Source organism: Arvicanthis niloticus, chromosome 3 (assembly GCF_011762505.2).
Source record: "Arvicanthis niloticus isolate mArvNil1 chromosome 3, mArvNil1.pat.X, whole genome shotgun sequence".
Lineage (NCBI taxonomy): Eukaryota > Metazoa > Chordata > Mammalia > Rodentia > Muridae > Arvicanthis > Arvicanthis niloticus.
The window spans coordinates 101,968,686-102,093,056 of NC_047660.1; the positions used below are offsets into that span (position 1 = coordinate 101,968,686).

Sequence of the window (124,371 nt, forward strand, 5' to 3'; positions counted from 1 at the left end):
TTGATTTAATTTTGGTAAGTGATATCTAACAAAAAATGTTCCATTTCTTTTAAACTTTCCAATTTTGTGAAGTACAAAATGTTTAAGTTCGTGTTTGTTGTAAGCTGATGTTTGTTTATGTTTTAAGGGTTTGTCTATCTTGCTGATTTTCTCAAAGAACCAACTTTTTGTCTCATTGATTCTTTATGTAGTTCTTTGTTTCTATTTTATTTATTTCAGCCCTCAGTTTATTTCTCGTGGTCTACTCCTCTTGGGTGCACTTCTTTTTGTTCTATACCTTTTAAGCTGTGCTGTATGAGAGCTCTGATTTATTTTGTTTTTCATGAAAGCACTTAGTACTATGAACTCGCTGCTTATCACCAATTTCATTGTGCCCTATAAGTTTTGGTATGCTGTGTATTCATTTTCACTGAATTCTAGGAAGTCTTTAGTTTTATTTCTGTCTTGCCCCATTTTTCACTCAGGAGAAAGTTCTTCAGTTTCCATAAGTCTGTAAGCGTTTTGTTTTTGTGGTTGCTGGCATCCAGCTTTAACCTGTGGTGGTGTGATAGTTTGCAGGATGTCATATCAATTTTCTTGTACCCGTTGAGACTTGCTTTGTGTCTCAGTATGTTGCCAATTTAGGAGAAAGTTCTATGACATGCTGAGAAGGTATATTCTTTTGTGTTCATAGTGGAACATTATATAAATATGTTAGGTCCATTTGGTTTATAGCATCTGTTAGATCCAGTATTTCTGTTTAGTTTTTTTTCGGGATGATATGTCCATTGGTGAGAGTGGGGCATTGAAGTCTTCCATTATCCCCCAAGGCTCAACGTGTGATTTAAGCTGTAGTAGTATTGCTTTTACAAAAGTGTGTGCCCTAGCCAGGCAGTGGTGGTGCATGCCTTTAATCCCAGCACTTGGGAGGCAGAGGCAGGCAGATTTCTGAGTTCAAGGCCAGCCTGGTCTACAGAGTGAGTTCCAGGACAGCCACGACTACACAGAGAAACCCTGTCTCAAAAAACCAAAAAAAAAAAAAAAACCCAACTTAAAAAAAAAAAAAAAAAAAAAAAAAAGAGTGTGTGCCCTTATGTTTGAAGCATAGATGTTAAGAACTGAAATGTTAGACCCCATCCTGCCCACATGGCTTGCTCAGACTACCCTCATCCACCACCACTGCATGGGCAGAATAGAAAGTACCCAGAGGCCCTGGAAACACTAAGATAAGCAAGTAAGTGGTAAAAAGATAAGAGAAAAAGAGAATCAGAATGCTATAATCACAATGAAGAGAGAAGACACAAGCAAGGGTAGTGAAGAACCCTGCCACCTGAGACCATGGTGAGGTCATGGTCCATGCCGCCACGGAGACCCATAGCCCTGCAGCAGTGGGGGCCCTATATCCATATGCATGACCCATGTTACCGCTAGAGGCCAAGCAGACATCCCTGGTCTAGGCTGCTACCTAGGGTCATGGTGATGTCCAAGGACTGAGATACTCAATACTGGGGAGAGTGGGTCATGCACTTGGCCCAGTCAGCACAGTAGAATTGGTCCTGGTGTGTTTAGGGGGTAGGGGTGGGGCTCCAGGTTAGTTGCCCCAGAGGACATGAGCAAGGATAGCTGGCTATACCCCTCATTGACCGTATGGTAGCATGGGCAAAGGGGAGATGCCCCCTGCCCCTCCCACCACCTCACCCCTCATCTGAGCAGTGTTGGAGAGCTGGCCCCCAACCCTCGCTACAGCACTCAGCAAAGCAGACCCCACATGTTGCTTAGACAGTGTAGTAGAGCAGGTCCTGGTTGGGGGGCAGGGGGAAGTGAGCCATCCCTGAAGGCATGAGTGTGTGCAGGAGAGCTATCCCTGCCACCACCACCACCCCCCCAACTTGGGCAGGGTGGGAGAGCTGGCCCTCCCCTCACAGGCTATGGCATTAGGGTGAGCTGGTCCCACTGATTGCCTGGGCAGTACTGGAGAGCTGGGTCTGGGAGCATGAGTGCTAGAGAGCTGACAGGCTAACTCATCTACCACCCAGCACCAAATCCAGGGCTTTGATTGGCTCACCCCAACATCTACTTCGTCTATCAACTACTGGAGCTCATGAAAGGTCCAGTCCTGGAGATCCAAAGCTGCAGGATCTCCATGACACAGGGCAACAACAGGATATAAGAAATGAATCTCAGTGAAGATCCAGTATTGATAGTGTAGTAGAAGCCAGAGGCCTTGAACCAGACCAATGGCTCAATGCAATGAGCATTTGCAAGTAAATCTGTTTGAGCAAAAGGGTATACTGTGTGACACACCACAGCACCCGTAGCTAGAGTGAGGGACAGGGATTGGATTTTGGTTTTCATTGTTTCTTTTGGGGAAGGTTGCAAGAGAGGAGGGACAGGAAGATGAGTGGAATTGGGGCACATGGTGTGAAATTCACAAAGAACCAATAAAAAGTTTCAAAAAAAAACTTAAATATCATCTAGTGTATTTTTTCTTAATGAGTTGTAATCTTTCCCCATCTCTTCTGATTAGTTTTGGTTTGAAGTCTATTTTGTTAGATATCAAAATGGCTAAGCTAGCTTGCTTGGTATATCTTTTTCCAACCATTTACCCTGAGATAATGTCTATTCTTGATGTTGAGGTGTGTTTCTTGGATGCAATAGAATGAATTCTGTCTTCATATCCATTCTGTTAGTCTATCAATAACCAATGACCAACCAACCAGAGCTCCCCAGGGTCTAAACCACCAGCCTGGGAGCACATAGAGAGGGACCCATGGCTCCAGATGTATATGTAGGGGAGGATGACCTTGTCAGGCATAGGTGGAAGAGGAGATCCTTGGTCCTGTGAAGGCTAGATGCCCCAGGGTGGGGGAATTCAAAGGTGGGGAAGTGGGAGTGGGTGGGTGGGGGCACATCCTCATAAAAGCAGGAGGAGGGAAATTGGAATAGGGGGCTTCTGGGTGGGAGGGAAATGGAGAAGGGGAAGAACATCTGAAATGTAAATAAAGTATCCAATAAAAAAAATAACCAACAACATTTTGGTGGTGGTGGTAGTGGTGTGTGTGTGTGTGTGTGTGTGTGTGTGTGTGTGTGTGTGTTTCCCTTTTTTTGGTTTTGCTAGTGTGGATTATTTCTAGTGTTTCTATGAGCATAGTTAACCTCCTTAGAGTTTTCCTTCTCGCACCTTCTGTAGGGCTGGAGAGATTAAGTTTGATTTTGCTATGAAATCTTACTTTCTATATCTGTGGTGACTTAAAAGTTTTACTGGGTATAGCAGTCTGGGCTGGCATCTATGGTCTCTTAAGAGTCTTCGGCACACCTGTCCTTCTGGTTTTAAAGTCACTGTTAAGAAGTCAGGTTTACTTGTAATATGTCTGCCTTTGTATGTTACCTTTTTCCCTTACAGCTTTTAATACTCTTGGTCCTGTATACTTAGTGTTTTGATTATTATATGTTCTTTTCTTGTCCAATCTATTTGGTGTTCTGTATGCTTCTTATACTTTGGTGGATATTTCCTTCTTCGGGTTAGGGAAATGTCTATGATTTTGAATTTTCAGGGCCTTTGAGCTGGAATTCTTCTCCTATTCCTATTACTTGTAGATTTGGTCTTCTCAGTGTTCTAGACTTCCTGGATGTTGTGTGCCAAGAAATCTTTAGATTTAACATTTTCTTTTGAGGTATCCATTTTTTTCTATTACATTTTCAATGCCTGAGATTCTCTTTCATCTCTTGTATTCAGTTGGTGAAGCTTGCCTTTGTAGTTCCTGTTCAAATTCAGAAATTTTCCATTTCCAGAATTCTGTTTTCTTTATTGCTTCTATTTCCATTTGTGGGTCTTGAACAGTTTTATTTCCTTCAACTATTTTTTTCTCCTGGCTTTAAGGAATTTATTCACGTCATCTAATTGTTTGTGCTTTCCTAGATTTAAGAGATTTATTCATTTCCTCTTTAAGGACCTCTATAATCTTCATATAGTGGTTTTAAGATCTTTTTCTTCTGCTTCATCTATGTTAGAATATTCAAGGTCTGCTGTGGTAAGATAGCTGAACTCTGGTGGAAACATGTTGTCCTGGCTGTTACTGTGTTTTTACACTGGCATCTAAACAACCAAGTTTAGGGTGATTATAGGTTAAGTTTTGATTTTAGAGAGGTCAAGAGGGGATGTTCTGTGAGATCCACAGGAGGTGTGAACAGGGAAGGGAGGCTATAGTGGGGATGAGCCTGAGGGACTGGGTCTGCTAGAGGATCACAGAGAGCAGAGAAGGTCTGAGAACAGAGTACCTGATCTTCTAGCAGATGTGTCCTGTGGTTGAGTAGGGGGGTGTCCACCTGAGCTGAGGGCTGGGGCACTGTGAAAATTCAGGAAAGGGAGGCCAGAAGGGAATGTTCTGTGGGATCAATAGGAAGTGTGGAAGGAAGGCTGAATTTGGTGTTCTGCTGCAGTGTTAGTGGTGAGCCTGAGGGATTGGGTCTGCTAGGGGAACAGAGAACAAAACAATAAACTCTTATACATTCAGCAAACTTTATATTGCAAAAAGATAAAGAACAACTGAGACAGGTGTTTGCTCTCCTGCACAGGAATACATCTATCTGAGATCCTCTCGCAGCTTTGCTTTGCAATGTTTACATAACACACATCAATTCTGATCCAATCACAATGGCAATTTCTTACAATGTAGATATGAAATCTATATACTAATCTACTGAAATACTCTTCAAAATTTTTTTATCTGCAATTAACCATTACAATGAGAACAAGCGTTATACCAATATGCCTCTCTTTTCCCTCAGTGTTTACTCTCTGGAAGCTGGAATCCTCTCTCACATCATGTAAAGACACACTAAAAGCACAGGAAAAAAATGGTTCATCTTGTTAACATAATGCCCATAAGTCTGGTGAGATAATGCCCATATTTTAACCTTGAAACATAAAGTCAGAGTTAAAGCGTCGTTTAATCCACACAGTACATTGTTCATTATCAACAGTGCCCACTGACTCAGAAGTTCCCTACCTGGCTGATGTCATTTACTAACTGTTAGACCATGACTCAATCAAAGAATGTGCTTGTATGAGGCTGCTGGTTTCATTTTAGAATTAGAATGCTCATCTTTGGGCTACTTTCAAATACAGAAATACTATATGTGGCATATGAACTATGGATTTTGTTTCCCATTACTTCAGGAAGAATTTATTGAAATAAAATTTTACGAGACAAAATGCAAATCTACATGCTTATATTCAGGTGTGTACATGTATATACTAACCCTAACTAAAGCATTACAAGCAATACTAACAGTTCTGGTTACATATTTCCAAAGACTTAACTGCTTTAAAGATACATGTTATAAAGACACTTATGTAAAAGGCAAAAATGAAGAATCAACATAACCTTTGAGGTTTTCAGTATTACTTCAAAAAAGCTCTCTATTCCCCATAGAAGAAAACTATGCATTTGTTTATTCTAGAAAAAAATATAAAAGGATAATGCTATAATGTAAAGAATTCACAAAACCTAGCTGTATATCCCATGAAAGCCATACCCACTGAATGTAAACAGCAGTTATGGTCCCTACTGTATGACAGACATACCATCTGCTTTCCTCTTTGACAACAGGGGTTTATCTTTCTCAAGCTCTCTTAACTGTACTACAGAAGTTCAAATCCTGTAGCAACAAATTAAAACTACAAAATAAGGCATTCTGCTTACGTCATAAAAGTAACAGGCTTTAAATAATAAAGAATGTTCTTAATGTCTTTACAATTTCACATAATCTAGCATTACAGAGAAAGTAGTTTTACCCCCAAAATATGAATTGCTACTTTGGGAGGGACAGGGGGTGTTGTTCATGATCTTCAACTTTGGCTATCTTTCCTACCATGATCTCTAAGCCTGTAGGTAGGTCACTTACTAAAAGGTTTTTTCAAATTATATTAAATCTAAATTGACAAAATCTCTGTAGTGTTATTTAGGGGGAAAAAAAAAGAAAAGTGGACTTGGCACAGACATGCCAACAGATCACAAAGTTTTCCTAAACAAAATATCCTCCACACAGAATCCAAATGTGCCATCCACATGCTGCAGGTAAGAGGCAGCAATACCACCTCCATTAATAGCACAAGGTAGAAAGCTGAAACATCTATTACTTTCAACTGCAGATTGCATCAAAGATGTATTCTAAAATACATGTTTTTTCTGAAATCTGGATTTGACTGCTCATCACACTTTTACATTAAATGTTGCTTAAACAAAAATAAGAGCATTAACTTCAGTGTTCTACCATCTAAACATCTTAAAGCAATGGTTATACATCAGCAGCAACAGGTAAAATGCACCTAATTTGGGTCCTTGACACCTCTTGTTTAAGTTTATTGTATGATAAAGTTCTTCACAGTTTAAAATATTGTGAAGTAAGATTTTATATATAATTATATTCACATACACACTATGTACACATACTATCTGAGGTGTCCATAAACCTGGAATATGTGTTTATCAGTAGGGTACCCACTTGAGGATGAACCCTGAATAAATTGGTGTGGACTGTCAAAGTATCCCAGAAATGCTTAGAAATAAGACAAGATTATTATTATGAGCAATTATAATAAAAACTTCACCTTATTTACATAGTGCCTATCTCCCAAGAGGTAAAGATGCTTTACAGACATTTTTCAGTATCTCTCTGAGGCAGGACATTGGGGACACTATCAATTATCATTTTTCCACAACCCAGGGACTGCCAGGGCTATGTACTTTGACAGTGGCAGAGCAAAATCCAAGCACATAAAGACCTCTTGACTCTCAGTCTCCCTTACCACATTTCAGTCTTGTGGTACAACGGAATCTCAGCACAAAGGGTTAATGTCTAAGTCCTCCTATATCTGCAACGTGCACTGGATTTATACCACGGGGAGACCAAATGGTATTTTGGCTTTGGCAGATGAAAAAGTCTAACATTCAGTGTGATTATAATTCAGTGTAACTTCTCCAGTCTAAGTGCAACACAGCTGATTGGTCTACAGGGGGTGGGGGGGAATGTCTAACAAGACAATGAGTTCTCATCCAAACAGCTACTGGTGACTGACTACATAGACAGCCCAGGACCTGGCACTAAGTTTTTTTCTATTTCCACAATATGGTATACACATATAAATAAACATCTCAGCATAAAATGTACATTAGCATCAGTTTATGTTCAAAGGCCTTAAGGATGAACTTTAAAGGCCAAGAGTTCCTCAGAGTGCATGTTGTTTAAAGATCGAAGATCTGGCAACTTTAGAAGTAACTTTGTAAAAATGGAGGCCTCATTTGGATGGTTTTTCATTATTAAGGTCCTTAGTGCACGGATGAGTGTTTCCTGCAAAGCCTCTACCGAGTTGACATTTTCAATTCCAGATCGATCTAATGGGGAGAAGAGAGAAATATGAAGGGAAGACATATTAGCAATAAATGATTACTTATTCACTGACCTCTACCAAATTTAAAATAGGGTTTTATACACTGCAACATACACAAACTGTATGTAAAATTCTCAGCTAAAGTACTATCAATAACACAACAACAAACAAGCCAGGGATGGTAGTGTATGCCTTTAATCCCAGCCTTCAGGAGGCAGAGGTAGGTGGATCTCTTGAGGCCAGCTTGATCTATAGAGCAAGTTCCATGACTGCCAAGGCTACAAAGAAAAACCCTGCCTTGAGGGGGAAAAAAATTCTCAGCCAGGCATGACGTACATGCCTTTAATCTTGGGAGGCAAAGCAAGCAGATCTCAGAGTTCAAGGCTAGCCTTAGGATTTCTTTTTTCTAACATGTTTGGGTGTTTTTCTTATAAGTATGTCTGTGCACCATGTGCATGCCTGATGCCAAGCAGGATCCTCTGGAACTGGAGGATGGTTATGAGCCACTATGTAGGTGCTAGCAATCAAACCCTCATTCTCTGGAAAATCAGTCATTGCTCTTAACTGCTGAGCCATCTTGCCAACCCAGAGTTTCTCATTTCTTTAAATTTGATGCTAACTTCAACTGCTTCTAATTGGCGAAATAAAACAATGTAGTGCAGAAATATATCTTTACCACATACAAACTACATTTACACTCCCATGCACAGCAGATTCCCTATCCTAGTATTGACACATTGTATTGTCCTCTCCTCTTGAAAGGGCTAAACTTACTAACTGCCATCTAATGAATAAAATTTGACCATTGAGAGGAACAATCTGCACCATAATGGCTCCTATCTGAATGAGATACCCCATGAGAAAGTTGTTACAACCTTAATACAAGAAACTGGGACCATCACTGTGACTCATGAGGAAACACCATGTATGAACTGAAACACCCTGGTCACTCATTCAAAGAGACAGTAACCCATACTAGGTTCACATGGGGCAACCCTTTTCTCTAACATAATGTGGAATCTGAAGAGCAAAAGGATGGATTACCAGTGAGCATGAGCAGACTTTAGGCACTCTGCTTGCTTACCTGCAGACACCAGAACAACTGCTGTGAACAAGCTCATTTCCTCATCACTGAGCTGCAGGGCATTCAGCTTCTCGCTGAACTCAAACATAGAGCTGAGCAGATCCCCTGCTCCCATTGAGTGCAGGTCATCCACACTGTACTTCTTTCCACTTAGAAAGGTGACAGTCCGTTCCTTTGCATCAAATAATGAAGCAAATCGTACCATTAAAACCTGAAAGGCAGAAAATTCAAAAGTATTTGAAGAAGTTCATTGAGAAAACTAAGATGTAACTATTGAAGTCAGTTAAGAAACATCCTATATATAAAAGAAACTTTATAGAAAAGGAAATTGAATTTATTTCTAGAACCACTTTAAGGCAAATTCTCCATGAAAGCAATAAACATCCCAACATCAAACACAGTCCAGTCAGAAATGGCAAGATGCTAAAGACTCTTAAATCCTATAAACAAAGATTCAGAAATGAAAGTATAAAATTAAAGTGAGCAATGATGTCACTGAGTTTAAAAATGTAGCCTACACAGAAGCTCATAGCTAACCATTGATCTGATCAAGGGTTTCCCAATGGAGAAGTTAGAGAGAAGACTGAAGGAGCTGAAAGGGTTGATGGCCCCATGAGGAGAGCAACAATACCAACCAACCAGAGCTCCCCAGGGTCTAAACCACCTACCTGGGAGCACATAGGGAGGGACCCATGGCTCCAGCTGTATATGTAGGGGAAGATGGCCTTGTCAGGCATAGGTGGGAGAGGAGATCTTTGGTCACATGAAGGCTGAACACTGGGGGAGGGGGGGATTCGGGGGGGGGGGGAGGTGGGAGTAGGGGGTAGGTAGGGGTACACCCTCATAGAAGCAGGAGGAGGGGGGGATGGAATAAGGGGTTTCTGGGTGGTGGGGGGAATGGGGTAAGGGGATAAAATCTGAAATGTAAATATATAATATCCAATAAAAAAAGACAAAACAAAAAAAAACAAATGTGGCCTACAGGCCAGAATGAGCAGGGCCGGAGCAAAATGAAGAAGGGAAGGGGGGAAAAAATGTGTCCTACAGAAAGATATGTGTGTTATGTATTCACTTAAAAATGGACATTAGCTATAAAGTACAAGATAATGATGCTATAATCCACAGACCCAAAGAAGCTAAGTAACAAGAAAGGCCCAAGGGAGAATGCATGAATCTCACTCAGAAGGGGAAACTAAACAGTCATCAGATGTGAATGGAGAAAGGGAACTGGGTAGGAGAGGGGTTAAGGAGGGTAATGGGGATGGCAATCAGTGTTGGGAGACAAGGAGCAGGAGAGGGCTGGGAGTGAGAATGGGAATCAGTGGTGGGCATCTTTGGTGACTAGCTGGATGCCTGGATAGGAGAGGGAGGTATAGGGAGTCTATGGGGGTGTCCCTAGCTGAGACTCCTACCAGGTGAATATAGAGACTGAAATGACTACCTCCTGTAGCCAGGCAGGACCTTCCAGAGGAGGGAGGGGGACATCAATCCAGAGTCAATTAACCTGGGACCATAGGGCCTCACAAAGCCTGGGTCACCACCCAGAGAGCATACAGGAGCTGAACCTAGACCCCTACACATTTGTAGCAAATGTGCAACTTGGTCTTCACGTGGGTCCCCACGTGAAGTGGGGATGGGGCTGTCTTAGTCTCTGTTCCCTGCCATTGGATTCCCTTCCACCTACCTGAACTGCCTGGTTGAGCCCACTGGGAGAGGATGTGCCTAGTCCTGCTGGAACCAGTTGGGGTGGGGGGGAGTGATGGTGGGGTGATATGCAAGGAGAATTCCCCTTTGAGGTAATGAGGAAACAGGATTGTTAGAGAGGGACTGGGAAGAGGGGGTGTGTGCTGTGATCAGGATATAAAAAGAGAATAAAAAAATAATTATTGAGAGAAAAAAAATGGACCTAGTCAAAGACATTCATGAAACTGTCTGGGGTCTGAAGCATGTTTCAGGTGTCTATGGTGTAAGACGAGTTCTATTTCAGCCATTACAACCCATGACTATTGCTCAGGCCACATCAGTTTTGACTGATCGTATCACAGGACTGCAGCATGCATCCACACCTGTCTGTGACATCAATGCTGTCTGTATGCCTCTCTTACCTCTGAAAGAGCACTGGGCAACACTGGTCTTCTACAATGACCCAAGCAAAAGTGACAACCCAAAAGCCTTGACAACCGAAAATGAAGTGGAATCTCCTCTGATAATGATGCTAATTACTTTGAAGCACAGTCATAGGGTGGAAAGAACATAAATCATTAAATCCAGGACTTGTGTTGAAATCCTAAGTATGATACACTAATCACCTTTGGGCAAGAATTCTCTCTCCCAAAACAAGTGGACTGCATCAGCCACTGACTTGAACCCTCTGACTTGAAAACCTATGTTTCATTGCATTCCTTTAAACTGAAAGGCCCAGCTGTTACTTGATGATTCTAGAGATGGTTTATTATCAAAATGGTGTTTCTCTGTTCTAGTCCTGATAGTCCAGGCAGCAGAGGCTGAGGCAAAGTCTTCTGTGGCACATGTGAAAATTGCGTAAGAAAAGAAGAAAGGAGACCTAGGAGAGTGAGCAAAGACCAGAGGTTGCTCGAGCCAAGCACGTTCTATGAAGGCCAGCACTTAACACCAAGAGTACCCTGATAGTTTAAATCTGCACGACTCATCAGGAGGAAAGAGTCTAACGTATGTTTGGTCCCCTCTCACATTGCACAGAGTTTAAAGGTCTAGCCCACTAGATTTTCAACTCTTACTGTCCCCTCAAATTTCAGAGCTATGTGTAAGTGACCTCTAAGTCACCACTGGGAGGCAGCAGTTGGCCAGGCCACCTACATGAGGGGCAGGCATGGCAGTCTAAGCACAGGCACAAAGCACCTCTGCAAGAGAAGCTGGGATGCAAAGAGTGAAAAAGCAGTGGTAGAAGTATGACACAGTGGCACACCCCAGACTCATCAACTGGGAGGGAGACAACAGAGAGGGAACTGAAGCAATCTGGGCTACTCAAGACCTTATCTCAAATATTCTATACTCTTATATATGCTAGTCTCCTTTCTTGGGTTTTGTGGGTACTCACTTTCGCTTGTTTTAGAGACACAGGATTTCACTATATAGCCCTGGCTTGCCTGGAACTCAGAGATTCACCTGCCACTACCTCCTAAAAGCTGGGCCTAAAGGCGTATACCATCATGTCGCACCCAACCCACTCTATTTATTCAGTATTCAATATAGTAAGTATTAGACTCAGCTTTTGAGTGTCACACTAAGCAAAAACCAGTACATCTACGCCTGAAACTACCAGCAGAACTTGTAATTCACATGTTGGGGTCATAGCATGAACATTCCAGTCCCAAGTAGATCAATGTACCTGTCCCTTCTTTCTTGGAACCCTGTGATAGGTATTATTGTTTTGTTAATTTGAGACTCTGAACTATCAACATTTATTTAGAGAAGAAAAAATAATTAAGTACATGGCTCTGCATCAACTGTCAGGATAAATAAAACTTACCTCAAAAGTCCCCGCTTTTAACAGGTTGACCTGATCGTGCTGAGACAGGTCTCGGAAGCCAGGAATCCGTTTTGCAAATTCCACCACCTCTTTTACTGCTGGGGTAAAACTCATTGAAAATTCTTCCCAGATTTCATGCCCAGACTTCTGAGGATCCACATATGGAGACTTGCTCATAGGACAAACCTAATTTACAGGAAATAAAAGAAAACTCTTAAATTGTGAAGGGTGGCAAAGAATTCCAAAGTGTCACCTCAATCATGAGAAACCACAACATGAAATAACTCCTAACCAGGCAAGGTCTTCCATTAGCCCTTTCTCTGAGTACATCTCACCTCAACACAGGAATTCTCGCCACAGTAAGTACAGCTACATATCTTCAATGTACATAAGAAAATGTGTGTGTTCTAACCAATGAAAGGTGGGTAAATACTTTAAAATGGGGGCTTTACAAATCACATATTCAGGCTGGAGAGAGACGGCTTAGCAGTAGTAAATACTGCTCTTGCAGTTCAGTTCCCAGCACACTCATCAGAGGCTCACTACTGCCTATTAATAGAAGTTTCAGGGGCCTCCTTCAGTCCCTTCACACATGTGCACATACCCACACTCATACATGCTCATAATTAAAGTTAAAATAGCCAGATATGGTGGCACGTGAGTTTAATCTCAGCACAAGGGAGGAAAAGGCATGAGGATCTCTGAGTTCAAGATAAACTGGTACACACTTTTAGTTTAAGGCCAACAGAAGTATGTAGTAAGACCCTATCTCAAAACAAAAAGCAACAATAGTCAAACAGAAATCGTATATCCTGTATACTTTAAAGGCCTTATAAAGCTTTAATCCCAATACTAGGGAGGCAGAGACAGGCAGATCTCTATGAGTACCAGGCCAGGCATGACTACTTGAGACTCTGTCTCAAATGTGCTTTTAAAAGCCTCATGGCAACCTAATTCAAAGAGCTATGGACCTACTGTAGGCTGTAACCTAGGAAAAACACTGCATAAGAACTTGGAAAACCTCTTGCATGGGCAATAGCTGCCACCTTACACACATGTGCAGTGCCTTGAGTTTTTAAAACAGATTTATTTCTCACCCTGGTTATTATGGTCAATTATAATCAAATATAATCTTTGCCTTTTCTCTGCTAGTAGATGAAATCAGAGTCTTCTGGCACAAGTTAAGCAAGAGCTCCACTACAAAGCTGCATCTCAGCCCATAACCACCGAGTACATGATCCTCTGAAAGGCTCAGTGCCTTATCCAAACACAGAGTGAGGTCACAAACCTCTATTTACTTCTGATTTCAGGGCTCATTTATTCTCAATAAACAAAAACTTTGCAAGTTCTAAAAGAAAGGTAGTATAAGATACTACAATTTAAGAGGGTCACTGCTGGGACTAGATGTCCCAAGTTGTGCTTCCCCTTCTCTGAAAAGGAGGGTGATAGGAGGAGAAACTTGTAAGGGCAGAGCCAGGAGGAGAAAAGGGAGTGAAGCTATGACAAGGATATAAAGTGAAAGAAAATAATAAATTACTAGGGGAAAAAAGGATCTCTGATCCTTTATCTCATTAACAATGCTGAGACCGGGGACCTCCAGCTGTGCAAGTAGGAAACTGACTGTGGACATGAGGTTCACCTTCTAAACATGAGCTGAGGAAGCCAAAGAAGCTGCAGGACCACTAAAAAGGTATGAAACACAGTCTATTAGTAAAGCTAGCCTTTCAATTTCCATTGAACATAGGAATGGAGCAATGAAAGGATTCCTAAGCCTGGAGATTACTATGAAACCAGCACCTAAAAAGCCTATGAGTGCCTGGAGGAAGACCCTGAAGCACCTTAAGCACCCGGAGGCCACCAAATTTAAGGCACCTTCTAGACCACCCTCAGACCTCAGACGCTGGCAAGAGACAAAGGAAAGCTCAACATGAAGACTGTAATAGAATCGACTTAAGATTAAAAAAATAAAATAAAAAATAAATAACTTTAATTACCTGGCAGCTGAAAGCAAGCACTACACCAATAAGACCTCATGGTTTAAACTGGAAATGACATACGGAGTACTGTTGTTCTGATGAAATTCTGGCTGACCATAAACACTGTATTTTTGTGCAGAATGTTGAACTTGATGAAATTAATTTGAATGATATATTAACTGATCTCAGGATAAAAATCTTAAAAATTAAGCTATTAAATTATTCCTTCCCAGGACTCAGGAGGCAGAGGCAGGCAGATCTCTGAGTTTGTCAAGGCCAGCCTGGTCTAGACTGAATTCCAGGACAGTGAGAGCTACACAAAGAAACCTATCTTGAATAAATAAACACAAACACACATACACACACACATCTTAATTCTCAAACGATACAATATCTATGTCCAAAGCTCTTTCTACATCATTATGGCTTGTAAAACCTCTCTGCTTGGCAGTGACGCACCCTGAAGTCCCAATGATCCACAAGATTGCTTGAACCCAGAAGCTCAAAGCCAAAACTGTCCCCACCACAAGAGTGACAAAACCTCTCTCCAAAAAAAAAAAAAATGAGAGAAGCTGGAAGGTCGGCCCTTGAGAAACGGCAAAGCTGATGAAGTACTAACTGACTGGACTACCTACATGTCCAGAGACACTTCCAGGAGTTATAGGGTCAATTCCGTGTCATCATATTTTATACAACTCTTAACCCACAGTAGCAATTAAAGTACAAGCTCATACCTACTGTTGTGTGAAATTAAGTTACTCCTCATGCACTGCTTAATATTTCACTAAAAATACTACACAAAGAGGCTTCTAGAAATCTCTTGGGCTTTCTCACCCACCTCCCAACTCAGCATGCCCCTCCCCCAAAAGAAAACCTTCCAAGCTTTCCTTGATACAAGGCGAGCAAAGAATCGATTTCACTGTACCAGATGCATCCTCCCTCCAGTGATGCACAGGTAACTATTCCTGTTCTCAGTCTGAGAACATCCACCTACTGGGATTCTATCACAGACTCTTTGAGTATAAGCACTGGAGAAGTTCACACAATGTCCATTTGCAATACAAACGGCATGCCCATTTGGGTAATGCATTATGTTCCTCCCTTTGTACTGTCCACTGAGATGCTGCTGGCTCTCACTACAGGGGAAGTGGCTGTGAAGCCCACTGCCACGATGGTCATGATTTAAATTATATTGCTCCACATTCCTGGGGATCCGTTCTCCTCTCTGGGGTGGCATGCTCTCAGATGAGTTTTCTCGATGTTCCTGATTATACAGAAAGGTATCCTTGTGGGCTCTGGTCACCATGCCAATCACTTCCTCCTTTGCAAAATCGGAAGAAGGAGGGGTGCTTTTGATGTTTTCTTGCTCCAGCTCGGACTTGGGCCGCCGCTGCTCCTGAGCTGGTAGTGCTGACTGTCCGTGCTGCTCTGCTAAGGTGTCGTTCTGCAGGTGGCCACTGAACTGGGTGTTCATCATGGTCTTCATTGCACTTTGCATTTCAATTAGCATTCTTTGTTTTTCACGCTTGGGAATCCGGCCAAACCGAACAGCTAAGAGGAGAAAGTTAGTTAGTGTCTATATGCTAATAAGCTCTGCACGTACAAAACAATGACAAAACTACCTCTGAAAGCCATGCTTCTTGTCATACAAGAGGAGAATATCTACAAGTCCTCAGCCTAAGGTTTTTTAAACTTGGGTGCTGATTCAGTAAAAGAAACGAGAAAGAAAATTTTCCAAAACAAGGCTAAGAAAAACATGTCGAGTTTTTTCCTAAACAAAAATTTAAGAAACATAGAAATATAAGAATTCAATATAAAGCATACCAGCACCTTACAAAAGCTAGGCAAACCACACATCACTCTGGACAATCTCTGTCAGCTCCAGGCCAACCAGGACTACACAGTGACACCTTACCTCAAAAAAAATTTTTTTAAAAAGATTAAGACAGCTGAGAAGACAGCTCATTAGGTAAAAGTACCTGAGCCAAGGTGATGATTATATACTACATAATAAATATATGTATATTATTTTATGTGTATCAGTACTTTGCCTGTGTGTGTATGTATATACACACACACATATAATTTTTTTTGCACATACTGTACACCACAGATGCTAAAAGAAAGCATCAGGGTCCCCTGGTATGGAGTTACGGGCACTTGTGAGCCACCTGGTGAGTACTTGGAATTGACTCTGAATTCTCTGCAAGAGCAGGGTGTGCTTTTAAATCACTGAGCCATCGTTCTATACCAAATAAATCTTGCCCTTCATCCCCAGAAAAAGAAAACTTAAAATCATTTAGGAAAAGTCATGAATGGTGGCACACACCTTTTAATCCCAGCACTTGGAAGGCAGAGACACGAGGATCTCTAAGTTCGAGGCCAGCCTAGTCTACAAAGTTCGTTGAAGGACAGCCAGGGCTATACAGAGAACTCCTGTCTCAGGGAAAAAAAAAAGTCATTTAAGAAAAAATGTGGCAGTGGTGGTACACGCCTTTAATCCCAGCACTTGGGAGGCAGAGGCAGGCAGATTTCTGAGTTCGAGGCCAGCCTGGTCTACAGAGTGAGGTCCAGGACAGCCAGGGATACACAGAGAAACCCTGTCTCAAAAAACAAAAAACAAGAAAAAAAAAAAAAAAGAAAAAAAAGAAAAAAAAAAGAAAAAGAAAAAGAAAAAAAAAAGAAAAGAAAAAATGTGAGTCAGTTTATAAGAAGCAATATAAAAGGCAACCATGCCAACAGCTGCCTCTGAGATAATAGCACTCATTTCACCATCATGAGTTTAAATCCACAGGAGGTTACAATGTGCTTTCTGAATCTGTATTTATCAACTAAAGAGGCCCTGGTAACTTCTGACAGCTCAATGACCAATCTCACACTTTGCAAACACTCTGCACTGGGCACATACCATCTCGTGACATTCCCACAGACAGACACTTCTTGAAGCGGCACTGTTGGCACCGGTTCCTGTTCATCCTCATGATGGAACAGTTCTCATTCTTCAGGCACTTCTTGTACTGGATGTTTTGCTGAATGCTCCTCCGAAAGAAACCCTACAATAAAGGAAGATTTATCCATCCATGTAAAAACAACCATGTGAAGTCCTCACAAAAACTATTCCCATATCAAGCTAGTCTATGTGGAGCTAGACCTATATCAAAGAAAAAAAATCCTGACAAAGAAGTTAGCTGGATCCTTACTGGTATCAATCAGTAGATACAACACTTAACAAACTAAATTTCTCTTCCTGTGGAAGATTCTCTGTGCTGCCCCAAAGGACCTTTGTTGTTTATAAGCACTCCTGCTGCTAGACTCAGTGGCAGTCACAAGCTCTACCTTGAAAGCAAGTTCCAAAACTTTTATTTTTTTCTTTTTTTTTTCCCCAGGGTTGGGGGAAGGTGGTGGTGGATAAATGTCAATTAGCTCAGGGTAGCCTTGAACTACTGATCCTCGTACCTCTAACTCCCAAGTGCTGGGATGACAAGCATGTGCCACCATATCCAGCTTTCAAAACTTTTGAAACATAAAAGCTGACATTTTGGTAGCTAAATTCTATCACTAGAACCTTATGTTACAATAGCCGAGCTTGGTCATTTCTGGAACATTCTCTGCTGACACCAACAAAACCTAGACACACATGCCAGACTTCCCTGGCCACATGCAAGCAGCACATGTTATAGCACATGCCCACATCCAGGTAATGATCCAGGGAAAGAAGGTTCCCCGATTGATGACTATAAACAACTATCTTGACTACATAAACCATTAGCATATGCTCTATGCCAGGTCTTCGTCTACCCCTAGCTCAATGTTCCCAGGAAAAACAGAAAACTCAAGAAAAACAACTCAAAAAAAAAAAAAAAAATCACTTCAAACTGCTTATCCCCTTAATATTATAACTGACTTACATGATACATCTTAATTAAATATTGACCAGATAGAACACTTTTGCATTTTACTGCTGTGATACTATACACTTGGTTTAAATATGCAAGAGCTAAGAAAAATGCATTTTTAAGAAGGTACTGAGGACATGGTCATGGTGGCACAGACCTTGAATCCCAGCAATCTGGAGGCAGAGGCAGGTGAGGTGGATCTCTGTGACTTATGCCAGCCTGGTCTATAGAGCAAGTTTCAGGAAGGCCAGTACTACCCAAAGAAACCCTGACTCAAAAACAAACAAATAAACAAAACAAATAAAGAGAGGGTACTGGAGTCTATGAGGTAGACCAGGGGTAGAGTATTTGCCTAACCTGTGTTAGACCTTGGGTTTCATTCCCAGCACAGCACTGCCCCTATGCATTTAGAATGTTTTGGTGATACACCTCTGTAATAGCAATAACTTGGGAAGCTGAGGCAGATTTTGAGTCTAAGCCAGCCTGGGCTGTATCACAAGACCCTGTCTCAAACAAATACCACCAAGATATTGATCAGTTATTTGTATTCATCAATACAGTGATAGAGAGATGGCTCAGTGGTTAAAAGCACCAGCTGCTCTTCCAGAACCCAAACAGCAGCTTACAAACATTTGTAACTCTTGTGGTACATCTGACACCTCTTCTAGCCTCCATGGGCACCAGACACTCAAGTGGTGCATAGACATACATCCAGGCAAAACAAGAATAAACATAAAAAAGTAAGATATTTTTTAAAAGAGAATATATAATACATTTTATTCAAATTGTTGTTTTATTTTTTAGCTGTAAGCTGAGCATGAATTTACCTTTAAAATACTTCACATTACACACTCACATACACATATACACACACAATTCTTTAAGACAATTGAAAAGATCTACATCTATAGAAAAAAAACACTTACTAGTCATTAAAAACTCCCAGACTCAACTCATTCAGATCTGTCCCAGAAGAGACTTGCTCTTTCTTATCTCATTTACTCTGCTACATCCTGCCAAACTGGATTCCTACTCTAGCCTACAGTGAGAAAACAGCAAGAACACATGTTGATCTTGTTAACTTTTTGGTAACAGGAAAGAGTTGTGTCAGATTTAAGTGAGATTCCTGGATGTAGGTGAGGAGGCAGGGCCAGCTCGAAGTGGCTACCTAAGATTTTGGTTGTAATCACTAGAAATTAACTCTTCCCTGTGTGTTCTGTTTAATAATATGACTCACTTGTATTCTACTGTTTGTTGCTGTTATTTATTTTTGTTTGTTTTGTGTTTGAGATAAGATCTTGCTAAGTAGCTCAGGCTGGCTTACCATCAGCCTCTTGCAAAAAGCATTATTTCTCAGCACACCACATTTAAGTAAATACTTAGCAGTTATTACCAGTCCACAGTACCTAACAGGATAAGATCTGATATGGTCTATGTTCCCTAAAGATCATGTTCTAAAAACTAACACCCAATACGCAGTATTGCATGGTCACAGGTGATCTGCTTTCTTGACTTGGCTAATGTTAATATGAAAGTGAGTTTGGTATGAATAGTATATTGGGAGCCAGGCATGGTGGTGCACGCCTTTAATCCCAGAAGAGGCAAGTAGATCTCTGTGAGTTTGAGGCCGGCCTGGTTGTTCTACATAGCTATATAGTTCCATGGCTACACAGAAATAAACCCTGCCTAAAACAAAACCAAAAAGTGAGCTGGGCTCATTTCTATAACACTCAAGCTCACACTCTTAGACATGAGCACTATGTTTCTATTCAGTGCTTTCCATCCTCCAGCCCAAAGGCCTCTCGAGAGCAACCCCTAGTCTCCAAACTTCTGAGGCAAATTCACTTTCAAATTACTCCACCTGTGGTATGCTCTGCTTGAGCAAACAGGCTAAAACCTAACTCAAATCTTGATTTATATGCAGAGTGTCTATGCCTGTAATCCCAGCCCTTGGCAGGAGGCAGGATCACAAACACTAGGTCATCTTCCACTGCCATACCCAGCAAGTATCAGGTCATGCTCCACTGCTATACACAGTAAGTACCAAGTCATCCTCCACTCCACTAACACACACAGTAAGTACCAGGCCATCCTCTACTGACATACACAGCAAGTTCTGGGCCAGCCCTAGACTACCTCAGACTCTGTCTCAAAAGGGGAGGGAAAAAAAAAAGGAACTGCTCCAACAAGGAAGTGCACCACCCTATCTGTCTGGCTCTCGTAACCATCAAGGTCTGTACCTGACTGGAGAGTGAATGAGCCAGAACTGACTGCTCCATACCCTGAGTGACTAACCTGAGACAGCAAATTTATATTGACTAGACTCTTAAAAAGCTGAAGAGGAACAGCTGATTCCTGGGCCCCTCCCATCTAAATAAACTGTAGACATTCACAAACCTAACCCACTTTCTTTACTCCCAGAATTAGATTAGTAATAAGAAATAAAAGCTTTCTTTACCTTACAGCCTTCACAAGCATGAACTCCATAGTGGAATCCTGACGCCACATCCCCACAGACTTTACACAGTAGAACCATGCCACTAAATTCTAGGGTACAAACAGACAAAAAATAAAAAGCTGAAAGAATCACTCCAGGGCTTTTTCCAATTAAATATTTTATCTCATTCAATTTGCAAATGCTTTGAAACACACTTGTACCTTTGTAGCACAGAAGAAAAAAAAATCTCTATACTAAATTAACAAAGGAAAACCAGTCTTGCTTTCTTCCCCGCAGCCCCTGGCCCCACAGAGGCGCTTGCCCACACTAGGCAAGTGCACCCAACTGTACCCTCAGCAGTAGTTGGCCTTTTCATTTTTTGACAATTTTAAGTATTGGTGGAAATTTTATAAATTTGTAGTTACCTTATACCAGACTTGCAACAAGAACTAAAAAAAACAATTCTAGATAAAAAAAATTTTAAGAATTCAAGCAGAGAAATTACTCAATAGAAAATGCAGGGGTGGTGGTGGCTGAAGAGATGGTTCAATGATTAAGAATACTTTCAGAGGACCAGGGTTTAGCTCCCAGCACCCATGTGGATAGATAAAAACAGCATGGAACTCAGTCCCGCCTAATCAGGTCTCCAAGAACACCTACACACATGGTGCACATATATTCTTCTAGGCTCACACACATACACATAAATTTAAAAAGCAAGTAAGTAAATCTTTCTCAAAAAAAAGAAAATGTAACAGAGGCTGGAGATCTAAGTAGTGAAGAGAGCTTGCGTACTGAACAAACCTGAGCTTGAGCAAAGGTTTTGAGCTGTGCTGCTTCAGATCAGTAAGAGCTGGGCAAGCTCCATGCCTTCTCTACCTTCTCTACCTGCCCTACTAGACCGGTTCTACCTACACTCGCTCAGTGCAATCCTGCTTGGGTTTCCTAATCCCAAATGTTCCCAACTCCTTCTTCATGAAAGTAAATCCTTCCCACAAACAGCAAACACTACCACAGAGACAAGGCTCAGTACTAGGAGTCCAGCAGAAAGGCTCCAATAAATGTGTGCTAAAGGGAAGAAGAAAAAATGGTTGGGCCACTGTGATGGTTTGAATACGATTTGGCCAGGGAGTGGCACTATTAGGAGGTGTGGCCTTGTTGGAGGAGGTATGTCACTGTGGGTGTGGGCTTTAATATCCTAGTCCTAGCTGTCTGGAAGCCAGTATTCTGCTAGCAGCCTTCAGATGAAGATGTAGAACTCTCAGCTCCTCCTGCACCATGCCTGCCTGGACACTGATGATACTGAACTGAACCTCTGAACCTATAAGCCAGCCCCAATTAAATGTTGTCCTTTATAAGACTTGGCTTGGGGGATGGAGAGATGGCTCAACAGTTTAGATGGCTCTTCCAGAGGCCCTGAGTTCAATTCCCAGTAACTATACTGTGACTCACAACCATCTGTAATGGAACCCAATGCCTCTTCTGGTGTCTGAAGACAGCTACAGTGTACTCAGACGTATAAAATAAATAAATCAAAAAAAAAAAAAAAAAAAAAAAAAAAAAAAAAAAAAAAAAAAAAACCAACAAAAAACAAAAAACTTGCCTTGGCCATGGGATCTGTTCACAGCAGTAAAACACTAAGACAGCCACACAGGACCACACATGCCAGCCCCTGACAGAAACTTCTAAAAGCATCACTGATATTTTGCCTCATCACTGACTATGGTTACCAGAGAGAGAAGAGAATAGTGTGGCACCAAGTAACAAACCTGAGACATAAAGACCATCTGCACTAGTGACAACACTATAAAATACTAACAGACTTACTTGTCATTCCGCTGTGACTCTTGGTCATGCCAGGAGTACCGAGTTTGCCTGTTTTCACAGGACAATCTGTGCGGTCGCTCTTCAGAACACCATCGATGCTAGAGATATCAGTGTTCTTGGGATTGCCGTTGGCATCACAGTTAGAGCTATTCGGAGAAGATGGAACAGACGAGGACGAGGATTGGAAACTGTTCTCAGAACCCTCGCTGTGACAAGAGGCAGGGCTGGAGGCAGAGCTGGAAGAACTGATGTAGGCAATCACACCTCCTAGAAAGCAGTGCAAGTGGACAGATACAAAATGATGCACATATCTGATTTTTACTCATATAAATATACTACTTTACTGAATTGTTAGAAATGTCATTAATTGCCGGGCGGTGGTGGCACACGCCTTTAATCCCAGCACTTGGGAGGCAGAGGCAGGCAGATTTCTGAGTTCGAGGCCAGCCTGGTCTACAGAGTGAGGTCCAGGACAGCCAGGGCTACACAGAGAAACCCTGTCTCGAAAAACCAAAAAAAAAAAAAAAAAGAAAAAGAAATGTCATTAATATGTCATTAATTTCAGAAACAAAAAGTGATTGACACTATTTTTGTTTACACTAAAAGATTCTTGCTTGATGTGCCATATTACTCCTGCAAAGTTCAAAGTTATGCTATATCCCACTGATTGGGCCATGAGAAAACCTTCAGTAGCTTGTCTGTCATAAGCACACACAGACCTGAGGCTTTCCACTTTCTACCTTGAGTACTTTCCTGGCTCACACCAGCAAACTGCCACAGATAAAAGCTACACTGGTCCTCAGCCTCCCCATTACTCCAGAGCTGGCTTCCCAGGCACTTAGCTGAAACATGGGCTAATTGGGAACAGGGATTTCATTTGGAACAGCAGACAAGGTCTCCCACTCTTGCTGCCCTGACACTCCCTAAAAATAGGACTCCCTAGTGAGTCCAGGGACCACCTCCCTCTTGGACCCACCCACCACTGCACTTGTACACTCATCTCTGTGCAGATGCACTATATGTCCTCCTAACACAGTTACAGGTCACGTTATAGAGTGGCAGAAGACACACAATTGTGCAAGAACAACATTAAGGAAGATGCTAACCCTATCTATCAGAGCGCCTCTCAGAAGGCCCAAAACACAACAGTTAAGTTCATTGAAGTAACCTAGACAACCCCAATGCAAACGGGCCTGGCCTCTGCAAAGCTGAAATCTTCTCATGATGGGAAACAGTGTTTAAAACTATTCTTAGGGTGTAATTTTAAACTTCTTCCCTTAAAGAGATAAAATTCTACAAGAGTAACACCAAGGCCAAACATATAATTTTCCCAAATAAGAAATTCTTATTTCCCAGATCAAATAAGTAATTGTCCTCATCTGTGCCAAGGTCTGCTGTGCTTCTGCCCCCATCATCAAATAGTCACTGGTTCCTCAATGTACAGCAGAGACAAGAGACAATGGTCACTTTTCTCCAGCACTATATGCACCTACCATCTGCTGCATCCACCTATTTTTCCACTAGCTATAAGCATCCGGGCAGTGCTGAAATTCCAAGCACACTTTACAGGAATGAAGCCTGCCCCACCACATACTTTTAACATCTACTTCTGCCTTTGTGAAGTCCACATTGACTAACAGATTCCAAGCATTGTAAAATATAAGCGGGAAGCCAAGGGGCTCCTGACAGCAGTCTAGATGATACATAAGGAGCTGGAGAATTTCAAGTGCAATGGGAGCATTAACTTGAAAATAAAAATTGTAGGAGATAAAGATATGGCTCAGTGATAGTGCACTTTCCTAGAATGGATGAGACCCTGGGTTCAATCCTCAGCACTAATAAAAAAAAGAAAGAAAATGTCCTAAGGATAATAGCTCTTTGGCCCAATTTTTGTAAAGTGGGGATCTGTGTTTAAAAAAATAAGAGGTAGAAGAAGGCTCCACAGACACAGGCTTGTGCCGCATGTGAGGACGAGGCAGAGTTCGGATCCCCAGAACCCAGAGACGCAGAAAAGTAGAAAAGCCAGAGAGATGCTTAGCCATTAAGAGCACTTTCCTCACTCTTGCTGCAGATCTGAATTCAGCTCCCAGCACCCACATCAGACTGATCACAACTACCTTAACTCCAGTTCCAGGAAGTCCAACACTCTCTTCTGGGCTCCACGGGGACCCCTGCATACTCTACACACACACACACACACACACACACACACACACACACACACACACCTTAAAACAGATGCCAGGTGGGCATGGTGGCCTGCCTGCAATCACTGTGCATGGGAGGAGAGAGTGAATCCCTAGAATCAGAACAGTCCACATAGTTCAGTAAGAAGACCCACCTGCCTTAACTATGTAAGGTAGACAGCAATCAAGGGACACACCAAACATCAGCCTCTAGCCTCCGCATACGTGTGTACCTGTGCACATGCCAACACATATACATACAGAAACACACACTGCACAAACATACATACACAATAGTAGTAGGAATAATACAATATAAATAAATAAGCCACACAACAAAAAGTTGAGGTTCAAACAATCTTCCCAAATCCAGATATTTTCATTTACGGGCAAGAAAAAAGGCATAGGAATTGCAGCCACTTCATCTATTGTGTTGAAATCAACTATTGGATGTGGATTCAAGCACCAGTCACTCACATCCAGGGTGGAAACCTCTGAGGAGTAAGGCACAACCACAGAGACAGCGTCTCCTTGGCTAAGGAACTTCTCAGTATGTAAAAATTACATACACTTCACAAGATTTTTTTTTACTTATGTGCCTGAGTTTGTGTTCACGAACGTATGCCAAGTATGTGTGGATGTCCACAGAGTCCAGAAAAAGGCACAGATCAGCTAGAGTTACTGGTAGTGTGGGTGCCGTGAACAAAATCTGGTCCTCTAAGTACAATAGGATATGCTCAACTACTGAGTCATCTCTCCAACCTCTACACTTCACTTCTAAAAACAAAAGTAATAATTTACTAGGCCAGGCATAATGGCACATGCCTGTATTCCCAGTACTTGGGAAGTTAAGACAAGAAAATGAGGAATTCAATGTCATCCCCAGGCACATATCAAATTGAGGCCAGAAGACCTTCATAAGAACCTCTCTCAAACAAACAAATTGCATACATTATATATTACAAATGCATTTATGCACACACATTAATGTAGGCAATTCCATCATCATGCCACCCATTAAACCTATGTCTGACATCTGTTAAGGCTGGAGGTATAGATCTGCTCTTCCTGGTCAGGCCTACTACCCACATGCTATTTGGTGGGTGCCTCTCATCTGCCCTCAGGGCAGCTAGCACCCCACAACTTGTGTATTTCTTGTAATGTGGTCCCTAGCCAATCATTCTAGACCAGTGGCATCAGCATCTGGCTGGAAACTTGTTATAATGTACATTCTCAAGCCCATCCCAGCTCTACTGCATCAAAAACATGAAGAAGCTAAAGTAAGCACTGCAACCACTTGATAGGAAGGTAGCGGCCAACGTGGTTTTCACTATTCCTGACTTTAAAGTTAAGTGACCCGGGTTAGAAACTGAAAAGATGTTCGTTCAGTGGTCAAGAGTGTATACTGCTCTTGCAGAAGACAGGAGTTTAGTTCCCAGCATCCACATCAGCAGATTCCAACTGTCTTTAACTCCAACTCCAGGGATGCCTTTTTAGCCTCTGTGGGCACTCACATTTGAATGCTCTTAAATTTTTTTAAGGCCCAGAGAGATGGTGCAGCAGTTAAGAACATTGGCTGCTAAGAGGATTGAAACTTGATTGATTCCCAGCACTGACAAAGATGCTAACAACTATTCATAACTCCAGCTCCAGGGAGTCTGACACCCTCTTCTAGCTTCCTCCAGCCCATGGTGCAGCCAAACACTACACACATAAACAAGCATAAATATTTTTTAAGCACCCAGGTATGTATCATAAGAAGAAAAGCTTTCTAACTTTGAGTTTCTTTTCATCACTAGACTACCCTGTCATCTTTTTATAACACATGCCTGCCCAAACTAGAGAAAGTGGTCTCAGAAATGGACACTTTCACAGGCTCTTTGTATATAGAAATTTAAAAATGACTACAATCAGAAAGTTCAAACACAAACTGGCAAGTTGAGCATGGTAGAGCATGCCCCTAAATCCTAAACCCCTAGAAGTGTTCAAGAGGCAAGGCAGAAGGGATCCTGAGTTACACATGACAAGTCTGTCTCAAAACTGAAACAAAAAAAAAAAAAAAAAGAAAAGAAAAGAAACAGAGGGAGCATTAACTGGCCATTACAAAGGTTGGAACCTACTAGCACAACTGCCCAATCATCTGAAATGAGAACCTTGAAGCCTATTCTGTCCAGAGAATATCACTAGATCATCTGTCTTTAAATAGCTTAAGTGCACATCATAAATTCCACAGTTAGCAAACTGCTACTGGGTTTACAGGTGTCTCTGCTCAGAATAGGATACTAAGAAAAATATTTTCCCAGTGGAGTATCTCACAGCTCTGTGTCTGTAAGAAGTATAGCCTCGGGCACTCAATGCATACCTACAACCTGTAAAAGATAAAAACTAGGCTCTTGAAGACCTTTCTAGGACCAACACTGGAAGTTCACAAGGTCTTCTGAGTACCTCTGCTGAGAAATAAAAATTTAGCCTATAATGCTAGAAGTCAGGAAGCTGAGGCAAGAAGATTCTTAAGTTCAAGGCCAGCCTAGACTATATAGTGAGAGCTCATCTCAGAACAACATAAAAGTGCTTACTGGGGTCAGGGTAGGAAAGGCTAAGATCCCAAACACCTACATAAAAAGTCAGGTGTGGTTTTGTGTAACCCCAGGACTGGGAGGAAGGGACCACTCAGGATGGCTGGCCAACCAGCCAGCCAGCCAGCCAGCCAGCCAGCCAGCCAGCCAGCCAAATGAGGTGTGTGCAGGTTAACAGCATGGAGTGATGGCACCTATGTGAAGGACATGAGCTCTTGAGCTCCATGACCAGTGAAAGACTGTCTCAAGGGAATTAGGTGGACAGCAATGAGGAAAGTCAGCATCTTCCTCTGACCTCTGCCCATGTGCATACACCACACACACTAAATAAATAAAATTTTAGAAATATGAGCTAATCCAGATTACTTAAAAGTAGCCAAAAGCACTGCTTGGGCTATGGTAAGTTTTAAAACTTCCTCCATAAAAGCTCCAAAATAAAACATAAGAAAACTTCCTGAACTGTTATCAATCCAGCTCATATCTATCTCCAGTCTTTAGGAAGTTCAAGTGCTTGTATTCAACACCGTCGTAAGTCACTGGTACCCATCCAGAAGCAGCCGCCTCTTCCAGTAAGACCTTCAATATTGATTTTCTTGTCCTCTTCTCCTCTAGACAGCTATCTACTAACCAGATGGTTAACAAAGTGGAGGCTAAATGGAAACTTCCTAGAAGGTAAAGCTTACTCAGCAGCTCCTCTTGTGAAGAAAGTAAAGTGAAACTCTTAAGTCCTCAGGCAACACTGAAGCCAACCATAAAATTACTCAATCTCCAGATCACATTTCATCTTCCCAACTTCCATTAGCCCATTTGTAAATGAGGAAGCTGGAGCTGAAAAATACTGAGTAAGGCACAGAACTCTAGTAAGCAGCAGAACCAGATACGAAAGTCACCAAGCCATCCAGTGAGTGAGTGAATACACAATCACTTACTGAGAAGACCTGAACAAGCAAGTTTCTTCCATCTCATCAACCCTGAGTCATCACCCATAAAACAGAAATATCTGCCAGTAATTGCAAGACTAAAAGGAAAGTGTACATAAAAGAGGTTATTATATTTTTTGTGCACACAGTCTCTGATGACAAAGCAAGAAATGTAAAATCCCTGATCTAGCAAATCCCAACACTTCCAGAAACAAGCAGAATGCACTTCTTAGAGCCTTGAGCTAAAATTAACTCAGGCAGCAGTCCTCTCTATTTTTAGCTGGAAGGGGAGTGGAGCTAGCTGGGCCAGGTTCCAGTCAGGGCTTACCCAGGCGTCAACTTCATGTAAGCCAGGAGTTACTGCCCTCCTGCAGGCCGGGGTCACTTCCTCCTCTGTGGGATTATCCACCCTGCTAGAAAGGAGGCTTACTACCAAGTCACAATTATACTTTCCAGTTTTGTTCCTGATTTATTAGTAATTGGGTCCGGGGCTCTGGAGCAGTTTGGTCTCCTTCCTAAAAGCTTTAAGATGAAGTGGAGAACTGTGAGCAGTGGTGCACAAAAAGGGCAGAAGGCTGAGGAGCACACAAGAGCAGAGAACAGGGCAGAGGTCAACAGGAGCAAAGAAGGCATCTACTGCTAAATGATGTATCCTGTGAGAGAATGTATTTTTAAATAAGATTACAAAAAGGAGGTCTTAATATGTTAAACTAGCAGTATTTTGGATTCTATGTAAAACACTATAAGAAGGAAGCCAAGAGCTAATCTGGGTCTGGAAAGTAAGCCAGCTTCACTAATAACAGGGTTAAAAGACAGAACAAGCAGAATGCTGACATCAGGGACTCTGACAGGGCACCTGACCCTTTTCTCAGCCACTCCTCCTTTATTGAGTGGATCCACACATTGTCTCCAAGCTGACCACAACAGATCCTTATACTTTCAAGATCCCCTAAGCCAGTGGTTCACAACCTTCCTAACGCTGTGACCCTTTAATACACGTCTTCACGTTGTGGTGACCCCAACCATAACATTATTTGTTGCTACTACCGTAACTGTAACTTTGCCACTGTTATGAACTGTAATGTAAATATCTGACATTCGTGCAACCCCTTGCAGAAGGGTTGTTCAACAAAACCCACAGGGTGAGAACTGCTAACATTCCTTACAGCACAGCCGTGAAGTGACCTTTGTAGATTCAACTTCTCACTGGATAAGTTACTTAACTTCAATTTACGTAGCCCTTCATTTTTAGGATTCTGACAACAGTGCCTTCTTTCATGAATTAACATGAGGGCATACGAATTGCCCTGACACAGGGAAATTACTAACTCTGCCATCTTTATGCTAGGAGCAAGCTATCAGAGTACGGAAAAGGACACTAAACAAACAAAATGACTTCACAGCTGTCCACCATCTTACTGCACATTTGAGGAATCTTCCTATGTAAAAGTTAAACAACAAAGGAAGATTTTGAACCCCCTAAAACTGGTTTCAAGCCAATCTCTTAACCTCTATGTCTGTCTCAATGAGATACTAGTAAAATAATTACATAACTTTGTCAAAGTTAAATCATAGACTTAGATCTATATATCTTATATGGCTCATCCCTTTCAATTAGGCTTACAAGATGCTACATCACTTATTATAAAAGAACTAATGAATTTTTATGACCATACATTAATAATTATTTTCTTATTAGCTCTTTAGTGCTTTATATTATTTCACTCATACTAACAACAGAATTAACAGATACAAGTACAATAGATGCTCAAGAAGTAAAAAAATGTGAACTATTTTACCAGCTGTAATCCTTATTTTAATTGCTCTCCCTTCCCCTCTCCTCTGCCCAGCCTTTTGATGTCCTTCCTTTTAATACAGGCCCAGGGCTTTTCACTGTAGATGTTATTTCCAAACTATCTTCTGAGCCCGATCAGCCCACTAACTGCTCAAACATTCTCTACTCCACTCATGACCAGTGCCTCTGTTCTGCAGCTTCTCTCCAAACAGCAGTCTCTGCTTGTATATCCCTCTGATATTTTGCCATCAAACTGAAACCTAAGAATACACTGTACAGGAACATTTTCCCAACGTTTAAAATGTGAGCCAAAGCTGTGGTTGTGAAATGGTTGCAAAGAGCTCTCTTTTATAATACCTGGAGAATTTAGTATACACAATCACAATCCTGTGATAAAAATGCAGAGTCAACTTCTCATCTGTGAGTCAAGCAAAGAGAGTAGAGACAGCATGCCATGAATAATAGGGCAGTATGATGAATGACCTCTGGTTCAAAGCGTCAACTGATACCACTGAATTTGGCAGTAAGGTAATGTTTACAACAGTCCAAAGGAAGATAAGAGGAATGCAATCAGCTTCATCTGAAAGGTAGGTGGCAGAAACTGTAACCTATCAGATGACAGGCCTAAACTCATTGTCAAATGAACAAGAGGAAAATCAAGACTAAACTGCAAATTTATGTATTTCAGACCGGGCAATTTCTGAACGGATGAAATCTAGCTTCAAATACTTCCCACGAAAAGGTTCCTAGCTGCCCCCAAGGTTACTATGAGTGAGCAGAGCAATCTGCTAAAGAGAAAGTGGGGGTGGGGGTGGGGGCTGCAAAGAATTAATTTGCAACAGGGTCCAAAGCACAGAACCCAACATGAACCATGGAAAATGCCCAACCACTTCCACAGCAGTCTACTCACTTCCTACATCACAGAGGGCAACAGGAGTTAAGCAGTATTAGAAAACACCAAGCAAGGAGCAAGTAAGAACTGGAAATGGGGGAAAGAAGCAGTTAACAGCCACCCGAGAAAATGTTCACCATTTTGTGGCTCCAAAAATCAAGACAAGCAATAATCCTCCAAAGGCTCAAATTAGAGAAACCTAACCCACCTGACCCAACTACATTATGAAGTTACAAAACTTGAAGAATCCATGTGAAGGGCAGGATTAGAACAGGCTGAATCAATCTACCAACCTCTAAATTTCGAATGAAAAAAAGGTTCACCCCAATGAATGATGACTGAGTATCTTATATGCAGCAATGACTAAGAACTATAGGTAATCAAAACAGTCACGAAATTAATTTGATCATTGGTCTAAAATTTCATAAAACATTTGTTAGAACAGGAATGATTTTTTAAAGTGCAAAGAACTCAAAAAATTCAAAATGAAAACATTTGCTTGGGGTATAAGGGCTATCACTGGGGTCGACTAAAGCAAATCAGGGAAGATGGTATTATATGACCATGTTGCAAGAAATGTAATATCTCCTTTTAGGGTTCAAAGTCAGTCCTGAAGGGAAAAAAGGGGGGTTGTTGCTGCTGCTGTTCTTTTGGCATTTTGAGTGAGGATCTCACCCTGCAGCCCACGCCTGCAACTTTCTGCGTCCATCTGCCTCAAACTCTTGGGCGTGAAGCTAAAGGGTTTTTAACGTAAATAAAAGTTTTATGTAAGGTTCTAAAATCCTAAATCACCAGCCCTCGGATCACAGTGAGCCAAATGCAGAAAAGTCCCTCCCCTCCATGCTTGAAAGGACTTCTGAGCTATATCCCCCTGGAGGCGGATTGCTCTGTATCCGCCGTCCATCCGGAGGGTGCTACGCGACTCCCGCAAGCCTCTGATCCAGAACGACCCACGCACTCCCTGCCTAGCAAGGTCAGCCCGGCCGGGGTCACCCCGGGACGCGCCGGCTGCAGCGCGCACTGCGGCGGGACAGGCGCCCGAACTTGCGGTGGGTGCGCATGCGCAGCGGGCCCCGCAGTGGGCAGCAGCGGGAGACCCGGGACCTCGGCCACGTCACAGCGGAGGCTCCGGGGGCGGGGCCTCGCGCTGACTGTGGTCTCCCCGGCGGCGCCGCCCCCACGTGTCCCTCCGGCCCCGGGGAATGTGGGTCACCGCGCGGCCTCACGTGTCTCCGCCCGCCACCGCCCAGCGCGCATTATGTAATGCCGCGTCACCCGCCCGCGCAGCCAACCGGCGCCCGCGCCGCCGAACGTAAACACACCGTGCACGTGGCCCGTGCGGCAGGGCCATGTGAGGGGGGCGGCCGGCGCGCGGGGAGCCCGAGCGCGGGATCCCAGCAGCCTCACGCGAGACACACGCACAGACACGCGACCCTGCGCCCCGAGCCTCCCTCCCGCTCTTACCCGCGTTCAGTTCCATGGCGCTTGGCGGGGTGCGGCCCTCACCGCGCCGCACAGGGCTGCAGGCGGTGGGGCTCGCGGGCCCGCCTCATGAGCCCCGGGTGCAGGCGGCTCCTGCGGGCCGCACGGCACAAGTGCGGCGCAGCGGCTTCCTGTGGCAGTGCTCGGCAGCGGGCAAGGAGGCTGACGGGGAGGGCTCCTCGACCATGTGACCCGCGCACACCCCCCTCCTCCGCCGCCGCCGCCGGCGGTGCGGTGGCTCCGCCCGCTCCTCCTCTTCAGGCCTCCCGCTCCAACCTCCAGCTCCGCCCGCTCCTCCTCTCCTCGACTCTCCCGCTCCTACTCTTGGCTCCGCCTGCTTCCTCTCTTCAGGCCCCGCCCTCTGCGCGCGGTCCTGACCTCTCCTTCCAATCCGTGGACCCACCAGCTCCTCCCTAGAAACGCCCTCTCCTTTTTCTTCCATTCCTCATACTCTGGACTTTCCCTTCGCCCGGCTCCGCCCCCTCTATTTGGTTATGACCCCTCCCTGGACTTGGCCCCGGTCGGCCCCGCCCCTACCGTTCAAGCCTCGTCCCTCTGCCAGGCTTGGCCCGGCCTTCCTCCGGACTCTGGCCCCGCCCACTCCACCTCACCCCTCCATTTCTCGTAGCTTGGCTCGCAGCCCCTTGTCCCTTGCAGGCGGATCTCCCTCTGCTAGAGGTTGTTTGCTCCCTCCCCTGCTCCGCGCTCTTCCCTAGCACAAGCCAATCTGATCACCTCCGCGGTCCCACGCGGTTACTGCCGCTAAGCTTTCCAGGACCCGGAGCTTGGCTAGCTTCTCCTGCCCAAAGCTCTCAACGCCTAGCTTCCGGGATCACCGACCCTTTGTTTTCCTGCTGTCCCCTTAGGTGTTTCCATCCAAGCTCTCGTCTAAATGAACCTGTGTTACGGTGATCCTCGCATTCACATTTCCAGCGAAGAACCTCAGCTGTGGATTTCCATATCTATTTTAGTTTAGCTACGCCCCATGACCTCTCATTTTAGGATGTGGACAGGTACATGCATTTTTAGAACTCAGCAAACGTATACTACAGATTGGTGCATTTCACCTTGCATGTAAATTTTCTAGCAAACTGAAAATGGAAACAAATTAGATACAGTGCTGAGGTGAATCTAGGAAGATGTGCTTTGAGGTATACATTTTAAATGCGCTACAGATGTCGGCACGGATAGTACAGTAAGATGTAAAGTTTAGGCTTTGGGTATGACCTTTGCAGAATGCATCCCTGTTTGCGCTGAAATATTTGGAGCATGTCATAAGACGGACAAGTTTACAAGTGAACATTCTCCCACCTCCCGCCAATAGCAATCTTTTCTGTTGGCTAATCAGCCTGAAATCAGCAATTTAAAAGTTTCTAACATGCTCTCTCGTTGCTTTTTATACTCTATTCCATCCTTGGCAAACTGAGCTAGTCTGCCCTCACAATGCTTCTGCTGTTCTCCACACACACACACACACACACACACACACACACACACACACACCCGGGATGGGGGTCATGGCTGTGAGTCTAGATCCAGTCTAGCCTGGAGCCTGGGCTGCTGCAACAGCTCTGGAGTCCGCTCCAACAGTCTCTTCTCCCCAGCAGTTATTTTTAAAATAGTAAACAGATCCTACGACTCTGCCTCAACAACTGAAAAAACTCCACCGTCTTCCCCTAATCTGCGCAGACATGTAAGACTCAGACTCTGCCTGAGTCTCATAAGGTCTCTGTCCCAGATGTCCTCTGCTTCCTTGCCTCCGGGCTTTATCATTTCCACCTGATATCAGTGCAAGTTTCCCAGCTTCTACTGAAACTTGCCTTTGCATATGAAGTATCAACTACCATCTACCTCAAGTAAAATGAGGGTATGGCAAGGGGTCTAGAAAGAAAAATCACAAGTGGATCATGCTCTTAAAGGGTTGTCTAGTGAAGGATAGCAACTACATGGCATTCTGAATGGCAAAACTATAAGTAAGTGGAGAAGATCACTGGTTGCTGGGCGTCATCAGAAGAGAGATGAATACACTGAGCACAGAGGACTTAGAGATCAGGGAGGCTCATTCTATAGGACACTGTTGCACTGAATACATGTGAATGTGTCTGTCAAAAAACCAGGGATGTCTAATATCAGGAGTTAACTAGGGCTTTGGTGGTAATGACATGTTCATGTGCCACTGTGGGCAGGATGTTGATTGTGGGGCAAGTTGCATCTTTGTGGAGACAGAAGGTAATTAGAAACTCTTAGTACTTTCCGTCCAGTTTTGCTGTGAAAACAGATAGATAGATAGATAGATAGATAGGACATTAAGTCTCAAACCCAGAACAAATGGCTAATTGAGGTGCCTATTTAACATGTCAAAATGGACCTGGCCACCAAGTTCTCCCAGCATCCTTTAGTCCATACTTGTTACAGGGTATAGCTCGCATACCCTACCCGCTACCATAAATGTCTCTGACTCCAGCCCAGAGGCTGGGCTTCCTTTCCCCCAGCTGCCCCCCTTCCTTATATAATCTAGCCATTTTTGGTTACCCAGCCCTTTATTCTCTGATAGTAACATATATATATATATATATATATATATATATATATATATACATATATATACATATATATATGTATATATATGTGTGTGTGTGCATATATATACATATACATGTATATATTATGTATGTATGTATATTATATATATATATATATATATATGCTTTAAAACATGTGAAGCCACACGTTTAATCAAAATGGAAAATACTTCCCAAGAGTATAAGCCTGACTCATCAATAATAATATAGGTAAAAATAAATCCTGTGCCTAAGCCTCCAGGTTTTTAAGACTGCAGACTTCCAGTACTAGCTGCAGACTTCCAGCACTGGCTTTGATTTCCAGTGCCCACATGGTAGCTTTACAACATCTGTGACTTCAGTTCCAGGGGTCTAGCACCCTCTTCTGGCATCTGCATGCACTGCAAGGCTGTGGTACACACATATAAATAGGCAATACCCATACACTAATAAAACATAAACTATAAGAAGCCTGACTCTTTCCTCCAGAGGTTTGCAGTTACTATCAAAGACAGAGAACTCCAAGCAAGACCTGTGACCACCCACTACTGGCCACTGGGGTCTCACTGGGCTTCTTGATGCCACAGAAACGGCATCCATACCAGGTTGTTCCCAGAGTGCCAGGTTGCAGCGGGAATTGCTTTTGCCATTATGCTGTCTCTGCACCGAGCCTCAGCTGTTAACACTGTGGTGTTTGTAGCTCAGCCTCTAGATTCCCAGACTACTCACAGCAGCTGTGTGCTTACTCCATTCACCATGCTGTCTTCTAACCACAACCCAGCTGAATGAAGTGATGCTGTCCTCAGAAGTTACCTAAGGTTGCCCATGCCTTTAATCACAGCACTCAGTCAAACCTCTGTGATTTTAAAGCCAGCCTGATCTACAAACTGAGCTCCAGCACAGCCAGACAGCCAGTGCTGTTACACAAAGAAACCCTGTCTGGGAAAACCTAAAATAGATGGATGGATAGATAGATAGATAGATAGATAGATAGATAGATAGATAGATAGATAGAAACTGCAGCTGGGTGTGTAACTCCCAACTCCTTGAGACTGAGGCAAGAGACTCTAGGCATTTGATGCTAGCCTGAGAAACATGACAAGATCTTTTTGTTTTCTTTTTGTTTTTTTTTTATTTTCTGAGACAGAACCTCATGTAGCCCAGGCTGGCCTCTAGATCATTATGTAATTGAAAATAACATAGAATAATAGAAATATTAAATAATAGAAATAACAGATTATTATTTCTATTAGAATAATGGAAATAATGGATCATTATGTAATTGAAAGGTGGATGCAGGAGGATCTGGAGTGAAAATGACTTTGCACTCCAGATCCTCCTGCATCCACCTTCCAATTCCTTGAATTTTAGGCATATAACCACCATAGCATCTGTTAACTCTGTAATGGACAACAGCAAAACCCAGCAGCTAGCAGGTAAATATGGACATGGATGAAAGAAGAAGAACCTAAATATTACCTTTATCACAAGTCCATTCCCAACCCCCATCATTTTTTTAATTTGAACGTCTATCTTATATATTTATTTTAGTTGTCCATTTCTCTCTTCCTCCTCTTTCTCCTCTTCCTCCTCTTTTTCCTCTTCTTCCTCCTCCCCCTCCTTCTTCTCCTCCCCATCCTCCTTCCCCACCCCTTCTTGGTTTTGTTTTTTTCAAAATAGGATTTGACTTGCCTCAAACTCAGAGATCCGGCTGCCTCTGCCTCCCAAGTGCTAGAATTAAAGATATGTGTTCTGCTGAGTCCAGTTTTCTTATTTGTAACTAAGGAAACAGTCCAACTGCTTTAAATCATTTTCATCCATTTTTAGGAAACAATTCAGGACATTAAGTCATCTCATAGTTTAGTGGTTTACAGTAACAGCATTTAGGATGGGGTGCAGCCCACTGGTAGAGCACTTACCTAGCAGGAGGAGCCACGGTTCCATTCCTAGGACAGACAGACCAAATACAAACAGAATGTTAAAGAGAAAACAAATGCCATTGGATTATGTCTGATGGGGGACCCTTGCCTCCCAGCTGGAACTCCTCCAGCAGCCTGGGTCTTCTCTGTGCTTTCCCTCCCCTTTGCCTTTCTCCTCTGGTAGTTTCATGGCTTCGACAGATGTGTGCTACCTAGGATCCCTTGACATATCACAGCCTTGAAGTGTCAGCAGAGCATTCAGGGACCCAGGGCAAGTATTCGAGGGTCAGAGCAGAAGCCGGATCACCTTTTCCGGAATAAACCTCTTGGCTGACTTCAAGGAGACCACAACCCACCCAGGTAAGAGGAGACATGGACCTCATTCCTTCATAAAAGGAGCATCGAGCTCACATTCTGAACATAATATAGGAAAGAATACTCCTCAGTTACCACAGTTCAAACAGCACAACATTTTGTTGGTGGTGTTTTTTATAATTTATTTAAAAGATGTGGGGTTTTGTCATTTGTTTTGTTTTGTTTTGTTGTTTTGAGACAGGGTCTCACTGTATAGCCTTGGCTGGTCTGGACTTCACTCTGTAGACTGGGTTGGCCATAAACCCATGGAGATCTGCCTGCCTCTGCCTCCCAAATGCTGGCATTAAAGTGTACCACTGTATCCAGCTAACCTCTTTAAGAATGCATTATTTTTTCACCCCGGTTGCTGACTTCATTTCAGCGGTAGGTTGTTCTTTCTTGTTTGGTTTTTCTTGAGGCAGCAGAAGGGGAACAGCTTCTGCGGGATAAGACTTGGTCTTACGAGATATTAAAGGTTGCTGTATAATAATAAAACGTTTCCCTCTCATAAGTCACTTTGCTTCAGTAACTGATCTGCCTGTCTGAGTTCCTCTGAGGCCAAAAACTGTTTAGCATAAAATAGCAGGGGATAAGTGAAAAGATTTACTGCTGGTGTTCCTTTCTCTGGTGAAGCCTCTCTGGCTAAGCTGGTTAACTCTTTGTGAACTAGAGAGAAAGGAAAGGAAAATAATTAGGACACTGTATACAGGCAAATATGCACATACATATATACATTCAAACATTCATACACCCACACTCTGGTGGGGCCTGACCATCTGTCACAATCAACTCCACAAGAATTCATGTGTGCTTAGATACGTATGCACATACCTACACACAAACATATAGACGAACAGACATATATATTTGGATGGGTGGATGGGTGGGTGGGTGGATGGGTGGATGGGTGGATGATTGAATGGATGGGTGGGTGGGTGGATGAGGCAAAGCTCCCCAAGCCAAACCGTTCAACCAACCAACAATTTTCTTTTCTCTGGTCTTTTTATACCTTCTTAGACAAAAAGTTCTTTAGAAAAATTACCTCAGAGATAAAATGCTATATAAAAATGGGAGTTACAGAAGGTTGTTGATTAAGTTCAAAGCAGTGTTTCATTATAATATACTCATTAAAAGTTCAAAGCAACAGTTTTTACATGGCCTTGCCTTATCATAGTGCACACCTGTGACTTTATCTTTGGACCTAAATGTTTTTCCTTGAGCTCAAAATTGTCCCCAGTCTACTTCTCTCTAGTGTGATTATGAAAGCTCATTGTAATTTCTTATTATGCAGCCTTTACTTACTATTCTGAGGAGTGGGTGCATTCTATTCTTGATTCTAACTTTATTACATCTTTCTAGCACTAAGAAAATCTCTAAAAAACTTTCTTCTTAAAGTTATTTAAATTGAATTAGGAATTCTATGGAATTATCATCTATTTGTCTATATAGCATCACTACAAGATAGCACATCTTTGTAGGTCTACAGAGATCTGCTCAAAAGAGTAGGTTAATACCTAGTTATTGTTATATATATTTAATAATAACAGGAATAGCATACTGATAACAGGAACCTTTCCTAAAATAAATTTCTTCTGGGCCTTGCCTATTAGAGAAAACCTGTTGTAGATTACAATCCAAGGCACACTCATCTCAGGAAGATCAAATGGTAGTTTTTAGCCTCTCCTTTGATGGCTCCTAACAAAATAGAGATTTGTCTTATCTGTGTTTTAATCAAAATCATGTATGCATTTGCACCGTGTGTGTATAGTGCCTGTGGAAGCCAGAAAAGGACACCGGACTCCCTGGAACTGGAGTTGTAGATGACTGTGAGCTGTCACATGTGTTCTGGGAACCAACCCAGGCACCCTCCAAGACAACCAAATGCTCTAATCCAATGAGCTATCTCTGCAGTTCCCAGCAGACCATTTTAAAGAAATGTACAAAAACAGTCCACCTTTCCTCGAGGACTATGCTGTAAGCATCAAAGCCAAAGAGGCTGCATTTGTTCAGGTGAGCATTCTCATCCTCTCTGACAGGCAACATTTCCCAAGGAGTCATGTAAAGAGGGGAAACGGTACACAGAAAGAAATGAAATCAGGAAAGAAGTGAGGCCCACCCTGAGCGTCCTGTGCTCTCCACTCCACACTCCACAGCTTTATGTGTTGAATGACTAGAGTTTAGCGTTGTGGGGTACCCACCAGAGAAGACTGCTCAGATATGAGTATCTTAGTGTTCTAGTGCTATGAAGAGACACTGTGGTCACAATAATTCTTATAGAGGGATATATTTAATTGGGTCTGACTTATGAATTCAAAGGTGTAACCCATTGTCACCATGGTGGGAAGCATGGCAGCCTGAAGGTAGACATACTAGAGGATGAACTCAGAGTTCTACATCTGGGTCTGCAGGCATCAGGAAGAGAGAGATACTGGGCCTGGCTTAGGTATTTGAAACTCCAAAGCCCATCCCTAGTGACACACTTCCTCCAACCAGGCCACACCCACTCCAACATGGTCATACCTCCTAATCGCTGTCAAGTAGTATTATTTTTTAATGATTAAGCATTCAAATATATGAGCTTGTGGGAGCCATTCCTATTCAAACTTCCACAATGGGTCTAAGCCTAGAGAACATCTTTATTAGCTGGCCAGTGACTATACTGCAATCCCAGTTTTGCACCGAGCCTTTCTCGGGATGAGCTTTTAAGTATTCTGAGTTGACAAACTTAAGTTAAGAAAAACAGCGCTGGGCAGTGGTGGCCCACGCCTTTAATCCCAGCACTTGGGAGGCAGAGACAGGCGGATTTCTGAGTTCAAGGCCAGCCTGGTCTACAGAGTGAGTTCCAGGACAGCCAAGGCTATACAGAGAAACCCTGTCTCAAAAAACCAAAGAGAGAGAGAGAGAGAGAGAGAGAGAGAGAGAGAGAGAGAGTTAGAAGCAGAATGACAGAAGCCAAAAAGCAAGGTGAGTACATTTAGAGACATACTCAGTGCCGGACAGTGGTTGCACACACCTTTAATCCCAGCACTTGGGAGGCAGAGGCAGGTAAATTTCTGAGTTCGGAGCCAGCCTGGTCTACAGAGTGAGTTCCAGGACAGGCGCGGGGGGGGGGGGGGGAGGGGGGGAAGGGAGGGAGAGAGAGAGAGAGAGAGAGAGAGAGAGAGAGAGAGAGAGAGAGAGACTGACTTACCCAGAACTATGGAGTTTGATGGTTTAGGTCTTTGTTTTCATCTTGGCAGGTGGTGCTGTCTATGTCCTGAGTTTTACAGCCTGAATAGCACTTCCACCATGGAGTCAGTTGTGCTTAGGTCTGGGATCTGATATATTCCTCAATGGTCTTAGTGAGTGAGTCAAATTGTGGATTCATCCTGCTTTTAAAGACATGTATATAATTGGCCATAAGATTCAGGGCTCTACTGTTAATCCAGTCAGAATGAGAACTGAAGGCCCAGCCAGGGCTTATAGTAGAGTAATTAGCCAGGGGAACCAAGAGCAGAAAGACTGATACCAACAGACTGATTTATGTCTTTGTCTTTTTCTTTCTTTTCTTCCTTCCTTTCTCTCTCTCTCTCTCTCTTTCTTTCTTTCTTTCTTTCTTTCTTTCTTTCTTCTTCCTTTTCTTCCCTTTCTTTCTTTCTTTTCCTTCCTTCCTTTCTTTTTTCTTTTCTTTTTTTTTATTGTTCCTGCTAGATTAGCACAGAAAAAACAGGTTTCTCCCAAAAGCCACACAGGTCTCCCTCTTATCTCATGAGGAGCAAGTCTAAGCCTCTCCAATTTTGTTGGATCACAAGGGAATATAACTGTTTTAATTCAGAAACATAAACTTTTAATATCTCTAGGTCTTGATCAACCTGTTTTCTACTTGGTTTTATTAAAAAAAAAAAAACATTTCCCATGTTAAAGGATGGTGTTCTATAGCTATTGAGCTGGCTGTGCCTGCTCTGACCAGAAATGAGATGGGGACAAGAACAGATCTTTTTTCTTCACTGCTTGTAGTCCAGGGTCCATGTTAGAATGTATTTTCCCTTCTTTACTATCATATCGGTACACCTGGGGCAGAATGTGTACTAACATGCATAGTTTGGAAAGCATTGGAAGAGACACATTTAGTCAAACCATACTACATGCCTACCATGTAGTAGACCCAGGGGGCAAGGAATATTACTATTGTCCAAATGAATTAGCCAAAAAAGTAGAACAGCAGGCATCAGAATAAGAGGAAGTTCCTAGGTTAAAGGTTTTGGATATTTGGCAAGTTCCAGCCCCTTGTAAGTCTTCTATGTTATCTTTTGCTGTCCCCAGTCACAATGGGTTTTGTTAGTCAATGCACTGTCTCAGTCTCATTAGTTTCTATCCCTTTGGAGTATGGGAGCCAGGGGTCTAAGCATAATGAGCAATCCTGACTGATTTCTGACTGGGATGATTAACTGAGTGGTGGACTGTGTCAAGAGTAGAAAATAGGGAATCTCTCAGCTTCCTTGACAGCTAGAGGTAGAACTCTGGCCCTGGGCATATCAAGTACATTGGTGGATAGAGTTGCTCAGGGCCTTGGCATGGAGATCTTAGGACCCAAAGGTCTGTTGCGAGCACCTCCTGTGTCCCCTTTTCACCCGTGGAAGAGAAACACGAGAGGCATAATTCGGGTAGTTACCACAGCTAGGCTTTACTCTTAAGTGAAGTCTGCGGAAGGGCCAAACACAGGAAGAGGCACCGCTTAAATACACCCTAGAGTGACGTGTTCACTTCTGATTGGCTGTTCACTCATCACCCAATATTACGCCTCGGGATTGGCCAGTGACTTTGGCGGGCTTTCTGCCTTTGCAGCTGCACAATTAATTGTTTACCAGTGGAGACACAGGATGCCTGAGCCATCTTGGAATGGCGGATTATACCACCGCTAACAGCGGCTTCCTACAAAGGTCTGGGGACCTCAAGGGGTAGTTCAAATGTATTCCTAGAGTCCTTCCTGTAACATAAAGTTTCATTCCCTGGGTTCTTCCTGTTTCCTAAAGACCAAGTCTTGTTTAAGAAATGTTTCAAGGAGCCTCAGGTTCACAACCACAATTGTTGCAATGGAAACTCCCTTGTTCCTGGCAAATAGGGGCCCAGCCACAGGGCAGGCATGGAATTGTATACTCTGCATTTATATCTCAAGAAATAAACTTCCATCTTTTTCTTTTCTTCAATACAACCAGACTGTTAAAGTGGGCACCAATAAGCAAAGGTCAGGATGGAATATAGGTTGCTGGTCCATAGCCAGATTAGCCACACCTGCCCTGTATCTGTCTTTCTTAATTTCCAGGTCCAAGCCTGATGGTGGTGAGGATTGGACCATGACTCTGTAGTCATAACAAATATAAGACTCAGTAGGAGTATAGGAGCAGGGAATCAGCATGTGGTGTCTTGGGGAAATCTGGTCCAGCTGTGTTGTCCACTATCACCTCCTTCTCGGTCTGTGCACTTAAAAGCAAAGATGCATTGACTCACCTCTGCCAATGTGAGGCTGAAAAATGCATTTTCCAGGTCCAAGACAGTGTACACCTGTTTCTCTGGAAGAATCAGACTCATGAGAACCAGAGTTCCCAGGTTTCTTCACAGGCAGGAGTGTTATATTCCAGGATGACTGTCAGGGTTCCTGGAGAACTGTTTCTCTAAGCCAGGCAATATGGACTGCAATTTCCATTTTTGTTTCCAAGGTCTGGGTATTGTTGAATCCGGACAGGTTAGCTGAACTGGTTAGATGAACAATTATGGAGAACCTGGAACATCTCAGGTCTGCACCCCCTAGGAGCTCCCAGACCACTGCACTCTTTCCTGCTCCGAGTGGCTCTGAGACCCCTGATGTCTCAAAGCCTGGTCTCTGGGGATCTTGCCGGCACCTCCAGAAATGTGTATTATCACCAGAGAAAACTGTTCAGGCATGGGTTTAAGCCAATAAAAAGGTCTTTGTTATCTGGCTGGCAATTACACTGCGTATTTGGAATTCCAGTGCAACATCAAGCCTTTCTCAGGATGAGGTTCAGTTTGCTTGTTTTTGTTTTTATTTGTTTGGTTGGTTTTGGTTATCTGTTCCTTATCTCATACACTCCATCCTGCCCTCAGCATCCCCTCTTCCAGTTTTCCAATTCCGACTTCCACCACTCCTCTCTCCCAGATCTACTGCTCCTTTGTTTCTCTTTAAATAAATAAATAAATAAATAAATAAAGAGCAGGCCTCCCAGGGATATCCACCAAACATGGTATAACAAAAAGACTAGGCACAAGCTCTCATATTAAGGTTGGATGAGGTAAGCCAGTAGGAGAAAAAGGGTTCCGAGCACAGGCAAGAGTCTAAGACACCCCCACTCCCACTGCTGGGAGTCCCACAGAAACACCAAGCTATACAACCACAACCATATACACAGAAGATGTAGCTCAGACCTCTACAGGGTCCGTGGTTGCTGCTTCAGTCTCTGTGAGCCCCTATGAGCCCCGCTTAGTTGATTCAGTGGGCCATGTTCTCCTGGTGTCCTTGGCCCCTCCGGCTCCTACATACAGTGCTTCCTCCTCCTCTTCTGCGTGGTTCTCCCTGGTGTTTGGCTGTGGGTCTCTGCATCTGCTCCCGTCAGTTGCAGGATGAAACTTCACTTATGACAATCGTTCTATGCACAGATCTACGAGTACAGCAGAATATTATTAGGAATCTTTTTTTTTTCTCCTGACGTGTTTGGTTCAATCATGGGTCTCTGAACTGTCCCACCTCTAGTTCCTGGTCATCCAGGAAGTGTCAGTTGTGTGCTCCCTCTTGTGGTGTGGGCCTCAAGTTTGACCAGTCATTGGTTGGACATTCCCACAGGTTTTGCACCACCTTTACCCCAGCACCCCTGTCACTCAACCGGAAGTCTTGCCTGGTTAAAGAAAATGGCGGGTTAGGCTCCATGTCCCCCATTGCTAGGAGTTTTTTCTGAGGTCAACCCCATATATTCCTGGGAGTTTCCATTTCACTAGGTTTCTTCCTCAGCCCTGAAATATCCACAAATTCCAGTCACTCTCTCCATCCCCTTCCCGGCTTCCCTCCTGCTCCTATCCTTCCTGCCCCCAGGCCACCCACAGAATCTGTTGTATTTTCCCTTCCCAGAGAGATCTAGACATCCTTCTCTGAGCGCTTCTTGTTATGAGCCTGTGGATTTTAATTTGATTACTCTTTACTTAATAGCTGATGCCCACTCATAAGTGAGTATATAGCATGTCTGTCTTTCTGGATCTGGGTTACCTAACTCAGAACGATCTTTTTTAGTTCTATCCATTAGCCTGCAAATTTCATGATGTCAGTGTTTTTAACAGCTGAACAATACATTGTGTAAATGTACCACATTTTGTTTATCCATTATTTAGTTGAGGGACATCCAAGTTGTTTCCTGATTCTAGCTATTAGGAATAAATCTACTAAGAACACATTGGAGCAAATGCCCTTGTGGTAGGGCAGAGCATTCTTTGGGTATATACCTAGGAGTGGTTATTCCTGGGTCTTAAGGTAGATTGAGTCTCAATTTTCTGAGGAACTGCCATATTGATTTCCGTAGTGTCTGTACAAGTTTTCACTCCCACCCCCAATGGAGGAGTGTTCCCCTTGCTCCACGTCCTCACCAGTATGTGCTCCCACTCATGTTTTTTATCTTAGCCATTCTGACAGCTGTAAAATGGAATTTCAAAGTCGTTTTGATTTTCACTTCCCTGCACTGCATGAGAGATCGTGCCATCTTCTGATATCTTCTTCAAATTCTTTCTTCGAAGGCTTGAAGTACTTTTTGTCATACAGGTCTTTCACTATCCTGGTTAGAGTTACTCCAAGATGTTTTATATTATTTGTGGCTATTGTAAAGGGTATTATTTCTCTGATTTTTTTTTCTCAGCCTGTTTATCATTTGTATATAGGAGGAATACTGATTTTTTTTTTTAAAGTTAATCTTGCACCCAGCCACTTCACAAAAGGTGTTTATCAGCTGTAGGAGTTCCCTGGTAGAATTCTGGGGTCACTTAGGTATATTATATCATCTGCAAATAAACATACGCTGACTTCTTCCTTTCCAATTTGTATCCTATTGATCTTCTTCAGTTATCGTATTACTCCAGCTAGAACTTCATTTACTATATTGAATAGATAGCAAGAGTGGGCAGTCTTCCCTTGTCCCTGATTTTAGTGGACTTGCTTTGATTTTCTCTCTGCTTAATTTGACGTTGGCTATTAGCTTGCTGTAAATTGCTTTTATTATGTTTAAGTATGTCCCTTTTATTCCCAAATCTCTCCAAAACTTTTATCATGAAGGGATGTTGGGTTTTCTCAAAGGTATTTGTTTGTTTGGTTTGTTTTGGGGCTTTTGTTTGTTACATCTAATGAGGTGATCATGTTTTTTTTTTTTTTTTTCTTCTCTCAGCTCATTTATATGGTGGATTACATTTACTGATGTTCATACTGATTTCCATCCCTGTCCTTAAGGTGAAGCCTACTTGATCATGGTGGATGACCTTCTTGATGTATTCTTGGATTTGGTTTGTGAGAATTTAATTGAGTATCTATGTTCATGAGGAAAATGGGTCTGTAATTCTCTTTACTGAATCTTTGTGTGATTTTGGTGACTATGGCTTCATAAAATGAATTTAGTAATGTTATTTCTGTTTCTACTTTGTGAAATAATTTCAAGAGTATTGGCGTTAGTTCTCCTTTCAGACTGATAGAGTCTGATAGTCTCCTTTCTGTGCTGGCCCTTGACTTTTTTTCTTTTCTTTTCTTTTCTTTTCTTTTCTTTTCTTAGGGGTTGGGAAAATTTTAATGACTGCAGTTATTTCCTTAAAGGGTATAGGTCTATCTAAATTGTTTATCTGATCTTGCTTTAACTTTGATAAGTGGTATCTATCAAGAAAACTAACCATTTCTTTTAGATTTTCCAATTTTGTGGACTACAAGATTTTGAAGTATGTCCTTACATTTTTCTGGTTTTCCTTAGTGTGTGTTGTTATGTCCTCTTTGTTGTTTCTGATTTTGTTGATTTGATTGTTTTCTCTTTTAATTAGTTTGGATAAAACGTTTGTCTGTCTTGTTGCTTTTCTAAATGAACCAACTCTCTTTGTTTCATTAATTCTTAGTATTGGTCTCTTTGCTTCTATTTCATTAATTTCAGCCCTCAGTTTGATTATTTTCTGCTGCCTCTTGGGTTATCTTACTTTTCTTACTTTTTTTTTTTTTCCTAGAGCTTTTGGGTGTGCTAGTATGAGATCCAATTTCTTTTTTTATCTTCTTCTTCTTCTTCTTCTTCTTCTTCTTCTTCTTCTTTTTGGTTTTTTTTTGTTTGTTTGTTTTTGTTTTTCGAGACAGGGTTTCTCTGTGTAGCCCTGGCTGTCCTGGAACTCACTCTGTAGACCAGGCTGGCCTCGAACTCAGAAATCCGCCTGCCTCTGCCTCCCAAGTGCTGGGATTAAAGGCGTGAGCCACCACCACCACTGCTTGGCTCCTTTTTTTTTTATCTTCTTCTTCCTCTAATCCTCCTCCTCTTTTTCCTCTTCCTCCTTCTCTTCCGCCCCTTTTGTGTATCTCTGGCTCTGGAACTTGCTTTGTAGAGCAGGCAAGGACTCAAACTCACAGAGATCCACCAGCCTCTGCCTCTAGAGTACTGAGATTAAAGGTGTGCACCACCACTGCCCAGTTTCCAAATTCCAATCATGTGGGCACTTAGTGCTATGCACTACTTCCATCATGTCCCATAAGTTTGGGTATGTTGTCCATTCATTTTCATTGAATTCTAGAAAGTTTTTAATTTTTTTCTTTATTTCTGCCTTAACTTAGCAGTCATTCAGTAGAGTTGTTCAGTTTCCATGAGTTTGTAGGTACTTAGTTGTTTTGATTGTTGAAATCCAATTTTAATCTGTGGTGGTCTGACAAGATGCAAGGAGTTATTTCAACTTTATTGTATATTTTGAGACTTGCTTTGTGACTGAGTATGTGGTCAGTTTTGGAGAATGTTCTGTGAGGTGCTGAGAAGATTATTCTTAGTATTTGGGTGAAATGTCCTGTGAATGTCTGTTAAGTCTCTTACCGCCAGTATTTTTCGATTTAGTTTTTGTTTGGATGACCTGTCCATCGGTGAGAGTCGGGTGTTAAAGTCTCCCACTATCAATGTGTGAGGGTCAATGTGTGACTTAAGCTTTAGTACTGTTTCTTCTATAAATGTGGGTGCCCTTGTATTTGTGGCATAGATGTTAAGAATGGAAAGATCATCTTGGTGGATCTTTCCCTTGATGAGTATGAAGTGTCCCTTCCTGTTTCTTTTGTTTGATTTTAGTTTGAAGTCTAACATTTTAGATATTAGAATGACTACACCAGCTTGTTTCTTAGGTCTATTTGCTTGGAAAATCTTTTTCCAATGCTTTACTTTGAGGTAATGCATCCCTTTGATGTGAGGTGTGTTTTCTGCATTCATCAGAAGGATGGATCCTGTTTTCACATCAATTCTGTAAGTCTATGTCTTTTTACTGAGGAATTGACCCCATTGTTATTGACAAATATCAGTGACCAGTGGTTATTGATTACTATTATGTTGTTGCTGGTGGTGGTGGTGGTGGTGGTGATGTGTGTGGGTGCGTGATGTGTGCACTTTGGTTCCTTTCTTTTGGTTTTGCTTGTGTGAGATTATTTATCTCCTGTGTTTTCATGGGTGTAGTTAACCTTCTTTGGTTGTCGTCTTCCTTCTAACATCTTTTATAGGGCTGGATCTGTGGCTATTTTTTTAAAGACTTATTTACTTTTATTTACAAATTACCTCCCACATTAGCTCCTCCCCAATTACTGAACTTTATTGCAAATAATGTAGAAGTATCAGGAAATTATCCTACAGAGCACACTGGAGCTGTCCTCAGACACACCAGAAGAGGGCATTGGATCCCATTACAGATGGTTGTGAGCCACCATGTGGTTGCTGGGAATTGAACTCAGGACTTCTGGAAGAGCAGTCAGTGCTCTTAACCACTGAGATATTGTTTAAATTTGACTTTATCATGGAATATTTTGTTTTTTCCATCTATGGTGATTGAAAGTTCTGCTGTGTATAGAAGTCTAGCCTGGCATCTGTGGTCTCTGTTGAGAAGTCAGGTGTAATTTGTAGGTCTTCCTTATATGTTACTTGGCCTTTTTCCCTTGCAGCTTTAAATATTCTTTGCTCTGTATGTTTAGTGTTTTGATTATTATATAGTGAGGGAACTTTCTTTGCTGGCTCAGTCTATTTGGTGTTGTGTAAGCTTCTTGTACATTTATAGGTATTTCCTTCTTTTGGTTTGAAAAGTTTTCTTCTATGACATTATTAAAAGTATTTTCTAGGCCCTTAAGCTGGGAACTTCTAGTCCTATTATTCTTAGGTTTTGTCTTTTCATAGTGTCCAAGATTTCCTGGACATTTTGTGTCAGGAATTTTTTTAGAGTTAACACTTTTTAACCTATGTATCAATTATCTTCAATGCTTGAAATTCTCTCTTCAATCTCTTGTATTCTGTTGGTGATGCTTGCATCTGTAGTTCCTGTTCACTTACCTAGATTTTTTTTCTTTCCTGAATTCCCTCAGTTTGGGAGATCTTTTTTTTTTCCCTTCTGTTTCCAATTTCAGGTCTTGAAGAGTTTTATTCATCTCCTTCAACTGTTTGTTTGCTTTTTCTTGGCTTTTTCTAAGGTTTCGAGTTCATACTCTGTGGAGTTGAGAGTCAGTGAATATTTCAGATAAAAGCCCAATTCTTTGTACTCTGAGATATCCTCTTCTGGACACCTCAGACACCCATAATTCACATGCACATACAGCCTACACACACACACACACACACACACACACACACACACACACACACACACACAGAGAGAGAGAGAGAGAGAGAGAGAGACAGAGACAGAGAGACAGAGAGAGAGAGAGAGACAGAGAGAGACAGAGAGAGAGAGAGAGAGAGAGAGAGAGAGAGAGAGAGAGAGAGAGAGAGAGAGAGTTAAAAGTAAAATCTGGAGAGATAGCTCAGAGCTTAAGAGCACTGGCTACTTTTCCAGAAGACCTGGGTTCAATTCCCAGCACCCAGATAGTGCTTAATAATCATCTGTAACTCCAGTTTTTGAATATCAGACACAATCTTCTGGTATTATCTGGTACTGCAGGCCTGTAGTGCACAGACCTACATGTAAGCAAAACAGTCATATACATAAAAGTAATAAATATATCTTTAAAAAATTTAAAATAAAATATTTAAAGAATATTGTAGCCAGGCAATGGTGGCGCACGCCTTTAATCCTAGCATTTGGGAGGCAGAGGCAGGTAAATTTCTGAGTTCGAGGCCAACCTGGTCTACAGAGTGAGTTCCAGGACAGCCAGGGCTACACAGAGAAACCCTGCCTTGAAAAAAACCAAAACCAAAAACAAAAACAAAAACAAAAACAAAAAAACAAAAAAAAACAAAACAGAACAAGAATATTGTATACAAATATAGGATAATCCCTAATAAAAATCACCTGGCTAAGATACTTCCTGGGGTGGGGAATGTTCATTGTCCAATCCAAAAGGCATTTCTATCTGTGAGGTCTAGGACACACTTTCCTTCCTGTTTTGTTGTGAAATAGGCTCTTACTACATAACTGAGGCTGACCTGGAGCTCACTATGTAGACCAGGCTGGCCTCAACCTTATGGCTATTCCCTTAGCTCTGCCTCCTCAGTACTCAGATTACAAGTATTATAGATTTGTGTTGTCAGGCCACTAAATTTTTGGTAGTGAGCTAAAGCAGCAATAGCAAACAAGTAGAGACACCACAAAGTTCCGGAGGGCAAACAAGGAAAGGAGAAGCCAGCTTCATTGCTGGCTTATGGACTGGCGTGTGAGGAAAGCTTCTGTGCTTTTAGAAAGTTATCATCACCCAGGCCATTGCTTTGTGTGATGTGTTTATAACAAGATAAAGAGAGAGAGGGGTATGTTCTATGGAGGTGTGGTGAGGTATGAGAGAAGCAGGTGCCTTGGCGGGCCCATGCTGAAACATCCCTTCCCCCTGAGGGACCAGCCACATGATGAAATAGTATAGAATAGAGTTTATTCAGGGCATGGGAAGGGGAGTCAAGAGGGTAGTAGAGGCAGAGAAAGGCAGAGAGAGAGAGAGAGAGAGAGAGAGAGAGAGAGAGAGAGAGAGGCCAGCCAGCCATGAGCATGTATGTGGAGAGAGGGGGGAAGGGAATGGGCAAGGGGTGAGGGAACAGAGTGGGAGCAAGAAGGCAAGAGAGCAAGAGAGCGAGGAGGGGGCAAGCAGCTCCTCTTATAGTGGGTCAGGCCTACCTGTTTATTGCCAGGTAATTGTGGGGAAGAGCATACCTGCCTGTTGCTAGGTAACTGAGGGGTGGAGCTTAGACAGACTGCTAACATTGTGTGTGCAAACTACATTTTAGAACCAACCCAAAAAACTGGGGAATCTTTCAGATTGTTTTAAAGGTACTAAGAGAAGATAGGGGAATTGGACTGAAAGGAGTCCTGCTGAATAACCTCATTCACCATCCCTTAAGCTATTGTCTATAGATTTAAAAAAAAAATATTGCCCAGGTGATGCCCAGTGTGTGGGCATCTCTGGGACAAGCTGGAAACCTAGGATGGGGGAGGCTCCTGAGGGAATAGGGGAAGCTCCTGGGTGGATGGGGGAAGCTTCTGGAAGGATATGGGGGTGACCCTAGCTGAGGATCCTAGCAGTGGGAGATACAGAGGCTGAAGTGGGCACCTCCTATAACCAGGCAGGACTTGCAGTGGACGGAGGGGGATACCAATCCACCCACAAAACCTTCGACCCAAAATGTGTTCTGCCTATAAGATGTGTAGGGATAAAGATGGAGCAATGATTGAGGGAATGGCCAACTACTGATTGGCCCAACTTGAGACCTACACCATGGGAGAGAGCCAACCCCCGACACTATTAATGACAGTCTTCTATGTTTGCAGACAGGAATCTAACATAACTGTCATCTGAGAGACTTCATCCAGCAGCTGATGGAAACAGATGCAGAGACCCACAGCCAAACATTAGGCAGAATTCAGGGAGTCTAGTGGCAGAGTGGGGGAAGGATTGAGGGAGCTTGTGGGGGTCAAGGGTACCACAAGAAGACCTACAGAGTTAACCTGGGACCATGGGGCTCACGGAGACTGAACCACCAACCAAAGAGCATGCTTGGGCTGGACCTGGGCCCCTTTCATGTATGTAGCACATGTGCATCTTGGTCTTCATGTGGATCCCCTAACAACTGGAGCAGGTCTGTCTCTGACTCAGATTCTGTTGACTGCCTTTGGATCCCTTCCCCATAGCTAGGCTGCCTTGCTTAGCCTCAATGGGAGAGGATTTCCTTAATTCTGATGCGACTTGATGTGCCAGGGAGGGTTGGAACCTGTGTGTGTGTGTGGGGGGGGGGGGGGGCTCCTCTTCTCTATGGAGAAGGGGAGGGGGAGTGGGGGAAGGAGAGTGCAACTGGGAGGAGAAGAGGGAGGGGGGCTTCAATCAGGATATAAAGCAAATAAATTAATGAAAAAAAAACCTCTGTTAATTAACAAGTCTTCTAATATAATCTGAAAAAATTTTATTTTTACAAAAGAGCAAGAATGGAAGTGTTGGGTCAGCAAGGTGGTTCAGTGGGTAACGGGTTCAGCTTGCCACCAAGGCTGACCACTTGACTTGGGTCCCCAGGACCCATATGGCAGAAGGAGAGAAGACTTCTGCAAGTTTTTTTCTGAGTTTCTCGCAACCCATGGTACACCTTTCCTCCAGTAAACAGGAGGAAAACTACTCTGAAGGTTTTATTTTACTTAGGAAGATAGGCAAGTTATGAATAATCATCATTGTAATTAACAGTAATTATTGCAATATTGTTCCTTGTAGGTCAACCAGATCCCTTTCTGTTGCTCTATAAATTGAGCTGAAACTGCTCCTGCTGACCCAGGAGTGCTAGCTGCCTGCCCAGAAGTACCATCCCTGTAACTGCTCAGTGTATAATGAGTCCATGCAAAGGGCTGAACTCAGCACAAATAAAAGTTCAGGCTGGAACTTAAATTGTTAAGACATTGGCAGTAAAAACAAAACAGCCAAGGGAGCTACAGTACGCTGACAACACTCAAGTAGCCAGGCAATTCTTTTAACTGGCCAAAGACCCAGTATCAGAGGAGACACAGCATTCCAACAGCTGCATAAACTGCCATTGGTCCTCACCACTACAGAACATCAGGATGCTATCTGCTTCATGTTCGGTTTCAGCCTATCGGAGGGGTGATTGAGGGAGAGGAAAATGAGACATTCTAGTTTTCTATGAGGGAAAATAAGGCGTCCCTACATATAGATCATGAAAGGGTTCCCCACACAGTAGTATTAGTTTGGGGGTATACAATTATTCATTGGGGGCTGTGTATGTATTAAGATGTTTGCAACTTTTTCTTGTCGTTGTTAAACAGGATCTCATTACGTAGCCCAGACTGGCCTGGAACTTGGGGCCTTCCTGCCTCGGCCTCCTGAGTTGTTAGGATTACAGGGTTGTACCACTGGGCCAGAAGCATTTCAGGGTGTTTAGCAGTATCCATCAGCTTCTACTCACTGGACTTTAGGAGCAAAATATCCAGCCAGTGTGGTAGACAAAAATATCTGCAAATATTGCCGAATGTCCCTGAGTGGCAATCCCTTTGTCACTATGGAGATCTACAGGCTTACAGTTGGGACAGTTTGCTGGTGTGTGGGAAGATGAAATGGCAGATGTAGAAGTCAGAACAATATAGAACTCTTTTCTTTTTTTTTTTCAATAAATCACCACAAACTGTGGCTTAACAAAATACATGAGATCACAGTACTTGTAGGCTGGGGGCCCAAGACATGTCTTGTTGGACTAGAATCCAGATGTAGGCAGGACTATTTCCTGTGGGCACTTGGGGAAAGCCTCTGTATGTGATCCCATGGTCCCTGGCTGTCTGTAAAATTGGTGCAGCTGGGCTGAGTCCTCATCACAATGCCATCACTCTTGCTTTCAGCTCTCCTGCCTGTTCTCCACTTACAAGACTTAAGATCACATTAGCGCATGGAAAGTTTCCCATGTCAGAGTCAGATGATAGAAACCGTCGTCCTGTTTGTTTTGTAACCCAACATGTTCAGTTTCAGGTTCTTGACTGTGGACAAAAGTTAAGGGGACCATTGTTGCCTTAGTAACTGGTCTATGGCTGTGAAGAGACACTAGGCAACTTATAAAAGAAGTCATCTAATTCGAAGAGCTCGATTACAGTTTCAGAGTGGGTAGCATGGTGACTGGCAGTCAGGAGGGCGTGGTTCTGGAGCAATAGCTGGGGCATTCTATAGCAAGATTCTTCCTCCTGAGCTAAAAACACAGAAAACAACTAAGGATTAACAAGCTAGAGAACTATTATATTGGAAAATGGGAAGAATATTGAAATTTTCATCATGATCTTAATGGTGGGTGTGTTACCAGTGATGAGTTGATTGCAACAGATTTGTCCTACAGATTCGAACTAGGTATCAAGAAATACAGATCTTGGGTTGGAGAGATGGCTCAGTGGGTAAGAACGCTATTCTTCCAGAGGTCCTGAGTTCAATTCCCAGCAACCACATGGTGACTCACAACCATCTGTAAATGGGATCTGATGCCATCTTCTGGTGTTCTGAAGACAGCTACAGTGTACTCATATAAATAAATATTTTTTTAGAAAAAATACAGATATAAACAAATATTAAAAAAAAAACCCACAGATCTTAAATGAGGGTGATCTTTTCTAGACGTTTTAGTTAGTTAACTGCTGAGCCATTTCTCCACCCCCAAAGATGATTACTTTTTGAATTTTCCTTTCTGATGAGTGAAGTGCTCTCTAGCTTAGTTAATAATTAACCTCTGGACCTAAGTAGTATGCTTATCCCATCACAGAACTTTAGTGATTAAATAATGCATAATTTCATTTACTCAGCAGTTGGTCCTAAACCAGCACTGCCCAATGAAGTAGCTTCTTTATAGAATAAGGAGAGTTGCAAGCAAATTAGTTGGTGTTTATAGCATGCCAATTAAATAATTATTTAATTAAATTTGAAGGGATGAGGTGCTCTTTAATGCTATTTGAAAGTATGTATGCCAGGTACATCTTCAAAAGCAGGCTTTTTTGACACCCTCCACCACCACCGCCACCCCCAGACAGGTTTTGTGTAGTCTTTGTCTTGGAACTTGCTCTGTAGACTAGGCAAGTTGAGTTCAAACTCAAGAGATCCACCTTCTTCTACCTTCTGAGTGCTGAGATTAAGGGCTCGCACCACCACACCCAGCAGCATCAGCATGCTTTGAGGGCTTTATGAAGCCTAAAGCACAGACCAGATTTGCTGCTGTGTTTTTCTGGGGGGATGGAAGAATATTGAGCCAGGGTATTGCTATATAGTCCAGGTTGGGCTGTAATCCATAGCAATATTGTTTCAGCCTTCCAAATGCTGGCATTATAAATGCACCCCAGGACAAGTGTGAGAAATTTTTAAAGGAAGCAGCATTTCCTACTAACCCTCTATTCACATCGTACTTCTATGCATAAATTGCACACTTGTCAGAGTTCACTGCAGACCAATAATTAAAATCATCTAATTGTCCAGCCTTCCTAACACTGGACTAGTACACTTCTAAAAATAAGCAAAGGACTTAGTATATATAATAGTCCACCATTTGAATAATAAATAACAGTTCATTTTAATATCTCCTGAACCAGGTGTGATAGTACATGCATGTAATTCTACCACTCACAGGAACAAATACTGAACTGCTGCTAATTGGAGACCAGTTTGGGACCAATAGGAAGACAGTCTCAATGGCAAAGTATTTCTTATAGTTGGTAGTGTTTGCCCAGTACACACAGGTACTAGACTCCATCCATAGGATCATGTAAGCTTGGTAAGGTAGCAGATGTGGTGACAAACACTTGAGTTTCTATACTCAGAAGGTAGAATATGGTCTGCTGCTACCTCAAAATCTAAACAAAACTGATTACACCAATTGCCTTCAGGACAATAAGCTGGGAGGTACATTCCTTTTGGAGAGTAAAGGTTTGTACCCAGTAAAAAAGCTTGCACTTATTTATAGACAGGGTATCTCTGTAGCCCTGGAACTCATTCTGTAGATCAGACTGGCCTCTGCTGGGATTACGTATGCCACCACCACCTTAGGGCAATGCCTGCTACTCACTGCCTTTTCTAAGACATGACACCATACTGCTGATCCTCCTGCGTACCTCCCAGGTGTGAGGATAAAAGGTGCACACTATCCTGAGCTATATATAATTTGTGTGGTTTTGAGTACACCACTTAATTATATTCCTTATTGATAAAATAGGAACAGCATACATACTTTATTCTAAATTGAGATTGAGCACTATGAAAACTGAGCATGCTTGTAATCTCAGTACTTAAGGCCAACCTGAGTTAGTTATACATTAATACTGTCTTGGGCTGGAGAGATAGCTCAGTAATTAAGAGCACTGACTGCTCTTTCAGAGGTCCTGAGTTCAATTTCCAGCAACCACATCACAACCAGCTGTTATGGGATCAGATGCCCTCTTCTGGTCTGTCTCGAGATAGCAACAACATACTCATATAAATCTTAAACCAAGACTGTCTAGTGTAGAGGCAGAGGTAGGTGGATCTGAGTTCCAGGAATAGTTTGATACAGCAAGTTCTTTTCCAGCCAGGAAAAGATCCTTTTTCCTGACAATGCTGATGGATGCCTATGACCCCTGAATCTACAAGGTGAAGGCAGGGGTTAAAATGATAGGCTCTGCTACCTGAAACTGGAACAAACCCAGAAACCTTTAGCAGTAGTCACAGAACATCTAACAGATTCCAATCATCTGGGGAAAGATCTACAAGGAAGGTTGAGGAACTAAAGCTAGCAGACACAGATCACCTGCTATGAACTTTAACTTCCAGCACACAAAAGGCCAGATCAACTTAACAGGACCCTTCTAGCTGCTGTGCAGACTCATCTCTAAGGTGGCAAAGACAAACGCAAGCTTCTGCAACCACTGACCAGTTTTAGTAGGAAATCTTTCCAGTGCTAAGGACTGAACTGAGCCAGTGCCAGACGCAAGCAGCTTCCTAATTATTAGGATACTATTACATGTTCTCTCACATTATGCTTGCAGTTTCTACCACTAGCTATCTTTCCCAAGTTCTTCATAAAAGTTTGCAAGTTGCTGTAACATAAAAGATAACATAAGCTCCACTTGTTTAACAGACATTTATTACTTTAGTTGAACAACCTCTATATACAGTGACTTGTTTTGCTGAATAGAAAAGTATTTTAGGTCAAGACTTTGAGTCTAGTATTTTCTGGAAATCATTTTTTAAAAAATCTCCAAAAATCAGTTTAATAAAAACATCAATTAGATTTTGATATCAAACCAGCTGTCCAAATCAGCAAACCTAGATATGTGATAGGAATACTATTTCTTCCAGTCAAAATCCCTGTGGGAAACTACAAAGCATGGCACAGAAATAAAACGTGGTATGCGTGACCTTTGTGAAATGTAAAGAATGTCCAGGCAGGACCAGGAAGCAGCAAACCCAGCAACCCCAACTACCTATGGGTAGACTGTAAACAATGAAATCACACTACCAATGGACTTGTCTTACCCATGACTGACTGAATAGAGAAAATTTCTCTCTATTGTAGGCAGTCCTGGAACAAGATCCACCTGCACACCACACCAGCTGCTAGAAAAGCATAAACACTACTCACCTTTGCTTGGTTAACTTGCAAACATATGGTTACTAGCTTACAAATTCTAATGGGAATAATTGCCCCACTCCATCCAATGTTCAATCTTCAGCTTCAAATCCTCAAGCATCAAACCCACACTCTAGATCCAAAAGAATGTAAACCTCTTCCAACAAATTTACCTGGTCTTCTGAAAATGGAACACTGGATTCAATTTTTCACTTTTCTATGCATATTCACAAAACAGGTTTGAAACCCTCTTCCTATACATTTCTAAGCAAAATCCAACTGTAAAGCTTATACTCAAATTCCCAGTCACTTCAGTGAACCAGATCCCATCATAAAGCCGTAGATTCTATCTCATGCACCAAACACATCAAGGGCCAGTTTCAGGACTCCTTTTACAGGCTCTTACACACCAGACACCACTTGGCACAAACACTATAAACTTAATCCTCTAAGCAGACAATGCAAAGAAAGTACATCAGAAACAAGACACACCATCACCCGCAGTTTTCAATTATTGCATCTTAACTTCTATACTTTCTTTCACAAAGCACTCATGACAATTTGTAGACTAACTTTAACAAATAACACCTTTAAGCAGAAATGACTGTCCTAAAATTGTTTATTGGATATGAATTATACAAATATCATGTGTATTAGCGGTAACGGTGGAGCTGGAGAGTATTGCGCCTTCTCCAGGCTGCACGGCGAGAACCACCAATAGTGTGGTGGAACTTGTGGCCCTTTCCAAGGCCACGGCTCTTTCGGCCGGCAGATGTCAGCCCACGCATCTCTCTGTGCTTGTGGACTGGTTTGGTGATCCACTGGGTGTCAGGATTTCTTCTGATAGCTTTATGGAATGGATCAATGAGGATAACCTCGAAAAATTTGTATGTGGAATCTTCACCAACCCAGTAGGAATTCAGGACTCTCAAAGCCCCACAATGGCGCCCAGCTCTCTCCTAAAATAGGGGAGAAAGACCAGTAAGTTTCCTGTGCTACTTACAGCAGTAAATTAGACCTCCCCCCCAAAAAAATCCTTCCAACTCTGGGTCTTCAGATGAGACTGAAGCAGGCCAGGTCCCCACACACCTTAAGAATTAAAGACTAGCTTAAATGACAGACATATAAACAGAAACACACCACTCCTTCTTATTGCCCCTAACATCGAGCATGAAATTGAATGCTGTCCTGCTCCCCTTCAGGAATAGGGATCAAGCCCACACCCCTATACATAATCCGAAGAACAAAATTCTAGCTCATGGAAAGAGGCCTTCTATAACAGAACAGTTTAGCAACCTAAAAGAGTAACTGATCATAGAGTATTAGTCATGTAAGTAAATAAAACAAGAGAATGGCTCAAAATTTTACTGCCTTCCAAAAGCATAGGTTCTGTAGAACCTAGTCCTTCAGAAACCCCAAAAGCAACCCCCTTTCAGTACATACTTAAACACCAGAACAGTAACAAAGACTGAATCTTGATAGTGATTGCTCCTTGCAAAGATTAAGTACAAAACACCCCAGCCCCAACTTATCCCTAGTGAAACTCCACTGTGTTCTCCCATTTCTTCTTGGCCCACCATCCCTAATGGGTTGTCAAGACAACTGATACTCTAAACCACCTACCTCAGCAACAGACTGAAGGCTTCGGGCAAATTTCAGCTGGTTAACACCATGGTGGACAGGCTTGCCGTAAGTTGCACCCTTAGGAACCGGGCGTTTGCGACCACCACGGCGGACACGAATCCTGTAAATGACATAACCTACACAAACAAACAAACAACCCAACCACCAATGTTAGACTCAATTAAGAATTCCCAATGCTTCCGTTTAATTACTAAGATAAATGGACTATATAGACTAAAGTATATCTGTAACATTTCTCACATTTAGTATAGCTAAGTTAACCAGGTTTTTTTTTTTTTTGGGGGGGGGCGCACTTCCACACTGAGGCTCGCCGGCTTTTCTGGGAGTGTTATAGATCACCCACTTCGTGACCTCACGCACCTTGCTTCGCCTTGTATCCCAGTCTTCGCGCTTTATCAGGCCGGGTGGGGCGGGGAGCCCTGTGCAGCGCGGAGAGCTGGCGGTACTGCCAGCAGCGGACCCGCAGAAGAAAGCGCATCACGTCGGACTGCTTCTTCCTCCATAGCTCCTGGATGTATTTGTATGCACCCATCTTGGCTCACCTTTGAGAGGAAGAAGCAAATCGAAAGAGCGATCGCTGTCAAGGACAGTAACTACAGCCGCTCCGTCCGTCCCGGCGCCCCAGCGCCCACCGGGAATGAGAAGGGCTCCGCACAGGCGGCAGGACGCGGGGCCGGCTAGGCGGGACTGACTACCCCGGGCTCGGGGAGGCCGCCAGGACCGGCGGCAGGGTTGTAACCGCCACCGCGAGTTAAGACCGGGAGAGCTTCGTCCCACCCGGGCGGCCTGACGAGAGGCAGGCCGCGGCCTGGTTTCCATCCCACGCCTCCTTCTGTTCCGGGCCCAGCTCGGATCCTGCCGCCATCGCGTCTCTCAAGCCTCCCGGATGGCGGCGTATCCGTGCCCTCTCCACCCCGTATCCTGACCAAACGTTCGTGCCAGGCAGAAGCTCCGAGGCTGCACGGTCGCTGGGGCCGGATGGGTGAAGACTAGCGCGATTAGCGACGGATAGAAACGCAAATACCGCCCAGCCTGCCTACCTGATGGCTGCCGCCAGAGGAAAGGAAGAAGCCTTTCTCCCACAATCCCTTTTGCGGCTCCTCCCCACACCTCGGCGACCCTCCTTCCGGTGGGGCGGGGTGGCAGCACCGAGCCTCTTGGGACTTGTAGTCCGGACATCCAACCTGGTGGGTGGAGTCAGGCTGGGCCAGCCCGCAGCTTCCGGATGCTCTCCCCCAGCTCTCAGCAGTTGCTCCTGAGCCGCAGAGGCTGCGGAAGGTGAGAGGCGGTGAGTTTGAGTGCGTCACGGGCGCGGGGCCCGAGGAAGCAGGTCGGGGACGGGCTCCAGAGGGGTATCTACGGACCGCAGTGACCAGCATACCACTGTCTCACTGCCCCGCAGTGTCAGGTTGGTGTCTCCGCCGGAGCCTCGCTCGGTCATCCAGGAGCACGGTGGCCCCAGGACGGCCGTGGCGTGGGCGTAGGCGAAGTGGCTGCGCGCGTGGACCTCGCGCGTGTCCTTGAGGCCCGCCGAGGACTTGCGAGAACCAGGTTAGCCGGTGGACTGTGGCGCCCGTCCCCCTCCCGCTTTTCCTGTGGTGGATGGGAGCCCCGAGATGCTAATGTCAGATCTCGGGGGCTTTATTTTATAGACGTTTTTAGGAGAGCAAATTATTCATTTGCCAAGACCTGTTCCAGGAAGAAATGCCCAGATTGCTGGCATTCTGCACTGCATTCTTTATTGAGAAATAATGGTGAATTGGAGTTTTTGCAGCTCCACGATTTCTTTTTTTCATACAGTCGTGCGGTTTTAATAAAGTCTACGCTTGTTTATGGCCAAGATTTGGGAATCATGTTTACTTTTTACATCAATCTGTGGCTCTGCTCATCTTTTAGAATTAATGACAGCCTTAGCATTTTAAGAGTCTTCACCTGTCCTATTTAAAAATTCCACATATAGATCGCTTAATATGTGCGGGCAGTCTCAGCTGTTGGCGATGCAGCGCAAACGCAGAAGTTCTAGCCTTGGGAGCAAGCGTTAACACTAACACTAGTATTGCGTTTGATGCCAAGTGTAAAGGACACACATTGAGGGAGTGCAGGGGTATTGAGCGGTACAACAGTTGTCCCAGAGTCCTGGCGGGAGGGAGGATGTAGCCAGTGGAGCCTGGACTGATGTGGGGTAGGTGTGTGGGGGTATTAACTGACTCACTGTTTTCTCTTTTAAGCACACCTGGTGGAGCTTGTAAGTTAGGATGGAGTGCAGGATACGATTTCTCTTTTAGGACAGTCTTAAATTTTTTTTTTAAGATTTATTTTTAGTTTATGTGTGTCTGTTTATGCTGGAGAAGGAGCTGAGAATTCTACATCTTGATCTGCAGGCAGCAAAGAGAGATGTGCCTCACTGGGCATAGCTTGAGCATGGGAGATCTCAAAACCGGTCCCCACCCCACAGTGACACTCTTCCTCCAACAAGGCCATACCTCCTAATAGTACCATTTATTCCCTTTGGGTAAAGGATTGAAACACATGAGTCAGTGGGGGCCAAACCTATTCAAACCATCACAATGTGCTTAGCACTTAGGAATCAGAAACCAAACCTCAAGGTTTAAAGTTGGTAGGGATGGCTGAGATGAAGGGTTAAGTGACAAGACAAAAGAATACCAGGACTGAAGGGACTCTGGCCAGCTTGAGAAGCTTGCCCTTCTCCATTCTTTCTGCCTTTCCAAAAACCATAAGATTACATTTCTAAAGCTAGCTACTATGGTCTATTCCCTTATTTGACTACTTCCTTCTTCTGAGGCTATCAAGACTATCAAGGTCCAGCTATCAAACATTGAAGTCAAAAGCCCACTTTGGCTCACCTCATTAATGTGCCCAATTAAAGTTAAACACCTCATCCTAATACCAGATTACCCTTGTGCCTTTATAAACCACCATTTGCCTAAGAGGTACGTCCATCTCCTTTCTATCCAGAGGCAGTCCTTTTCCTCTTCAGGACAAATACCCATCTTCCCTCTCCCTTGTTCCTTTCTCCTTCTCCCTCATCCTTTATCTCCTCCCTTTGTCTCTTATTCCCTGCCCTCGGTCATTTGCTCCTGTGGGGCAAATGAATTTCCTTTCTGTGAGAACCTGGTCTTGGGGGTCCTGAGCAGATACTTTTCCTTTCAAGGACCAACAGACAAAAACAGCAAGTAGTGTTCTGGATTCAAATCCAAGGAGCTAGGAAACCACTGAATGATGCTAAGAATGAAAGTTAGATTTTAAAATTCTAACTTAGATGGTTTGAGGCTAAAAGAGAAAAATGGAATAGAAAGACTAGTGAGGTTGTTAAGATTCCCCAAGAGCAATTACATATTTTCAATTTATTTTTATATGTGCATTGATGTTTTTGCCTGTATGTATGTCTGACTGAGGGTGCCAGATCCCCTGGAACTGAAGTTACAGACATCATGGGTCCTCTGGAAGAGCAGCTAGTGCTCTAACCACTGTGCCATCTCTCCAGCTCTAGCAATTACATTTTAAAATTTACTTTTCAGAGATAAAATTTTCTTTCTCTTTCATTTTTGCTATGTAGCTTTGACTGTCCTGGAAACTTCATGTGTAGACTAGGCTAGCCTCAAACCTGCAGAGACCCTTTGAGTTTCCTCAAGTGAGGAGGTTGTGTTCACTCTGCCTGGCCTCCATTGCAATACATTTAACAGCTTAAACAAAACACCGTTTTACAGTTTGTAGATCAGAAGCATCACTAGGTTAAAAATCATGGCTTCCGTCAGGAAGAACATCAGCTCAAGGCCCCCTGCATCCCTTGGCTCCTGGCTTCCTTCATGTTTTAGTCAGTCAGTCCCTCTCCTCTAAAAATTGTCTCATAAATACACTTGTGTTCAGACCCCCCGCCAACCAGTCTTGAGCTCTGTGTCTCCAGGTTAATTCAGCCACACATGCTGTGATGGCTATTACCAGTTATCAACTTGACTATATCTGGAATGAATTACAATCCAGAAATGGAGGACATAGCCATGGTCCAGATCTTGATCCACATCTTGACATGGAATGACATAGGCTTCTGATCTGGATCTTGAGGCATAGTGGCCATGAAAAGCTTAGGCCCAGGCAAGGTGGTACACACCTTTAATTCCTGGAGACTCAGGCAAGCAGATCTCTGGGTCCAAGGTCAGCCTAAGACAGAGCAAGTTCCAAACAAAGAACAGTTTAGGTCTAGGTGTGGCGGTACACACCCTTAATCTGGGCCATCCCTTCTGCTGGAGACCTACATAGTGAAAGAAGATGCACTCTGCTCACCTGCCTGCACTTACTTACCAGCACATCTGTTGGCGTCTACTTCTTCATGATTCCAGCTTATGGTCCAGAAGACCAGCGGAAACACCCACCCTCATGGAACTGAGCAACTACTAGATTCTTGGACTTCCCCTTTACAGTTGCCCATTGTTGGGTTAGTTGGACTGCAGACTCTGAGTCATTCCAATAAATTCCCTCAATGTAGAGAGACATTCTGTAAGTTCTGACTCTAGAGAACACTGACTAATATACGTGCAAAACTCCTCAAAAAAGTTTTCAGGGTTAATTTGGGCGCAACTTTGGAAGATCATTTCTATGGGGAACTGGAGAGATGGCTTACTGGTTTAGAGCACTGACTAGTCTTCCAGAGGACCCTGGTTCCAGTACCCACATGGCAGTTCACAGCTCTTTAACTCCAGCCCCAGGGGCCACCAGGGGCTCCGGTGTAGGTGCTGGGAATTGAACTAAGGTCCTCTGCAAGAGTGGCCAGTGCTCTTAACTGTGGAACTATTTCTGTGGTTTTGCCTCCCAAGTGCTGGAATTGAAGGCTGTTCTACCATGCCTGTTTCCATTTGACTATGTGCATGAGTGTGTGCACACACAAGTATTAGTGTTCTGCCTGTATGTCTGTGTAAGGGTGTTGGAAACTCTGGAACAGACAGTTGTGACCTACCATGTAGGTGTTGGGAATTGAACCTGGGTCCTCAAAAAGAGCAGCCGGTGGTCTTAACCCCTGAGCCATCTCTCTAGCTCCACCATTTGACACTCTCCCCCACACAGGGTTTCTTTGTGTATCAGCTCTAGCTGTCCTTTGTAGACCAGGCTAGCCTCAGATTTACAGAGATCTTCTTGCCTCTGCCCTTTGAGTGTTGGTATTAAAGACATTTTAACATTTCTGTTGTCTTTAATGAACCATTTTTCCTTTTACCTTAGCTGTTGATATCTTGTCTTCTGGAAAAACAAAAGCCTTGAGGAAAATGTTTCCTTACTCATGGTAATCCTCCTGCCTCAGCACTTTTCTGTTCTAGAGTGCTATATTATAGGAAGGAGCAAGCCATGCCTAGAGTTGAACATCCAAGCTAGTCTCTAATCCACTGTGCATGGAGCTGAGGCACATCCTCCTCTGTCTCCTGAGTACTGGAGTTAAACACACCTCCATTTGGGTGTTTTTACAGTCTATCCGGATGATCTCTCTAAGGGAGCAGAGTGTGGCAAGATGACCTTATTCTGTATCTGGAGTTCCCCCTGTATTGCTGGTTCAACATAAACTCTAAGGGAAAGGACTTGTTTTGAAGTCTCCATTCTCTCCACAGTGCTGCCATAGGAGAAGATGGGAAAGGGCTGCAAGGTTGTCGTTTGTGGGTTGTTGTCTGTTGGGAAAACTGCAATTTTGGAGCAACTCCTTTATGGGAATCACACTATTGGTAAGGTTACCTCTCTTAGTTTCTTTCTAGATTCTGAAACTGGTGGAAGATGCTTGTTGCTCACGCTAACTGGTGTAAAGGAGTAAGGAGGGAAAGGGAAGCTGGGCTCTGTGGACATTCAGCAGTGCTTGCTACATGTCCTATAGCAGGTCAGAAACAATCGGCAAGTAGACACTAGTCATGTGAAAATGGGGTCCTGTGCACCTGCATCAGACAGGGGTCTAGGAATCATAGGGTCTCTGAGGTAGCAACATCAAGTGACCGTATTCTTCAGGCATAGCATGCTGCTGCTGCTGGTTAGGCTTAAAAATGTAGAAATGGCTGTTTGCTACAGTATGACCTAATTTGTAAATTGGGATTCTCTCATTCATTTATTCATTCAATGAGTCAGCAAGCTATCTCATCTTCTCTTTATCACACTGCATGTGATGGTGCTTTGCCGAGCTCAAAGGTGAAGAAGATGGGGTTTCTGCCTTTAATGAGGTCATGATTTTGGTAAAGAAGATACACAGGTTATGATGAACTGAAGTTTATGTAAGACATTAGTAAGTACAGATCTTGAGAGTGTTTCTTTCTGGCAGGTACACAATTAAAGGATGACGGTTTAGAGCTAGTTCTCACCTACCTTTCAGTGGGCCTCAGGAATTGAACTCAAAACACCACCAAGCTTGAGAGCTACCTTGATGGTCCAAAAAATATTTTTAGAAAAACAAGATACTTTTGCATGAACACCTACTTTACATTTGAAGAAATTAGTAGACACGTGGTCCTTACACGTGGTGCAGGGGAAACCTAGAAAGCCAGCTTCAGAAGCACAGGGAGCTAGGGAATAACCGACACTGGCCCTTTTGAAATACCATCTCACTCTATAGCCTTGGCTGGCCTGGAGTTTATAGAATTCTGCCTGCCTCTGCCTCTGAGTGCTGGGATTAAAGATGTGGGCCACCATGCCCGGCTGACCCTGGTTCCTTTTTAATGCAGGGATGGAAGACTGTGAAACGCTGGAAGACGTGTACATGGCATCTGTGGAGACAGATCGTGGGGTGAAGGAGCAGCTTCACTTGTACGACACCAGAGGCCTGCAGGAAGGCGTGGAGCTGCCAAAGCATTATTTCTCATTTGCTGATGGCTTTGTTCTTGTGTACAGTGTGAATAACCTTGAGTCCTTTCAAAGAGTGGAGCTTCTAAAGAAAGAGATTGATAAGTTTAAAGACAAAAAGGAGGTAAGTGGCTGTTTAGATCCCAGGTGTGAAGTCTGATGCTGTTAGAGTGGTAATGTGCATTCTGTGTAGTTTACACATTAAAACCATTCCGTTGTACTGGCAGCATCTGCAAACACAGTGTGCATGACTGGCCGGCCCACGGAGCCAAGCACTCGCTTTCTGTCTCTTGCTGTGTTTTACTCTGTACTAGCTCAGGTACTGCATAGCTAGCTCAGTTGTGTGATCATCTGTCTCATCTGTTACCTCAGATACACACACAGCTCAGTAAGTCAGCACCAGCTCCTCCCTGTTTGCCACTTTCCTGCTGCTTGGAATTCACTAATCTCAGACCTTGTCTATATGTCACCTCAGCTCAGTCATCAACCTCAGAGCCATACAGCACCTCTGTTAATAGTCTGCTGGATGGCTTAGCCCAGATTCTTACATTTTGTTTTGCTTTTTGAGGTAGAATTTTTATGGCTGTCCTGGAACTTGCTTTGTAGACCAGGCTGACCTCAAACTCAGAGATCTGTTTGCCTCTGCCTCCCAAGTACTAGGATTAAAGGTGTACACCACCATGCCTGGCTGATGGGCCATCTTTTAAAAAATGTTACTTATTTTATTTTTAATTTTGTATGTGTGGGGAGGTGGGAGCAACTATATGCACATGAGTGCACATGCATGTAGAGGCCAGGAGAGAGTTCTGTTGTCATATTTCTGTCATGTCTGAGGGTCGTACCCCCCACCCCCAGCTGAGTACTAGGGCTTCATATTTGCTAGGGAAGTTGCCCAGGCCGGCCTTGAACTTGCAATCCTCCTGCTTTAACTCTAGAGCAGCTAAGTTTACTGCTTTCCTTTCCTCGATATCATTTAAGTAAAGCAGTCTGCTTATCCATTTTCGTGTAAATGGTTATTGATGGTCACTGTTGTGGTCTTCCCATCGTCTTCTGTCCAGGTGGCAATCGTCGTGTTAGGAAACAAACTAGACCTTTCTGAGCAGAGACAAGTGGATGCTGATGTCGCACAACAGTGGGCAAGAAGTGAGAAAGTGAAGCTGTGGGAGGTGACAGTGACAGACCGGAGGACACTGATTGAGCCCTTCACTTTACTGGCCAGCAAGCTTTCCCAGCCACAAAGCAAATCCAGTTTCCCTTTGCCCGGGAGGAAAAACAAAGGGAACTCCAATTCCGAAAACTGAGTCAAGCCTTGAAATGTCTGTAGCATGGCACGAGGTTATGATTTAACGTGGCCCTTCACAAACCACCTCTGGGCCTATGGAACCCCTAAGCGGTAATTTAATGCACTTTATAATTAAGTTACTAAGCTAGTTTATTGCTGTTGGACATTATTTTGTCTTTATTTGAAACCTGTTCTTAAAATCAAGTTTGTTATTTATTCTGCACTTGTCAATAATAGCAAAATAAAATTTAGAGCATATGCAGTATACATGGGAACTCTTCCAGCTTGTCAGGAGCTCTCATAGTCATTGTAATTTTATGCAAATGCCTTGGTGTGAACATTATCATTACTGTGTGTATGGAGTCGGCTTTCTTCTTCCATCCATGCATGCATTTCAGGGATGGAACTCAGGTGGCTGGTCACCTGGCAAAGCACCTTTCCCACTGAGTCATCTAACAGGCCCAGAACTCAGGGCTGGAGAGATTGCTAAGACTGATGCTTTTGCAGAAGAAGAAGTCCAATTTCTAGCACCTACATGGTGGCTCACCTGTAACATGGAACCATCTAGAAAGATCCAAGAGCTCAGTGTCCTCTCTTGGTTTCTTCAGACATTGCATGCCATAGTGCTCATACATACATGCAGGAAAACCACTCATATGTGTAGAATATCTAACAGTTTTTAAAGATTATCTAATATCTAAGGTTATAAAGCTTGGCAATTCCTTGTATACCTAAATTGTCCCAATAACAACAGGGTCTCTGAGTTACATTCTCATTTCACAGAGGCTTTGCTGAACAGAACAAAAGATGTGGTTTTGCTTTGCTCTATTAAATATAATAGATCTTAGGGTTAGGACGAGGAGCTTTTGTATTCAGAGCCCTGTTTTTCTATAAGCTAGGTCTGTGCTGATGATAATGAAATACTAAAGGGTCTTCTTTTGAAAATGGCTAGGCTGACAAGCAGGGAAGTATCCCTTTTCTTCTAATAACCTTGTCATATACAATAAAATGTCAGACATACACAGTTACCATTAGTTTTACATATTAATCTGAGTTTGTAATTTCATTTATGGAAAATCTTACCAAGATTTGAACAGTATTGGTCATTGTATTAAAAAATATGAAACAAGGTATAGTAAAAAAATGCATCAAGACAAGTAAAGTATGGAATCTTCAATGCAATACTTTTAACTGTGGCTGGCTCAGTCCAGTGAGTTGAAGCCAAGGACTACCTTGTATAATGTATAATGAAACCTGTTCTTAAAATCAAGTTTGTTATTTATTCTGCACTTGTCAATAATAGCAAAATACTACCAGTATTGTTGCTGCTTGCTTTTCTGTTGGTGGTACTGAATCCGAGGCTTCACACACATGTATCATTAACCTTTTTACTTTGTGAGATTACCCAGGCTTTGAACTTGGAATCCATGTGGCCAGACTCCCTGAATTACTGGGATTACAGCTACCTGGTTTACCCTCTATCCCCCTAAAGACAAGATCTTACTATATAATCCTGGCTGGTTGGAACTATGTAGACCAGGCTAGCCTTGATCTTAAAGTCCTCCTCAGCTGGGATTAAAGGTGTGTACCACTATGCCCAGTCTTGGCCAGTTCTTTAAAACAAAAAACAAACAAACAAACAAAAACAAACAAAAAAACCCATACTTTTTTTGGTCATCTTTTAGGTTAGCCTGCCCTTCTAGATACTTAACTTTTTCTTCTGAGGTATTTTGAGTCAATTTTCCTTTTTTTTTCCCCCTCCTTTGAGACAGGGTCTCATGTAGCTTAGGCTAGTCTCAATCCCAGTGTGTAGCTGAGGGTGACCTTGAACTCTAATCCTCTGGTTTACACCCACCCTGGGTGAAGATGTGTGTGTACTGCTCGGCCTTTCCCTGCATGAATCTGGAGCAAGTAGCAGCAGCAGTACTGCTGAGTCATGGAACCTGCTCTGCGCGGGGAGCACCAGCTCCCCATGGTGGCTCATTCTTCATGTGTCTGCTGCCACTTCATCTGCAGATCAGAAAATGCTCTGACAAACAGGCATCAGAGTGTATCTTTGAGGCTTAGCTGGTTTACACTGTTGTTTTTAAGATATCTCCAGGGGCTCAAGAAATGGCTCAGAGGTTAAGAGCCCTGACCACTTCTTCCAGAGGTCCTGAGTTCAATTCCTGGCAACCACATGGTGGCTCACAACCATGTGTAACAGGATCCGATGCACTCTTCTGGTGTGTCTGAAGACAGCTCCAGTGTACTCACATACACATAAAATAGATTAAGTCATAAAAAGGCATCTCCTGTAAGAAAAAAAATATTTTCAAATAATATTGAAGTAAGCATTTATCAGTATATACACAGCAGTACCAATAAAAGGGCACTTCAAATTGTATATTCTAATGTCAACTGAGAAAGTGAAATAAGAGAACAAGATTTTGATAGCCAGGAAATAATACCAATAATCAATAAATGTTGTCTCATGAAACTCACCTCAAAGAATGAAAATTTGTGTGTGTTGTATATGTATGTATATATGTATATTTTCTAGCTATACATCTGATGATACACTAGTATCTGTAATTAAAAAAAAATAAACTAAAAAATAAACCTCTCATAAAAAGACCTCTCCAAAATGTGCTGTGTAACTATCAGTCCTGGCATATGTAAGTAATAAGCATTCCTTAGCCTGCTTCAGAAGCCAAGACTGCAGAGAGGAAATGAATGCAGCAGGGTCAGTAGTTGTTCTTAATATTGTTTATTAGCACAGTAACAAATGCAGACGTAAGAAGTCTAAATCAACCAGTCGACTGAACAGTTCCTATTCCACACTTACAGTTAACAGCTTAAGGTATTTCACTACAGGTTTCCACAAATCCTGATTCAACCCTTGAAGTAATTTGCATATAAAATAAAATACATTAACTACTGGTTTCCTACATGGTGTCTTGTAGCCAGGTATCCATTTCACATATACAAGCTAACTCATCTCTGCAAACTTGAATACCATTGTTTTCTTCTAAGAAGGAAAAACCAAATTCCAATTTTTTTGAACAAGAAAATAGGACTTTACATAAATGGCCATGTGTGTAACCTATACAAATTGAAGCTGCTTTTGAAAGTACAGTAGACTACAATCAATGGAACACAAGTGTCTACACATGCATTCTTTCCTGTTGTACTAAAGTCAGCTAATTTGCAAAGTGACAGCTCTAAAAGTCGCTATTACCAGTTTGTCTACTGTAGCAAGATACCTTAAGTTACAACAAAACCCTGGGAAGTAAGACTGAATAATATCTGTTATAGAAATACCTTGCTCTTTACCAGCTCCCACCCCCACCCTTTCAAAATCATAAGCAGCTCTCTTCTGTGACAGACAAATCATTTAAGAACTGTGAAAACCCAGTTTATGTAGCGTATCTCTTGGTCCACTGTCTGGCCATTCTGTCGTGCTCGGCTCTGTTGGTCATATATTGAGTGGCAATACTGCCCACCAGAGGGTCAGCTGGAAGAAAAACATGTAGATTACTTTGGAGAAAGAAAAATCAGACACTTTGGATATAAACACACAGCAGTTATTACCATGCCCATGTTTGAAACACTCATTGTCAGGTGTTTTCTTCTAACCTTTAAAAACAGTTTTTAAAAAGGTTTATGTGTATGGATACTCTGTCTGCAGGTTATGGATGTGGGCCCCTAGTAGGTGCTGGGAGCCGAACCTCTGCAAGAACAACTGCTTTAACAAGCTGGGCCATTGTTCTAGCCCCTCTTCTCATCTTAATTAGAAGATTGGGAGGAGTGGCCTGGCTTTATTTTCTTATTCTACTTCTCTCCCAACAAGTGACACTCTTTGTTCTTCATGTGTATGACCAAACTCATGAGTCTGGGATATTCACGGCTCCAGGACCAACTTTGACCAATTAGAGCTGTGGATGTTGGGAAGTCTGTGGTTGGTACAACTTCAATATCTATTGTATTCTGTACGCCTAGAAAAGGCCAAAACCCAGACCTCCAACTAAATGTGTTTCCCTAAGAATGGAATGCCTAATTAAATTTCTATGTTTAAGCAGAAAAATAAATCATTTCTTTCTTTTTAAAACAATTAGTCCCAATAAGATTACAATTCTGAAACCACCAAGTATTTGGCAGAAAAATGCCTCTTTCTAAAGTGAGCACTGGCTGTGGGCAAATGCTCAGTGAGCCCTCATCAAAACTGCACAAAGCCTTAGTCACGAGCCCGGAGTGGCTGCATTTTCCAACTCGAGCACTAAACTCTTGCTACAGTGTCCTTTGAGAACATGGGTCTTAGCTTATGTGGAAAACACGTCCTTTTTCAGATACAGTGCAGATGACTGTTCATCTTACCAGGATTGCAGTCTGTAAGGAGTGAGCAGATAGAAAGGAGGACTTTCGAGATGGTTAGTGCTGGGCTCCAGTTGTCTTTCAATATGTCCAAGCAAATAACTCCTTGGCTATTAATATTACAGTGATAAATTCTTGTACGAAATGTAACCTAAAAACAAGGCAGTTGTCAAGCAGTATTCATGTAGGAGGCATTATGACATTTCAGGTGACTGACCTGTCAGACGCTGCTGAAATGAGGCCACACACACTCCTCCATCTCCTTTTATAGCAGTCAGTGCCCATTGCCAAAGGCAAACCAAGTCCAACACTTCCTCTTTACAATTTTTCTTTTTTTTTGATCAGGCCAGCCTCGTACCATGTGTCCCACACTAGCTGCAACCTTTTGATCCTCCTACCTGCTTCTGTTTCCAGACTGTAGGATGACATATGTGCTACTAGTAATATTTGGCTTAATTTTAATGTTTTATATATGAATGCCTAAGTTTGAATTGTTGGTTGTTTGCTGACCTCTTGTGTTAGCTGGAAGTAATTCACTGCTTCGGAGTGTGCATCAAATCTAACAAGCTCGACAAGGTTTTAAGCGCTTACCCCTAGAAATGCCTATTGCCAGGTGAGGAGCCAACCCAATCAAGAGTCATCACATCCACTTAAAACTAGCAAACACTGCACAGCAAGAAGCTGGGCTTCCAAGCCACACGGCAGATCTAGACTGTACCACAACATATACAGCTCTTACTAACATGGGTAAGGAGGTGTCAACAGGACAGCAGCACACACAGGAAGAATCTAGCTTTGTGATTACATTGAAAACTTGATCTCTCTCTCAAGGAACAGTTAATGGGAGAAGACATAGGAGATTCCTTACCTTTGGAGGCTTAAAGGGATACTCTGGTGTAAAAGTGATGTCGAGGAAGAATACTCCACCTTCATACACAGACCCTGGAGGCCCCAGAATGGTTGATCTCCACTCATAGATGTTGTCACCTTTGGGACCAGCGCTGTGAAATAATACACAAGCAGATAAAGACATGGTGACATTGTATCAGAAAAGGAAAAAAACCCTCCCCTCATCCTTTTGGTTTAATGTCTAGGTTCTCTTCATAAAGAATGTGGTATAAAGTCATTGTCCACCAATCAAGTGAGCCATGATAGAAAAACACCAGGTCCATTCTAAACATACTAGCTACAGCTCTCAACTCTCAAAGGTAAGGTAAACATCAATTAAAGAGTCGTGTCTCAGAAGCTAAGCTGCTGACTATTGCGAGTCAAAGAAACTCAGGACAAGTCTCAGTACCTGTCGCTTCTCCCAGCACTTCTCACCCAGGCCTACCCCTCCCTCCCAGGGGCAGGGCTTCAGCTTCTCTTTCCCGACATCTTCTCTTCATTGTACTGCTCAGCTATTTTGGCTATGGATCTCTTGGTCCACCCGGTACCCTTGACCTCTGTTTTCTCTCATGGCTGGCTTGCTCCAACCCCTTCTTCTCTTCCTCCCCATCCCCAATAGCTCCAATGAACCTAGTCTGCTAGCTAGGTTCAGTCTGGACTCTCCCAGATGTCTCTGCCTGTTCTCCCCTTTATCTACAATAAAACCTCCTCCTCAAACATACCCAGGAGTGATCATGTCTCACTCAGTGACAAGTTTCTCATTAGCACATCATTTCTTGTAACCTTTTAAGTAACAAGAATCTGTGTCCTAACTAAAGTGCTTGGCAGAGTTTGGACCCTGGTGGGGCTGGTAAACTCCACACTGACATAAAGACATACAACATTGACTTCCAACCTCCACATGCACACAATGAACACACACACACACACACACACACACACACACACACACACACTCCTCCTCCACTTCTGGTCCCCTGAGATAGAGTAGCTCAGACTGTCCTGTAAGTCACTCAGCTCCCAAAAATGCTAGGTCATGGGTAATTCTAAGTTGGTGACTATACTTCTTACCTTATAAAAATTAATGAGTGAGAGGGGAATGTCAAGTATGTAATCAGTTTTCACTTTGGTGTTTAACTAAACACTAACTTATTAGCCATTAATCAAACCCTACTGTTAAATATACTTGGTTGTACCCTCGTTTGGCTACATTATCCTTCTAAAACATTGCATTGGCTTCCAAAGTGCTCTGTATTCAAGTACCTTAGCAACAGCGGTAAAAGTTTACCCTCCAATCTAAGACCTAGAGAGTAGTAATACTTTCTTTGTAATCGTAAGGTGGGGTACAGGGAAAGACTAAAAAATGATTTATTTCTATGTATGTATTTCTCTCTCCCTTTCCTCCTTGTCCTTCTCCCTCTGTGTGTGTGTGTGTGTTAGAAATGAGAAGAAGGCGTGAGATCCCTGGAGCTGGAGTGACATGTGGTTGCAAGCTGCTTGAACACAGATGCTGGAAACTGACTGGAAGAGAATCAGGTGCTCTTAACTGTTGAGCTCTCTCTCCAGCCTCCAACAATATCTTATCCAGCCCTCTCCTATAGTAGACTCCTCTGGTAAAAATATGTTACCTTTACTGCTTCATTTACTGAGAACAGAATGGGTTCTCAATTATCAAAAGTTAGCCTGTTTGCATCCCCCTGCTTAAACTCCAGTGGGGTGGTCACTAGGAGGGAGGTTGGGTCCTTGGGGACAGTTAGGTCAAAAAGGCAGACGTTATTATGTATGAGCTTAGTGTCCTAAAACAGACCTCACCACCAGAACATTGACTTCTTACCTGCCACTGAGGATGGTGCAACAAGACAGCTATCTGGAAACGATTCCTTACTGCACTAAAACTGCTAGTACTCAGGTCTTGGATGTCTCATCCCAAACTGACAGAGGAAAAGTTAAGCCCTTTAAAGTTCAATCAACACTATTCTAAGCTGCCACCTAAAATTACTCCTTGTCAGGTTGGCAAGATGGTTTAACAGATAAAGGCACCTGCTGCCAAGCCTGATGACCTGAGTTCAATCCACAGAACCTTCATGGTGGACAGAACCAACTTTCCATACACATGTGGATCAGTCTCTCCTTGAACTTGGAGATCCATCTACCTCTACCCCCAGAGTGCTGGGATTAAAGTCATGAGCCACCACACCCGACATTATAACTTAAAGAACAATGCCCAGTTATTTTAGGTATAATTCAGAAGACTTAGTTATCTGTTTAAGAAAAACACTTGAGGCCCTAGGATTGAAAAAAGGACCGTGAAAGCTGAGCTAGAAGCAGGCAGGTAGACATCAGCAGTGTGTGAGAGTAGGGAGAAGGCCTGATGTCCAAGTAAGCTAACAATGTTTCAAAACAGCCCAGGCAATTTCTGGCATTCATGATCTGATTGCTACTCCATCCATAAAAGTAAAGACTCAGTACCGCTTGGGAGCAAGAGGTTGTGAGGACTGCCAACTGGCCAGAGGCTAACCTCAAACCTTCACCAGCGTTGAAGTCGCTTCTGGATTGGTACACCTGGGAAGGAGGGTACTGCTAGTCCCTGGCAGGTATAGGTCAGGAATGCACTAAGCACCCTGACGTGCACTTGACACAGCAGAACACATAATTACTTCAGCTGCAGATCCCAGCAGTGCCGAGGCTGGGAAGCCCTGCCTTGGAGAGCATGTTCAAGGTCAAGCTTAGAAAGGAAGTGGTTATAGTAACAGCTATCATTGTTTTACTGCTCTGTGCCTGCTATAGAAAAAGAAATACATATGGCTATTATTAGTGTTGGATTTGGGCTGTCAGTGTGGTCCCTAAGCAAACATCACCATCCCTTGGGATTTTGTTAGAAATGCACACACTAGACTCTACCCTAGAGCCCATCCACTCACTTTCTAACTAGATCCCTAAGTGATTCTTGAGTACACTCAGTACACTCAAGTTTAAAGGCCAGCTAGAGAGGACAGTAACTGGCAATACACATCATCTGTTCCCTAGTGTTTGGCTTTTAATTATCATTTTATTGTATCTCTCTCCGCCCTCACCTCTAACTCTGCAGTAAGATCAATCCTGGCAGTACTGAGTTCTGTTAGATGGCAAAATCCAGTCCACAATTGTCTATTTCCTGACAAACATTATTCAAAAATCTCTTTCTTTTACTTTCCTTTCCCACCTCCAGACAGTTCCCAGGCTGTCCTGGAACTCACTAGATCAGGATCACATCAAACTCACATAGCTCTGCCTGCCTCTACCTGCTGGGACTAAAGGCCTGCATTACTACACCAGGCCCCAAAATTCATTTCTTATCTTGTCTTCTTTTGCTAGGGAACTCAGAGACTATTTTCAGCTATGCTGGTTGCAGAGGGTAGATCCAACACTGCCCTCTTCATAAGGCCTACCCACTCAGCATACCTAGTGATGTGGTGGTCCATGTCTATAACCTCAGTATGAGAGAAGCTGAAGCAGAAAGCCAAACTGCAGTAAGTCTGATGTAAGAGACTAAGGGGAGCGACATGTTTTAGTAAGCATCTGTGTAAAAGTCTATACAAGAAGAGGAGATGAAGATGCTGGGATGTAGTGAGGTCACCAACCCTTGGAAAGAACATGTGGACCACAGACAAACCTAAGCAGGTTCTAGAAGAAAGACCTGGCTCCCACACCACAGATATCACGGGTGTCCAGGGAATCTAGATATCTTTACTGGTACAGAGTGGGCCCAAGGAATTGGATCTTCCTCACTAAAGGGAAGGAAACTGGCCTAAGTACCCAGTCAAGAATGGCATCCCTACAAATTCCTAATTCTTACTACACCAACACTCCACTCTCCAATAGGGAGTGTCCAACAGGAAGTAAAAGAATCTCAAATGAGGGGCTGGTAAGATGGCTCAACAGTTGAGAGCACGGACTGCTCTTCTGGAGGTCATGAGTTCAAATTCCAGCAACCACATGGTGGCTCACACACCATCTGTAATGAGATCTGATGCCCTCATATGGGTGTCTGAAGACAGCTACAGTGGACTTTGGGCTGGAGCAAGTGGCCCGGAACAGGCAGGGGAGAGGGGCGCCAGAGACAGCGAGTGGGGGGAGCGAGAGGGAGAAGGGAAGGAGGGGAGTGGGGAGAATCTCAAATGGGTCCAAATTCTGGGGCTCTCACATTTCCTCGTGGTAGCTAAGCAAGAACTCTGCATCAGAATCACACCTTAGCCTTCACTAAGGAATTCAAACAAACAAACTTTGTTATTTTTATGTGTATAGATAGGTATGCGTGCACCACATGCATTCAGTGCCTGCAGAGCTCTGAAGAGGGCAGCAGATCCCTGAGAACTGGAGTTAAAAATAGTGCTGAGCTGTCATGTGGGTACCAGGAATTGAACCTAGGTCTTCTGGAAGAGCAGCCCTGGCCCAGCTCTCTGGCTCATCCAAGAAATTTAAAACGTATCTTATGTGTAATTAGGCTGACCTTAGACTCCTCCTGCCTCCACCTTCTAATACACAGGATTTTTTTTTTTTTTTTTTGTTTTTTTTTTTTTTGTTTTTTCGAGACAGGGTTTCTCTGTGTAGCTCTGGTTGTCCTGGAACTCACTCTGTAGACCAGGCTAGCCTCGAACTCAGAAATCTGCCTGCCTCTGCCTCCCAAGTGCTGGGATTAAAGGCGTGCGCCACCACCGCCTGGCAATACACAGGAATTTTTAATGTAACTTTTTATAAAGCAGATGGCTGACTTGTCACCTACAGATGCTGTAAAATCTTGAGATTTTGCAATATATTGCAAGAAGGAAGAAAACAAATCTAATTGGGCAATTACACAGGTATGATTCCAGTTATCTGTCTTATGTTGTCTCTGGAGAGTGATAATTTCCTCCCACACATACTGCAGTCCTACCAAACTAGTGTTTAACAATACTTAATCTAAAGGTCAAAAAAAATGCACCACTCTTTGGGATGATAGAGCAGTATTCAAATCAGGTGAAACAATGACATCACTTTTTCTATTATCTGACTAATTCTTCAACTGCAGTTTACTACATATACTCTGTAATGCATAGCAATGACAATCTAACGCATCTGGAAATTTACATTCAATACTTGAATAAAGACATGAGTTAATCAGTGTGTGTGTGGGGGGGGGGGGGGTCAGAGGACAACCTTCAGGAGTTGCTTCTCTCCTTCCAAAAAGTGGCTTTCAGGAATAGAGCTCAGGCTGTCAGGCTTGGCAACAAGAACTATTACCAGGTAATTCATCTCACTGGTCTCATCAGATTTTAAAACGAAAACTGAAATAAGCAATATGCTTTTATTTCTGGTCTGGTAGTACAGTGGTGTTCTGTACAGTTAGAACTGTAAGACCATCTTCTTAGAAAGTCTAACTGAACTATTTAGGATAGAAGTTTATCTATATCGTATTGTGGATTAAGTGGGAGGCAGCTGGGGGAGCAGGGGTCTTGTTCATATGTTTCCTGTTTTGGGAAAGGGTTTTATTATGCAGTCCAGGATTGTCTGGAACCCCGGGTCATCCTGCTGCTCCAGCCTCCCAGTGCTGGGGTTGCAGGTGTGTGGCACCATGCCCAGCTTTATTCAGACATTTTCAGTGTACATGTGTAGTGGACGCTGGGTGTCTTCCTCTATTGTGTCCACCTTTAGTGGCAGGCTGGCTACCCAGCAAGGTCAGGGATCAATCTGTCTCTGATTCCCAACACAGGGAATGTGGGGATTTGAACTTAGGACTCTCTGCCTATGAGCTCCTTACTAAGCCCTAAGTCTCCCTAACTCATTCAAACTTTCTGACCACAAAACAAATTGAACTTTTAGGCAGTGCTGAACCCTAAAGGCAATACTACCACATGGAAAGCTTCGAAAGACTACTCAACTTCTCACAAAGGAATTTACCAATTTACATAGTTCTGTGGGCTGAGTCACAAACCCTTTGTTCTTTCCTACTGCCCAAGCAGCTTCCACGCTGCAAGTGCTGCCAATCCCAGAGTGCAAATGGGAGATGAGCCAGAGGCTGGAAATGTTTGGACCAGGTCATAGTAATGTTTTGGTCACTTACTGTTGATGTGAAACTGGTTTTTATTGTTTGGTAAGATTTTTATTAGTAGTAGTAACAATTTTAAGTGCTTTTGTAGCCCCCTGTTGCTCTAAAAATTTCATCTATATGAAACTTACTGCTTATGGGGGGATTTCAGAACTCTTGCATACTTTCCAGTCGGGCCTGGAACTTTCTTGCCTTCCCCTCCAACCTGCACATGAAGATCCAGTGCATGGAATACCCTCAATCCAGGACTCATGAGGATTTCTTCGGAGAACAGACATGCTTTCAGAGAAAGCTGGTTTTTATGGCCAGGGAGAGAAAGGCCAAGTGGAGCTCCTACCAGCCCCTTCAAGAAACCCATAAACTCAAGGTTTCTCACGGATGCAAAGGGCTTTTCCAGTGGTTGCAGCTGTGCTGGAGAGGGCTGAGCAGATGAAACCCCAGCTGTGCTCTATTATGCTAGACATTAAAGCAAACTCGCAGATATGGAAAATAGCACCATTCCTCTAAGGTTTTTAATTTTGGAAAATAGCTATTCTCATTTGGAATGCTGTTTATATTGTTAGTTTAAAATTAGTTTAATGTTTGTTTCAATTTACAGTAGACCAAAACTCCATAAATATTAGCCATACAATCACATTACTGGGTCTAATGGGATGGTCTAAAGGTATAAAGGGATTTTTGTTTTGGTGGTTCTAGCGACTGGACTCTGGGACTTGGTCACTCTACCATGATACCACATAGCCCCAGCTTTTAAGAATGGTTTCTTTGGCTTGAGACATGATATTGCTGTATAGTTCAGGCTGGCCTGAGAATCCAGTATATGTGCCATCAAGTCTAGCTCTTGTCAGCCTGTAACCAAAACACTGTAGAACCCACTAAGTAAATAATTTTAAACATTAGTGAAATTAGCTATAATAAGTGAGCATCAAACATGCTGGTGACAACTGTAATTCCAGCACTCAAAATATAGGCAGACATGACCATCCATCTCAAATTTAGGCCAGTCTGAGCTATAAAGTGAGTCTGATCTCAAAAACCAAAGATTCAGGATAAAGCTCAGAGGTAGAGCATTCTACCAAACATTTCCAAGGTCCTTTGTTCAGACCCCAGCATGGTGGCACACAGGTTTAATACCAGCACCTAGGAGACAGAGGCAATCAGATCTCCATGAGTCTGAGCCCAACCTGTTCTTCATAGCAAGGTCCAGGCCAGATAGGAATACATAGTGAGACTTTTAAAGCAAAAAACGAAACACAAAGACAAAAAGGAGGCAACAACAGACACTAGGATCTAGAAGAAATGCAACTCGGCAGTTTCACAGTTTGGGGTATGGGAGAAGCCCCTCTCATCTTAACCCATGACAGCTTTTCTCATCTCAGCCTAGGCAACAGCCGTCACTGTCCTAGAGCTGTTGTACCCAGACTGATCATTCAAAGGTGCCTTCTTAACAACTGCATTCTTTGAAAATTCTCCAACTGCTTTTTAATATAGCTGGTGAAATTTATATAAAAGCTTATGAAGTATGACTTCCCAGCCAAATTGACTCTTTTTGTTTCTTTCTCTAAAAAGAAACATACAGGCTGGAGAGATGGTTCAGTGCCTAAGAGTACTTACTAGCTTCTCGTGCAAAGGACCCAGGCTCCATTCCCTTTATCTACACTGAGACAGTTGCCTGTAATTCCAGCATCAGGGGATTCCTTGCACACATACACATGCAGGTAAATACTCATACACGAAATACAAATAATGAATATGCTAACAGGGAGATAATGCCCTCTGCTACATGGGCAATGCCTTTTTATGTGTCTTGGACACTCACCACCTCCTACAGAAGGCTGGCCATGCTGAGGCCGGGAACCACCTAGATAGCATACATGTGTCAGCTGTAGCTATCTTCTTCCTATCCCAGAAATAGGAGTAGAAAACTGCACAAAGAATTTAGCCAGCCCCTAAGTGTTACTAGAGCCCACGTGAACCCTGTCCTAGTCAGACTCCAAGTCAAAGAAAAGTTACAATAATCAGTGGCTGTTCAGGAGTTTTGTTATTTGACAATAAACAGCTGGTAGCTCCTTCAACCAAAATGGATTTGCCATTATGGATGCCATTTATTTGCCATAAATGGATGTTAAAGATACACAAAAGGACAATGAACACAAAGTGGAGGGAAAAGTGGTGGCGGGAAAGTGTCATAGTTAGTAAGCAGTTGTCATCTAACACACCTGGGAACTGGAAACTCAGTTGAGGAATTACCTCCACTGCAGCCAAGTCTCTGGGACATTTTCTTGATTGCTATTAGATGCAGAGGGTCCCAGCCAACTGTGAGTGGTACACTCCTGGGCAGGCTGGCCTCATCTGTATGAGAGGGGGAAAGCCAGTAGATAGTGTTCCTCCATGATTTCTGCTCCAAGCCTTGGTTTTCCTCAAGGATAGACTGTAACTTGTAAACTGAAATAAACCTTTTTTCCCCCAAGTTGCTATTGGTCTTATCACGGCAACAGAAACCAAACTAAGAAGGATAAAAAAAAAATATTTGCAGTACACAGCATTAACAACTATTAAAACTTAGTAACAATAGAAAGCACGCATAGGCATTGTTCAAGATGGGAGACCTACATAGCTAATAAATTCTCAATCCTAACTAGTCATATAGAGATGTAAATTAACAACACAGTAACCTTTTCTATATTGGAAAGGCAATTTTCTTTCTTTCTTTTTTTAGAAGACAGTAAAGATGAGCACTTTACTGACCATCTCCCTAAATTAAATTATGGCTAGGAGACAATCGCATAGTCGTGTGTATGTATAAAAATGTGGCTTGTAAATGAGATGAGGTAAGCAAAATAAACAGGAAAAATGCACATAAAAATGCATTAATTTAAGAAAACAAAAACAAACAAGGTTAGATCTACAGCAGTACACAAACAACTTCATCTTTAGGAGCAACACAATGCAGCCAGACTTTCAACAGCGGCTACACTTGGGAGAGTGGCTATACTTGGGAGCTAAAAGGAAGGATGTTTATCCAGGCGTGAGTTATTAACTTAGAGAGCAATGACCATGCATTCCTTCTAGAACATATTTCCACACTGACAATTTAAACAAGAGGTGAAGAGATAGGATCCATCATCTACTAATAAAGTGGTGAAAAAAAAGCAAACATCTTGGGTCCCTCTGAGTAAGTGTGCTCTGTCTGAGGAGCAGTGCTGAGGTTCCACATGTCAGAGGGCCACTCACCACCACTCACTGTTCCATCTTGTTCCACAGAGTAGGCAGCTTGAATCTGAGGGAAGACACATTCCTGTTTCTTAGGCCCAAATAGGTCTTCAGTAGTGACTCAATGACTTATCTGAAATGCCTAGTCCCAGACAGATTTCAGACTGGGGGGAGGATTTACAAATCAATCAATCAATCAGTCATCACTCATCTGTGGGGGGGGGGGGAGAGTGAGAGAGAGGGAGAGAGGGAAAGAGGGAAAGAGGGAAAGAGGGGAAGAGGGGAAGAGGGGAAGAGGGGAAGAGGGAGGGAGACAGAGACAGAGAAACAGAGATTTGGGAACCCAGAACATTGGGGCAGGTAGCAAGGGGCACAGCTGCCACTACGGAGGTAGATTTGAATAGGATTAACTGGTTACTACTACAGTACGACATCATGGGCAAGACTCTAAAGTAATCTATAGGATGTGTAGGGTATGTGGGACTATGTTGCCAGTCAGGCATAAGAACTGGTAAGGCTGAATGAGCTAAAACCCTGGGGTTCTCAGAATTGAGAATGGCAAATATGGAGCCATTCCCTACCTGCCTCTGCACCTGCTCTGAAACATGTAACCTGCTCTGGATACTCTACTGAGAGAACCATGGGCAGTCAGTCACATAAAGTAACACCTGAAATTATGCTTCATATTAGTGAGGTATCTAGATAGTCTTAAGCCTGCAGCCAATAAGTTTCCTTTTGGGTATTCCTTCTACCAAAGGGCATTTAATCCCTGGTTCACCCTGAACAAAGTGTGTGCATTTACAACTACCATCAAACAAACCAGTATGACCAAGCAAGGAGCATCTCAGAGAGCTGTTTCATTAAGAACCCCCTTGGGGAAGGCCTTCAACTGACGGGCAGGATATAAGATTCCTGAGGAAGGCTTTCTCCCCTCCAGCCCCTCCGATACTCTTAGGCCCTTGCTCCTCTCTCTGCCTGGCACACAGATGCCTCTAGGGGAAAGGTAGACCTCGGACCCCCAGTTCCTGACTTCCCCTTCCAGTGGTATACCACAACACCTGGTTACCCGAGGAGGAGACCAGGAACCACTATGCACTCCCTTTCAGACTTCTCCCCAGAGAAGAAGTTACCCAAGGAGAAGACCAGGAACCACTATGCACTCCCTTTCAGATTTTTCCCCAGAGAAGAGGCAGGTGCAGTATGCCAAGCATGGTTATAACTGCTCTCATTTTCATTTTAAATGATTTTAAAATTACATTTACTTCTGTCTGTATATGTGGAAATCAAAGGATAATTTGTAGATGTTGGCTCTCTCCCTGTACTACGTAGGTCCTAGGAATTGAACGCCAGTTCACAAAGTATGGCTGCAAGCACCTCTACCCAGTGGTCCTTAAAACCTGACCATGTCTGAACCATTAAAATGGTTCAAAAGTCTCCTGTGGCTCAGTGGTCACATTAAACAGAAGACAAAAGCGGCCATTTTAAAAACAAGGAAAAGTAAAAGTTCCTCCCTACATTTACATCAAGAGTTCTACCTCTCAGTTCACATCCTATTACTCTGTTTCCTCCTATTCCACTGTCAGGGAGCTGATGTCCAACTCAAATGCTACAACAAGGCAAATCAAAGGCAAGCTTACTCCAAATCAGCTTAAAACAGCAGCAGCAGCAGCAGCAGCAGCAGCAGCAGCAGCAGCAGCAGCAGCAGCAGCAGCAGCAGCAACAACAATAACCAACTCCAGACAACAGCAATAGCAAGGATCTAAAAGCCAGAGGGGAGACCATCCACCAAGAGAGTGATCTTCTCTGCTCAAATGTCCAAACACCAAATGAGCCAAATTGTTAACTGATGCTAAGTTAATTACTAATCTAAAACAAAGGCAGAATAGTATCCTAAGTTTTTAGAAAAACAGGTAAGTTTCAAGAATGTATTTTTTAACATTGAATTATTTTGACCTTTACCAAACTCTACACATCAGGAAATGTAACATTACAGCCATATTAAAAACAAGGATATCCACGTATGGATGTTTCTGGACCACAGGAAGGCCCTCTGTTCGCCCAGAGGCCATGCCTGCTGCCAGAGCTCCAGATAAGCATCTAGCCCAATTGTCATAAGTGAAGTTTCATCCTGCAACTGATGGGAGCAGATGCAGAGACCCACAGCCAAACACCAGGGAGAACCACGCAGAAGAGGAGGAGGAAGCACTGTAGGAGCCGGAGGGGCCAAGGACACCAGGAGAACATGGCCCACTGAATCAACTAAGCGGGGCTCATAGGGGCTCACAGAGACTGAAGCAGCAACCACGGACCCTGTATAGGTCTGAGCTACGTCTTCTGTGTATATGGTTGTGGTTGTGTAGCTTGGTGTTTCTGTGGGACTCCCAACAGTGGGAAGTGGTGTCTCAGACTCTTTTGCCTGCTCCTGAAGCCCCTTTTTCCTACTGGCTTGCCTTGTTCATCCCAAATATAAGGGTTTGTGTCTAGTCTTATTGTAACTTGTTATGCCAAATTTGATTTAGATCCCTGGGATTCCTGTTCTTTTCTGAAGAGAAACAAAGAAGCAGTGGATCTGAAGGAGATAGGAAATGGGGGGGAGGGTTTACTGGGAAGAGTGGAGATAGGGGAGGCTGAAGTCAAGGTGTAATGTATGAGAGAAGAATAAACTTAAAATACATAAATACACTGCATGTGTGCACCCCCCACACACACAGATGGGGTATCTACAGCACAGCAATGAATAGCCAGCATGAGTGAGGTACTGGGTTCCGCCTCTAGCCCCACCCATGTATGTGTTATGGGTTGAATTATGACTCTGAAAAAATTTGTGACTTGAAGTCCTAAATCCCAGTACCCAGTCCTGTAACTTTATTTAGAAATAGCATCATTGCTGATATAATTGATTAGAATGAAATCCTTCTAGACAAGGTAGGCCCTCAATCCATAAAAAGTGATATTCTTATAAAAGAGAACTTAAAATTATAGGCACACATGGATGGACACACACACACACACACACACACAGAGAGAGAGAGAGAGAGAGAGAGAGAGAGAGAGAGAGAGAGAGAGAGAGAGAGAGAGAGAGGACTATCACATGAAGAAAAAGGCAGAGATCTAGTTGATAGTATTGGAAGCCAGGCTGAGGTGAGTGAAAAGGCTAACAATTCTCAGAAAGAATTATCCCCTTCAGGTTGGGGCAGGACATAGGATGTGGAGGCCACAATGTCTCTAGAGGTTGGCTACTACTTATGTGGAATGAAACCAGAAGGACACAAGTGTTGGGCACACAGGATGTGAGTCCTGCTCCAAGTCTGGAGTTTGCGAATATATTTGGGCCTTGGACAGGGTACTGGGATTAACAGTCAAACTGAGACCCTGGCCCAAGATATGCAGGGTCTTGCTAAGTAGAAAGGACGTGTGCTGCGCACGAGGGGCCTTCCTACCTTCTTACTGAATTTGCCTTTCAAATCCTGGATTGTCTCAATCATTTTTTTCTAGCCTTATTTTGTTTTCCTAGGCATTGCTTGGACATTTATTCCAAATTCATTATTTGTATTTATAGTGAAACTTGGGCATGTATACTGCTTTTGTTAGTTCCTCATCAGAAATGGCCTGTTAAGACATGGAAGACAAGTTGGGTCTGAAGATTGGATATGGTATGGGTGGCATGAAGTCAGGTAGACATAGCAGGCTTGGATGCTATGTACCCTGTGCATCCTGCTTTAAGCCTAGGGGTTAGTGGTAGTGTAGACGGGGCTGACCAACAGATCTGGGATACTCCTAGGGACTGATGAGGGTGTGTAGAGGGGAGGATGGTACTCTCATCAGGCTGCATCTTGCTGGAAGATGTATGAGTCAGGACTGTGACTGATGGAGCTGGTTGGGATAGAGCTGAGGAGTCAAGGTTCCCTTGCTAAGGATAGGAGCAAGCAAGGACGGGTGGGGGGGGGTGGGGGGTGGGGAGGCATGACTGGGGCTAGAGATACAGGAAGCAGGACTTGTGTTACTAGGGCAGGAGGCCAAGGGTGAAAGGAGCTGCTGATGTGGGTTAGAGATCCTCCCTGCAGAAAGAAGTCCTATGGAAAAGAAGACACGGATGGTAGTATACATCACTGCTGCTGTGTAAGTATAAAACCAAAATATATTTTAAAGCTAAGAACCTGTAGAATTATACAGAGTTAAATCTGTGTGTGTGTGTGTGTGTGTGTGTGTGTGTGTGTGTGTGTGTATAAGAAACATGAAGGCAGAGGCATCTTACTGGCCCGTACTACTGGTTCTGCTACCCAGGCTTTCTTTAAAGTTATGTTTCTGTGCGGCCAGGCAGTCATCTTGGGCTTAGCAGTTCTAGCTTTCTGCCTACAATGATAGTCTCTCCCATACCTAGCAAGAGTCCAATGGTTACCTACCTGGCTTTCGGTCTTACCCCTAATATTGCTTATCACATGTGTGCTTTTCCCACTCTGCTTAAGCAATTTCATATTAGGATTAACCATAGGATATTTTGTGATCTACTAAATGGTGTTACAAAATTTTTTTAAATAAAAATGAATTGAGGGCTGGAGAAATGACTCAGTTGGTAAAGCACTTGTCATGCAAGCATGAGAACTGGAGTTCAGATCCCTAGTGCCCATTCAAGGCCAGGCCCTGTAAGCCCACGTAAGAGGTAGAGGCAAGGATCCTTAGGCAAGCTAGTAAGCTATACTAGCTCAATCAAAGAGCTCTGGGTTCAAGAGAGAGATTCTGTCTTGATATACAAAGTGGATACTCATCTGGGAAGAGAGACTGACACACACGTACACCTGCACACAATATAGACAGACAGACAGACAAGACACAGACAAAGCAATTAAAATGTATTTTATTTGCAGAAATGCAATAATTGAAAATAAAGTTGTTGCACAGAGAGCTTTGTGTGGAGGAGAGGGGTTTCTATACTAAAGTGGCAGTCTGAGAGTGAAGAATCCCACCTTCAGTAAAAATCAGAAGCACTTGAAGGCTCAAGTAATGGTTCAAATATTACGGGCACATTGGAAAGAGAACAAGAAATAAGCACAATTCCAGCCCCATCTCCAAGCTCAAAGGAGGATACAATGCCTACTTTCCCCAGCACAGAGTCAGGAGGTCTCAGATGAAGCTAAGAGTAAGGCCACTCCCCTCTGTTCCATTCCAGCGTATAGCTGGGTACTGGAGTCTGACAGCCACTGGAATGACCTAGACTGAACTATGAATAGGTGGTCCTTGCCTGAGGTACAATATGACCGTTGCTGTAGCAGCCCGAGAAGATAAGCCTGCAGCTTTTTGTTCCCTCCTACTCCACCCAAGCTGAATCCACAAACATGGAAATATTTACTGCACAGAAGTGTCATCTTGCATCTGTCTTGGCTTCAATAGCCTGTAGAGATAGAGGCAGAATGAGAGAATGATGAGTGTGGAAATGCCCTGTAAAAGTCAGGCCTGGGCTTGCATCTCGCTGCTTCTTTCCAACGACTCTCTGGCTTCAGTGACCCCATCCTGTTGTCGGTACACAGCTATCTATAGAGATGAGCATTAACACAAAGCTAGGTGCTACAGCACCTCTGGAGGCCCTAGTGTGAGACACTGCCATGGAACATTTTACAGGGGCCCAGGTTAACATTTACTTCTTTAAATGACAGCCATTTACTATCTAATACTAAAAGATTACAAAGCAGGGTCCTGACTAACAAAAATGTCTTATTCTATGACCTTCCCATTTTATTTTTGAGACAAGGCCTTTGTATACATGGCTGGCCTAGAACTTGCTTCTTATATTTAGACTAGGTTGGACTTGGACTCATAGAGTCTGTCTCCTGAGTACTAGGAGCAAAGTATATGTCACCAAGCTTGACTCTGAATTTTCAATTTTACATGAAGCGTATTTTCAGAGAACTAATGGCTTAGGTAGCTAAGTATTCCATCTAAGTTCATAGAAAAGGCGCAAAAGCAAAGAAAAAACTAATAAAAGTTTGATAGAAAGGAGACAGTTACTCACAACTCAAGGTAAGGAGTTGGCTTTAAGATACACAGTGGGGTTAAGGGACCCAAAGACATGCCTGAACAAACCAAAATTAAAGAGTAAAGGGATATAAAAACAAAGCATGTGAGGAATTTTTTTTCTCTTCCTTAAAGGGAGCAGATAAAATAAAAGATGGTATAGTGAATATTCTTCCACCAGCACTGCAGTAAGGGCTTTTAAAAAGATACTGGACAGGAAGCCAACAGCAACAGGCTAGGAAATTAGAAAGCAGGTGACAAATGGCAAAGGGTTGACAAGATGCAAATTAGGCTCAAGGGCATCCGTCACCATAGTCTCCCAGGAAGTGTGGTGACTCTGGAGGCTGGGAGCACTGCAGGACAATGTCTGCTTCAAGTACTAAGGGAAGTCACAAGAGCCTCTGTGACAGGTGGAGTTCTAAGAAGAGTTGTTTCAACTTCCTTCTAGCTGAAACCACACCACAGAGACTAGGCTGTGCTTAACTTACACAGGCTTTGTCTTTACTGACAGACAGCAGTCACCTGCTAACCTTGCTATGATACAAACTTCCCACAGAGGCCAGAGAATTACAAGTGGCTACTATATGCTTGGAGCCTCAGTCTCAGAGTTGCAAGGAACCGGATTTGGCTAGAGACTGTTTAAGCCTGGAAGGGATCCTAAAGAGGACACGTGACAGCCAGCTCTGGACTGCAGGCTTAAGAGACCCTGAGCAGGAGGAGACTGAGCCAAACCACCCAAGTTACTAAATGTGCACATGGTTTTGAATTGCTATATTTGCACTAAGGTAGTTTACTTGCTCGACTGGCAACTGTCTGTATTTCCTAGAGATGGGGGAAAAACCAACAGAAGGACTCAACACCAGAGTCATTGATATGGATGAGGATAGAGGTGCTGTGCCAGTTTCCTTCACCCCACTTTCCTTCACCACTAAGCTCCCAGAGGGCAGTCTAGCTCTCACTACAGGTGTCACATCTGCATAGGCAACCTGGGAGTGTGGTGCCTCTCTAAAATATAATTCAATGAGCAAAACTAGAGGGCAGCCAGCAACAGGAAACCAAAATTGTAGAGAAAAGGAAATTTCAAGACAAAAATATTTTTTTTCCTTCTGGAAATTAAAAGTAAATGCACAGATTTCAAAAACTCCAGGGAAAGTCAGTGGTGCTCTAAAACATTAAAGTACAAAAAGAAGGTTCAAGAAAAAACAAACAAACAAACAAATAAACAAACAAACACCTACCTAACAGGGAAAATGTTCCATAAGGGATAAACAGAGGGAGGCATGGAGGTCACAGAGTGGTAAGAAAAACCCTTACATTGGATGTGGTGCTGCACTCCTGTAACCACAGGCAAAGTTCTGGAAGTTGAAAGACAGCCTGAGTTATAAACCAAGAGACAGAGGAGCTAGTCTCAAACAAAACAAAATACTCCCCACAGATAACATGCCAGGGAGACAGCTCAGAGAATGAAGTGCTTCCCGTGTGTGCAGCCTGGGGTTCAATGGCCAGCATTCATGAAGCCAGACTGATAGTGTACACAAATAGTCCTAGCAATGTGGGCTGAGACGGGCGACTCTCTCCAGGGCATGCTGGCCGATTAGCTAACATCACACAATTCAGGCTCAGACAGTAAGAGTGGAGAGTGACTGTGGGAGCCACCTGACATGGACATCAGGCCTTACACATACCAGACAGCTTCATGCACATTAGCTTGTGGCTTATAAAGAGAAAGTTAATTGTTAGGAACAGAATTACTTCAAAAGATTTTCTTTGGCACCTAGGTTGGGTTGTTCTTTAAAGTGCCAGGGCTCACAAGTCTAAGACCTATACAAGCATGGTGAGCATACTCGTTGGACGGTCACTACACTGCAGTTTCTCTCCTGCATACCTACCTCTCCCAGTAGTTAACTAAGTGCATCATCAACAAGTTGCCACTGTGATGTTCTGTTAGTGGGTGTTCTTGCTGACAATGACCACTTGAGCGAGGGCTACCAGGCAAGACACCGCTAAAGTGATAAAATTAGAACACTCAAGACTCTCTTGGCAAGACATCTGTCAGGAGGTGTGGCTACCAGCCCTTGAGCAGCAGCTGCTGTAGCATGAGTCCCCAGTCCCCAGAAACCTGAAGAGGGGACAGAATGTTCATCTCTAGCCAGCCAGAGCTGCCGCTATGAGCACAAGCCTCTGTCCTTAGGCTCCACCACAATGATACCAGCTAAAACCAGCCTTCACTTTAAGGCAAACGGCAGCCACAGACATGGCTCTGCAGGTGAGTTCAGTGGACTTTCCACACAAGACTGCAAGGCCCAGATCAGCAAGTATAAAATACGTTCTTATATGTTATATTACAATAGTTCAACAAATTACCCACTTAGACTTTATGATCTGGTGAGTTCTGTGCTAGACAAAAAAAGAAGTTTGACTGCTGGGTAGATAGATGAGGCCAAATCATGCAAGGCCTTTAAAGAGTCAGAAAGATTTTAGATAAAGCAAAGCCACAGAAGGTTCTTTAAAATACTACTCTGGGAAGAATTTTACCCCATTTTGCATCCAAGAATCAGAGGGTGCCTTCAGATAAGTAACCTTAACCTACCCACAGCCACTTAGCTATTAACTGGTAAAGGCCAGACTCAACTCTCTATATCCTGAACCTTGTTTAAACAAGACAGCCCCCACTGCTAGAGGCAGAAGCTTTACCTGGGCTAGTGTTTGGAGTCAGGAGCCTGGTAATCATTTAACATCTATGGCATAATTCAAACACTCAAAAAGTGCTAAGATGCTAGAGCCTGCTCATGGACAAGCAGTAAGAGGCTCTAAAAACCAGGACTGCAAATGCAAGGTTATGCTTCACGATGCCCATGGAGTTGAGTAACTGAATATGAGGTTATGGTAAAGGGTTTCCAAACACACAGTGACTGGATCCTAACTCAAATTCAAACACATAATGTATCCAAGATATTTCAGACATTGGCAGCCTTCGCTGAAGCCTTTGCCTGGAGCACACAATGTGTGCACTTTGTACTGTGCATGCAGACACGCACACAATACCAATTAAAACTGCCTCACACACCTTAGCTGGGACTCTGAGACTACCTTATGGCATGAGCTACGGTTTCTTGTTCACAGAAAGTTCTGTGTAGGAAAAAAGCTTTTCATCTTTTCCAATCATTCCTTAGCATATAAGCATCAAATTAATACATCTATGAATTGTAATGTGGCATAATTTTTGAGTTTTAAAAATATTTATTATTTCTTCAAGAATTTCATACTGTATTTTTGTACCCATTCCTCTAAGATCCACTCAAAATCTTCCCTGTGGCAACTTTCTGTGTTCTCTTTTATGCAATGTTAAATTTTAAAAGCTGGTGTTGAATGGCTAACCTGCATTTCATAAAAAATAAAATAAATAAAAATAGTAAAATAAATAAGATAAAAATAAAAACTGTTTAATGAATGTTAGCTTGGGATCAGGAAGGAATTTCTGACAATTTCTTAAATATACTTCTGCCACTTTGTATTACATATTTGTAAGAGGGGTTTTTTCAATGATGTTGATAAAACAGAAGTATCTGTCTATGCTCTGTCCTGCAGGATTGAAAACTCAGTGAAGATATAATTCTTCATCTAAAAATGAGCCAACGCATCCATCTCATTAGTATTTAGGCTTGCGTTGTCTTTAGGAAATGGTCAAAAATTATATGTATGTCAGAAAAATGCTTTAAATGTATGATTTATTCTCAGTAAACATTTAATTTTATGCCTATTTATACACCTATATATACACCCCATGGTTCTATTTTTAAAAACAGAGAAAGGGGTTCTATAAGTGAGAAATGTTAAGAGGCCTGCTTTAGAGGACTGGTCAAAGGGAAGTGGTATGGTTGTGAGCTAAAGGCCGGATGTGGACTTTTCATATGAAACTCTTCGTATACATGCACGCACAGGCTGGCATGCCAGCTCAGCACTGGAAAAGCTCTTTTGTAAAGTAGAGAGAAGGAAGGACAAGTGAGCCCTAGTGGCTGCAGCTTTTTGTCAACTATTCAGTTGGTAAGAATAAGAGCGGAGCCTTTAATGCCAGCACTCTAAAGAGAGAAGCAGGCAGACTCCTGAGTTCCAGGCCAGTCTGAGCTAGAGGAAGACCCTGACCCTAAAATGTAAGTAAATATATAAAAATAAACAAGAGAAGGAAGAGGCAAGAGGACCAGATGTCCTGCCACAGAGCAAATCTGAGGCCAGCCCTGGCTGCATGAGCCCATGTCCAAAAATAAAGCAAAGTCAAACAACAAAAAAGTAAAGCAGTCTACTTTCCCACAAATTTTAACTTATACACTATAAATGTGTGTGTATATGTGTGTGTGTACGTATGTCTTGTGTACTTTGTGCACCACCTGCATGCCTAGTACCTGCATATACAATGTGAATTTATTTATTAATCCATCTGTCTACCCATCTGCCCATCCATCCATCCATCCATCCATCATCCATCCATCGTGTGCTGATGTTCTGTCTGCACACAACCTGCATGCCCAGTGCCTGTAGAAGCCAGAGGAAGGCATCTGATCCTCTGTGGATTGCAAAGGGATTTAAGTGAAGTCCAGTATTTATGAAAGCAGATAATTTCTGACAAGATTTTCAAGTGTAATTTCTGTTATTTCAGAGATTGTTTTTGAGAGAAAAATGAGAACTGTTTTTCAACTTAAGTTTCACAGACCAGTTATTTCAAGTCTACACTGAGATATGTGTGGACACACATGTGACTGTTACTGGAGTTTGTGAGCTGTCTGAGATGGGTGCTGGGAACTGAACTCAGGGCCCTCTACAAGAACAGCAAGCACTCCTAATTGGTGAGCAATCTCTCCTGAAGAGACTTGTCATCTTAATCAATATGCTAAATGAGTGACTGAAAGGTCTTTTATACTAGATGAAAATACTTAATAACCTATCATTTAACAGAGAGAAGGAAAAGCAGACCAGTACAAGAACATGGCAGGAACATCTTATGGCATGTTCCTGTCACCTGCCCCTGGGGACCGAATTAAGAGCCAGTAGAGAAGTGTGTTCTACCCCAGTCACACTATCTGCTGTGTGTCAATAGAAGAAGCTCTCACAAGTCTGTAGATTCAAGTGTTCTCATTTGTAAAATGAGCAATAAAACTAGATTTAGGCCCCTTTTTTAGAACTTCCAAGAAAAACTGGCATCTTTTGTAAAAAAAGAATTAGTTTGTTTTTCTTCAAAACACTATGAAGTTTATACAGAACAGTTAGAGGTTTTTGGTTTTGTTTTTTCCATGTATTCTCCATTCCTTCCCTGGCCTGAGGCTCCAACACAGCCAGGCCCTAATCTTTCCTGCTCTGTGTCCCTAACGCAGCATGCAATGTGTGGATGCATCTCAGTGAAGGCTTGTGAACAGTAAGGAAAATGAGAACAAGTTTATATAGCACTCTGACTGCATATTGACCAAATTCCGGAGGTACACAGGCAATTTATTTACTGGTCATTAATTTTAGATATCCCTGCTTTACTTACAAAGTCAAAATGTAAGAATCTATTCACAAGCCTAATGATGTTACAACTTCTTGCCTTTCTAACCTTACCCAGTGGGGTCTTATTCCAAAAGCCCTACGTTGAAAAAAAAAAAAAAAATCAGTCACTTGTATAGAAAGAAGGGGAAGAGAAGGAAGATTTCACAGGAGGGAACTAAAGGAGGAAGGAAAAAGAATGGGAAAGGAGGGAAGATCTGAGAGGAAAAGGGAAGACAGAGCACCCTTCTCAAAAGCTAAATTCTTCTAAAACCGTATGTTACCTGCCCTACAACTAGAGAGTAGAATCAGCAACTCAAGGGTTATTATAAAGAGCTAAGCCAGACAGTGGTGGCGCACGCCTTTAGTCCCAGCACTTAGGAGGCAGATAGATTTCTGAGTTTGAGGCCAGCCTGGTTTACAGAGTGAGTTCCAGGACAGACAGAACTGCACAGAGAAACCCTGTCTTCAAAAACCAAACCAGAGAGAGAGAGAGAGAGAGAGAGAGAGAGAGAAGAGAAGAGAAGAGAAGAGAAGAGAAGAGAAGAGAAGAGAAGAGAAGAGAAGAGAAGAGAAAAAGAAACAGATAAAACCTCAAAACAGATGTTAGCCCTCTTCCAGTTTTCCTAATGTCTTTACATACTAGGCTACTGTTTAGAAAAGTCTGTTTTTATTTCAATGCTTATTCTAGTTATAAATTAACTTGAAATACACGCCAAAATTTAATGTCATCAATTCACAAAAGTTCTCCAAACAATAAAGGACAGATTGGTGCAGCTATACCTTGTAGCCTGAGGCTTTCCTCTGTCTTCTGTCTGGGGCTGGACTAGAGCCTCCAGGTGCTGCCTCCTGAGGAACCTGGTGTAACTCAGAGGTACATGCACATGCTCAGCGTGTATAGGATCCTAGGCTCCATACTACACTTTGAAAAAAAAAATCCAGTGAAGGATAAAACAAACTTTAAAAGATAAAAAAAAAAAAAAAAAAAAAAAATAGAAGTTTCTAAAATTAAATGTTTTTTAAATAACTTAGACTACTTGAAGGGCAGGTGCCACTACTCTTGGCTTAAAAACATATTATTTACTTACTTTGTGTGTGCACCTGTGCACCTGATTGAGCTGCCAACTTGCAGGAGCTGGCTCTCTCATTCCAACACTTGGCTTCTAGGAACTGAACTCAGAGAACAGGACTCTGCGTCAAACTTACTTCCCACTGAGGCATCTTCTCTGGCCTGTGCCTTGGCTCTTAACCCTAGCTTCTAGTTTTGTTTTGGTGCAGATGGGTGAGCTTCCCTTGGTCATGACTGTAGTGGAGTGGGACCCTCAACCCATTTTTATTAATGCATTCTATATGACAGACGCAGCCCACATGAGGTGCTGATGTGAGGCACTGACATGAACTGTGGAGTGCCAAACCTATAGGGGGCAACTTTGCTCATTGTGTAAAATCTAAGATAAAATGTCAACTCACTATCTGTTCTCTATATGCTTTTCCACAGTTTTATAAAGGAACCAAAACTGATTTTTTTTATTTATTTTTCCATTTCAGGGACTATCATCGAGCCCTAAAACAAATGCAGTGTTAAACTCACTTTAATTTTAAAAATTAAACCTTATAACTTTGGGGTGTGTATTTCATTCTCAGAGCTCTCAGGCGATGGACGTCACGCAACTGTTTACTCCAGAACCATTCCATCTCAAGCTGCCTTCCCTGGTCCAGCGGTCCTCAGCCTTCTCAATGCTGCAGCCCTTTAATACAGTTCCTTATGTGATGGTGATACCCAACCATAACATTATTTTGTTGTTACCTCATAACTGCAATTTTGCTACTGCTATGAATCATAATGTAAATATCTGATACACAGAATATCTGATATTCAACACCCAAAAGGGGTCATGACCTACAGGTTAAGAACTGCTGGACTAGATCCTGGCTGGGTTTTACATATTAGCAAAGACACACTGGCTAACACCTAGACAGTTATGTACATTACAGCTGATACAGTTAAAGAAAAACTTCCCAAGTAACTATTTCTTTTATAAAAATACAGTTGTAATTAAAAAAAAAAAAAACTCTCAAAATTGTAAGAGAATAATATCCAATTTGTAATACGAGTTTCCTAGCATTAAAGAGAACAGGACACTTCTACTGTTTTCCTATCCATAGAAGGTTGCCACAAGTTCTAGTTAAAGTCACAGCTCAAACTGGAGTAGAGGAGAGACCACAGGCTAAGGAGAAAAGTCACACACCTTGTGAGGACAAAAAAAGACTTTGAGACAGTGAACAAGTGAGTCACGCTGTAGAAAAGTGCACTGTTTGCACTGTGCCCTCTGCAGGAGGACTGAGAATCCACAAGTGAGGATCTACTCTGTGCTCCAGACCCACAGGACTGGACTCACAGTCATCTTCTAAGACCCTAAACCAAAACCCAGGGACATTCTGTGCTAATGAAACATGAGTGGCTCTCACATAAAGACATTCCAAACAGTGTTTTGAATAGTGAACCAAGTGTTAGCCTGTTAAGTCGGCCATGAAAAGCTCAAGTTTTCTGATGTGAAACTTTTGGTGTCTTATATTAACTTCAGTTATACCTAAATACAGAACAAAATTTGTGAAAAATATAAGAAATTATTTTCCCTCTAGCTTTTCCAACACAGCCCATTTTCAAAAATCTTTCTTTCCCCACCTGCATTAAGATTTACAGTGTTTAAGGACTGCTGAGAAGGAAGCTTCAGGTACCCTGGGGCTTTCTCAACTGGCATTTATTTGTGTCTTCCAACCTGGCTGAAAGAACTTTCTAAAAATGGGGGAACACAATATACTTAAAATAAAAAATCAGATTAAAGTTGTTCCTACAGTACTTATCAAACATTTCGATTCAGCTAAGGTTCACAGCGCACACCCCATTTAGGTTAAGAAAATGCAACATAAAACTTATATTTATAAAATAAAGTATTTCCACTGTACCCACTGCAAAAAAAGATAAAGAAATTCAGGACAATAAAAGCTAAGAAAAAAAAATACTGGACAATGAACACTGAGAAAGGTGTGTGTGAGTAACATTAATATGAAACAATCCAACCACTTGTACATAGGCATATTGGCTCCTATAAACTTTGCAAATCTTCACTGTGACAGGACAGGGGTTAGGCAAGAGACAGAGACTACTGACATCATAGCATGCAATGGCTGAGACCCTGAGGTCTCTTCAGCAGATATTAAAAGTCTTTGTGAATACCATCCTGAAAGGCTGCTTTCTAGGCAAGCATAAATCAAAGAAACCTTCTTCTAAGAACTAGAATTAAAGGACGAGAAGCAGGTTTCAGTGTTCTATGACTGGGAACCTATTTTGATGGCTAGAAATGTTTCTATGTTCACAGGGTCCTTCTACAGTAGCAAGCCACCTATCCCCACAGACACATACAACCGATGGCATTCTTTTCCTCTCCCTTCTCTTCCCATGTTCTATCTAGATCTCTTTACTTTCTCAATTCTGGTTTCTTGCCTCTCACATAAGCTCATGTCAGACCCTTCAAAAGCTTATGGAACAGAACAGAAAGTCATTCCAGCTATAAGATCTGCCCAGCACTGTGAGCCCACTACCACCACCACCACCACCACCACCACCACCACCACCACCACCACCACCACCATCATCTCCCTAACTTTATCTGGACCCCATTGTTGAAGATACTGTGAGATCGAGCCTGGGACAGAAGCAAGACTAGGAGTTACTACATCTGATGCTTAAGGGTTAGATGGATGAGAATTACAATAGAGCTCACACCCTTCATCTCCAGTCACCAGGCTTGAATACAGCACTGGCCCCTGGCTGACAGCATCTACACTTTCATTCTCCACACGGCACAGACAAACTCAAAACTCAGTTTATAATTTTAGTCATACAAAGTGTTGACTTTTTCCAATCGTGATCATTTTCTCATTTACCTACCAAGCAACTCCTTCAACCAGTGTCTGCAAGCAGCCAAAAGAGCTAGTTGTCTTCATATGCAATCTGATCTACACCATATTACTGTATATTTTTTTTTCAGTTTTTTTATTTCTTTATTGGATATTTTATTTACATTTCAGATGCCATCCCCTTTCCCCATTTCCCCTCTCTAGAAAACCCCTATCCCATGCCCCCTTCTCCTTTTTGCCTTTTTATATAATTTTTTTTAATGTTAATCAAAGGCTTTATAAGTTTGGTAATGCTCAATATCAATCAGAAGTGTAACCCAATACCCAACCTAGATATAAACTATCTTTGACTGGGGGAGACATGTGAACATCCACCTCCATGCCCCCCCCCATTACTGCATATTCTTAAAAATTAAGACTATATGTCTATAATCCTCACACTTGGGGTAGAAACACAAGGATCCCAAGTTCAAGGACAGCCTAGGCTATAATAGTAAGATTATCTCAAAAACTAACAAACTGAACAAACACAAATCCATACATTTAAAATGTCCAGAATGTTGTGTGTGGTGGCACATGCCTTTAATCCCATCACCTAGAAGGCAGAAGCAGGCAGATCTCTGTGAGTATAAGCTCAGCCTGGTCTACATAGTGAGCTACATACATGGTGTATGGTGAGACCAGGATACAGCTGTCAGTAACTCCAGTTCCAGGGGATCTGACACCCTCTTCTGGCCGCCTTAGGAACCAGGCACACATGTGATGTACACACACACACACACACACACATACACACACACACACACACACACTGGAAAAACACTCATACTGAAATAAAACTAAATAAACTTTTTAAAGAGCTTCTAAACAAGTTGTTTCTAAATAAAAGACTAAAACTGAAGATTCAAGCCTTGTTCACTTTCAACTTGAACAGTTAAATAGAAAACAATTACTACAAACTGTTTGCATAATCATTCCAATTTTCTTTGATTTCCTCAGGCATTAGGTACAATAAAAACTTAGAAGTCAAACAGCCCAGAGTGGCGCATGTTTTTAATCCATGCACTCAGGAGGTTAGAACCAGGCAGACCTGTGTGAGCTAGGGGCTAACCTGGTCCACAGTCCATTCCCAGGCAGCCGGGTTAAACAGTTGGCCTTATCTAAAAACAACAATAAAGACCAAGTTGGGACAGTGTGGATCTGGGAGAAGTGAGGGGTTACAGTAGGAAGTAACTGTCAGCAAAATACATTGTATGAAATTCTCAAATAGTAAAAAGATTGTATCTATATTTTTAAGACTTATTTTTGGTTCTGTGTATGAATATTTTGCATGCATGTATATATGTGCACTGTGTTTGCCTGGTGCTTGAGGAAGACAGAAAAGGGCACCAGATCTCCTGGATCTGGAGTTACAGATCGTTGTGAGCCAACAGCATGCAGGGATCTTAACTCAGGTCCTCTACAACAGCAGAAAGTGCTCTTAATCACTGAGCCATCACTTCAGTCTCAAAATGTTGTTCTTGTCTTTTAAAGACATAAAAACATTCAGTTTTGGGCCTGAAGGATGACTCAGTGGTTAAAGGCACTTGTCACCAAGTTTCATAACCTCCTAAAATAAATAAATGTACTTTAAATTTTTTAAATAAAAATTTTAAAAAGCAAATTAAAAAACCACAAACAAATCCCAAATTTAGGTCTAGCTGGGTGTAGCTCATTTGGCCTTTAATCCCAGCACTTAGGAGACAAAGGCAGAAAGATGTCTGATACAGGCCTTTTCCCCACAGCACTTTCGAGGTGAGGCAGGCCTACAGAGTTTAACGCTAGAACTCAGGAGATACAGGCAGAACTGTGAGTTCAAAGTCGGGCTGATCTATATAATGACCTCTAACCAGCCAGGACTATATGGTAAGACCTGTCTAAGAACAGAAAACTAAACATGCATTGGAGCACACCAGAAGGATATGGCCACTCCGATGAAAACCCTTGAGTGGCTCTTACACTCTACATACAGTTCTATGCATGAGTGAGTAAAACTGAACACAGCAACTCCAAGTGAGGTTTACAACTGAGAACCACAAACAGAGAGCACAATGCAAAGCACAGTGGTACGGCATGAATCTCTGAAGGGTAGAGACCAATTTGTAAGCATCCCCACTTAGGAACCCAGGGACTTGAGTTAGCCACTTAACCCTTAAAAGCATGCCTTCTATCAAATGACAACCACATACTTCTTAAGGTTCAATGTTATCATCAACTAAGTTCTATTCTAATTTTTTTCTGTTCTGAAACAGGATCTCTCTACACAGCCCTAGCTGTCCTGGAACAGAAATCTGCCTGCCTTTGCCTCTCAGAATGCATGGGAAGACATGCACCAGCCACCCAGCTACTAGTTTTGTTCTATATTTAAATCCCCAAACACAGAATATGAAGGTAAAGTAACTTTTAAGTCTCTGAGTTGTCTTCTGTATCACAAATCAGGCTTCTGAGGCTCCTTCTGCATTCCATATAAAGCAACTTCCAGGAATATGTACACAAATCGCTTCCTAGTCCCTTCATAGTCAAGTGCAAGTTCACAATTCTAAGTGCTTTGTTTGTGGTATTACTGGGGTTGTTTCTGAGTCAACACTTATGTTCACATTTAACTTTTACCCCCTTAGGAATCTTGTTGTTGTGAGTGTGTACTAGTGTATAAATGAGTGAGCTTGATCCCCAGCAGTACATAAACCAGAAGAAGGTCCTACTGCAGCCCCACAGCTGTTCATGCTCATGCTCGCTCACACTCCCCCTCTCTCTAGAACTGAGGCTTCCCACTGTGCAGCTAAATCTTTCCTTGTCACAAGTAACCATGTTAAGATTAATGGGCATTAGGTAGTTGAGGGTGGTCTTGCCAGGCATCAATGGAAGTGGACGGCCTTGGTGCCTGAAAGTTTGGATTCCCTAGTGTTGGGGGAATTTGAGAGTAGGGAGGTGAAAATGGGAGGATGGTAGGAGCACACCCTCATAGAAACTCCCAGAATTATATGGATTAGACATGAAAGGCAGGCCGCCAGAAGACTAGATTCCAGAATTCAAACAAAAAATTATCTTGATAGTAAACTTTGTTTTGAGAACTGTATATTGCAAAACACATAGCCTTGGTGTATGTATTCATCAAGCAAGCTGAGCAGACCTGCTTGAACCTCTGATGTCCTGGAATTTCAGCTGGATGCAGTGAAGACACAGCATCAGAGACTTATCAATTTACTCTTCCCCCCACCCCTCTTCTAATAACTCAACGCCCATAATCAGCTTGAAGAAGTTAATGAAGAGTCGGCGCCCCTATTCCCTGGGCTTGGGGACTGAGGTGGTTAATATTGGGTTGTCATTCTAGGGAAAAGTAGTGGTTTTGTTGGAACAGGAAGGATTAGCTAGGATTTATTGCATAGTCATAACCTACTGGTAGAGATATGTATAACTGTTATTAAGATGAAGTTATAATTTCTTAAATGGTACAAAATTTACTTTGATTTCAAATTTAAGGTTTTCATTGGTATGAGCTTCTTATTGATATAAAATGAGATGAATATTGTTACTCTCATAGGCACTGTGCCTGTATAACACATTTAGGAATACAAGGCTTAGACCCAGTCCTTCTTTAGCTTTTTTAACTGATTTGAGATGGTTAGACTGTGAGTTAAGGGCCTATAACATATTCATGGCTTTGAGTTTATTATTAGGGTATTTTCTATATTTTATTTAGAAATAGCTGAGAGGAGTTAACAGACAACAGTCCAGATTGCCTTACATGGATAGTTGGTTTTAAAAACATCAGAAGTCCACAGAATTGACATTACAAACATTTCTGTATTAATGTTCATTTTGATTAGAGATATGTCTGCTCCTGACAGGTTCTTGTCTTGGATTCTAAGAAGAAATTCAGCATCTTTGGAGTTATTCCAGTTGTGGTGAGACAGCCACTAGGCAAGAATTTCCTCTTTCCATCTACAGACAAATTACTGTCCAGAAAAGGACACACTTGCAGAACAGTCGACTGATTATGTCTGCCTAGACAGAGTAATCAGCCCTTAATAATTCTGCATCACTAGGTCTGTCAGATGATCCTGGGCCAGAAGGCTGAAGATCAGATGCTCCAATGTTTTGTAGTATAGGGATTGTCCAGGTGTCCAGTGGTCTCTATAAATTGGCTAAGTTTTAGAAGCTATGCTTTGTGCTTCCCATAATTTCAGTTAACTCAGTCATTCTGGATTTCTCATGGGGTTGAAGACTTACAGTCTCATAACAAATCCTGGCTATTTACTTTGAGAGAAAAGATTTGAGAGGATGGTTTTCAGCTGACATTCATTCTAAAGCCAAGAAAAAAAGCCAGGTGCAGAACTAAGTCTCTTAGGAGAGATGACAGAGGTTCTGGTTAGTCAACAAAATGATGGTCTGGGTATTAGGTCTATCTTGTACCTTACTGACATAAATTGGTATAGTTATGCTCTAATGGTATTTTGAGAGAAAAGTTTTATTTTAACAGGAAGGGTGATATGTAGGAGGAGCTAAAGTGGGAGGAGTACGAAGAGGGAGAGGAGGAAGAGAGGAGGATCTAGGTGATGAGAAAGAGAAAAAAGGGGGAGGGACATGGAGGTGGATGTTCACATGTCTCTGCCAGTCAAAGATAGTTGATATATCTAGGTTGGGTATTGGGTTACACTTCTGATTGATATTGAGCACTACCAAACTTATAAAGCCTTTGGTTAACATTAAAAAAAAATTGTATAAAAGCAAAAAAAAAAAAAAAAAAAGGATTAGTGGGCATTCAGGCAAGGTGTCTCCTGGTTTCCCAGATCTCCTGGCCCCTAGAGTCCCTGGTCCAGATGGGTCATGCTCATTCTGCCAGTCTCAGATGCATCTACTCTGAAGAGGTGGACAGCCGATTGTGGGATTTTTTTTTTCACTGCTGGACTCCAGCTGCCTTTAGGGATAGGGACAACCAGTACCTCAGGCAAGCAGGACCCAAGCACTGGCTCTGTGACACAGTGCCTCACATGCCTTACAAGGTGTTTGCTTCCATCCAGTCCTTATGCTAAGGACAATGAGCAATACTGTATTTCTTGTCACAGGTAGGGAAACAAAGTTTTGGTAGAATGTATTCAATTATTGTTGAAGTTTCTAGATACTACAAAACCAGATATGTTACATGAAAAAAATGTCAGTAAAACTATTAATAAAAACATTTACGTGTGGTGGTACATGCCTTTAATCCTAGCACTTGAGAAGCAACACTCTGAGTTTGAAGCCAGCCTGGTCTATGTAGTGAATTCCAGGACAGCCAAAACTACAAAGTAAAAGCCTGCTTCAAAAACCAAAGAGGTGGGGGTAGGGCTAGAGAGATGGCTCCAAAGTTAAGATCACTGCTGCTCTTCCACAGGATCTAAGTTCATATCCTGGCACCCACATGGCAGCTCACACAAACTATGGCCCCACAGGATGCCTTTTTCTGGTATGCAGACAAGACATACATATACATAAAATAAATGAAGGAATAAATACTAACAAATTTTTACAGACTATCTCCACAATCTCTATGCATGGGCTTCCTAATGACACTAAGAGAACATGCCTCTGCCCATCCATCTCTCCACCATGCTAGTCCCCACACTTATCACTTTTCTACTTGTTGCCATTTAGCCTAAAATGCCCTCCTCATGGTTGGTTTTTTTGTTTGTTTGTTTGTTTGTTTTTGTTTTTTAATCATCCAATGTCTTCTCCCTCACAGTGGCACTAGCCAATGCCCTAACTGGCCAGCTCCTAGTGCAGTAAACCTGAAGTTACTTTGTACAGTACAGAACGTATTCTACATATAAACAGGCAACAGTAAATTAAGGAGAAACTGTTGTATTGGAGACATGGGATTCTCTTTCTGCCCTTCCTCTGTATGAATGAGTGCTCCCGATCACACGAACACCATCTTTTCCAGGGCTATCATGAGAATATGTGGCATAACAGTAATCCCTCAGTAAATATTAGAATGAGTGGAAATATACTTCAAGAAGTCACTGCCCTCAGCTGGAGGACGTGAAGAAGGAACCCAGAGCAATATGTACCGAAGTAGCAACAGGATTGCAACAATTTATACTGCTCACACTAGGTCACAGAGAAACAGACAAATTACAGGTGAGACAGTAGGAAGGAGACCTCTGCCCACTCCAGTTGAGTCACTGACAATCATGTGAGGCCTCAAAACAATTTCAAAAGCAGTAACAATTTAACTGGAATGACCAGCAAGCTGCTGTTTAACAGACAATTCTCATAATGCAGTGACAAGTATTTGATATGTTATATATTTCAAAAATTCATTTAAAAAAATCAGAAGAACCCTGCTTAATGTGGTACATTCTTATTGAGGTCTAAATAATGCCCTCAATGGTTAGATTCCTGAGAATTGATATATGTGGTCTGGTACATAGATGTTTTTGTTATGGTGGGGTTTGAAGTCCAATATCCTAGGCTGGCTTAAACTTTCAATGTAGCCAAGGATGACCCTGATTCAGATCATCCTGTCTCCACCTCTGGGGTGTAGGATTAAAGGCATGTACCACTTACTAACTTTATTTGATGTTGGGGATCAAACTTAGGGCTCTGTGCACACTAGACAAGCACTCTAGCCACTGGCATTACCTGGTTTCTGCATTCTGTCTGTTTGCGGTGGTGGTGGGAATTGAACTTAGGACCTCACATATGCTAGGCAAGCACTCTGCCACAGAGCTATAATCATAGGCAGATACATCAAGTTTTTTCTGCTTCATGAAAATTCAAATGTAACAATTTTCTGGCTAAGTGAACATGTTCATAAGAAATTTCCAACTGGCTAGCCACAGTTCTCTTAAAGGCGTAGAAAGGAAGAGAGAAGACTAGAATGAGAGAGACACAGACAGTAAGCATGGGTTGACAGACTCCAAGCACAAAGGAAAATATTACTAGATATACGGAGAATAGGGGCAGCTCATCGTGTAGTAGAATACTATTTTTTTTAATGTTCTTTAGGTAAAATGGCAGTAAGCAAATGTGCCATGCTCAGATCTAGGGTCTGTTCACAGGCCTGAAGGGCACTGGAAGATTCAGAACTGGAAGAGGGGCTCCAGAGGGACTATCAGGCTGGAAGCACACACCTTTGCAAAGTAATGACAGTTGGACCACGACAAGACACTAAGTGTAGAAAGGTTTTAGTAGTGGTTCTGGGAAATAAAAACAAGACAGCACTAGTCACTGGGAGACACATGGTTAAAGTCAGCAGTTCTTTTTCTGTGTGTGAAGCCTCCACAGCAAAGAACACATCTCCGTAACTCTTTGCTGATGCACAGCTCACAGGGAAAGTGAAAGACAACGAAGAGAGGGAGAGCCACCATTCTCACCTGAAAACTCTATGCTGAAGGTCAGAACACCTTTACGAAATTTCCTCCCACAGACACGTTTTAACTTGCAGGTGCTACAGTATAGAGTATGCGTCCATATTTATAAACTGGTAAGATTAAAATAAAACAGAATCTGTTTTATTGGGGACACAGAATCCACAGAAGATGAACACCAATCCCAGGTTCTAGTTGGAACAAGAACTGTATCCTCACTAACATTTAGGGGGCCCTCATCATTCCTCAGTACCCACCCTGCATGTGAGAACACCCCAAGGTACCACACCAGTCCCTCTAGGAATGAAGTGATGTGGCCAAGAATATTCTGCAAGAGGGCTCTGCAGTCAGGACAAAGGGCCATGCAGCAGAAGCGAAGCTGTGGAAAGCTGCAGTCCACTGCCAGGTGCTGTGCACACGTTACCATAAGCAGGAAGCTACATTTATTTTGAGATATTTACTTAGGTTAGAGGAATGTTATCACTCATGTTTTAGAAAGCCTCTTGGGTGCTTGTAATAAAACAAATGTTTTCTTTGAGGGTCTTTTATGTAAACCAATTGAATGATCTTCTTCTACGCGATAAATGTGCTCTAGTAAACTCTGCCAAGAAATAAATTTTTATAACACCAATTCCAGTAAATTATGTTTTAAAAGTGAAGTGTATTCCCACAGAGAAGGCAAGGTTGTGATAATGGGAGAAATTTAAATTACTCTGTAGTGAAATCCCTCTACAGACAAGACACCTGTGGTCCACCCTTCCATCCGCTTGCCTCAGGCAGCATCTAAGGCTTCCATGACCCCAACCCATTTCCAAACATTTCCCCAAATTAATGAAATTAATTAAATGCTACCACAAATTAATGAAATTAAGGAAGACCAAGAGAACATGCATAATCTAAAGTTGGTATGGTTGGCTCAAGAGACGGAGGATGCTTACCAGGTGTGTTTTAGGATTCTGGGAGCCAGGCGTGGTGGTAGATACCTTTAATCCCACTGCTCAGGAGGCAGAGACAGGTGACTATCTTTAAGTTCCAGGCTAGCCTGCACTACATAGCAAGCTCCAGGCCAGCCAGGAGACCCTCTTTCAAGAATAAAATAAAGCAGATCTCTGGGCTGGAAGGATGTGCCAGTGGTTAATAGTATGTACTTGAGCTTCGGGGGGGTTCAACATTCCCTTCTGAACATTCTGGGTGAGCACTGCACCCATGTGGTACATATATCATTCGTTTTTATCCTCTTTCACCCTCACATAAGTAAAAATAAATCTTAAAAAAAAAGAAAATTCTAGGAATTAAGTAGTTTTGCCTAAGAGGGCAACTGAAATAACTATTCACTAAACGAAATCTTTAAACACAACTGAGAATAACAGAAACATCTTTTTTTAAAAACTAACAACCACCCCCTTTTACTGTGTTATGTAAAGTGGATCGGCTCAGCACCACACCTGGGGTTGTGCTGTGCAGTGAGTAATTGTTGGCTGACTTCCCTATGCCCAACAGGCATCGTGTTAGGTTTAATGACTACTCTACTCGGTGTATGTGGCAGTCACCACTTTTTGATGTTCCCTCTGCTCTTCATTACACTAAGAAAGTCTGACCATCTAAGAGTGACAAGATGCTCAAGCTCCACAGAGGGCTCTCCATCTCTTTCTCTGTGTGTGAGTCACGGGCTTTCCCATTCACAAGACTCAGTACAGTGAGGTCTCCCAAACACGTTCAGAACATTCCTAAGCTCCAACCCTATTTCTAACTTCTAGTTGACACCTTAGTTGGGATGCCTGGTGGGAAAACAATCTCACACCTACTCTGCCTAAGCAGTCATTTCCAGCCTGACCTCCCAGCACACACAGCCTGGCTCTATGCCAGGTTGTATTGCCCTTTAGCCCACTGCTGAGGTAAGTGTCACTTGCAGTTCAAAACCAAGAAGGGCTCCCACAACTCTTACTAGACCTGAGTCTCCTGCCTCCTCACTGGACCTCTTCTCCTAGTGTCTTCCTTTCCTCTCATCTTTGAGTACTGTGCTTAAGTGTATTTAGAAGTCTTCTGTAAGTACAGGCCCCACACACGTCCAGTGACCCTTTATCGCTATACTCCACGAATTTCTTTCCTTCCAGCCACCACATTACAAAGTGTACAAATCCCTTTACTTGCTTGTCTGTATTGCCCACTGTGCTGGTTAGATTTATGTCAACCTGATACAAGAGTCATATGGGAAGTGGGAACCCAATTAAGAAGCTGCTGCTGGCAGACTGGCCTATGGGCAAGCCTGTGGAGCATTTTCCTGAGTAATGACTGATGTGTGAGAGGCCAGCTCCCCACAGATGGTGCATCCCTGAGTAGGGGCTCTAAGCCGTGTAAGGACATAGTCAGAGCAAGCCAGATACATAGCAGCAGCCCTCCATGGTCTGCTTCAGTTCCTCACCTGACTTCCCTCAATAATGGAGTATGACCCCAAGTTGCATGGTCTTTATCACAGCAATAAACACCTTAACAAAAGACGCCTACTAAAGTCCAAGTTCCACAGCAGACACGAGCTCTGGCTTAGCCCTGCAGAGCAATGGCAGTCCTCAACGTGGTTCACTGCTGCTACTCTGTACAATTTTTTTTTCCTGCTAATAGGATTAACCCAAACTATTTTTTCTAGGGTTTTTTTTTTTTTTTTTTTTTTTTTGATTGTTTGTTTTGAGACTGAGTCTCACTCTGTAGCACAAGCTACGACCAAACTCAAACTCAAGGCAATCCTCCTGCCTCAGATTCCAAGTGCTTACATTCGAGGTGTGATATATCATATCAAGTTCAAATCTTTTTCTTTAAGATTTACTAGGGGTATTCCCCTCAAAACTTTCCATCTATCATTTAAGCAGACACAATGCCTAAAGTCCTGACTATATTAGTGATCATCCTAGAACATTAGAATCAATGTTCTGAGCCCTACTGAGACCACAACATTGATTATTACATGAAGCAGTACTGACATAGGCCAGGCTGGAGGGGTCTGTGGTACTTATGGCCAAGCTGCTTCCGAACACTATGCAGGGGCTAGATGACGTCAGCCTTGTCCTCATCTGTCATGTTACCAACTTGTTACAGTCAAGTTTGCACACTCTCTGACACGTAGAGGAAACTGGGTTTCTACGACTCCAAGCAGGACACTGGCCCAGGTAGCACCTTGGCCTCCCAAAGGCTCCCATCCGACATGGATTCTGGAAAGCTGGACACAGTCATGTGTGTTAAAGGAAAGAATGGTTTGAATAAGCAGCTGCTGCATTCATTAGCCTTTCAAGAAGAGGCTTGATGAGCTTCTAGCCTTGAAGAGGTTAGAAGCCCAGGGGCGAGAAGGGCAAGCTGCACCAGATACCAGGCCCTCCCTTTGTGTCACTCAGGGCATGGCTGAGTAGGAACAGTTTCCTATGTAAGTTCTATTTCACTTTACTGGTGACAAGAGTGCATGAGACGTCTCAGGAGGGCTGGTCCCAGCACCTCTAACACCAGCTGCCTGGAACAGCTTTAGGAGACTGGAAGCCCATTTTATTCAGCATCTCTAAATAGACACCCTTGTAGATCACCTTATAAAATGCAAGTGTATACAATATGCTATTTTTTTTTAAAAGTATACTACCAGTCCCGCCTGAAGAACAGACCACATCTTTTTTTTTAAATCACACTACTCATTTCCAGCTCCTCTGTGATTCTGGAAGGGCCCAAACTGCCAGCAATGCTAGGGGCCACGGACAGCTGTGAGACAATTTCCCCAGTTCTTCTTTTCACTGTTTCTTTAAAAATGTAATAAGATGTTCTGTGACCATCAGGTCTACACTAGTCATTTTGTGTTTTTGAGCTGAATTTGCAGTGATGATCAACCATTTCTCAGGCACCAAAGGGATGTTGAGACAGAACAGTCCCTGTTCTCAAGGAGCTGAAAGTCTCATGGGAAAGAGCAGGCAGGAGGCAGATGCTCCTGTCCTTAGGGCTGGAATGCTCCTCACAAAACACTGCTCTTTGCCAACAGCCTCAATTCCACATTCTACCACCTTCCTTTTTTTGTTCTTTAAAATATGTTCCATCTTCTTCTTGTCCCTCCATCCTTATCTGTTTGCTTTCCCCTCTTGATCTATTAAAAAACCAAAACAAAAAACAAAAACAAAACAAAACAAAAAACCAAACAAACAAAAAACCCAAAAACCCACACTCAAAAGCTCTTAAGGTTTCCCCCTGTCTCCCAGAGCCACTGCAGCCCCTCCTGCTTCCTGGCTTCCTCTTTTTACAGATATTCTTTCTCTACCTTTCCTTTATTGCAGATATTCCTCAGAACTCAGTTCTACCTGGAACTTGCTATGTAGCCCAGGATTGCCTCAAGTGCATGATCCTCCTGCCTCAGTCTTCCCTGTGCTGTTACTATGGTAATGTGACCAGCTTTTAGAACACAATTGCTAGCCCTCTTCTTCCCAGAGAATCTTATACACTTCACCATCAAAAACTTTCCAAACTCATGTAGAAAGTCACCTTCAGCCTTGGCACCTTTGACTCGAGCATACTTAGCCACTTAATGGAAGCAGCTTTCACTCATATTCTACAATAGGTAAACAAAGAAACCATGCATCCTGGTTAGCTTTGACTGTGAGGTTGACAACCTAGAATCATCTGGGATTCTCAAGTGAGAAATTACCTAGATCAGACTGACATGTCTGTAGGGAATTATCTTGTTGATTGTTACAAGGAGGCCCCTGCCCACTGCAGGTGGCAGCATTCCCTAGCCAAGCAGTCCCGGGCTGTCAAAGGGAGCTAACTAAACATTAGCCTGCATAAGCCAGAAAGCAGAACTCCTCTATGGCGTCTTCTGTTGTATTTCCTTGATGCAGTATGGGCCAACAGGCAGACCTGCCTTAGAGTTTCTACTTGAGTCCCTGTTCTGATGTGTCTTAGTGATTGACTATAATAAAAAACTTTCTACCCTAAGTTGGTGTTGGTTGTGGTATCCATCACATCATCAATGAAACTAAGAACTATACAAATGTAGGTTCCACAGACAGTTCAAGTACATTATACTAGTCTCCCAATGTCTTCTGTAGCTCTGAAGTCTTTCAAACTGCAAAGTTGGGGGGAAACATGCAGAGTCAGAATAAAAGACATAAGTCACTGCCTTTGCCTCTTGGAGAACTTATAATCTACTTAATTTGCCTAATCTTAACTAAAAGCAGGCAGAACTGACAGTTCAATAATTGATTAACAACAAACTCAAATATATAATCAAACTACAATCATGGTGTATTCTGTGGCAGCAACATGGTAGACACTGTATATGATCCACAAAACAACTTTGGAGAGAGAACTTGCCTTTCTAAGCCATTTTTCCTGTCCTAGCTTCTGTGTTACTCAAATCCAGAGCCCCCCCCCCACCCCACCCCCCGTTTCCCTTCAGCAGGCAAGTTTCCTGGTCTTCTCGGTCAAGGCTGCTGCCGCCTGTTTCTCAAGCCCACACTACAGCACCAACTCTAAGCTTACTGCTTCCTACTCATTCTCATGGCATCCTTGTCTTTGTCAAACTGTTTCATAAACATTTCATTTCCCACTCAAAAGTTCCAATATTCTCTAATGTCTATAAAATGAAATTCAAAGCCCTTGGCTTGACAGAGAAGCTCACATTTTACTCTTATTACACCCTCCCACTTGTTTTGTATTCTGCAGCCAAAGGCTCACCCACCATGTGACAGCTCTCCCTGCCTTCTACCACGTTTGCTAGCAGGTTCCTCCAGTGAGTCTACACCACATTCTTCAACCCAATTCCCATCTCCTCTTGAAATCTTCCCAGATGAGTAAGTGCTCGAGCACAGCGAGGACAAAGACATCTCTCATTTTTCTGCTCCCACAGCAAGGCACTGGCAATTGCTACTTCAGTACTTTCTTAGCCCCTTTAATAAATTATGAACCACTTGAAAGTAGTTCCTTTTCAAATACAACAAGTACATTAGGTTGTGACAGAGAACACAGGCACCTTTACCTAAAACTAGTATCACCAAGAATTAAAAAAAAAATAAACAATATTGTTTTTATTGTGTTTTAATTTATTTTATTTATGTGTGTGTTTCTATGTAAGTGAGTGTAGGTACCTGTGAAGGCCACAATAAAGCATGGGATCCCTTGGAGTAGGAATTGTAGGTGGTTTTAAATCCTCTCACATAGATGCTGGGAACACACTCCAGTCCCCTAAAGAGCAGCAAGCCCTTTCAAACGAAATCATCTCTCCAGTACTGTTGTGGTTTTACATACACACCCCTAATACATATAATTTAGCACTTTAACATTCTAAGTGTACAATTCAGTAACATTATTACATTTACAACATTGTACAACTACTGACACTATCCAGATCCATTATGTTCACCATTCAATACAGAAACTTCGATAATTACTAATTCCTTACCAGGAGGCAAAGCAAGAAAATCATGAATTCAAAGCTAGCCTAGTTACACAGAAAGAACCTGTCTCAAAACAAGGGTGTGCTAGCATCAAGCAGTAATCTCAGCATTTGAAGGTAGAAGCAGGAAGACTAGTTCAAAGTCATTTCCCACTAAACAGCAAGCTTAAGGTCAGCCTGAGCTATATGGGGCTGTCTCAAAACAAAGTCAGGCATCCACACACTGAAAAGTAGGCAACGTAAGCAATGGGTTTTTAGCAGAGAGGATAATAAGGCTGAGAATTATAAGATAGATGTACTGCTTGCTTTTCTGGTTTTGGTTTGTTTGGTCGCTTTTTGGTGTGTCAAGACAAGGTCTCTCTGTGTATCCCTTGCTGTCCTTGAACTCTGTTTTGTTTTGTTAATAATGTTTCACCTCAAAGAATCTTTAAAAAAGAAAAAAACTTTATGTGATTATGTAATACAGACATTCCTATCAAAACTAAAGTAGAAAAGACTTGGGCAAAATATGCCACTTACAATGAGTAAACTTAGTGTCCAAAAACATTCAAGTTTAGTCACCAGCTACAGTAAGTCAATTTAGCAAAGTATGAGCTATGGGCTACAAATAAGAGCTGCACAATGATAATGACACTAGTGGCTCAGAGTCCCTGAGCTTCTAGGAGGCATGATTCTTCTATCTTAAATAAAGCAATTGTTACAGGAATCAAAACAATATTTTTCTCCTAAAAGAAGAGCCAATGATAGATAAAAGCATACTTAAATGCATAATAAACTCCAGAAATAGTTAAATAGTTAATTCACTATGTACATACACACACACACAGAGATTCACACACACCACTAAACAGCTTGATGTTTGAAAGTAAGAATTTAATTTACATGACAATATAAATCAATTTATATTTTTAAAGTCTCCAGGGGGCAGTGATGCCTCAGTAGTTAAGAGTATTGCTGATAATATAAGGGGACCCAAATTCCATTTCCAGATTCCATAATGGGCAGCTCAGAACCACCTACAACTCCAGGACATCAACACCTTCTTTTGACTTCCATGGGTACTAACACAAACCCATACTCATAAACACATGCGTATACATTATAGATAGAAAGAAGTCCTAGAAAGGGATAAACTGTATCTAAAATTCAGTAAGTGAAAACCAATTATTCAGCTTATTCAATATAATTTAAGTACTGAGTACTTATGCTGAGGGTAACACCAGAAAAAAAATTTAATGTATCATTTTATATATCATTTAATTAACACATCTTAATTGGAAGCTGGCATCAAAAAGCATCCAAGATACATTATATTTTCTTTCTCCAACAATAAAGGCCATCAAAATATTAAACAATTAAGTCTTATAAAGAGTCAGGTAGGATGGCTCAACAGGTGGGCACTTGTCGCCCAAGCCTAATAGCCTGAGTTGGGTCCCTAAGACCCACATGGTAGGATTTCTGCAAGTTATCCTCTGACATCCTTATACACACTGTGGCACAGTGCATCCTCACACATATACAACCTGAATAAATGTTATTTTAAATGTTTATTTAAAAACAAAATGTTATGTTTAAATATTATTTAACTTCTATACAGGTAGCTGCATAAAATATAAAACCAAACTCAGACAAGAGCTGAGGATAGAAGCCACAGCATAACACAGGATGATAACACTAGGAAGGCAGTCAAAAGCAGAAACTCTAAAATTCACTATCACTTAAAACAGTGGATCTCAAATTGTGGGTCCCGATCTCCTATCACAGGGGCCACATAGCAAATATCCCACATATCAGATATTCATATTAAGATTCATAACAGTAGCAAAATTACAGTTATGAAGTAGCAACAGAAATAATTTTATGGGGGGGGGGGGTCATTACAACATGAGCTGTATTAAAGGGTCACAGCATTAGGAAGCTTGAGAACCACTGACTTAAAAGACCCAGTGGAGAATCTCTCCAAAAAATTAAAGCAGTTGTAAAGGGCAGCTTAATACATACACTTTTGAAAAATGAAGATACCTAATATGTTCTTGGAAATCACACTTTTCCCAAAATCTTTCAGAGTAGTAAGATTTGCCACCCCACCATGCAGAGTTCATCATCCCCGTTACAGGTAATGCTCAGAGATTTCAGCTTGAAGGTGTGATGAGAAATTTACAAAGATAAAAAAAAAGTCCTCATGCTTCAGAAACACAAACCTCTCACAGACGAACCCTGCGACAACATGGACTCAAGTGTACTTTTCCTGCTTCTAAAAAACGATTATCTCATGAGAATCTTCAAATTGTTTACAGTTTTAAATCTGATAGCACTTACTCACAAGAAAGCCACTGTATGTTTGAATAACTAATATTCCTTTGAAGCTACATTATAATTTGATCAGCTAGAGCTGTTTGAACTCACAAGAGACGCACACAGGGGAGCCGACAGCAATAGCAGCAACAGCTACAGCACAGATCTACCGTAGGGAATGTTCGTGATTCTACACAAACAACCAAGGGAAGCGTTGAGCTTTCTTTCATCTCTTACTGTTTCTCTACTTCAACCACTGAAAAATGATCAGCCACACAAGAAATACTGAGAATAATTAGAGGCGCAGTTAAAGAATATAGTTTAAAGTATCTTTCTGGGGATGTAGCTCAGTTGGTAGAGTGCATGCACAAGGCCTTAGTTTAGCCTGGCAGAAAGCCAGCATGACACCCCACATCTGTAATGCCAGTGCTAGGGGCAAGGTAAAGACAAGAGAATGAAAAACTCAAGGTTACTCTCAGCTAGACACTGTTTGAGGCCAGTCTGAAACACTGTCTAAAAAAAAAAAAAAAAAAAAAATGTACCTAATGCTCAAAATAACCTTCTTACAAATCAGGACAAAATTTTAAAAAGTACCACAAATCTGATCAACATTATGAACAAATCCATACAAGATGGAAGCACCCTAGTAGACCAGATGGAAGATGCTTACAGCTCAAGCCTGGCAGTCTGAGTTTATCCCAAGAACCACATAAAGTTAGGAGAGACCAACCAACTCCACAAAGTTGTCCTTTCACTCAACATGCACACACCATGCAGTCACACACAGACTAGTAACAGTCAATAACAACACGAGATTTTGCTCTTAACCTACTAATCATGGTCTTAAAACATGAGTGCTAAAAGCCAAATACTTCAGTTAGCTTCCAACCTGAATGTTTGCGCATGCTTGCTGTGTGTATCCACTAATATTTGCCAGTAACTCCTACCTATAAACTTAAAGCACCAATGACACCCCACCTTCCATTCAAAGCTGATCCTGGTTCTAAGATTTTTTTTTTAAGCCCTCCATGATTCAAATACCAGTTTAGACAAATCATCATGACTTCTTGCCGTCTTGACTCAGAAATGCAAAACTGGTGATTTTAAATAAAGCCAAGTGGCCAACACATCCTTTGAAAGCTGGCTTCAAACTGTTTTCACACAGGATTGAGCAATATCAACAACAACAACAAAAAAAAACCCACCACCTTTTTTTAAGAGTTTAAAATTATAATTTAAAGCAAAATGATTCTACTAAAGCCACAGGTTACTTCTTGAATTGCTTTGCAGAGTCAATATAATATGATGGCGTAGGTCTGAAGACCAGCTTGCTCTTCCTGCACGCTCTGCATCTCAGGGGAGCTGTAGTACGGTTACTTCAGCAGAGAAATACTAACCTAGCATGCCCCAAACTGCATGTGTAAAAGCTGACATCACGTACAGCTACAATAAAAAAGGTAAGCTCCTTTACCCAACTTCAGTTTTGTTTCATATACAAGTGCATGCTCACTCCACGGAAATCCATCACTTCTCAACATACCTCAGCCTGCTGCATGCCACACCCACAGATACAAATACATTTTATTTGCTGTTAACACCAAACCATGCACAGGCCATAGAAGAAAAGCAAAATTCTATAATAGAAAACACAAGATAGAAGTTAGGAGAATTTTAAAATAGCAATCCATAGGCAGCTTACCTGCAGTTTGGCGGAGGGTCTAAAGTAATGTCTGCCAGCTCCTTCTGGATCCTGGGAGATCAGGAAACAAAGTTAGTTGGAGGCCCTTCCAGAATCAGGTCAGTAGCCCATCTTACTTCACTGAGGAAGGAGAGGATACCCAGAGGTCCCAGGGTAGGGAGACTTCCCAGTGCAGGGGAGCAGTTTGAGGTCTCTCCCACCCTTGACAGCATAGGGCTTCCAACACACACACAAGGGCAATTGCCCTTGGTATTTTCCATTTAAATAGTTTAAAATTTTTCTCAATTGCTGCTTCCCCGGCTTTCCCAGTACCTCACCCGTGAATGAATGCCATTATCCTGAGATGAGTCTCCCCTGGGATTCCCAGACCAGGGACCCAGCAGTGGTTGTCCAGGTCTGATCCTCCTGCCCTCAGCCCCAGGACCAGAACTCTGCAGTACTGGGTCTCTTGGTGCCCTAAAACAGTAACTCCACACACCAGCCCCACCCCCAGACCAGGCCCATAGTTCTGAGTCTCCCAGCAAACCACAAACCCCTGTCAGGTACCCTCCATCCCCCGACCCCCTTAAGGCCAGCCAAGACCCACCGCATAGGCAGGACCCCGAACACCAGCGCCCCCCGCAGGCCGGGACCCGCACATCAGCGCCCTCAGCAGGTCAGTACTGCTCAGACCCGGACCCTGCCCATACCCCAACACAGGGGCCCGCCGGCAAAGCCAATATGGCCGCTCGGGCCCTAGTGACCGCCACCGTCAAGGGTCGAGCGGCTCAGGAAGTGCTGGGTGGAGCTGAGGGCGACAGGACCCCCGGCAGCCCCGCACAGGTGCACGGCCACCTGCACCGGTGGCGAGCACCCGCCCGTTCCCAGCCCCAGACTTCCCGGCCTGGGCGGCCGAAGCCGAGCTTGCTCGGGCAGCCCCGGCCCGCAGGCCCGCACCGGCCTCTCCGCACCTCCTCACCTCACAAAGAGCCCATCCCCCACCCGTAGGCCGAAGCCACTGACAGTTCACACCGGGCCCTGGCCTTTGTCTGCTCTTCTGCTAACCCAGGCGCTGAGGACACCAGTCAAAGCGAGAAACTTTGGGCCCTTAAGCTGCCTCTCCTAAAGGGAGACTATTTGTATAACTTCTCATCCTAACAGGCTGTTGTTACAACTTAAAAATCCACGAAAGCAGCTGGTAAAAATGACAACACTCAAACTCGGCAATCCGAATGACGATGGATATTTTTCCCTTTCCAAAGGTTTTGGGAGGGTACAAAGAAGCCAGCTATAATGCACTGACATTGTTAGCTGGTACTTCTTCCACGTGAAAAGGAAAATAAATTGAGTGGTGCCTGGGGAAGTTCTTCAAACTTTCCTATTGAAGAGCACTTCCTGTCCTTACAAATGTGGTCCAGTCTCCACAGACATTATTAGTGTCCTGCTAAACTCTACCACTTCCAGTAAACATTTCAGTCCGTATACTTTTGCATCTGGTGTTTCATTCCCAAATGGATGTTAGTTTGAAGGACTAGTTTCTGGATTCTTGTATGTGTTGGAATTGACCATTTTCAGATCTGTCAGAGAGCAAATGTCCCGGAGCTGTAAAAAGGACAAACTGCTCCTTTAATGCTTAGAAGGCGAAGCTTCTAAGAAGGCTGTGATAGCTCACAGCTAAAGGTGCTTGCTATCCTACGATGACCTCAGTTCAATCCCTCGAACCTTCATGCAGAGAAAGAACTGTCTCCAGGAATTTGGCCCCTGACCTCCACACATGTACCCTGACGTGCCTGGATCCACACATACCACATAAAAACACACAAAATAAAAGTGTAATTTTTTTTAAAAGTTCAATACCAGGCAGTTTTACCCACTGACCTCAAACACCGTCGTCAGCAGCAACATTTTCAGACTACTGACCCAAGGTCTGCAAGGGACTCAAAAGCCTGTTCAGAACCTGAGTCCAGCTCTGCGTACTCCCCACCGGTGCTCCCCTCTACCAGAGACCACGCTCCACAGTCAATGAATCCCCTTAGTCTGCCTACTTAGGCTTCGTTTTCACAGCATCTCCTGGTACATATGCCCTTCCCACCCTATTCCAACCACAATCCTAATTCTCCCTGTCATTCTTCCGTAGACACCCTTTCCACTTTGTGCTTTTGATGTCAACCTTAGCTCTCCTTTAACACAAGCAGCCACTGTTTCAACAGGGTATCTAGGAGTCTAAATCCACACACATACAGCATGTTGGCCTGCAGGTAAAACCATCACTTACTGTTTCCCAGCTGCCATTTCTACTTGTAATGTTTCTTTACCAACTATTTCCGAGTAGTCTCTCGTACGCCAGGCTGACAAGGAATGACAATGGCTGTTCTTCACTTCCAAAGGTTTTCTGAGGGTAGGAACTTCTCCAGTCAACACTCAGTTTGTCTTCCCTTTTACTGGAGAAGAAGGTCCAGCTAAAAGCAGCAAGGCTCAGTGCCTTATAGTTGGCCTCTTCCTACCCTCCAAAGACCTTTAGAAAGAAAACTTTGACTTGATCCTACCCGGGATTACAGGCCTGAGCTACCTACCATTCCTGATGATGCTTCATGCCTGCTAGGCCAGTACACTACCATCTAAGCTACCAAATAGTTCCTTTTACAGTTTTTTGTTTGGCATTTTGTTCTTGAGACAGACTCTCATGGAACTCACTCTGAACTCACAGGACATCTATCTGCCTGTTTCTGTTTCCAAGGGCTGAGCTGATAAAACCCCTGTACCACTATTCCCAGAACGAAGTTTCTAACTTCTGTAACACACAAGACAAGCTATATCTATCTACAGGAAAATCTGTTTATTTGTACTATACTGACAAAAAGCAAACTACTTTCTATACCTGTCCATTTTCTTCCTAATATAGTCACAAGCACCAATTTCTAGCACAATACAAAAGCCCCACTGACATCACAGCTAATGTCCTGCACTGGGGCAGGACAGGTCAAAAACAGAACGGAGAGCTTAAGAAAGCCGAGATTAATCCTGAGCAAGAAGGGTAGAAGCTAGGCTCAGGGAGGTTCATCAAAGCCCCTGGAGAGGCCGAGATATAATCAAACCACAGAAACTGGTAACAGTTTTACCAAAGCATCAACACTTCTCCCGAGACCTGAACGCTAACCATCTAGAACGAGCTGAAGTCACTTTATCAGTCCAGTTAGGTCACTAAGACAACATACAAAGTTTCTGAATTCCAGGTCAGGGAAAATGACAGCTCAAACCGTCAATCTCCGAGTTCCAGGCTCACTACTCAGCAGACAGATCCAAAGTCATTTAGACCTTCCATTTCAATTCTTTAAAGAATGCCCTTCCCCACCAGTCCAGTTTCTGTTCCTTACTGTAACCAACTATCTCAACAAAAAGAGAAGGGAGTTGTAAAGGATGTCAGGGGGTTCCCAAGTATCTACTAGAGATTCTAAGGTTGACAGAGGTAAAGTATCCACCTGTCTTTTTACACAGAGACTATTGCTGGGTGTAGTAAGTGGTTCACTTCTGTAACCCCAGCAATCAAGAGGTGCTGAGACAGAAGTTGTGCTCACCTCAAGGCCACCTTGGGCCACAAGAAACCCTATCTAATAAAACAAGTCTTCCTGAAAAAGTATCAAAATGAAGTTCTTAAACAGAAAAAAAAAAAATCTCCAAAAATACCTGAAATAATTTTACAGTCATTCACTGATTCATTCATCTCCCTCAACTCTCCAAACAGGCAATGGCTCTTCAAATTCTGCCAGAAAACGTCATGTAAATTTCTTTAACCACTAATGGGAGTCATTCCTGAAGTAATGTATGGAGAAAACCCTATTCAGAAAACACCACCCCTGCAACAGGTGAAGAGGAAGAAAGATGGTCAGAACTCGTTTTGACAGAGTTGCCCAGGAAGGTATTCTTAATAATGAAGTATGATGACAGCTTCGGGGACGTCAGAGATTCGTGATTACTCGGATGAAGACACTGAAATCACATTGAGAGTCACTCATAAAAGTACTGAACATTCTTGAAACTTCAACAAGAAACGGACGAGGCCAACAACAACTTCTGCATATGGACAAGGGTATTAACAAAACCAGAAGCTGCAAGCAGCAGAGAAAACAGGTGGGACTCCCATGCCCCATTTCCCTGCCTGAGAACGTCGTTGAAGCCTCCCTCCCTGACATGCAGCACGAGGCGACCGGGAAGCTAGGATGCCTGTGGAGAAAGGAGTGGGATACCTCTTGGCGCTGGTGGAGAGGAGCTTCGAGTTTTTGCTCATGCTGACTTTACTCTCCTTCTTCTTGGGGGTGCTGCCTTCTTTCTCGGTCTGCTGGTTGGAGGACGAAGATGAGGAGGAGCTGGTGCTGGCCCTCGAATCGTCATCCGACATAGCGAACCCCCCACCCCACCCCGCGAACGGCCCCTGCAGGGGGAGGAAACAAAACAGAAACACAGACCATGCAGGCGCTGCAAAGAGGGAACTCCGCTGTCAGGAGGGTGCGGGCCGGGCCGCCCCCGCCGCCCTGCAGAGGCTCGGGGCCCACCGCCGCACCGGCCGAAGGGACGCGGGGGCCGCGATCGTGCGGGGGGCGGCCCAGGGAGGGCCGGGAGCCGCTGCCGCCGTCCCCGAGGCCTCCCGGCGTCCGCTCGAGTTTGGCGAGGTCGGGACGAGCCGAGCAGCGAGAGTGGGTGAGGAAGCCGAGCGTGGGCCGCGTGGGCCGCGGGGACACGGCGCCCAGCCAGGCCCGGCCACGCGGGGCTGCGCTCGCAGGCCGGCGCGCACAATGCGCCCCGGGCGGGCGGGTCCCCGCGGGGACCGGGCCGCGCTGACAGTTCGCGCGGCCCCCGCCGCCCCGGCCCGCCGCCCCATCTCCGCCGCCCGGCCCTGCTGCCCGCGGCCCGCCGGTGCCGCCCGCCCCCGGCCCCGCGGCCCCAGGCCCCGCGGCCCGTCCGCCCTGGGGGGGCCCCCCTCACCTCTCTTTGTGTCTGGCTGCTTCGTGCCGCCGCCGCGGCTGCTGCTGCGGCTGCGGCTGGGCCTGGCCACTCGTGTCTCGCTCTCGCTGGGAGAGAAGCGGAAGTGCAGCAACAGCAACTATTAACCAGGCAATGGCTTCCCCGGCCGCACACGCTCCGCGCCACTCCTCCTCTCCGCCCCGCCCCGCGCCCCTCCCCCGCAGCACCTGGGGGCCGCGGCCCCGGAGCCCCGAGCGACCCCGGCGTGGCCTGGCGATCCGGCGCCGGGCGGAGCCGAGGCTGCCCGGCGGGATTGGGGGATCACCGGGCCGGGTGGAACCCGGGGTGACCAGGGGAAGTTCTTCCCAGGAGGGCTTTGGGAAAGGGCTAGGGGGTGAGGTGGCCGGTGTGGGGGGAAAAGATGGTACTCTCCTGGCGAGGACTTTGACTCCTCCCCAAAAGTGATCCGTTTAAAAAGGGGGAAAAAAAAATCCCCTAAAATAGGGTTTTCCTTTGGGCTGACACTTGTTCCTCCCTCTAGCAATTACGTGCTTGGAGCAGAGGTCACGCCTGTGAGAAAAAAACCCAGACTAGGTTTCTGTTCAGGACATCAGGTGTGTGCAATTTTATACTACATACCCCTCTTCACTTATTATAGAAAAGGATGTGGACATTTTCTTTTAAATGTATGCGATTGGGGTTCGTGACAAGTAACTACGATTGGACTTGGGGTTGTAAGATCACTGGAAATAAACCTTGAACAGATGATATTGACAGGATTTGGAATTCTTAAATTGGATATAATGTGAGTCTTCGAAACTGAAAAAAAAAAAAAGTTGTAGGAAGCACCCTACTTTCTTCTTACTCTAATACGATGCTATGCAAATAATATCTTTAGAATAATCACATAATAATGTCACTAAATTGTTCCTTCTGTGGCACTGTACTGAAATTTATTTTTAAAAACATTCCACCATTAAATTAGGACATACCTGTTTGTCGTTTACCCTGAAGGGAACAGACCCCTGCCATCCAAGTACAAGGTCCACACACACAAGATCTTGTGTACTAAGCAGACAACCTCGCTCAGATTTCCATGGTCCACTTTAAATTACCTCATTCAAATTGTCGTTGCTTCCCATGGCAACAGTGGCTTCAGTTACCACACACATGATATAAAGAAAGCTCATAGCCGATGTTCTCACTACCCAGCTAAGCCCTTGTAGCTATCCATCTGAAACTCCAGCTGTGTTAAGATTCATAAAGTAATTGCACACTTTATTCCACTCAATCTTTAAGGAAACCTACATCTAGTAAGAGTTATCTTTAAATTGTGTGTAAAATCAGTGATAAGACTTCTCGTGGGCCATCGTTTGAGCCTCCTATCAGCTATTCCTCTAAACTAAAGCAAATGATTCCCTGTACCTTCCTCTTAGGGACTGAGTTTCTCAGTGTAGCTTTAGCTGTCCTGGAATTCTAGACCAGGCTGGCCTGGAACTCACAGAGATCCACTTGCCTTTGCCTCTCAAGTGCTGGGACTAAAGGCGTTGACCATTACCAGGCAAACATAAATTTTAAAGAAATCTCCACAAGTGTTTGGTTTTATAGGTGCTGGTAGCACTTATAAATGATGATAATACCGGTAGGTCATGGTAGCTCAGTGCCAGCATTTGGGAGGCAGAGGCAAGTAGACCTGTATGAATTTGGGGCCAGCCTAATCTATATAGAGTTCCAGGCCATCCAGAGATACATATTGAGATCCTGTCTTCCAAAAAAATAGTAAAAAAAAATAGTAATAAGTAAATAAATGTATTCAAAATATACTGATGCAAAGATTACTATTTTAAAACTTTGTACATTTTTAATTTAAAAATGTATGTGTATGGCCTTGCGCTCACAGAGATCTTCCCTCCTCCCCCCCACTCAGCACTGAGATTAAAGGCGTGTGACATGCCTCCCAGCATCTAGCTTTCTACTTTTTTCTTTTGGCAATTTTGGGAATTGAACCCAGGGCCTTAACACAGGTCAGATAAGTTCTCTACACTCCTACCTAGACTGACTAGTGTTCTTAGTTACAAGGCCTAAGAATCTGAACTGCTCTCCTTAGCATCAGTTTCCTTGTGTATAAAGGGCAAGAACACTCATCTTGTCAGATGCCTATCTATAACAACTGCTTAGTTACCCATCCCACAAAGTAAAGGATTAATTCAAATCTGGGGTCCTAGGATGGATTTTCTAGGGAATTCTTTTAGGACGTGGGATCTTTAAGACCTGGAATTGATGATGAATACTTTATTAGAAAAATCATTGTCAGGAGTTCAAAGCCTTCCTCAGCCATGTGGTAAGTTTGAGGCTATGTCACATGAGTCCAAGCCTGTCGAAAAATAGACAAATTTAAAAGAAAGAAAGAAACCTTTCAGGAGGAAGGCAGAGTTGAGAAATGAGGGTTTCCGTGTCTTGGGGGCGCATAGACTGCTTTCCAGCTTACAGTCATGTTCCAGCTGAAGGTGGAGAAAGCCCGAGATCTTCAAGGTCATGCCTTACCATCTACTTTGTCACTTCTGGCAGTGCTGGTATGGAAGAAGGCCTGCAGTTACATTAAAGAAAAAGATATTGAATATGAAAACTAAGCTCAGATAATATTTTTAAACGACACTAACTGCGGATGTAATAGAAGACGCCTGTAATCCCAGCATCTGGGAGAGGGAAGCAGGAAGACGAAGAAAGAGTCCAAGAGTGGGAAGGGCAGGAGGAACTCTAAACCAGTCTCTGAATTAAAGCAAGGTCAAGGCCAACCTGGGCTACTTGAGACTGTTTCAAAATAGAAAGAAAAAACATTATTAACAATTCCAACCAAGTGAGCTGAGCAAGTCACAGAATCTATAACATTTACTTATTTTTAGAATACACTAATGTTCTCTATTCAAGTTCTCCATCCTGAGGAGAACCATCACTACTCATTCTGTATTTATGGATGTATTTCCATGGTATTTTCCTAAAAGAATAACCAATAACCACCTACATCCTCATTCCCGATTTCCCCTGAGGAAGCTGTTTTCCTGTTGTGGGTTCTGGGAGTGCAAGCAAATGCCTCAAAACCATTAAGTGCTATGATTGGACTGCTCAATTTACAGTAAAAGCCAAAGGAAGTTAAGGAATCAGGAGCTGACATCCCAAAGGCATAGTGAGCCTGGCTCCACATTTTACCAAGTTCAGGTTCAAAGCCAGGCTGAGCCAATAGGAAGACCTTGTCTAGAAACATACAGAAGAGAGAGAGAGAGAGAGAGAGAGAGAGAGAGAGAGAGAATGCAAGTTCAGATAACAAGCAAGGAAATTGACATTTGTTAATATAGCTAGGAATGGTATCTCAAGTCTGTAAGCCAACACTCACAAGGCTGAGACAAGAAGATGGCTATCCTGTGCTACATAGTAAGGTCCAGCTCAATACTGGCTATAGCATGAAACCTTGTCTTAAAACCAAAAATAAAAATAGCAAGAAATCGGATAGACAGACAGATGGTGGATGGATGAACAATAGGCAGATAATTCATGTTTTCCCTTTCTTTTTGACTGCTTGTGGTTTAGGTTTGTTTTCATTCTTTGCTTTCTGTTTGAGACTAGGCCTCCTGTGGAACCCAGGCTGACCTGCACCTTGTAGTCCTCTTGCCTCAGCCGCTCAAGGGCTGGGATTATAGGAGTTTGTCACCACATCAGTCTCTCTTAACATAGTTTTTAAAACTTCCTTGAAGCCAAATAGAAAAGATTTCCTTTTTCTGTCAAACAAACAAAACCGTCCTGTGTTTGGAATTTTACAAGTGTTTCTTCAGAAAGGACTCCCTGTGGCTTTCTGTCCAGTGGCTTCACTGTACAATCTCCGATGGCTGCACAGTCTGGGGGGGGGGGTGCTTTTTGTCTCATTTCATTCTTTAAAAAAATATTTGTTACCTATTTTGAGAGTTCATGTGTGTGGTTTCCTCTGCTTCCACCTTGTAGTTCTCCAGAACTGAACTCTGGTCATCTGGCTTGCGGGGCAAGAATCTTTACCTGCTGAGCTGTCACTGGCCCTGAAGAAGACACTGAATGGGCACAAAATAAACCCTGTTTTCAATTTGAATGATTTTCTCATAGAAAGGGAGAGGTAGAGGGAGAGAGAAGAGGGGGAGGGTTGGGGAACTGAGAGAGACTGACACTTTCAAGCCCCTGCACCCACTCCTCTGATGCCACCACAAGAAGCTAGGACATATGTTATTTTTTTTTTTCTACCATATGGAAGCATTGGACAAACATGAGATTCTTAGAACTCAATAAGGCTTGATACGAGTCGTGATCTCTCAGGCAAGGGCAAAGGCATATTTACTGTCTGGAGGTGAGCAGGAGCTTCTCAACGTCAAATTCAGCACTTTTCCTTCGGAGGACCTTTCTAAAGTAACTAGGCTTCGTTCATACATGTGCATGTGTGTGCTCGTATATGCCTCTGTGTGTGTGTGTCTGTGTGTGCGCACAAGAGAGACAGACAGACAGACAGACGGACGGAGACAGACGGAGAGAGAGAGCGAGAGAGGGAGACAGACAGACAGACAGACGGACAGACAGACAGAGACAGACGGACAGAGGGAGAGAGAGGGGGGAGGGAGACAGACAGACAGACGGACAGAGACAGACGGACAGAGGGAGAGAGAGAGGGGGGAGGGAGACAGACAGACAGACAGACAGAGGGAGAGAGAGAGAGAGGGAGAGGGAGAGACAGAGAGAGAGAGATTGATTGATTGATTGATTGATTGATTGATTCTCTCTGCAGCCCTGGGTAGCTTGGACCTTGTTATGTATCCCAGGCTGATTTTAATTAAACTCACAGAGATCCACCTGCCTCTGCCTCCTAAGGGCTCACTAAAAGTCATACTTGGTTAAATGAGGCTTCTTCATCAAGGTAGATTGTATTTGAGTATAATTGGTTAGAGCAGTTCAGTTTGTTGAGTCTCTGATATCTTTTTTTCCCCTGAGTTTAGCACTTTTTCAGTTTACTGAAAATTAGGGAATGAAGTAGTAGCAGAGACGACTAGTTTTGCTCAGGAGGCTCAGACAGGATCATATGAAATTTCAGGGCAGCTTAGCTGCAGAGTGAGACCCTGTTCCCCTTCTCCCAGAGTTTTATGATGGCTCTTAAAATCGTTTCCTTCACCTTATTTACTGTAAATGTATGTGGTGGAGGGCATCTGTGCCGCAGCATTTGTATAAAGGTCAGAGGACAACTGTGAAGAGTTGGATCTCTCCTTTCACTATGTGGGTGGTGGGCATCTCAAACCATCATGACGGCAGGCACCTTGACCCTCTGAGCCCTCTGTGCTGTTTCTGTGGCAAATCTGTCAGCAGAT

The 124,371-nt window shown here is 43.0% G+C and overlaps 4 protein-coding genes across 8 annotated transcripts; 1 reads left to right on the plus strand and 3 right to left on the minus strand.

Moving 5' to 3' along the window:
• Nucleotides 1-4,481: 4,481 nt before the first annotated feature.
• Nr1d2 (nuclear receptor subfamily 1 group D member 2) lies at nt 4,482-32,256 on the minus strand. Its single transcript, XM_034497590.2, has 8 exons — nt 31,934-32,256; nt 22,101-22,367; nt 20,295-20,383; nt 16,849-16,993; nt 14,866-15,491; nt 11,965-12,150; nt 8,457-8,667; nt 4,482-7,376 (listed from the first exon to the last, which is right to left on the minus strand). The coding sequence occupies exons 1-8, from the start codon at nt 31,947-31,949 to the stop codon at nt 7,180-7,182; spliced, it is 1,737 nt and encodes a 578-aa protein (XP_034353481.1). The 5' UTR covers nt 31,950-32,256; the 3' UTR covers nt 4,482-7,179.
• Nucleotides 32,257-56,045: 23,789 nt separating this feature from the next.
• Rpl15 (ribosomal protein L15) lies at nt 56,046-59,461 on the minus strand. Its single transcript, XM_034499048.2, has 4 exons — nt 59,233-59,461; nt 58,553-58,734; nt 58,172-58,308; nt 56,046-57,507 (listed from the first exon to the last, which is right to left on the minus strand). The coding sequence occupies exons 2-4, from the start codon at nt 58,722-58,724 to the stop codon at nt 57,202-57,204; spliced, it is 615 nt and encodes a 204-aa protein (XP_034354939.1). The 5' UTR covers nt 58,725-58,734; nt 59,233-59,461; the 3' UTR covers nt 56,046-57,201.
• Nkiras1 (NFKB inhibitor interacting Ras like 1) lies at nt 59,343-68,779 on the plus strand. 5 transcript variants are annotated; one of them, XM_034499051.2, is made up of 4 exons: nt 59,343-59,480; nt 63,805-63,915; nt 64,897-65,138; nt 66,073-68,779. In XM_034499051.2, exons 2-4 carry the CDS (start codon nt 63,822-63,824, stop codon nt 66,313-66,315), a joined length of 579 nt encoding a protein of 192 aa, XP_034354942.1. In that variant the 5' UTR covers nt 59,343-59,480; nt 63,805-63,821; the 3' UTR covers nt 66,316-68,779. The 5 variants fall into 5 exon arrangements, with proteins under 5 accessions (XP_034354942.1, XP_034354945.1, XP_034354943.1 ...); XM_034499054.2 differs by having other exon boundaries at nt 59,352-59,470; XM_034499052.2 differs by having other exon boundaries at nt 59,430-59,743.
• Nucleotides 68,780-69,029: 250 nt separating this feature from the next.
• Ube2e1 (ubiquitin conjugating enzyme E2 E1) lies at nt 69,030-119,214 on the minus strand. The gene is made up of 6 exons (XM_034499050.2): nt 119,021-119,214; nt 118,285-118,469; nt 114,062-114,112; nt 71,518-71,650; nt 70,653-70,800; nt 69,030-69,792 (listed from the first exon to the last, which is right to left on the minus strand). The coding sequence occupies exons 2-6, from the start codon at nt 118,434-118,436 to the stop codon at nt 69,695-69,697; spliced, it is 582 nt and encodes a 193-aa protein (XP_034354941.1). The 5' UTR covers nt 118,437-118,469; nt 119,021-119,214; the 3' UTR covers nt 69,030-69,694.
• Nucleotides 119,215-124,371: the final 5,157 nt, after the last annotated feature.

Bases quoted from the DNA above. Each gene is read 5' to 3' on its own strand.
- Nr1d2 (XM_034497590.2), bottom strand. The intron at 20,384-22,100 runs GTAAGTCTGTTA...TTTGTACCCTAG, and splicing joins GAGTCACAGCGGAATGACAA to AATTTAGTGGCATGGTTCTA. The intron at 7,377-8,456 runs GTAAGCAAGCAG...TCTCCCCATTAG, and splicing joins AGTTGTTCTGGTGTCTGCAG to ATCGATCTGGAATTGAAAAT.
- Rpl15 (XM_034499048.2), bottom strand. From the start codon at position 58,724: ATGGGTGCATACAAATACATCCAGGAGCTATGGAGGAAGAAGCAGTCC. The intron at 58,309-58,552 runs GTGCGTGAGGTC...TTGTTTGTGTAG, and splicing joins GGGATACAAGGCGAAGCAAG to GTTATGTCATTTACAGGATT. The intron at 57,508-58,171 runs GTAGGTGGTTTA...CCCCTATTTTAG, and splicing joins GCCTTCAGTCTGTTGCTGAG to GAGAGAGCTGGGCGCCATTG.
- Nkiras1 (XM_076931604.1), top strand. From the start codon at position 63,965: ATGCTTGTTGCTCACGCTAACTGGTGTAAAGGAGTAAGGAGGGAAAGG. The intron at 64,065-64,896 runs GTCAGAAACAAT...TTTTTAATGCAG, and splicing joins TGCTACATGTCCTATAGCAG to GGATGGAAGACTGTGAAACG. The intron at 65,139-66,072 runs GTAAGTGGCTGT...TCTTCTGTCCAG, and splicing joins AGTTTAAAGACAAAAAGGAG to GTGGCAATCGTCGTGTTAGG.
- Ube2e1 (XM_034499050.2), bottom strand. From the start codon at position 118,436: ATGTCGGATGACGATTCGAGGGCCAGCACCAGCTCCTCCTCATCTTCG. The intron at 71,651-114,061 runs GTAAGCTGCCTA...ATTATTTCACAG, and splicing joins GACCCTCCGCCAAACTGCAG to CGCTGGTCCCAAAGGTGACA. The intron at 69,793-70,652 runs GTAAGATGAACA...TTTTTCTTCCAG, and splicing joins CCTTACAGACTGCAATCCTG to CTGACCCTCTGGTGGGCAGT.